General features: G+C 36.7%; 4 protein-coding genes across 7 annotated transcripts; 2 read left to right on the top strand and 2 right to left on the bottom strand.

The window, feature by feature from the left end:
• Positions 1-39494: 39494 nt before the first annotated feature.
• LOC136229198 (histone-lysine N-methyltransferase ASHH1) lies at positions 39495-55698 on the bottom strand. The gene is made up of 11 exons (XM_066017814.1): positions 55443-55698; positions 55296-55360; positions 54987-55143; positions 54379-54465; positions 53595-53679; positions 53425-53518; positions 53147-53345; positions 51108-51142; positions 41509-41986; positions 41047-41292; positions 39495-39902 (listed from the first exon to the last, which is right to left on the bottom strand). Exons 1-11 carry the CDS (start codon positions 55443-55445, stop codon positions 39795-39797), a joined length of 1557 nt encoding a protein of 518 aa, XP_065873886.1. The 5' UTR covers positions 55446-55698; the 3' UTR covers positions 39495-39794.
• Positions 55699-61230: 5532 nt separating this feature from the next.
• LOC136231032 (putative serine/threonine-protein kinase) lies at positions 61231-62702 on the bottom strand. The gene has a single exon (XM_066020260.1). The coding sequence runs from the start codon at positions 62504-62506 to the stop codon at positions 61376-61378; it is 1131 nt and encodes a 376-aa protein (XP_065876332.1). The 5' UTR covers positions 62507-62702; the 3' UTR covers positions 61231-61375.
• Positions 62703-86208: 23506 nt separating this feature from the next.
• LOC136231287 (uncharacterized) lies at positions 86209-92210 on the top strand. 4 transcript variants are annotated; one of them, XM_066020623.1, is made up of 5 exons: positions 86209-86608; positions 87091-87179; positions 88582-88683; positions 89446-89596; positions 91810-92210. In XM_066020623.1, exons 3-5 carry the CDS (start codon positions 88655-88657, stop codon positions 92134-92136), a joined length of 507 nt encoding a protein of 168 aa, XP_065876695.1. In that variant the 5' UTR covers positions 86209-86608; positions 87091-87179; positions 88582-88654; the 3' UTR covers positions 92137-92210. The 4 variants fall into 4 exon arrangements, with proteins under 4 accessions (XP_065876695.1, XP_065876694.1, XP_065876693.1 ...); XM_066020622.1 differs by having other exon boundaries at positions 88576-88683; XM_066020621.1 differs by having other exon boundaries at positions 88566-88683.
• Positions 92211-102561: 10351 nt separating this feature from the next.
• LOC136230024 (protein HEAT INTOLERANT 4-like) lies at positions 102562-111584 on the top strand. The gene is made up of 14 exons (XM_066018949.1): positions 102562-102995; positions 103494-103532; positions 103641-103694; positions 103835-103898; positions 104001-104059; positions 104832-104956; positions 105060-105119; positions 108997-109055; positions 109330-109409; positions 109512-109550; positions 109841-109903; positions 110002-110049; positions 110138-110266; positions 110997-111584. The coding sequence occupies exons 1-14, from the start codon at positions 102819-102821 to the stop codon at positions 111042-111044; spliced, it is 1044 nt and encodes a 347-aa protein (XP_065875021.1). The 5' UTR covers positions 102562-102818; the 3' UTR covers positions 111045-111584.
• Positions 111585-141033: the final 29449 nt, after the last annotated feature.

Here is a 141033-nt window from a genome sequence, read left to right as displayed (position 1 = left end):
GAAACCTTCAAATCAAGTTGTATTAGAATGAATAACTATCAGGACACGTGGACAAGTAAGATGCCTTCTGAATCCGCTACGAAAAAGAACCATTAACTCACACCTAAAATTCAAGATTATAGTTTGGGCATATCACAAACTTCCTAAATTACATCCACCATTCAGGATCAACATATATCATCAAAAGAAGTTAGGGTGCACCACTTGCGCCGATTGCCAAATTTACCCTTATCACTGTATAAATAGAACACAACATCACAATCAAGGTACATATCACATCCATTGCAATTCTTGCTCAATTACTTAGTGCTCACCTTCTAAACTTTATTAACTTAGGCATTTTGAAATGGGGTCGTTTGTCAACGGCCCCACCTTAATCATTTTTTATCTTACTTCAAGCATGAAATGACTTCAACTGTCATCTGAGCACTACCATCCAAATTTATTCATATCAAATTGGTGTGGTAAGAGTGGATCAAACAAACACGTGACTATCAATCATCAAGAAAATATCATATACATATCATCCTCGCAACAGATCCACGAGCCCACAACACATGTTTATGGTAACAGTAATGTATTGGGGCTCCTTTAAATCACTTCAGACCTTGATGGACATATTGAGGATTATTTAGGTTCATTTGTTCCTTCTAACAGGGCATTTACGAACCGTATAACCAAACAACTCCTCTACAACATCAGCACAATATAGAAGGCCACTAACATGGACACGACAGTAATGGCCCAATTATAGAAGAAATTGGATGATATCGAGGTGGTTATTAAGCTAGCAAAAAGGCAAGATTTTATCGCATATTCTACCAGATAACATACCATCTAAAACCATCCTCATACGAGGTATATGTTGCCAGAATAACCAGCATGAGGATGCAAGGAGGATGTCTAGATAGAAACAATAAGCTCCTCACATGCGTCAAAAATTATCGCTCGTAATCACTCTCTTCGTCCTACAGTGAGAGAAGTTGGAATGATTCTTATGGGGGAAATCAGTCCCCCCACGCCTGCCATGGAAAGATATGACCAGATCTAAATCTTCATCATACTAAAGGAGGTATGAAAAAGAGTCTAAACGCTTCCTAGAAAACCACGGACCGCATAAACATTCGAACATGCCAAGGTCTCCAACATACAAATGCGGGACTCGGAGATACCCTAACAATTCTAAGTCTCTACAGGGTCGGAGCAAGGCACTAAAAAGCTCTAATGGATCCAAATCTCGAGAAAGGCTTTGGCAGGGAAGAAATGCAAATGTAGCAAGATCTCTCAAATGTTGATAGATAACTTAGTAAAGCACATCCTCTAAAGTGACGATAATCAAGGTCTTGTACAAAAAGAATCAACATCGAAGATCATCCAAAGGGAACTGGGGAATGCTATAGCAAATGAAGGCATAGACGCCCCTATGCTAGAGGTAATAGACAATAGCTCCCCATTATATGATCGCATCTTGCATGAATCAATACCTCGAGACTTTAAATTCCCTTCTCTGGAAAAATATAATGGGATGGGAGAACCAACGATACATGTGAAGAACTTCAGGAGAGAATTAGAAACTACAATGGCTACAAATGCCATTATTTTCCATCTTTTTCCCACCACTTTAAAAAAGGTACCTCTTACTCGTATGAGCAACTATCTGTCAGATCAATTTGAAATTTTAAGCAGATGGAAAACGAATTCTCCTTTCATTACTTCAATACCTGAAAGTGAAATAATCCAAGATCTTAACAACTTGGTAGATGAATCTGGAGAAAGCACGTAGGATTAGGTAAAGTATTTCCAAAAGAAATGGGAATATTATATCATTTTTTGAAGAAGTCAATTAAGACACCAGCTACAAAGCAAAACAAATCATTATCTCAATTACTTTCTTTTTCTCCATAGCTTATGCCTTTGGTGACTTCTTCAAATAAGGGTCTAATATTCCCCTTTCTTCCAGTTTATCCTCGATTTCCAAATGCCTGCAATCCCCTGCGTCATGACCTTTGCTTTTGTCGAAGTCACGATATGCTCCATTGTTATGACATCCATGTCTTAGTTTTGGTGGGTAGTCGATGAGCTGCTCATTCTTTTTTATCCAGTACATTACCTCTTTCCTCGGGGCACTGAGTGGCATGAAGTTACACTCATGTTGTTGTTGTTTTTGCCTCTTGTGATCTCTGTGGTGTTGCTTTGAATTATTCTCTAGAACAAGCTTTGTAACACGCGATTGAGCTTGTGTCTGTCATGTTTGGTGAAGTCTCTAACTCGTTACATGAATTTAGGAAATGTTTTGGGTTGTTGTATAGTTAGCTTCTAGGATAAGGCATCACTCTAGAAATTCTCTAACATAGCATACACAACAACGTCAATGGTGAGGTGCCATATCTAGTTTGCAATCTTTTGGGAATGCTCTACCCAAGCCCGTAGGATTTCTTCAGATTCGTGTACTAAGTAGTTGAGATCTTGGATCGTTTTACTTTCAGGTATTGAAGTAATAAAGTTCTAGGTTAGCTCGTTTGCCATCTGGTTGAAATTTTGGATTGATCTAGTAGGTAGTTGCTCGTTCTACTAGGAGGATGCCTCTTTTAAAAGGTGGGGGAAAAAGGCGACATATAACGACATCTGTAACCACCATAGTTTCTAATTATCTCCTGAAGTTCTTCACATGTACTGTTGGGTCTCCCATCCAATTATATGTTTTCAAGAAGGGGTATTTAAAACCTTGCTGTTGGAAATTAGGCTAAGGTATAGCAGCGAAAATATAAATTTTTTAACCTATTTCAATTAACCCTAGGATCCGTTAATCGTTATTTCATATAAAGAGGGATAAGAATAATTACCTTTTGATGATCAATCTACCATTGTTAATGAAGTGCCCACAACTCTTCTTCGAGTTCCCAAGCACGAAATAAAACACGGCAAGATTAAGTTAGAATCAACCGTTGAATAGCAACCAAAGTAGATTGCCTCTAATTAATCAACACAAGATCAATGATAAAAGAAATAGATGAAATCAATTGATCGGAAGGAAGCCGTAGAAAATCTCGTCCTCGAACTGGGGTGTCGAAATTCTCTCTCCCGGTTGCACTGAGTATTTCGAAAATCTCAATAGGGGATTAGCTAGTGGATTTCGAAAATCCTAAGGGAGGGGTATTTATAATCTCTTGTATCTAATCCCTAGTTAGATAGAATTAGGTTACTGAATAGGAATTCAATTCGGAATAGAATTCCTAATTATTATCTCATTATATATCTAATATATTAAGGATAATAATAATAACCTTATTGGATAATAATAGGAGTATTATAATCTAATTAAAACTCCTAACTTATTTATCTCTTAATTAATTTAATTCATAATCCTAATCCAATTAGAATTAACAAAATCAAATTAATTATTCATGTATGTTACTACATGAATTTCGACCCCCTTTGGTCTATGGGCCTTATTAGGCTCAATTGGGCTTCCATCAATTAATTAACATCTATCTCTCTTTTAGGTTCCAAGTCTTATGTGTGACCCATTAGGTTCTTATTGCTTCTAGCCGCAACGTTATTAAATAATTTTCAAAGAATTATATTTAATCTTTGCATAACGGAATGATGTACAGAGTATGTGATTAGCAAGTCCGTAATCATTCCCCCAGAGCCATAAGAAGACAGGTTGATTCTGTCGTTAACCTTTCCGTATTAGTTACAGTATAATTCGATCCTTTATCAACTACATCCTTGAACTGAATCTTATGACTATGGATGATGTCAAGTCACATATAGCGAGACGTTCGTTTTACTTGTACAGGCCGAGTCAACTCAAATAGATAGGTTAAGTGAAATCTGTATTTCAAGTCTTAAGCTATCACCTTGCAAGGATTTAGAGTCGAGTCTTCCACAAGCGATCCTTGGATGTATCTCCCATTTATCGGGTGTGATAAATGCTCAATCCAATATATAACGATCCCGCAATCACTTCCTGTGATACCCAACGTCTACTGTTCACACCCCAGGGTCATCTCTGCTAAGGATCGTGTTACACCAGAGTCAAAGCGTCACATTCCGTAATCCAGAATACCAATTAATATTCCGTTGAGTTTGAGGATTAGTTGTACCTATTAATACCAATGAGATGAACAGGTGACAAGGATGAATTTACCCATCATGTTATCTCAAATCGGATCCCCAATCCTAATGAACTACTTTTCATCTGATCCATGTAACTGTCCAGATATCTGTATATATGAAGCTTGTGAGATCAGCTTTCTGTCGGACAGAAGACATCGTTACATGCAAGTCTCAACAGTGATATATCAATCCTAAACATATCACTTGACTTGGGGTGGTTTTAAGTTTATTAGTTTATTATAAAGTTTTGTCTCACTTCATGCTTGTATGAACACTTTATAATCACTTTAAAACAAACTTACGGATTTCCTTTTATTAGACTTTATTTAGTGCTTAAAAGGGATTGCCTTTATATAGTTATAAAACATATATCTCATTAAAACAAATGATATAAAGAACAATTCATTTATATTAAGTTTGTATCCTAGAACAATTATCTATAGGACACTAAACCCCAACATACTCCCACTTGGACTAAAGCCAATTGTTTCTAAAACTTATCCCAGTAGAAGTTAGATGACTATCTTATACTCTCTGGGTTAAGGGCTTTGTCAACGGATCTGCAACGTTGTCCTCGGTAGGTACTCTTTCTATTCTCACATCTCCTCTAGCCACAATCTCTCTTATGATGTGGTATCGCTTAAGGTAATGCTTGGACGCATTATGAGACTGTGGTTCCTTTGCTTGCGCAATGGCTCCATTGTTATCACAATACAGTGTAATGGGATTTACAATGTCAGGCACCACACCAAGTTCTGTAATGAACTTTCTTATCCAAACCGCTTCCTTTGCTGCTTCCGCAACTGCGATATACTCTGACTCGGTCGTAGAGAAAGCTACGCTTCCCTGCTTGGAACTCTTCCAACTGACCGCGCCCCCATTCAAGATAAACAAGTATCCTGATTGGGATTTAAAATCATTCTCATCTGTGAGATGACTTGCGTCTGAAAATCCTTCTATTTTTAGATCACCTTCTCCGTACACTAGGAACATATCTTTAGTTCTTCTCAAGTACTTAAGAATGTTCTTGACGGCAATCCAATGCTCGTCTCCCGGATTTCCTTGGTAACGACTCGTTACAGATAACGCGAACGATACATCAGGTCTAGTGCATAGTATAACATACATAATCGAACCGATTGCGCTGGCGTACGGGACTACAACCATGCGTCTTTTGTCATCATCGGTTTTAGGACATTAATGATTGTTTAACTTTACTCCATGTAGCATGGGTAAGTTACCTCGTTTCGATTCAAGCATGCTAAACCGATTTAGCACCTTTTCAATGTATGTAGCCTGTGAAAGACCAAGCAGTCTTCTTGATCTATCTCTGTAGATCTTTATACCAAGTATATAAGCTGCTTCACCAAGGTCTTTCATTGAGAAGTTACCAGATAACCATACTTTCACCGACTGTAGTAGAGCAATGTCATTTCCCATTAATAATATATCGTCCACATATAGTATGAGAAATGCTATAGAGCTCCCACTTGCTTTCTTGTAAATGCAAGCTTCTTCGTAATTTTGTTCGAAACCAAATTGTTTTATGGTTTCGTCAAAACGCTTATTCCAGCTTCTTGATGCTTGCTTGAGTCCATAAATGGATCTCTGAAGTTTGCAAACTTTATTTGCATCGTTCGATATGAAACCTTCAGGCTGCATCATATATACATCCTCAAGCAGGTTTCCGTTTAGGAAAGCTGTTTTCACATCCATTTGCCAAATCTCATAATCGAAGTGAGCGGCAATTGCAAGCATGATTCTGATTGATTTGGACATAGCCACAGGAGAGAAAGTTTTGTCATAATCAATTCCTTGCTTCTGACGATATCCTTTCGCTACTAACCTAGCTTTGTAGGTGCTAACCTTTCCATCCATGTCTGTCTTCTTTTTGAAGATCCACCTGCACCCAATGGGTTTTATCCCTTTGGGTGGATCAACCAAAGTCCACACTTGGTTAGTATACATGGAATCCATTTCAGAATCCATGGCCTCAATCCATGCTTTAGAATCTGGACTAGTAAGAGCCTCTTCGTAGTTTTCGGGTTCGCCGTCTAACACGAGAACCTCATTATCATCTCCCACTAGAAAACCATATCTAATTGGGAGTTCACGAACTCTTTGTGATCTACGAATAGGTGGCACTGGAGTCTCATCTAATGGGACTCCTCCGGGTACCTCAACCGCCTGTGTTGTTTCAGTCGGTGTTTCTTCTTCTTGAACTTCGTCAAGTTCAATCATGCTTCCCTTTTGTGTTTCTTCGAGAAACTCTTTCTCTAAGAAGGTTGTGTGTTTGGATACTATCACTTTCTGATCATCTGGATGATAAAAGTAATATCCCACAATTTCCTTAGGGTATCCAATGAAGAAACATTTATCAGATTTTGAATCTAGTTTGTCGGACGCAATGCGTTTGACAAATGCTGAACAACCCCATACTCTCATGAATGAAAACACGGGTTTCCTACCAACGAACAATTCATATGGTGTGGAACTAGCGGATTTAGTTGGTACTCGGTTTAGGGTGAAGAAGGCAGTTTCTAAGGCATAGCCCTAGAACGTCTTTAGAAGTAAGGCCATGCTCATCATGGATCGTACCATATCTAGTAGGGTACGGTTTCTCCTCTCGGATACACCATTGTGTTGTGGTGTATAGGGAGGTGTCCATTGTGAGCATATCCCACATTCAGTTAGATAATTCAGAAAATCATCTGAAAGATATTCGCCATCTCGATCAGATCGAAGCGTCTTTATTTTCTTTCCTAATTGATTTTCTACTTCATTCTTGAAGCATTTGAATTTCTCAAAAGCTTCTGATTTGTGCTTCATCAAGTAGATGTAACCATATCGGGTATGGTCATCTATGAAGCTTATGAAGAATCTGAATCCTCCTCTTGCTTGGACTGATATAGGACCGCATACATCTGAATGAATGAGTCCTAGAGTGTCTGATACACGCTCACCTTTATTGCTAAAGGGTGTCTTTGTCATTTTACCTTTTAAACATGATTCGCATGTTTCCAATGATTCGGGATCGATTGGATCTATAAGCCCATCTGAATGTAGCTTTAGCATGTGTCTCTTGTTTATATGGCCTAAACGACAATGCCACAAGTAAGTTGATTTATCTAGCTTATGTCTTTTGGTATCAATTGCAAAAACAGGAATTTTGTCATCTAACACATAAATCCCATTTTGTGATATTCCTGAAAAATAAAAGATCGAATCTTTATAAAAATTGCAACTCTTGTCTATTATTGAAATATGAAAACCGTCGTCAACAAGACGGCTAATATAAATAATGTTACGAGACATTTGCGGAACGTATAAACAGTTCCTTAATTCTATTACAAGCCCAGAGGGCAAATTCAAAACATAATCTCCAATTGCGAGGGCGGCAACACTTGCTCCATTTCCCACTCGCAAGTTTATGCTTCCTTTCTTTAGTTCCTTAGTCTGTTTTAGCTCCTGCATATTTGTACAAATATGAGATCCACATCCGGTATCAAGTACCCAAGATTCAGACTGTGAAACTGTATTTATTTCAATATAAAACATACCAGATGTTGAAGCACCGCCATTTCCCTTCTTGAGGGAGGCCAGGTACTCCTTGCAGTTTCTCTTCCAATGCCCGTCTTTACCACAGAAGTGGCACTCTCCTTTGGGCTTCTTCACTTCCTTTCCCTTTGTTTTGTTGGGCACGGCTTTCTTACCTTTCTTGGGATATTTAGGATTGGGATAATTCCCTTTCCTCTTCTTTGATCCCTCAATGACAAGAGCCGGTATGGCTTTGTCTTTCTTCATATTGGGCTCAACTGACTTGAGCATATTTGCAAGCTCTTCAAAAGAGGTTTGCAAGTCATTCATCTGATAGTTCATGATGAACTGTGAATAACTCTCTGGGAGGGATTGAAGAATTAAGTCTATGCTTAATTCGTTATCCATCACGAATCCAATACTTGAAAGTTTGGTAATATAGTCAATCATCTTGACACAATGTGTCATGACAGATGTGCCCTCTTGCATCCTGCAACGATATAGCAACTTGGATATCTCGTAGCGTTCACACCTAGTCTGTTTCCCAAACAGCTCTTTAAGGTGCATGATGATGGAATATGCATCCATTTCCTCATGTTGCCTTTGTAATTCCGGTGTCATCGATGCAAGTATGATGCATCCGGCATGATCATCATCAGCCTTGTACTTCTGGTAAGCATCAATTTCCTCAATGGGAGCATCATCAGCAGGGATAGGGGGTATCGTTGTATCAAGTACATACCCTATCTTATCGAACTTCAAAACAATTTTGAGGTTACGAAACCAGTCGGTGAAGTTTGAACCATTCAATTTGTTATCGGTAAGAATGTTTTGCAGATTGGTGTTAGTCATGATTTTAAGAGTGTGTTTAATTAAACCTGAAAGTGAGAAAGAGTAAACGTATGTCATTCATTTGCTTAAAGTATATCAATCTAAAATTATAGGCCTTTTAGTTTATTTTAGATTGCTCCCACTATTTTGCCAAATTAATAGCCCTCCATATTAATTCGAAGAATTTCACAAATCCTTTAGTGAGCTAGGATCCTAACTCCTGAGATTTTGCTTTGAGTTTGCTCAACAAGCTAGTCTCATTCGTTGGGTAGATTCATGTAATCAATCACATCTTTAATGTGATTCCTAGGTTATTGGGTTACTAACCACATTAGTAACTAATATGCTATTCACATTAATCCCAACCATCTTGCCCATTAGTTTATGACAACATGAGTTTGCTCATCCAATTATCATAATCTAATTTAAGTATTACCTCATATTCATGAAAAGAAATTTTCGATAATTCAGGTGTTACCGTAAGACCCCGAGCTTGAGTTTGCTCAACAACCCAAAGGCCCCCAGTACTGCTGACTGAATTATAATATTAGGGAGGGGCAACTGATTTTAATAACTTGTTTATTTACTTAACTTTTTAATGAGGGATTTTATTTTAGGTCTCATAATCTAACTTAGTCCTGATTTTCTTTAGCATACATCAGACACATACATTCACATACATTGGCGTTATGGACATATCATCTAAATTATTCCGTCGAGCCAGAGACGGAATAAAAGGGCAAACCTAAGGAAATACTAACTATTACATATTTCTCTTTACGTCCTCCGTCTTCTCCATGGCGCCTTGAAATTACATATTAATTTCTATACTACTAAAGAAAACTTCAATTGAATTGAAGGGAATCAGATGAGATGAGAAATTACAATAGATAGTAGAAAGGCAGGACTCGCAGGCCCTATTTCAAAAATACCAAAAGACTAAAAGATGGTCCAAATATGTCCATAACTCCAAACATGCATAGACTCAATTAAATAAATTTAATTGGTTGATTACATAACTATTTTATGTAATATTTATGTTAATCACATTAACTTATCAAATTAACTTTCATCCAATTTTACTTCTAATAGTTTCGTATCTTTTATATTAATTTTTAGATTAATATAACTATACAAAACTTTAATTATGCACGTCCCAATTATTTTGATTTTAATTCATTTAACATTTTGATTTACAAATTGGTAAAACAAACTTTTAAACAAATTTTTAATCGATAATCAAAACAGAAAACTATCAATTTCTGAAACATATATATTTAAATATATATAAAAACTGATTTTAAACAATTTAAAATTCAAGTGGGTCTCGGGCCGGGCCCGAGAGTGGGCTGCTGCCGATTGGAAGCAGCCCTAGGGCGGCTGAACCGCCGCTGCCTTGTGACAGCGGCCAGTCGCGCCGCGAGGCGCGACTCGGGCTGCTGTCGTATATTTTTTTTTTATAATAACAATTTTAAATATATATATATCAGTTCTAAAACGGTTTTAAAACGATTTTCAGAAAATAGGAAAAACTACTATAGATTTCCGTTTTATCTTTAGAATTAATAAAACTGATTTTATCAATCTAACTATAAAACTAATAGATTTTGTTATAATGATTATCAACCAAAATAATTAGGAACATACGCATAATCTATTTTAATTAACAATTAATTAAAACTTATTTATCTTTAAAATTAATTAATCAACACAATTTGTTAATTAATCCTAACTATAAATATTTATTCAATCCTATTGAAAAACTTCTAAATTTTCATATATGAAATAACGGATTTTACGATGGCTCTGATACCACTGTTGGAAATTAGGCTAAGGTATAGCAGCGGAAATATAAAAATTTTAACCTATTTCCATTAACCCTAGAATCCGTTAATCGTTATTTCATATAAAGAGGGATAAGAAGAATTACCTTTTGATGATCAATCTACCGTTGTTAATGAAGTGCCCACAACTCTTCTTCGAGTTCCCAAGCACGAAAACACGGGAAGATTAAGTTAGAATCAACCGTTGAATAGCAATCAAAGTAGATTGCCTCTAATTAATCAACACAAGATCAAGGATAAAAGAAATAGATGAAATCAATTGATCGGAAGGAAGCCGTAGAAAATCTCGTCCTCGAACTGGGGTGTCGAAATTCTCTCTCCCGGTTGCACTGAGTATTTCGAAAATCTCAATAGGGGATTAGCTAGTGGATTTCGAAAATCCTAAGGGAGGGGATATTTATAATCTCTTGTATCTAATCCCTAGTTAGATAGAATTAGGTTACTGAATAGGAATTCAATTCGGAATAGAATTCCTAATTATTATCTCATTATATATCTAATATATTAAGGATAATAATAATAACCTTATTGGATAATAATAGGAGTATTATAATCTAATTAAAACTCCTAACTTATTTATCTCTTAATTAATTTAATTCATAATCCTAATCCAATTAGAATTAACAAAATCAAATTAATTATTCACGTATGTTACTACATGAATTTCGACCCCCTTTGGTCCATGGGCCTTATTGGGCTCAATTGGGCTTCCATCAATTAATTAACATCTATCTCTCTTTTAGGTTCCAAGTCTTATGTGTGACCCATTAGGTTCTTATTGCTTCTAGCCGTATGCAACGTTATTAAATAATTTTCAAAGAATTATATTTAATCTTTGCATAACGGAATGACGTACAGAGTATGTGATTAGCAAGTCCGTAATCATTCCCCCAGAGCCATAAGAAGACATGTTGATTCTGTCGTTAACCTTTCCGTATTAGTTACAGTATAATTCGATCCTTTATCAACTACATCCTTGAACTGGATCTTATGACTATGGATGATGTCAAGTCACATATAGCGAGACGTTCGTTTTACTTGTACAGGCCGAGTCAACTCAAATAGATAGGTTAAGTGAAATCTGTATTTCAAGTCTTAAGCTATCACCTTGCAAGGATTTAGAGTCGAGTCTTCCACAAGCGATCCTTGGATGTATCTCCCATTTATCGGGAGTGATAAATGCTCAATCCAATATATAACGATCCCGCAATCACTTCCTGTGATACCCAACGTCTACTGTTCACACCCCAGAGTCATCTCTGTTAAGGATCGATTTACACCAGAGTCAAAGCGTCATATTCCGTAATCCAGAATACCAATTAATATTCCGTTGAGTCTGAGGATTAGTTGTACCTATTAATACCAATGAGATGAACAGGTGACAAGGATGAATTTACCCATCCTGTTATCTCAAATCGGATCCCCAATCCTAATGAACTACTTTTCATCGGATCCATGTAACTGTCCAGATATCTGTATATATGAAGCTTGTGAGATCAGCTTTCTGTCGGACAGAAGACATTGTTACATGCAAGTCTCAATAGTGATATATCAATCCTAAACATATCACTTGACTTGGGGTGGTTTTAAGTTTATTAGTTTATTATAAAGTTTTGTCTCACTTCATGCTTGTATGAACACTTTATAATCACTTTAAAACAAACTTACGGATTTCCTTTTATTAGACTTTATTTAGTGCTTAAAAGGGATTGCCTTTATATAGTTATAAAACATATATCTCATTAAAACAAATGATATAAAGAACAATTCATTTATATTAAGTTTGTATCCTAGAACAATTGTCTATAGGACACTAAACCCCAACACTTGCAGCATTGGTCATGCAAGATGCAACCATATATTAGAGAACTAGTATTTGTTACCTTCAACATAGGGGTGTCTATGCCTGTATCAACCATAGCGTTACTCGACGCCCTCTGGATGATCTCCGACATTGATTCTTTTTGCATAGGCCCCTCATTATCTTCACTATCGAAGAATGTTCTCTGTTGAGTTGTCCAACGACCTTTAGGAGATTTTAGTACAGTTGCATTTCTTCTCCCAAAGCCTTTACCGAGATCTGGATACATCATATATTTTTAGTGACCCTGCGGGGACTTCAAATCGTTAGGGCATCTATGATCTTACATTTGTGTCCTGGAGACCTTAGTGTGCTCGAACGTTTATGTGGTCTATGATTGTTTGGGAAGGTTTCAGACTCATTTCCATGCCTCCTTTCGTTGATGGAGGTTTAGATATGGTCGTATCTTCCCTGTATGAGTCTTTCCAGCTGCTCTCACCATAGGACAAAAAAAGTGACCATGAGAAATAATTTTGATGCTTGTGAGGAGTTCGTTCTTTCTCTCTAGACCTCTTCCTTACGTTCCCCACTGCTATTCTAGTGATATATCGATGGAAACATGCCCCCTGCTTCTTTCATCGATATGTGCGCTCGGGATATCGAGGCACGATATGGGCTTGAAATTGGGAACCTCCTCCGGGCGTTCATGACTCTTCCTCCTCGTTGGAGTACGGTATCTACGTCAGCTGTCTCATCTTTACCTCCATTAAACTTTGGTCTGGGACCAGGTGCCCATAGCTCTTCATTCCTTCAAGCTCACAACGTTGATTCCATGATAACTACTACGGCATCGGGTGGCGGACGACCGGTTATCAGGGAGTTATTTCCTGGCGAGGGAAGTCGAAGGAATGATACGGTCCCTCCTGGCGGATCGGAGATTCCAAAGTTTAATTTTGATGGACCAAATGTACCTAGGCGTCCGCGGACAAATTCGTCTCTTGGCGGATTTAAGGAGCCCACTCGTAAAAAGCATAAAAAGGATAAAAATAAGCAAGCAGGATCCCCACGCCATGGCAGATCACCTCCATCTACTGGTCGTAGAAGAAGTAAAAGGCCAGAAAAAACATCTTATATAGGTGGACCACCACAACATCCATCTTCAGGAACTGTTGGACGCACCTCGTCTGGAGGCCAGCAAGGAGGAAATGGTCCAACTCCCCCAGGCAGAGGAAATGGTGGAGGAGATGGTGGAGGAAGAGGAGGGAGCGGACGTGGTAATGCTGGAAGACATTCGCCATCGGATCCATCGTCTGATTCAAGTTCTTCTTCTTCTTCTTCTCCAAGTAGATCGCCACGAAGGGGTCGCCCCAGGGCGGATCCGGAGAATTTTGATGATAGAGTGAGGGCCCTAGTACTCCAAATGAACGAAGAAAATGCTAGGCACAATCCATTCGCCAATAGGGATTCGCCTTTTGCAGCCTGGATCGAGGCAGAGGAAACCGACAGAGCTTTCAAGATTCCTAATCTTGCAATATACACAGGCAAAGATAATCCGGAAGCTCATATTCGAAAGTATCAAATCTTGGCCAGGCTCAATCGAGCCACCGAACCCGTGCTCTGCAAAATGTTTGTCACCACACTGGGAGGTCCAGCTTATTTGTGGTTTCAATCTCTACCTCCAGGATCAATAAACAGCTTTGATCAATTAAGCAGGGAATTTTGTGCTAAATTTGCTGGCTGTATTCCTGCAGTGGTGAAATCTGGAAAGCTTTTTGAATTAAAGCAGAAGGCGAATGAACCCCTCCGAGACTATGTGGACACTTTCAACTAATTGTGTATACAAATCGTTGATGTAGATATCTCCGTAGCTGTGGAGTGTTTTGTGAGAAACACTACTTGTAAAAGTTTGCAAGAGGATCTCATTCGTAAAAAGCCCACCAGCATGGCAGAGTTAATGGAGCGTTGTAAAGACTTTATAGAAGTGGATGACATTCGCCGAGGTTCGCCATCATCACCAAAAAAGGACAGAGGCGAATCTCGTCCTCGGGACCGGGACAAGGACAAACGTCAAGATTCTTCTTCTCGGAACAAACGAAGGGATTCTCGGAATAAATCAACGTTTGTCACCTCCTTCACACCTCTCAATGCCTCTAAGAGTGAAGTTCTTATGTGGATTGAGAACAGCCAGCACAAGCGGAGCATTTCATACCCCGAGCCAAAAGGGGGGGAGTACACCAATAAAGGTAAAAATCCTAAAAATTATTGTAAGTATCACAGAAAAAATGGCCATGATACGGATGCTTGCTGGGAGTTAGCTCGAGAAATTGAGCGACTCATTGAAAGAGGTAAATTGGATCGGTTCATCCAAGCTGAAGGAAAAGAAGAGGATAGATCCAAGGAGGACCCAAAGAAGAAAGGAAAGGGTACCATCAATGTCATAGCAGGAGGACCTGGTTATCAGCCAGCATCGAAAAAGGCGAAGACGACCGCCCTTGATAGGACATCATTAAATCGCCCTTTCTCAGACGTAGGTCCTGAGATTCCACCCCATGCGGATGCACTGGTCGTCACCATAATGGTCGAAGGTTGGGAAATGAAGAGGGTAATGATTGATACGAGAAGTTCATGTAATGTCATTACCCGAGGAGCATTCGCCAGACTCCGGATAGATCCCGTCCAGGTAGAGCCGACGGTGGTTGACATTTTGGGAGTGACAGGTCATACCATTCAGACGAAAGGCCAAGTTACTTTGGATTGTGAGCTTGTTGATAATGATCAAGTTTGGGGAGGAGATTTGGAGTTCTCGATCTTGGATGGACAATTAGCTTATAACATTATCCTCGGATGACCTTTTATCTCCGAAGTTGCAGCTCTTATCTCTGTTCGCCATTTGACACTTTACATTCCCACGGTCAAGGGAGGTGTGATGGTCAAAGGTTGTCAAAAGGTGGCCCAAGAAACATATTCGGCATCCTTAATGATTCGCCCTCAATCTAAGGAAGAAGATGAAGAGGAGCATGTCACAATGGCCTTAGGCGAAACCGAAATGTACTTTATGGCAGAGGAGAAGCAGGTACGAATAGCTAAGGGGCTACGGGGCAAGATCAGAGATGCAATCACCAAAGTACTTTGTGAAGCTGAAGATGTCTTTGCATGGAAGGACGAAGTTCTCCCAGGAATTAGCCCAGATGTGATCACCCATAAGCTCAACATCGATAAAGATGCAGTTCCTGTGGCTCAGAAGCGGAGAAACCATGGTCCGGAAAGGCAAAAGGTGATAGAGGAAGAGATCGCCAAGCTCCAAAAGGCGGATGCCATTGAGGAGGTACTCTACACACAGTGGTTGGCGAACGTCGTGCTAGTCAAGAAAGCTAGCGGATCTTACCGCATGTGCATTGACTTTACAGATCTCAATAAAGCTTGCCCCAAGGATAATTACCCTTTGCCATGCATAGACATGCTTGTAGATGGAACTGCCGGTCACGCAATGTACTCCTTTACTGACGTGAAGTCAAGCTATCATCAAATCCCCATGGAGCCCTCAGATAGAATTAAGACCTCGTTCGTGACGCATCAAGCTACTTATTATTTTAAAGTCATGCCCTTTGGGCTTAAGAACGCAGGTGCTACCTATCAGAGGATGATGAACAAGAGATTTGCGGACAATAAAAGCGGTAATTATTCTGTCTATGTAGACGATATGATCATTAAAAGCACAACTGTAGAAAGGCATGCAGAAGATATAAAGGAGGTATTGGGCGTACTTCGGCACCACAACATCAAGTTGAATCCAGAGAAATGCACTTTCGGGGCAACATATGGGAAGTTTTTAGGGTTCATGATCAGCGAAAAAGGAGTCAGCCCAAATCCTGACAAGGTCAAAGCAGTCCTAAAAATGCAAGCGCCCCAGAATATCAGAGAAGTACAGCGCCTCAACGATGTATCATAGCCTTAGGCAGGTTTATCTCTTGCTCAGCTCGTAGATGTCAGCCTTTTTTCGAAGTCATCAAGAAACAAAAAGCATTCGAGTGGACTGAAGATTGTCAAAATGCCTTTGAAGGAATCAAGCGGTTCCTCACAGAACCACCCATGATGAGTCGACCTTTGAAAGGGGAGGATCTTTACATGTACGTATCGGTCAAGGATAAAGCCGTATGCACAGTCATGATACGAGAAGAAGATGGCCAACAATTCCCAATTTATTACGTGAGTAAAGTTTTGAAAGACGTTGAAACCAGATATTCAAAGCTGGATAAAATGGCACTGGCTGTTGTAACCACGGCAGTTCGCCTTAGGCCATATTTTCAGGCGCATACTGTAATAGTTCGAACCAATATACCAATGAGAAAGGTATTGCAGAAGCCAGACACTTCAGGAAGGTTGATGGAATGGGCGATTCGCCTGGGCGAATTTGATGTAAGATATGAAAGCAGATCATCTTTGAAAAGTCAGGTCCTGGCGGACTTCGTGAATGAATTCACTGACGAAGGGATATCTCATCCCAAGCCTCCGTTAGAAGAATGGTTGATGCACACTGATGGAGCTTCCTCGACGGATGGGGCAGGTGTGGGAGTTGTGATCAAAGGTCCCCACTGCATAAGATTGCGATACGCAGCAAAATTAAATTTCCATGCCATTAATAATGCTACTGAGTACGAAGCTCTGATACTGGGATTACGTCTACTTCAAGAAATCACCCCGGAGCGGATCGTGATATATAGCGATTCAAAACTAATGGTCAACCAAGTAATCAAGAATTACGAGGTGAAAGACGAGGTTCTGGCCAAATATGTAGCAGAAGTCAAAAAGTTGATGGATCACCTGGAAGTTAAAGAAACGAAGTGGGAATTGATTCACATACCAAGGGAATCCAATACAGAGGCTGATCAATTAGCCAAGATGGCTTCCTGTGAAGAAAAATGGGTGGACCCGGATTGTCCCTTTGAAGTAAAAATGGCTCCAGCATTTGCCTCTGAAGAAGTGTCCCTACTCACAACGGTGGAGGGTGATTGGAGATCGGTCATCCGCCAATATCTGCTGAATGGATCATTACCTGAAGACAAGGAAGAGGCACGGAGGATAGTTAGGAGATCAGCCTATTTCTCCTTGATCAATGATGGTCTTTACAGAAAATCCTTTAGTCATCCTTGGCTGAAATGCATTCTACCAGAAGAAGGGCAGCAGATCCTCAAGGAGCTACACGAGGGATCCTGTGGGTCACATGAAGCTTCCGCCACGATCTTGAAGAAATCCAGGTTAGCAGGCTTCTACTAGCCCACAGCTGAATTAGATGCCCAGAGTTTGGTAGAATCTTGTCACAATTGTCAAATTCACGCAAATGAGTCACATACTATCAAACATATCCAAAAGCCAATCATTGAGGGACGTCCATTCGCCCTCTGGGGAATAGACATCGTTGGCCCATTTCCCCCAACCCGCCGGTAAAAGAGGTACGTAATAGTGGCAGTAGACCATTTCACCAAATCGGTAGAAGCCGAGGCTGTTTCCTCTATTACAGCTGAACAGATGGTGGAGTTTTTCAAAGACAACATCGTGGGAAGATATGGCATTCCACATACCATCATCACTGACAACGGAACACAGTTTAACTGTGGCAAATTCAAGGCTTTCTGTGAGGGGTTGGGCATCCTGAACAGATTCGCCTCCGTTTATTATCCTCAGTCCAATGGAATGACCGAAGTTACCAATCGGACAATTGTTAAGGGGATAAAAAAGAGGTTGGGAGAGCATGACAAGAAGTGGGCGGATCAGCTTACAAGTGTTTTATGGGCTTATCGTACCACCCCAAGAACAGCTACTGGGGAAACACCATTCGCCCTTTCTCATGGAGTGGAGGCCGTGATCCCAGCTGAGATACAAGTCCCCGGTGATCGGGTAGCCTTTTATTGTGAAGAGGACAACAACAAACGACTAAGGGAGCGTTTGGATCAGGTTGAGGATCGCAGGAACCAATCCTATGTACGCATGGCAGCATACAAACAGCGGATCGCGGCTTACCATGATAAAAATGACAAGCTTATAGATCTAAAGATAGGAGATCTTGTGCTTCGCAAAACTGACAAAGTCCAATCTCGAGAAGGCAAAGGCAAGTTGGGGCTCAACTGGGCAGGTCCATACCAGATAGTAGACAAGATTGGACCGGCCACATTCAAAATACAAGATATGGAGGGCAATACACTGCCACGCACGTGGAATCTCCAAAACCTCCGCAAATACTTTGTTAAAAAATGAAGTATGTTCATGGTCTTGAGCACTCTTTTTCCTTTAACAAGCTTTTTCCCATGTGGTTTTTCTTGTTAAAAGTTTTAACGAGGCTCATTTATAAAGACCTATTTACTGTAATAAGGTGTTTCTCATTAATAAACATTGTTGGTTTTATCATCTATGTTCTTTTTATAGTTTACTACTACAATATCAATATTCCAGTCTTAAAAAGAAGGGGGGCATCCAACGCTCTCCACATTCAATGTAGATCCGCCACTTGGCGGATCCTTATCACCGATTGAGTTAAAACGATCCTTGGACGCAAGGTCTTTACACTCTCTTATCCCTCCCAGAGAGGGATTCACAAGTCCTACGGGCGGATCATTTCACCTCAAAGATAGGTAGCAAATTGAACCCCTGGGCAGCTTTACTTCCTCCAAGAAGGAATAAAACAGCTTCAAACCTTCACAAAGGTTCATACCATGGAGTATGGCTGGCCACCTACTCCAAACATAAAATCCTAAACATGCTTATGTTCAACGTACTCCTCTACGTAAATGTGAGAGTAAAATAAATAGATAACAGCGTAAAGAATTAACCAGATTGTACTTAGAAGATTTTTTACAAAAAGATCTTTAAACAGAAACTAAATAATAATAGGGGCATCCTCTTTCTTGCTTCCTTCGCCTATGATGCTTACTTGAGGATCCTTCTTCTCCACAGTCACAGATCCGCCACCAGAAGATACCTCCTTATCCTTCGAAGAAGTAGGACCCGGTGGAAGGACAGAATCAATAATGGGCTCTGTGCCTACCTTGGGCAGCATCTCTTCAGAATTGTCCGCCACAACTGTGGTAGAAGGTTTGGTCTCCTGCGGGGGTCCTTTCATCCATTTCCGTACATAATTGCGAAGATACTCCCTGACATCTGGCATTTTGTTGAACCTCGCCACGTCTTCTGGTTCGGGGACGGCGAGCAGAGGATCTGTGAAGTCAACTTCGGGATGGGCCAGGGAGAAGTACGCCATAAGCATCTCGCCATAGTAAAACGCATGTACACCCGCCGTGTATTCAGCTTCTCCGAGAGCATCCTCATGGCTTTTGGCATCAGAAGCCATCGTTGCCTTTAAACTTTTAATCTCTTCATCCCGAAGAACTAAGGCCGCTGTGGCGGAAGCAAGATCCGCGTTTGCAGAGGCAATGGTGGAATTGGCATTCGCTATCTCTTTTTCTAACCTTTCAATGGTTGCCCTGTCCGCCACGTTCTGAAGGAGTCCATTTTCCAAAGTACGCAGACGGGCATACAGCTATAAAAGACAAAATGATTTAGTCCAAGGGCGAAAAAGAGGTGAAGGAATTATCATTATCTACATTCTTTTTTAACTCACCGAAAGAAGCTCTGATTTCCCCTTCTGGACATGAGTTGGCCCAGGGATTTGGTTATAGTTCCTTTGTACCTCTCCCACCTGACCCAAGGCCTCATCCAGATCATTCAGAAGGGATTCGTTCTCAAAAGAACCTTGGGCCCCCAATTTGGCGGACCAGTATCCTCCAATATCGGGCTTCGCCATCTGCACAAACAGAGAAGAGCCATACATCACTTTAGAATCGGATGAGCAACAGAGGAAATCAAAAGATGGATTACCTGAACAATCTTCTCAGCAGGTTTGGCGGATCGTATCGCGTCCGCCATAATCTTGGTACTACCCATAGTGTTGGGCCGCCTCTTCTTCAGTGGCGGATCAACAGCTATCTCTGCAGGACGTTTGCCCGTATTGGCTTGAGGATTAGCCGCTTGACTTTTCTTGCGCGCTTCATCTTCCAAAAGCTTCCTGCGCGTCTCTGCAAGAGCGTGATTGGCCTTAGATACACCCCTGCCAAAGAAGACATCAAGATAATCAAGACTTTTGAAGTAATGGAAAGGTACCTTGATCAAACTGAGTAATTTTCGAATAAATAAATTGATCCCCTTCTCGACGAATCAATGGAATGTCACTCATCATGAAGGCTAAGGCATCTGCATAAGTCCATGCATCCGCCTTGATCTGCTTCATGAGATCCGCCACCTCTTCATCACTGCTTGTTAAGATCCGTATGTCACCCGCCATATGTAGCGGACGAGAATTCCAAACTGAAGGGAAACCTAATGGTTCATCCTCTTTTATCTTCACATAGAAGAAACTCTCATCCCAACTATGAACGTTGGACATTTTGTCGTAAAAGGGCGAATAGACACCAAATTTGGCGAATGTAAGATAGGATTCTGACTTCCTCTTGGAAGGTTTATAAAAGGCCCTAAAAATACGGCCCGTATAAACAACGCCTAAATTCGAAGCGAGATAGCAGTCTAGGGCCATGTCGAGCCAGCCATTAGGATGTAGCTGACTGACGGCAATGTCAAAATATGAGAGGATACCCGCCATCATCTTGGGAAGAGGAAGGCGAAACCCTCTCTCTACATGACTACAGAATACAGTAAAGAAGCCGTTAGGCGGATTGGAGGGGCGTTGATGAGAAGCAGCAAGTTGGGTTTCGTAATTTTTGATCCACGGAAAGCGATCCGCCAGATTCGCCAAATCCGCGGCATTCATACGAGATGGAGTGGACTCCGCTCGAGGATTCTTTTTCTTAGCAGGGAGGGAAGAAGTGGCCATGGAACCTAGAAACCGGTTACGAGCACCGGCCGAAACGGCACCGGAAACAGGAAAAAAGAAAGAGGGATTTCTGGTTGAACGAGTCTGGTAATGGTTACGCGCCGAGTTATTGAACTCAGCTAAACCGGAATTAATCACACCTACAGAAGATTGGGAGTCCTCCGACGATGAAGTGGTCCAACTAAAATCTACTTCAATCTTAGGAGGAGATGACGAGTTAAAAAGTTCAGAAGTCGACCCAGAAGACGAGGATGAACTTCTAAACATTCAAAATAAAAAGAAAGGGCACTTACATGGAAACGTAGAAGTTTGAAGAAGAGCTCTGGAAAACTTCTAGGAAAAGCTTCGAAAACGGAGAGAGATGAAGAAATGAAGAAGAAAGAGAAATTAGAAGGAGAAAAAGGTTTCTTTTGAACCTACCTGGGACAGTGTGCCACTACACGTGTCAACCATCAAATGGCGTTGAACAGAGCGCACATTAATGATGGAGCATATGACGGCGCGCGGAAGTCTAAAAGCCCTAAAGGACTTTAAAGGCATTTTAGGGGGGCTTCTGATAACATCGAGATATTATCATGAGGACCAAAAGAGATATTTACCTTTAAGTATGCCACGTAGCAAAGGAAGTCAGCTGGCGGATCTCCCTGGATTAGCTCTAAGAGATCCGCTGGCGGATCTCTAAAGCGAATCTCTCCCTTCACCTTGGTAACGGCTGGCTGCCGGCTCGGCCATAAAAGACCATTAAATGGATCATTAACTGTCTTACTCGCCAGGTTAAGAGTAACTTGTAACCGCCATTAAATGAGCATTAATGGGGACTTTCTAGTTACCTAGAGGTTACGAATCTCTCAACTATATATAACCTACCATTCTAGGCTATCAAGGTACTCAGACTTCTCTATATTCTCTAAGCTTTGTCAATACAGTTTATTCTTCATATTCTCTACTGACTTTGGCATCGGAGTTTCCCCCGTCGAACCCAACGACGCCCCCCCACAGGGACGAGCTCCGATCAGAAGTTTCTCCCTTGTTATCAGTATGCTGTTTGGTGAAGCATGTGGTAGACTCTTGCCTTTTTATAGTTTAATAACCTATTCGGCAGCATCCAATTTCTCCTATAATTGGCCATCATTGTTGCGTTCATGTTGGTGGCCTCATGTACAATGTTGACGTTGTAGATGAGTTGTTTCCTTATATGCTCCATAGTGTTATTAGAAGGATCGAGCAAACACATGCATTCCTTAATACACTTATCAAGGTCAACAGTGATTTGAAGGAGCATCGGTGTGTTACTACTAGCGTGCAAAAATGTTCTAGGCTTGTGCATTTGTCACAATGAAAATGGGTCTGTAATGTTTCTAGATGAGTCTCATATTTGTTCGATCTACGCTCACCGCACCAATTTGATACGATCGTATCTGGGTGGCAGTTCTCAGATGACATCCGAAGTCCTTTCTACGCTTGTAGTAAGACAGAAAAATGATCATGGACAACTCATTAACATATCTGTGGATGAAAATTTTGTACACAACTCACTAACACGATACAAATAAATATGAATTTAGTGGATTAATGTTTTATTAAAAAGTAATGGGCCATTTTCAAGTTTACCTGAAATCGTCATGAATTTTTTTAAGTCGAATTAGGGTTAATGTTGTCCTAAAATATGAACACTAGCAAGAGGCACAAGTAATATAATGATAAGTGAGTTATCATATCCACAGAGATAGAGCAATTGAATATACTAACAGATAAGGATCGTCAAATCTTAGTGCAAATAACCATTTAATATTAAGTTGAATGTTTGTTCACAATGAGTCACAGCTCATTAAATATTCAATCCGAAAAGGTCTTTGTATGGGTGAAAAGTGATTACAGAATTTTGGGCTCATGTTTCACCCAACTAGTGGTTCTCACTTTTCACCCCTTGTTCTTTTTTTTGCCCTACTTTCCTTTTGCGCACAGTGTGGACTCGTCTGACAAGCATACATATAACCTCTCCAAGAAAAATCTATACAAAAAGCATATTTTATTAGATTTTAGGCCTTTTAAATAGCTTATTTGTTCTTAATTCATAAATAAAAGTTAATAATTATGACATACTATTTTCACTTATCAAAATAAGCCTTTGCTTGTCCTCAAGCAATGTTATATTAAGGATACTATCTAGGAACAGTTAGCAGAGCTCACCAGAGTCTCACAAAACTCAGATTTACTTTCAATCATAGGGGAAAGATAATTAATCATGGAAATTTTAATTTCAACTGTCTTTTTCAAAGTCCTCGAAGTACTCAATAAGCTTGAATTTCTGGCTTGTTTAATTGACACTGTTGGAAATGTACCTTAGTTAATTTATTATGAGATAATGTTTTATTTAATTATTTTGAATTCAGGAGAAGTTATTCAGTTATTGCATATGTTTAGGAGAAGTTATGGAAGTCAGTTGTAACTGATGTCTGTATTGATGTATAAATTTCCTGAAGTTCAATAGAAATTTATGTTGGTTCCAAACTCTTAAATATTAATTACTACAAATTGGTATCAGAGCATATTATCTTGAGGGATCTGTGAGAATGGAAGCAGATGCAGTATCTTTTAATCATGTTGTTGCACCAGTTTTTTATGGCCAGAATTATCAAGCTTGGGCTATTAAAATGAAGGTTTATCTTGAAGCATTGGATCTTTGGGAGGCTGTAGAAGAAGATTATGAAGTTGCTCCGCTTCCACTAAATCCAACAATGGCACAGATAAAGAATCATAAGGAGAGAAAGACAAGGAAGTCAAAAGCTAAAGCCTGTCTTTTTTCTTCTGTTTCCAACACCATATTTACTAGAATTATGAGTCTGGAATCAGCAAAAGAAATATGGGACTACATCAAGAAGGAGTACCAGGGAAATGAAAGAACCAAGAACATGCAGGTGCTCAATTTGGTTAGAGAATTTGAGATGCTGAAGATGAGAGAGTCAGAAACAATTAAAGACTATTGTGACAAGTTGATGGGCATTGTTAACAAAGTCAGGCTGCTTGGTACGGAGTTCTCTGATGAGAGAATTGTCCAAAAAATCCTTGTTACTTTGCCTGAAAAATATGAGTCTAAGATTTCTTCTTTGGAGGAGTCTAAAGATCTGTCAAACATATCTTTGGCAGAATTAATAAATGCTTTACAGGCTCAAGAGCAAAGAAGAATGATGAGAAAAGAAGAAATGGTAGAGGGTGCTTTCAAGGCCAAAACTGAAAGTTCAGGAGGCAGCACAGACAAAAATTACAAGGAGAAGAAGAATAACAAGTTCAGCAGTGATAACAAAAATGATGTGAGCACACCTTGCCCATATTGCAAGAAGATGAATCATATGGCAAAAAGATGCTGGTGGCGGCCTGACATCAAGTGCAGGAAATGTGGTAATATGGGCCACATGGAAAAGGTTTGCAGATCACAACAAACTGAAGCTGCAAAAGTTATAGAAGAACAAGATGAAGAGCAACTCTTTGTGGCAACGTGTTTTGCAATTAACAACAGCTCCAGTGATGTGTGGTTGATAGATAGTGGTTGCACAAATCACATGACCAACGATCAAACTCTTTTCACAGAAATAGATAAAACTCTCATTTCTAAAGTCAAAATTGGAAATGGTGAGTTTATCTCAGTGAAAGGAAAAGGAACAGTGGCCATTGAAAGCTTAGCAGGTGTAAAACATATTACTGATGTTTTATACGTGCCTGACATTGATCAAAACTTGCTTAGTGTTGGACAGCTTGTTGAAAAGGGCTTCAAAGTTAATTTTGAAGACAAGTGGTGCTTCATCAAGGATACAAGGGGAAAAGATGTGTTTAAAGTGAAGATGAAAGCCAAAAGTTTTGCCTTGAATTTGATGGAGGATGAGCAAGCAACACCAGCAAGTCATGTTAGCAATCAACTTACAACACCTTACACACCACAACAGAACGGTGTAAGTGAGAGAAAGAATCGGAGTGTCATGGAGATGGCTAGATGCATGCTTCATGAAAAGGAATTGCCAAAAAGTCTTTGGGCGGAAGCAGCGAGTACTGCAGTTTTTCTACTAAACAGGCTGCCCACTAGAGCTGTGCAAGGAAAAACACCATTTGAGGCTTGGTTTGGTTATAAACCATGCTTTCAAAATCTGAAAATTTTTGGTTGTCTCTCTTTTTCTTATGTGCCACAGGTGAAGCGAGACAAACTCGATAAGAAGGCAGAACCAGGCATCTTTATTGGCTATAGCAGCACTTCAAAAGCTTACAGAATTTTCCAACCACAAAATGGGAAAATTATTGTGAGCCGAGATGTCAAGTTCATGGAAGATCAACAATGGAGTTGGGAGGAGTCACTTGAAAGGCAATCTCCAACAAATTTGCAGATTCTTGATGAAAAGATCGATGATGTTCCTGTTCGTGGCACAAGATCTCTATCTGATATCTATGAAAGAAGTAATGTTGCTGTTTTTGAACCTTCGGAATTTGAAGAAGCCGAGAAGGATGGCAAATGGATAGAAGCCATGAAAGAGGAGCTTCGTACACTACACCATAGAATGCCTATTGCAACGATCCTGATTCGTTACGTTTGGCACCAAAAACTGTTGCATTATGGCAAAAAATGGGCTAAGGCAACGACTTTGGTCAATTTATTTTCGTTGGTTAATTCACGGTTGCTTTTTCTCTCGAAGGCAACGAAAATGTTCTCAAATGCAACAATGAAGATATCGTTGCTTTTGTTTTAACCAAATGCAACGGTCGAAGGATACAACTAAACCGGCAACGAAACATGAACCAAAAGGCAACGATAACACAATTACGAATCATTGCCTTAGTAAGGTAATGCAACACTATTTTAAACTAAAGGCAACAATTTCCATCTACGAATGCAACGATGTTTAGAATAAAAAGCAACGATGTTTTGTTTAGAAGTGCAACGATCTTTATAACATAATGGCAACGATATTTATAACATAAAGGCAACAATGATATTTATAATCCAAAAGGCAACGCCTGTTTATAAACATCCACAAGCAACAAAATCCAAAAGTACCTAAATATCAACATCCAACAGTATCTAAATAATAAAATCTCAAATCCTAAAATATCATCACAAGTATAAATAAATAAGTCGTCACATTCATTTGAACGAACTGTAGAAAGAACATCACCCAAATTTAGATTGAGTGATGGATTCATAAGGCTCAACTTTTGTACAAGAAATTCAAGATGAGCTGATAGTTCAATCTTCACTTCCTCTCTAAGCTTATTCTTCACTTCGTCTCTGATTTCCATTTTGAATTGCTATTTTGCATCTTTGGACATTGGGGCTCTTACTCGTAGTAGTTGAAGATTCAGTGATCCTATAACCTTTTGTTTTCTTCATATGGCCTATCCTACCAACTAGATATTCACGGTCATGAGTTGATGAGCCTTCGAGTATATCATCAATTTGCTCAATGTTTCCCCGGCAGAAGACAACTCTTCAATCCTTGACTATAAAATTAAAACATGAAAACAAACTGAAGACAACCAACAAATATCATAGGCACAATAAAAGAACAAAAAAATCTGATTTAAATAAAGTATAGACAGCTGAACAAAAAAAATCTGATTTAAATAAAGTGCATACAGTTAGAGAAACATCTGAGTTCTTATAACCAAGTAAATCCAATCAAAGCACATCTAACCAATTAAAATCGAACACATACCTATTCTTATGATTAACATGATTCTCTAAACAATATTCACCTCATTGGCATATAAACAGAAAACCTTGCTTAATATGGGAGAAGCCTATGATACCTCTAATCTGCCCAACAAGAAGTACAAATAATCCTTGTATGTTCGCACATATAAGAGTATACATTCAATAAAATAATCCTATCAATTTGGGGTAACTTTAAAACTATGGTTGTGTTGCCAACCTTTGATGTGGATCTAGTTATAGAACCATGCATCTTCAAATCAGTTAGTGACCCAAACTTGGGCATTTTTCTTTCCTGTGGAATAGAAATTTAGTGCTCATTTTTAAATAACCCTACAGTCTCAAGAATATAGTTCGATTAGAAATGTCTCCCTCTCTTTGTTGCACCATCTGCTCCTTATAAAGGAAGTACAAGCCAAGATATGACTAATTACCGATATTCTAGCTAGTAGAATATGCCAACTAACTAATAGGAAATGTAAAAATAATGTCTAATTAAGATATAAATATGCAGCTAATAGGAGAGATAAACCTAAGTCATTGTACTTATCTTCCTTTCCCTAAAAGCAACACTGGTTTAATTTGCATCAGATGTTTCATCATTTAATTGTTAAAGTTGCTTGAAAAAAACTCAAGCTAAATAAAGGAGTGATCTTAAAGAAATGCACCAAAAGTCCACATTGAGGTATTAATAAGAGGGGAACTGACAGCCTCAAAAAATATAAGATCCCAACACACATCAGAAATATGAAGATGCCAAAATAATGGCTACCCAGAATATGAAAATTCAACTATATAGGCAAATTGCAAAAGGATCACATGAAATAATATAGTTGGGAGACTTAGCAAAAAAGAGTACTGGGAAAAGTCCATTGGGACAGAGCATATGCAACTATCAAAACTGTAGTACCATCATGTAAGAAGGCTTTGAATTTCGGCTCGCACAAGGGAGAACAATTCAGTTACTCAGCAAAAGCTACTGAATAAGGAAATAAGGACTTCCAAACTGAGTACAGGTTTTCAAGTTACATAACCAACCATAACGACTGATATAATCAGCAGAACAGAATCAAGTTTGCACATGAGCCAACAAAATGAGCTAATGCTAGAAAAATCACAACAAAATGAGCTAATGCTAGAAAATATAACTAAATAAAAAAGATAACATATAAAGTTAATAGGAAAAGAATATAATATGGTTAATTTAATTGCGACGTTTAACTTAAATTGGATATATTTTGTATATGTTAAGCTTAAATTCATATTATTTTGTAAACGTTAAGCCTATATTTGTGCTATTTTGTACGTGAGGCCTAAATTGATGCTATATTGTAAACCTTAAGCCTAAATTGATATTATGTTGTAAACGTTAAGCCTATATTGGTGCTATTTTGAACGTTAAGCCTAAATTGGTACTTCCCCAAAAACGTTAGGCCTATTTTAGTACCTTATCCCTATAAAATATAGTCATAAGTTTCACATACATTACAACAATTCAAGATGTATTAATCTAGAAAAAGTCAAAATTACATGCAACTCAATTAATTATTCTTATATGCACAGTTACACTTAAATACGAAAATATACAAGCCAAAGTTAAAAGATCTTGCAACTATATATATTGGAAGCTGCAACATTACCACATACAAGATGCATAAAAACAAGGCTTAACACATTAGGAGCCCTCTAAACTTGGCCAAAAAACTGATTGATCCCTAAACTTACAAAGTGTCTTATTACTAGCCCCCTGAAATTGCTTAAAGCCACTTAAATTTGTTTAAAGTGACCTATTGACTCTCTAAACTTGCTTATAGTGATCTATTAATCCCCTAAACTTGATTATAGTGATATACATTTTAATTTATCCAAATACTCTCTTGCTCTAACACGTGGAATTAAGGAGATTAATCATGTCATTTTATTAATTCTAGCTATTAAACTGAGTGGCACATTTTAACATTCAGGTGATGGTAGGATCTGAGTAACATCAAACTCCTATGATTCTCTACAAATTTGAGGGGTAGGTAGATGGAGAAATCATAAATCTAAAATCAGATATCCAAGTAACATCTAGAAACCCACATGACTAAAGTTATGCAATAAAACAAGGATATTAAATATTGACCAATCAATTATCATTTGAATACATATTATCATGAATTTTATTATCTACCAATAGCAAATAAATGTCTTGCACCATGTCTCTCCATAAATAATTAGATCAGAGAAAAATTTACATGAGACTCCTTCAAGTATGACAAATCAAATGCAAATATATGAGTTTGTTTCATCAAATTGTTCATTTTCGTCCTTTTTTCTGGGTTTTTTCATGATGGATAATCAGATGATTTAAGTTGTTTAGGTGGTCAAGGAAATGGCAAAAATGAATGATTAACAATTTTGCAGTTTATTATGCATACGAGAAAGACAATTAACTTAATTGTAGGGGCCACCAAGTTGAGGAGACAGAAAATTGTGTTATATTTGTGTGCCAATTGATATAAAAAAAATAGGCAAATTGCCTTTATCTATAATTTTAATTGCTTGAACACATTACTAGATTAAACCATCATCTATAATCTCATTTTATTAACACTAATTGCATTATTATGTAATCAATCATATGAAAAAAATAGATTCTAGAAAATAAAAAAAACAAACCGAGGTACATACCGTGGTTACAACAATGAGGGCATGCAAGACGGCAGCTTGACAGAAAAAGTCAGCAGATATGTATACTCCAGGAACAATGGCCATAGTAATGGAGTAAAATGCTCTTAGCTCTACTATATACTTACTATATACTATATACTTAATGGGTATGACAGAGATGTCACAACTGCCAGAGTAAGAAGAATTACTGCAATAAGCAGCCAAGATGGCCATGTAGGTTTTGATGCCAAAAAACCATAGATAGAGATATCATCAGAATAAATAATATACCAGTTGCCACCACCAACACTAGGCATCTCTTAGCATACGGCAGAAAAAGAGGAAAAAAAGAGAGATACAAACTAAATCAATTTAAACCCAAAACATTAAGTGCTGGAACAACTTTAATAAGAAAGATAGATAAGGAGGAGCCTTAAATAACAACTAAACACGTAATGTCGGTACTACAAATCTACTTTTCGTAACTCACCCTCAGTTGCAGCATCCACGTGCTTATTTAGGTGAACTCTTTCACACCTCTTTCTTTCATTATTATCTTCCTGTTCTGGGGTATCTGGATTCACCATTATAGGGTATTCGGGTTATAAAATGGAATCTGAGTGACTGCCTCTTCCTTCTCCAGCTATAGTAGGAACAATAACATATTTAGCAGCAGCAGCAGCAGACACAGCGGCTGGCCCTGTATTTTAAGAGTTAATACCGCAGTGAGGAATAGCGGTGTTCACGGCTGGTGAAGAATATCATTTCCTCTCTTTGTTTGGTCTAAAAACAAACACTATTATTCATCACCGCAACCACTCTTGCAAAGGTTCTAAATATCAAAGCTTGAGTCAATACATGTTGACCAATCAATTATCATTTGAATACATATTATCATGAATTTTCTTATCTACAAATAGCAAATTAATGTCTTGCACCGTGTCTATCCATAAATAATTAGATCATAGAAAAAATTATACGAGTCTCCTTCAAGTATGACAAATCAAATGCAATACTTGTCAATTAGAGAAAGCAAATTGGAAATTGGTTTCATAATTCAACCAAATTTATAAAATAATCTTAAAGAACTTATCCTAATCAATTACAAACTCTGAGGAAGGATATAAATAAAAATATCACCAAAAAATATACAACAGAATAGTCCCACAACAGATGTGATCACAACTTACGTTCATTGTCAATGTCTCCCATTCAAATAAATTACTACAGCATTATTGCTAAAGAAAGTTTTTGATGCAATCAGAAAATTGACAGCAGAGCAAAGCCCAATTTATTGAGATTAAACGAAACAGATACTAACATCTTATTGACAATTCTTTGCTATGAATCAAGTGTCAATTGAGTTCTCCAATCACCTCATGTTTCCACATCAGGTTCAACACCTTGGGTAGCACTAGATCTCCATTTGTTAAAAAGAAATTGTATAAACTGTTAAAAGACATCTGCACTAACTGAACCAATGCAAAGAATTGTGTAGTTCGATAAGAGAGAGATAGAATCAAAGTTGCAAAATTTCATAGACCACAACTCCCTTGAAACTAAAAATTAATCCGCAGGCTTTTAAAATGTATGAAACTTTTGAAATAGAAGAATGTGAGGTTACCTTATTGATTTTATTTGACTGGAATCTGGTGAGCCTTCGTCAACCTGTCAATAATAGTAGAACCCTAGACTTTATCGATTCTCTAATCAGAAACCTAAAATTGATTCTGACCTAAAAGCTTTGAGCCATCCTTTTTTGCTTACTTCTAATTCCTTGCTTCTGGATTTCGCCAACAACAGTGACAAAGGAGGATAAAACCCCACCCCAAAGCTAGATTTCGACCTAATCACAGTGGGTTTTTCTTAAATGGGGGAAATCGTTTTGCTTTTTGAAAGGGAAAACACAAGTCTGTGAGAGAGCTGTGAGAGAGAGAGAGAGAAAAGGAAAATGGCTTGAGAGAGACTTCTCCAATCAGCAGAATCGAAAATGGCTGTGAGAGTAATCGTGAGAGAGAGAGAGTAATCCGAAATGAAAAAGTCTCTAAGTGAAAATTGGGGGGAAATGTGAGTTAATTGTGAAAAGTTAAAAATGGAGGGAAGTGAATAATTTTGGTAAAAATTAATGGTGGGAAATGAAAATTTTAATTTGATAGGATTTTTAGTGGGAAAATAAAGGTTCAATATTATAGGGATAAGTTCCAAAAAATTATTCCTAACATTTAGAGCTATGAGCAATTTTACCCTTAACGATTAAAACTGGTAAGTTGGATCAATTTCACAATTTTACATCTAAAGTTGGCAAGTTGGATCAATTTTAAACATTATTATAAAATGCAGTTATTTTGTTCATTATTCTGCACCAATTGCACGTCTGTTGATTTACCAATTTGTCAATGTTAGGGGTAAAATTGTTCTTGGCTGCCAACTTTTTAGTAAAATTGTATCATTTTAGAAATTAGGGGTAAAATTGCTCCTGGTCGTAAACGTTTGAGGTATTTTTACACCTTATCCCAATATTATATGTTAATTTGATAGGACTTTGGTATCAATATTATTTTTTTTTTACCAATTCTTAATTAATTGGACCAAATTCTTAATATATTAACTAATTGGTATATATATAATTTATTTATTTAGCTATTTTTTATTAGTTTTTTTATGACTATATAAGATATATTATTTTACATTATTTTAGTCAATAAATGCAATTATTTACAAACTATTGATAAAATCCTTAATTAACAAACGTTGAAATTAAATTTATCAAATTAATTAGATATAATAGTTATTTTTATTAAATGCAACGTTGGAATAGTATTTTTACACGGTATACCGTTGCTTTTTCTAATTATCAAGTTAAATAAGGCAACGACATGTCGTAAATGTCATATTATTGTTGCCTTAGTTCAAATTGAATAATTAAAAATTAATCAAAGGCAACGCTTCATGCATAATCATTGCATTAGACTCACATAAACATGAGCAATAAAATAAAATTAGATAATGCAACGATTAGCTGTAACGATTTTTAAAAATTGGTTGCTATAGGCAATCTATGGTGTAGTGGTATGATTGAGAAGAATGACACTTGGGAGCTAGTTGACTTGCCTCAAAATAGAAAGAAAATTGGAGTTAAATGGGTTTTCAGAACCAAACTCAATGCTGATGGTTCTGTCAACAAACACAAAGCGAGGCTAGTTGATAAAGGGTACAGTCAAGTTTTTGGGGTGGATTTTTCAGAAATTTTTGCTCCTGTTGCACGCTTGGACACCATCAGAATGTTATTGGTATTGGCTGCACAAAATGGGTGGAAGCTTTACCAATTGGATGTTAAATCAGCCTTTCTAAATGGCTATCTTCATGAAGAAATTTTTGTTGAGCAGCCAGAAGGTTTTGTAAATACTAAGGCAAGAAGGAGTTTGTTGGAAATGTGCCTTAGTTAATTTATTATGAGATAATGTTTTATTTAATTATTTTGAATTCAGGAGAAGTTATTTAGTTATTGCATATGTTTAGGAGAAGTTATGGAAGTTAGTTGTAACTGATGTCTGTATTGATGTATAAATTTCCTGAAGTTCAATAGAAATTTATGTTGGTTTCAAACTCTTAAATATTAATTACTACAGACACAAGTTAAACTTAGAAAGTTAAACTTAGAATGCTATGTATTGGTGAGCACACGGTTTTCTTCAAATTCAAGGTGTTGGTGTTTTCACTCAATTAGACTATCATGAATAATCAAGAATGTTAAACTTGTAAATCGGTCTGGACGTTACTGTTTTAGAAAGGAGACAAAACACAATCAATGGGGCTTAGGTGGAAAAGGAATAATAAAGACTATAAAAATCTACCAAGTAAAAAGTGAGTGAAGTTGTAAATTTAAGAGCAGTTAGTGCATATTGAGATGAACTGATGAATATGTGTAGTGTTACTTGTGAAAGTATGTGGAGAGCAGTCAGCTTATCAATTGTTGCTGACTTAATTCCTTAAAAGATTTCTCAGCAAGGTAATGTTGACAATCATGCAAATTTTGAATTCATCTTTCACTCAAAACAATTTTCTAAATGAGGTATAAAGTATGCACTTTGTGAATTCAACTTTCACTCGAGTTAATTAGATTGTAACTTGGAAGATTTCAAAGGATACTTTGGATTTTAAAGTAAAGGGCTGGAGGATGATTTGGTGGTTAATAAAGAAAGGCTAGGCTCAAGTTTGTTATATTCCTACAGTTGAATATGCAACCAGAGCAAGTTCTGAACTCTTTCTTCATGCAGACCCACTCGGAAAATAAATATCTGCTTTATGCTCTAGGTCTCAAATCTCACTCAAGTGGTTGATTGAAATTATCCAAGCTTATGGCCTTTGATTTTACTCTACTAAAAGTCCATAAAGTGGTTTTATTCAATTATTATTATTATATTAATAACATGCATCTTGGCTATTCTCGTTTTATTTAGTGAGGGTAAAAAGACGTGTAACTGAAGTAGAGACGCAAAAATTGAAAGCAAGCATGACTTAACGCAATCAGTGTAAAACAAACATGCATAATCATTGTTGAGAACAAGCATGACTTAGAAATCAGGCCAGCAGGCACAATCAATTTAAGGCAGGATAATATAAATCATGCTAGATAGGCATGTGTAATACCCCTAAAATATGCTCAGATAGCAAACGCATTAAACAGGGTTTGAAATGGTAAATCACCCCCATAGTGTCCTCAATGCATAAACATGGATATGTTATAAATATTACCCACATTTGCTTAAAGAATTAAGGAATAGGGAAACATTACCAGAACTGACATTGTATATGCGCATGTTCGTGTATCAATTGGGAATAGGGAAACATTATCGGACTTGTCCTGTTGTGACCGGATGAGTTGTTTTAAAACAGCTATTTCTGCACCCTGCTCCTTGTTCTTCTCGAGCCTGTGATCGAATAGTTGGCTTATGTAGTTCATCATATGGTGCATGGAAATGTCCCCTACATATAACAATGCCCCTTCAGCTGCCACTATCCTCCTCTTGTGCTCTGGTGAAGATATCTAAATAGGCTCCCCCATGGATTTTCACTTGGCTGTGCGCTCTAATTGTGCCTCCTCTATAATTAAGGTCCATGAACAACCGGATTTCTGGCATATGGAGAGCTTGTTCATTGCTTTGCAATCGAACAATTCCATGTTGTGCTCCAGTGTCAGTAAGAGGATTAAGAACGTCAATGCTCTTTGCTATCTTTGTAATGAAAGAGCCATCAGGTACGTGCTTGATTTTCCTTCAATGCTAGCCAAATGCGAACCCATCCAATGTCCCACACTGATGGGTTTTCCATAAACCATGCACCAGAGCACAAACACATGTTCACAAGGAACATTGCTTTGATTATATCATCCAAACAAGTGGACGTCAGATACCGTTGAACAAACCTTAAGGGTGAGTAGGCAACTGGGATGATTTGGAATCGCTTGAGTTGTAGGAATTGTTCTTACTAAATTCATACGAAAAATCCTCAACAACGAACTCCTTTGGGATGGAAACCAGATGGTTTTTGTATTCCTCCCTCCCAGCATGTCATCTTCTTCGACAGCTCCAAGGTGGATGTTAAAGGAGTTGAGGGACATAAAGATGTCTACCCCCATCAGGTGAAAGTTATATCACATTTTGTCCTCTAGGCCCGTAATGGTGTTGTTCACCTGAAGGTGGACATGAACTCCAGCGTTACTCTTTATAAGTAGGTTCCATCGTATTGCTGAACCCAAGCATTCCGGCGTTGGCCAGCAAGGTGCGAACATCCTCTTTGAAACCTAGGGTTTTTAAACTTTTCCAGCATATGGATCTTGTTGGGTAGAACTCAAATGTGCTAAAGAGTAACGCATTGGACGTTTGCTTAAGGGAAGAGGAGCCTTTACCATTCTACCACAAGTCCGTGGTTAGAAGTGAGGGTTTTTGGACGGTTTCTTAGCATGAAGACGAATTTCTCCCGGATGTGTGTGACTCCTTAGTTGCAAATTGAAGGCATCTTCATCTTTTTTTGTTCTGAAAATAAATAAATTGGAAGAAATTTAAATAATCTATACTCTATATAATAGCGGAAGCATATAGAAAATGAGAGAAGTGTTTTAGAGGTTTATTTCATTAGTTGTCAAACATTTAAAAATCAATATTAAAATTTAATTAATTAAAATTTTATATTTTTGATAAAATAATATAATTAATTTGATTAAAATTCGAATATATGTAATGATGAAAATGAGTGAGTTCCTAGGCTAATTCTGGGTTAGTTTGTGAGGTATTTTTTTGTTTTTTCTTTCCCTTTCCTACCAAAAAAAATGAAAATGAGTGAGTTAATACATAGTTAAATGAAAATTCAAGTGATGAGTGAGTTAATGCATAATTAAATATTAATTAATAATTAAACATGGAGAGAATTTGTAAAGGATGGAGGTATATATTTGGGCGTCCACCAATATTCATATGATATTTTTTTTTTTATTTGGGACACAAATTATTGTATTCTCTTTAAATTGAAATCATTTAAATATAATAATAATAATAATAATATTCCAATCATTACTTAAAAAATTGAACATAATAAAAAATATTTAATCAATTAAATAATAAAAATAAATTTAATTATATAATAATTCAGAATAGGTGAATAGATATTGCATTAATTAATTATATTTAATAAGTATTATTATTACATCAACGGTTACAATTTATTGTATTATATAATATAAGGAGTTTGTGGTTTTTTTCTTCACAAATTTACATACCCATAAAATTAAATCTTCAACTACGGCTATGATAAATTTTGTTAGAGTTATATGATTTTTTTATGAATTGTTTTTTAATGAATTTTGTTAGAGTTATATGGTTTTTTTATGAATTTTTTTTAATGAATTTATTTTCATTCAGTATGGCAATGTTGCAAATGAAGACTTGTTTCAACCAAATTAGTTACCTCTCTGTCGAAAAAGACGCGTGGAGAATAAAAGTCAGAGTTATTAGGTTATGGGAAGCACTTAACATAAAAGATAACAATTCCATAATGAGTTTGGATATGATATTGCTAGATGAAGAGGTATTTATGTAATATTTTTATGTATTCATTAAATCTCAAAATCCATTGATATAATTTTTGTTGCAAAATAGGGTAGCACCATTCATGGAAGTATCCGTAAAGCTCAAATTGATAAATTTCGAAGCAAATTATATGAAGGAAAAATTCATATTATTGAGAACTTCAAAATTATACCAGCTTCGAAGCTATATGCATATTCCTAATGAGCATAAGATTGTGTTTCTTCTAACAACTAAAGCAACACAAGTGGATGAGATTGATTGCAAAATTGCTCTCCAAAGGTTTGAGTTTGTTACTTTTAACAAGCTTATCGATAGATGTGAAAACCATTTTGTTCTAACTAGTGAGATATTTGAAATATAGTTTTATGATTTAATTCAGTTTCAAATTAAATATTAATTTCAATTGATTTTATGATGTTAATTTTGGAGATATTGTTGGAAGAATCACAACAATAAGCTCTATCAATGAAATTAATGTTAGTGAAAAGAAACGAAAGAAAGTAGATCTTGAGGTGATGAATTAAGAGTATGATCTGTAATTAATTTTTCTCCAATTTAATTTAATTTCCCTTATTTTTATCAAAATAAATATATATGTATACGTGGTTGCTTAAGGGAAAATGATTAGAGCCATATTGTGGGAGAAAGTAGCCATAGATTTTGATGGAAGGTCAATTTCCATAAAAGATCAACCATTGGTTATTATTTTAACACCAATGACCGTGAAGAAGTTTTTGGGTAAGCACAATTACTAAATAGATACAAATATATTTATTTATGTATGTAATAAATAAAATATTTTTTTAATTGTAGGTTAATATACATTATCTTCGACTACATCAACCAAGATATATTTGAATTTCAACATTCCCGAAGTCGAAGAAATTATGAACAAGTAAAATTATGTTGTATATTAATGATTTTGTTAATAACCAATTAACTAAAGTTTTTATTTTTTGATTAAAGATTGGTTAGCGAGGAAGGGTAAGCGGCGGACATCCCAGCTATGCTGGCACCCCTAAAGTTTTTATTATTATTTATAGAAATGTCAGAACCAAAGAATCCATTCGAATCATACCAAATGAAGCCAACAATGAGGATTTGGAGAATAAGAAGTTTAGGAATAGAATGAATATAGATGATATTAAAAAAGTTCAATGGAAATCAGAGGAGTAAGTAAATTTTAAAAATATTAAAATATTAAATTTTTGTAGAAAAAATTTATACACCCGCGCAACGCGCAGACACAATACTAGTTAAAGAGGAAATTAAAAACAACTTGTTCTCCAATTGGTGCTTGGAGATAGGAGTGGGCATGGTTCGGTTAACCGTTCCATTAGGTAAAAAAAATTAACCGAACCGTTATCAACGGTTTTTTAACCATCCAAACCAAAATCGATCCATATCAATCGGTTAACCATTAATTTTGGTTAGGTTTTTCGGTTAACGGTTTTTAACCAATTCTCACTAGTTAACCAAAAATCAATGGTTAATCATAATTTTTACCCAAATCTAAATTTTTAAACAATGTAAAAATACATATAATTTTAAAAATTCAAACGAAACGAATTCATATAAAAGTTCAGAATTTAAACATAAGTACCGAATTAAAAAACAATCCATCAAGTTTACATTTAAAACATAAAGAAATGTAAATAATATTTTGTCAATGTACTTATATTTAAAAGAGAGTATATTTTTTTTTTTAAGTAAAGTAGTATAATCTATGTTATATATTTATATTAATATATATTATAATCTATGTTAAAGACTTTTTTTTAATCTTATAATATAATCTATGTTATATAATATATTAATTTTTTTATAAATTTATATTTATTAACTGATTCGGTTAACCGTTAACTGCGGTTTTTGAACACTCTAACCCGAAACTGAAACCGGTGCCTATCTATTTTTTAACCATTAAGAAAATCACTGGTTCGATTGATCGCTTTTTTCGGTTCGGATTATCGGTTTTCGGTTTGACCGGTTTTTTGTCCACCCCTACTTGGAGAGGACACTCTAAACCTCTTATTCTCAAGGGTTTTCATGGATGTAGAACTTTCCGCTGGATTATTCTCATGAGTCAGATAAGGTTTCAATTTTTGTCCATTTACTTTGAAACATTTGTTTGCCAAATTGGAAATTTCGAATGCTCCATAGGGAAAGACTTGAATAATTGTAAATGGTCCAGACCACCTGGACTTGAGTTTTTCAGGGAACAATTTGAGACAATAGTTGAACAACAACACCCTTTGCCCTGGAAAGAATATCTTTTCCTCAATGTTCTTATCATGCCAGTATTTGGTTTTTTCCTTATAGAATAGCGCATTCTCATAGGAGAACAATCGAAACTCATCAAGTTCGTTCAATTGCAATTTTTTGTGACTACCCACTGCTTGTTCATCAAAATTTAAGAACTTTAGAGCTCATAAGGATTTATGTTCTAATTCGATAGGTAAATGACAATCCTATGGGTGATTTAAAGGTTGTTCAATATGCCCATAGGGCAATATCTAGGTTGTTCGCCTAGTCTTTTTAGAACCGACAGTTTTCTTAAGAATGCATTTGATTTCTCCGTTTGAGATTTCCACTTGTTTGTGGATGGTATGGTGTAGCTATATTATGGGTTACACCATGTTTTTCAAGTAATTTTTCAAATTGGGTGTTTCGAAAATGAGTTCCTTAGTCACTAATGGTTGCCCTATGTATGCCAAATCGTGAGAACAATTATTTCAAACACTTTATGGCTACCCTAACATTATTTGATGGACTTGCTAGGGCTTAATGGGATTCGGTTTCCCAATTAGAGTCACCTCTTAATTGTTCCACTACGGCAATATGTTAGTTATGCCTATTAAAATTAATCAACCATTAAACAACCAACATAAAATATACTTAATTAAAAAGGAGAAGAGTTAACCCATTTCCTACCTATTCTGGACCAGCTTCCACCTGTTTGAAAGTTTACTCACTCATAGTTGAGTAATTCAAGACAAAATATGAATGGGAGTAAACTATAGTCATTGAATAAAAAATAAGAAGCTAGTAGAAACAAAAATAGAAATTGGTTTTTCAGATATGAAATCTGGTACAAAATCATTCCACACAAGGCTCGATAGCCTTTTCACATAGCTAATAATTGTTCGAAAATTAGAGAGGTGTGGGTCTAGCAGACTGTTCTGACATAGCAGAATCTGTCGAGCAAACAGACACAGTCCACTTTCTATCATTGTTATCTTTAATATAATTGTTCACAATGAGACACATCTCATTAAATCTTCAATCCGGAAAGGTCTTTATATAGGTGAAAAGTGATTATAGAATTTTGGATCCATGTTTCATGCAACTAGTGGTTCTCACTCTTCGCCCTTTGTTCTTCTTCTTTCGCTCTCTTTTCCTTTTGCGCACAATGTGGACTCGTCTGACGAGTAGGCATTACCTCTCCAAGAATGGTCTGCACACAAAAAAAAAAAAAAAAACAAGTTTCATTAGATTTTAGGCCTTGTAAATAACTTATTTGTGCTTAATTCATAAATAAAAGTTACTCTTTATTATACTATTTTCACTTATCAGTTAACTTATTTAATACAAATATGTAGAATTATTACTAATAGTATATGAATTCAACACAAAGTAAACGGATTAGGAATTTATTAAGTTAGGATAAATATTTTGTGTCGTCCCATAAAATGTTATGAATGTTTAAAATCATTAATAGATTATCTCATATTTTTACATGTCACTTTTAATAGAGATAAAAAAAAAAAAACTATATATGAATCGAGAATACGATACAAAAATGATACGAACCCAATTGACTCAATGATAATATGAAAGTTTTTGCATTAGATTAGAATTGATTTATTATTACCAATCAAATAATTAACATAACATTTATAAATGAGCCGAGCCGCTCATTAGCAACTCGGTGTTCAACTCAATAAAAGCTCGATCGTGTTCAGCTCAATTTATAAACGAGCCGAGCTTGAGCACGGGGAAACTCGCGAGCAGGCTCGATTACAGGTTCATGAACAAGCTCATGAGCAAGCTCGATTGTAATGTTCATGAATACACCGGCGAACAAGCTTAACGTAATTTTGTAGGTTTCATAACTATGTAGTTTTATATTAAAGAATTTCAAATCAATATAATTAATGATCATAACTAATGAATTACTCGGGAGCAAAGGTCATGAACTGAATTAACGAGTTGCTCGTTAACAAACTCGCGAGCATGATGTTAAACTTAAGCTCGAGCTCGTCAAAGCTGTCCAAGCTCGGCTCGGCTCGATTACAGCACTATCAATTATTCAATATTGAATTCATAGTTACAAATACAGAAGTAGCATGTGGCAATTTTTCATCGGTCGATTTCCAGTGGACCGAGATCATTCAAGAGTTGAGAGTTTGACCGAGACCAAGTTGTACCGTAGCTAAAATAACCCAATTTAAAAGAGGTCCAATAAATTCCTTACAAGAAAAAAAACAAAATGGACATTTGTTTGTAGTGCCAAAAATGACAAGAAGCTAAATCTAAACTATAGCAGAGTTTTTGGTTGAACAAATTAATGTTTATACGGATTCAGAAAATGACTTCACCTCATTGTCTACTACTTGAGAAGGCTGTGGGTGGTCAGGAGGCTTTCGAGGAGTACAGGCAACATTTTTTATGATGGAGGAATAAAGGTCAAATTCTGCCTTCAACTTTAGGCAGCTTACTTCTATCCACTTCTCAGCTACACTTGTAGCTACATTATCTTGGTTATCCCTCTCATGCTCCTCGATTGCAGGACGTATTTCATCGTACAACCCTGAAAGCTGGGAGGCTGCATCATTCTTCAATTCCTGCACAGTAACTCTATTTTCAATTAACATATCAACTATAGCATTTTGTATATACAGGCTCTTTCTTCTTTAACTTTTCACATGTTTAGGTTTCAAATACAGATTATAGTTGGGATTGTCGACATGCATAATGGGGTTGCTAATTTCATGTCATACCTGCAACCTGACACAATAACACAAGTTTGCAACCCTTAGCATATGAAGATATAAAGGTACCTCATATATGAGAACTTCCTCCTGTGCCTCTTTTACAGCTAAGAGTTTGGCTACATGTTTTGCATCAACTTGCTTTTGTGGCAGGTTCTTTGACTTTCCATTTAAATGCTTCTTTGGTTTATGGCCTCGTCCCACACTGTAGTTCCTGCCTGCACTATTACCTCCAATCAGAGGGATCATTCCACTCTTTTGCACAAAAGTCTGTTCACCATCTTTGGGATATAAATTCATATCTTTCCTTGCTTCAGTTTTTTCTGGATTCACAACAGCACCTTCTGTCGAAACCGGACTAAGTGGTTTAACAATAACACCAACAGAATCCATATGGTGTTCAGATCCCGCATTCAAATTTTTCATCATAGAGTATTCAAGATTCCTAGCAATATCATACTCAGAAATTGCACTTTCAAGTTTTGGGAATTTGGCAGAGGGCTCGTCTTCTGCAGAATCATACAGTGGAATTTCTTCAACACAATACCTGTAACACAAAATGCTATTTGAGAAAAATATTGCAGCGAAGGAGTCACTAGGGAAAACGCAACAGAAAGATACAGTTCACACTTTGCAACCAGCTAACAGTAAAATACAGGGTTTTTGATCCAGTATATACAAATACTTCAGCTCATCCAAATTATTTTAGTATTAACCTTTCAGGATATAGAGTCCTTACGGATTAAATACCAAATTGACCCACAAAGGGTGAATATGGAGCCAATTTTTCCATCAAGTTCCAAAAACCCTACCTACTTATTACCATGACACACCAGATTATGGTGACACACGAACAAATAAGATTTGACTCATCCGATTTTCAGAGTATGAAAAAACCCCAGCCCTGTGCTTTAACTACATACAACAAATTAATATTCAATCCTCTAACAAGTACCTCCTAAGAAATAAATCAATACAAGAATTCCATCTTTTCCACAACATGACGAACAAAACAAACTACTATATGAAGTAGCACCACTTCAGAAACTGAAAAGCCCATGACAAACGCTGAACAAAGCCAGCTACATCATACAACTTTAAAACTATGAAGCACGCGTAGAGTATCGGATAAGTACAGGATACGGCAAAATAAGTATCCCTTTTTTTCTTTTCTTTTTAATTATGGGGATACTTCAGGGACTCAGATTCAGAGTTAATTAAGTAGAATTTAGAGTATTTTTTTAAATAACTTACAAAAATAGGGGTTGATATATAAAAAAATTAAATATAAATCCCTAATATAAATAATTAAATAAAGAAGACCCCACCCGAATTTGAGGCATTGGTGTATGTAGATGAAGAGCGTGAAAATGTCTTAGAATCTTCTTTAGACTTGGTAGTTTAAATAGTTTGAAGTGTTAAATGTTTCTTTTTGATGAATTAATGACCTATTGGTTATTATGAATATGTTTCTTTTTGATGAATTAATGACCTATTGGTTATTATGAATGTTATTTGTGGTTTTATAATAACTTATGAAGAGCATGAAAATGTCTTAGAATCTTCTTTAGACTTGGTAGTTTAAATAATTTGAAGTATTAAATGTTTCTTTTTGATGAATCAATGACCTATTGGTTATTATGAATGTTATTTGTGGTTTTATAATAACTTATGAATGTTACTTATGGCTTATATATTTATCCATAAATCACTTGAAACTGAATAAAAACATTCAATTCCTCCAAATTCATTCAATGTGTATCATAAATGAGATAAATTTTTCAAAGTATTACAAGATGGTATACCAGGGTGCATGCTGTTTGCAGATGATATTGTGTTGGTTGATGAGACGAAAGGAGTGGAGAGGAAGTTGGAACTATGGAGACAAACTCTAGAATCTAGAGGCTTTAAGTTGAGCCGAAATAAGACAGAATATTTAGAGTGTAAGTTTAGCGGGCATAGGGGTAGGGAGGCAGGGACAATTACCCTAGATGGGAGAGTTGTTCAGGCCTCGGATTGCTTCCGGTATTTAGGATCTATTATCCAAACGGATGGAGAAGTAGATGGAGATGTTGCTCATAGGATTAAAGCTGGTTGGTCGAAGTGGAAGAGTGCTACGGGTTTCCTTTGTGACCCCCTGCATGCCTAATAGATTGAAGGGAAAATTCTACCGGACGGCAATTAGACCAGCATTGTTATATGGTACGGAGTGTTGGGCAGTGAAACAATGCCACATCCATAAGATGTCGGTGGCGGAGATGCGTATGTTGAGATGGATGTGTGGTCATACGAGAAAGGATCGGGTGAGTAATGAAATAATTAGGACAAAAGTAGGGGTCACATCTATTGAGAATAAAATGAGAGAAAACCGACTAAGGTGGTTTGGTCATGTGAGACGTAGAGCGCTTGATGCGCCGGTTAGGAGAACCGAAGAGTGGCAAAGGGATGTAGTGGCGAGGGGTAGGGGAAGACCTAAGCAAACTTGGAGGAGGGTGATCGAGAGTGATATGAGTTTACTGGGAATTGAGGAAAATATGGTAGTGGATAGGACGGAGTGGAGGGAGCGAATTTGTGTCGCTGACACGACTTGATTTCACAGTTTTATATGATGGTGCATGTTAGCCGACCCCGAATCATTTCGGGACTAAGGCTTTGTTGTTGTTGTTGTTGTTGTTGTATTACAAGGTATATTTACAGTATAACAGTATTACCCAATAATAAGTATTTCTAATAACTATGTTCCATATTTAGTCATATTGAGAAAAAAAAATGAAAATTTTCTTTTCCAGAGGGATATCAAAATAGTCTAGGAATTTTTCAAAAAAAAAAATAGTCTAGGAATACTATAATGTGAAAGGAAGAAGCCAATTTTTCACCCAAAGGATATAATAATTAACAATTATACTAAAACGTAACTGTTCAAAATACTGGAGAAAGGAAAAAGAGAATCTCAAAGTGGAATTATTTGAAAAAGAAGTTGTTTATAAGGTTGATAGACAAACTAACTACAGTGGCACAAGACAAGACATTTCAGTAAAGGGTAACCCTGTCACTGTTAAAAGCCCAAGAATATAGAGATCAACCTCGGTGTCCACTGCTGGAAATAGCTTTAAGAGAAAGATTATAAAGTATTTTCGCAGAAACAAAGAAATAAGAACGATGAATAGATTCCAACTGGACCAGTGGACAACTGGTCAAAAGCAGTATTTCAAGGAGAAAATGAATCACGGACAAGGCTAGCACATGCCTGGTTAAGGACTGGCTGTGAACGTTCAAGTTGTAATTGTTTTTCTATCATTTGGAAACTGATTGTAATAGTCATAATTTTGGAAATATGGCTAGAGGGTTAGAGAAACTCTGTATTTTGGCTTTGTAAATCCTATAGAATTTGTCACAAACCTAGCAGCAACTTGTGGGACGAATAACAAAAAATTGTTGTCCAAAGTCATGTTTCTGTATATGTTCATAATATCTTGTATCTCGTTTCCTTGTTTTAATTTATTTAGTGTTGGTTTAGTGTTGAACCTAATGATTTTGTATTTCTATAACACGTAGTGGGCATAACATTTGGCCACAACATCCCTAACATTCACATCAACTCCCCAAACCTAACACTAGCCTGCCCCAGCTAGGCTCACAATCAGAGATACTGCTACAAGTTACAAGAAATTAAGAGCTATGCTACTACAACAAGGGAAAGCACATATAGATATATTACCAGTGATGAGGGCATCAATGTGAAGCAAGCGGAAGAACCCTTGATACAGGGCTCACACGGCATGCCCCCAAAGCCACACGTCGTGTGAGCAAGCTTGGCATCCAGGAGGGCAAGGAAGATCACACGGTGCACAGCGTGTGGGATTTATGTGGAGTCTCTGCTTCTCTAAACTTAATTCACACGGCAAGTGAACCATCGAACTGCCGGGCCTAAATCTGTCCGGAAGAAAGCCACACGACGGGTCATTCTCACGAATCGTCGTGTGAACTGCTCGAGCTTCAGCCCACACAGCGTGTCCCTAAAGTCACACATCGTGTGAGATTACTTCACTAGCAAGCTCTACGAATTATCCATCCCTGCACATGTGCTAATTACTGTTTTGCCATTCTGTACTTACTGCCTTGCCATTCAGTTTATTTTCTACTTTGCCATTAAGTTAATTGTATCCATTTTACCCCAATGTTTTAAGGAGGTTAGTAGTGCCTTTGGGGGGTACTAGGTCTTTTCTACCCTAGGGTTAAGGGGGTATATAAGCCTACTATTTTGTTATGAAGACAACTTTTATGAAATTAAATCAAACTTTCTCCATTGGAAGTTAAGGTGTTCATACCTTTGGAATTATTTCCTTCTAGTTTCAGCTAGAGAAAAGTAAGGGTGTTAGCTTTGTGACGTGATATATTAAATGAGTTTGTTGATGAGGTTAGTCATGAGAAATTGGTGCCAAGTATAATAAGTAATGCTGGAAACGTGAAAAGTTGCTGGAGAAATCATAGAGATAGGTTTCGTATATTTACCGGACCCTATGTGTTGTGCACACACTTAATCTTGCTATAACGAACATATGTGATGCGAAGAATGTGGAAGCTAAATAAGAAGCATAATTAGAACTATTTGATAACTGAAACCCGTGGAGATGCTGAGGTTAAGAATTTCATAATGAATCACTCAATGAGATTAGGTATGCTTAATATAGTTAGCTCTTTGAGGTTGCTTGCAGTTGCCAATACTTTTCATTTTGCTTTTGTTGTTGTTATGCTTAAAAGATTTAAACTTATATGGCATGCTTTAGAAGCAACTATTTTAAGTAACAATTGGCAAGAGTACCAAAATGGTGATCAAGGAAAAGCTAAAATTCTTTTGTGATGAAGTATTGGATAGGTGGGGAGAGCTCAATTTTAAAGTGTTCCTTTCAGTGGATATATTTATAGGATGATCAGAGTTTGTGACACAAACAAGCCACATCTTCACTTGGTTTATGAGATGTGGAATTCTATGATTGAAAACATGAAGGTTATTTTTTCGTATGGAAAAAGCAACTCCATGGGTACTCTAATTTATATAATGTGGTTCATCCCATTCTTGTTGACTCCTGAACAAAGAATAATACTCTAACCTCATTGTTTTAGCTCACTCATTAAACCATATCTAATTTTCTAAATTGGCGCTCATATCTACTTTCTTGGCTTAATATCTTCCCAGCATAGTTATTAAAGGCGTGCCTGAGGCGCGCCTCGGCTAAGGCTCCAGCCTTAGCGCCTCTAGAGCCCAAAGGCGGGCGCGGTCAGTCAGGCGCATGCCTTAGTGCGCCTTGGTGCGCCTTAAGCCAGGCGCGCACCATGGCGCGCCTCAGCTACCTTAGGGTAATTTAGGGAGTTTTAGGGTTGAGGGTATTTAGGGTTTTGAGGGTATTTTAGGGTTAGGGTATTTTAAGTTCAGAAAATAAAAGAAAAGCAGGGATAGACAAAGATCGACAGTTTTTACTCCATATATCGCAACAGTTAACTCATGCCTTAGTAGTTAACTAGGACTTAACTCATGCATTTTATGGTTTTATTGTTGTTATTTAACTATTTGTGACTAGTATTATAAATTTATGATATTTTTTTTGTGTGCGCCTCGAGTCGCTCGGGCGCGCGCCTTAAGTTGCGCCTTGCGCCAAGGCTCCAGGACCCCCCTTGCGCCTTGCGCCTTTAATAACTATGCTTCCCAGCCCCTTCAAGTTGTCCCAATACTGCAACTGACCCCCCAAACTTAAAATTGTGACAACTAACCCCCTCAACTTGCTTATTTGGAACAAATAACCTCTCAAATTGCTCAATTAGAACAAATAACTCTTCAAGTTGCTTATTTAGAACAAATAACTCCTAAGCCCAAAAAAACATTCAACATAATATTACATCAGAAATAAAAGATTTCAAAATATCGATTGCTACATCTAACTAATCTACTAATACATTAACTAAAGGGCAAAAAAATCACCTGAAATAACCTATTTAAGGGGTTATTTATTTCAAATAAGCAAGTTGAGGGGGTTAGTTGTCACAAGTCTAAGTTCGGGGTCAGTTGCAATATTGGGACAACTTGAGGAGGCTTGGAAGGTATTAAGCGCTACTTTCTGCTATGGTACTATAAATAAACGGGTTAAAGGGGTAGATAGTGTTGCCTCCTGTAGATGATGAAGTATCTACAAAAAGACTCAAACTTTCTACAATCGGATCAACACGTGGGTCAATGCATGAGTCAGAGAGGGAAAACGTGATTCCAGCTATACAAAGCATCTTATGACCATTCTAGCATGTTTTGTAATCCAATAGCTAGGATTAGTTGTTTTCTGATTTGAACTGGTCTACCCTTTATCATTTCTCCTCGGGCCACCAACGTTTTCTCTTTGTCTTTGCTGTTCCTTCATGGAAATGAAGGAGTAGTCAACTTAGCAAGCTTAAGCCAGCTCTAGCCGGTGGTTGTCAGTATTATTATTTTATTTATTGATGAATGATATCTTTTGATGGGTGTATAATGATGTATTTCACGTTTTGGGAGTAGTTAATCCATTTTTTAATGTGATAAATAATAGGACACTACTTTTATTGCATGGATATACCATTATATCCGAAGCACTTCATAGACTCATTGAGAAATTGATGAGTACTAGTTACAAAAGGCATTCGGGGATAAATGGTGAAAGAAAGAGTGAGGATTTTAATGGATATGAAGTTGTGTTGCAACTTCCAAAAACGTTGAAGCATTGTCGAAGCAAATAGGGCAAATGGAACAGCTTAAAATCTCAGTTGTTCAAAACCCACCTTTGTGTTGTGATACCAAGGCAAATGTACGATTGTTCCCAAGAACAACATTTCTTTTTTGGTACTTCTCAGGGAAGCAACAAAATTCATTTCCCAACACTCATGATTCTGGTTGGAAAAGTTACCCCAAATTTTTGCAGAACAAACACAAAATGTCCATGAACTAAGAGAAGATGTCCAACTTAGATTATATGATGATGGAGTTCATGAAGCAAACACAAGCCTCTATAAAATATAAAATAAAATAAATTGGAGACCCAAGTTCACCAAATTGGCAATAATGGTGACTCAATTGAGCAGTGATAAGGAATTTTCTAACCTTGTTAAAGCTAATCTTGGGTATGATGTTGTAGAGAAGAAGAAAGGTGAACAACTTGCTCAACAAAACGAACATGTTCGACTAGAGAAACATCGGGAAAAGCAAGGAAACCAATCCATTGCAGTAGAATATGAGGAAATAGAGAAAGAACATGTTCCTGCATACTAGCCACAAATTCCTTATCCAGGTAGACTCAAACAACATCATATGGACAAGGAATTTGAAAACTTCCTTGAGGTGTTCAAAAGCTTCATATAAACATACCTTTTACTAAAGCACTAGCCCAAATGCACATTTACACAGTTTTTGAAAAATTTGTTGGCGAACAAGAAAAAGCTAGAAAGTGTGACCCAGAAAGTTTCTCTATCCATGTTCAATTGGAAATCTAAATATTGATAATGCTTTGTGTAATCTAAGAGCTAGTATCAATCTTATGCGATATTCCATTTATAAAAAAAAACTAGGATTATTGAGGTTGTGGCGGCCAACGTAAAACTTAGCCACATCTTATGACATGAACCAAAATATATGGTTCATGTTAGCCGACCCCGAATCATTTCGGGACTAAGGCTTTGTTGTTGTTGTTGTTGTTATTATTATGGAGATGGACAAAGATATGCATGTTCCTATCCTATTACACTGACCCTTTTTAGCCACTGGAGGAGCCTTGATTGATGTTCATAACGGGCAATAATTATAAAAATTCATGATGAACAAGTAGTTTTTAAGATGAATTAAGTTATGAAAGCCTTCTTCAAATGCCGATTCATGTTAAAGGAACTGAAAATTTAGAGCGAACAGGTTGTTTGACAATTTTTACGAACAGAGATTGCATTCGGGTTGTGCTAAAGCTTGTGCCTTTAAATATTTGTGTTAAAGCTTTTACTCATTTACATCTCAAACTTCCAGATCTGCAATATTTTTAATGTTTTTATATTTATTGTCTGAAATCTTATTCTAAACAATTAAAAAGTTGTCATGGAACTTTGGCTACCATATGTGATGCTAGCGTGTCGAAGGGTAGATTGGTCAGAAAAAAATTCTACCTCCTCTTTCTCTGTTTCCGTTTTTGTAAGTAAACCCAGAAGAAGAGTGAGACCAATTAAACCAACGAAGAAGAGCAACAAACCTCTATCAATCAGATTCAACAATTAATCTAGTCAATGAATTGTAAATGACTAGAAGATGATGAGATTCGAGATCCATGGAGTTGGGCAGCCTACAAACTGATGTCACCCAGGTCGATAAAACAAATGTAATGTGTTCTGAATAAGATTACCCAAATGCAATGAAAAAGAACAAATCTCCAAGAGACTAGATCCAATGTCGAAAGGTACAAGACATTAACACTACACAATTCATACCAAACCCTCTATCACTGTGGACTAAAAAGACCTAATACCATGTCAAGGAACAAATACACTTGCGACTCCATGGCTCTGCTATTCCTCCAGCCACAAGCTTCAATTTCATCTTATTCTGCGTCTTTGCTTCAATTTTATCTCATTCTGTGTCTTTCTCTCTGTTTTTGCTCGAAGCTTATTGGAGTTTTGGTATTTGATTCTAAAATCAATAGTTTCCATCAATAATCATGACAAAACCCAATGAAAACCCAATGATATTGGATTCTAAAATCAATTAAATCTAAGACCCATTTAACCCGCATGAATTCCATTTGTGCAACATCAGAGCAATATTTCCAGCAAAACCAGCAAAAATGGCTATTAAAATTATCAAAACCAAAACCAAATTCCACTCTCTACCTTTCCCCTATACCTTCCCCTATAAGCTTCCATTTCTCTTTGGTTTCAAGGAGAGAGGAGAGAGAAGAGAGGAAGAGTTGTTCTTTGCCACGTCAGCATCACAAACAGTATTAGCCAAAATTCTGCGATTCTGTAATAGCAAAACACAGAGCCCTCGTTTTGCCATAAAAGATTCCAGAGACAAATATATCTTTATATTTTTATTTTTCATTATTTACATATTGCCTCCACATTGTTGCTCCCTATATTTTCTAGAAATAGCATTTAGTGGTATCATGTCAGTTTCTGCAGCGTAGCAGTGCACAAAATAGTGGGATATATACTATCCAACTTCATAAGAGCTAGAAATACGAGGCAAATAAAGCAAACAGCTTTGTAAGCAAAAAGAATATGATTCTATATGCTTATCTATGGAACTTCATACTTTTCTACCCTTTTTTAAGTAGCGACTCTTTTTCCTCAAGCAAGCACCTAGGGTGCCGCCTAGATCCTCAAGCAATTTGAGGTTTCATCACCTTAATGAAGCCACTGGTAACAAGTCTGGTAATTTACGCCATAGAAGTTTAAAACCAACTCAATATGTCATATCCCTCTCCATGTGTGTTTTTACTATGACACTTGTAGGGTACCATATCATGTGAATCCAAGAGATTATTTGGCATGAGAGGGGTAGTAAGCAAGCGTCACTGAGCTAAATGTATCATTATTAAAAATGACAATGGTGATTGTATCAAACAATAATTAAAAGATTTAGCATAATACATAAAAAAATGGATAAACATTACCTGTCATCATCGTCTTCCCATAAATATGTATCCTCCTACAGAAGATATGGAGAAACAGAAAAATTATAACAAATTCAATTTTGTTAAAATTACAAGAAAATGGGTAAAAATAAAAAAACAAAAGCAAGAAAGATAAAAAGACAATGGAATGCCGACTTAGAATGATCTAGCAAATGCATCAGTCTCAAAACTTAAAAATTGGATAATATTTAAACTGTAAATTTCAAGTCATTTATCACGTATACTAGAAGAGTTCAGGGACTAAATAAGTAATTAGCCTTGTTAGTTAAGTTAGTTACTCATTTTTATGTGTTTTTGTTATTTCTGCATTGCTGGCACTGTGGCCATTTTAATTCCCTAAAGCCTATCTTAGAGAATAGATTCTCTAGGTTGTTAGCTATTTTGTTTGGTAGTGAGTTTGTTAGTACAGCTATTTAGAGGCTGAGTGTGGTAGTGTCTCAGCATCCAGAATTTTAATGAAATATATTCCTTCCAGAGGGCGAGCCTTGGCGCAACGGTAAAACGTTGTTGCCGTGTGACCAGAGGTCACGGGTTCGAGTCTTAGGAGCGGCCTCTTGCCAATTAAATTGGCAAGGGAAGGCTTGCCCCCAATACACCCTTGTGGTGGGACCCCTCCCCGGACCCTCGCTCAGCGGGGACGCGTAATGCGACCGGGCCGCCCTTTTTTTTTTATATTCCTTCCATAGTTATTAAAGGTGCAAGGCGCACTAAGGCGCAAGGGGGGTCCTGGAGCCTTGGCGCAAGGCGCAACTTAAGGCGCGCGCCCAAGCGACCCGAGGCGCACACAAAAAAAAATATCATAAATTCATAATACTAGTCACAAATAGTCAAATAACAACAATAAAACCATAAAATGCATGAGTTAAGTTCTAGTTAACTACTAAGGCATGAGTTAACTGTTACGATATGTGAAGTAAAAACTGTCGATCTTTGTCTATCCATGCTTTTCTTTTATTTTCTGAACTTAAAAGACCCTAAAATACCCTAACCCTAAAATACTCTCAAAACCCTAAGTACCCTCAACCCTAAAATACCCTAAGGTAGCTGAGGCGCACCAAGGCGCACTAAGGCACGCGCCTGACTGACCGCGCCCGCCTTTGAGCTCCAGAGGCGCTAAGGCTGGAGCCTTAGCCGAGGCGCGCCTGAGGCGCACCTTTAATAACTATGATTCCTTCCTTTCTCTATTTTCTCTCTTCTTCCTCTTAAATCTCTCTTCTGTCTCCCTAATTTTCATACATTGACCACAAGCTAGCTCTATCAGACAACTCCTAGTCAAGTCCAAGTGTGAGGAATTAACCTGGTCCATGCACAATACCAGGTTTACATTTGCAGTAAGGACTCTGGATTTGGGAGAATTTGATCTTATTTTAGGCACTGATTGGATGAGGTACCATACCCCAGTCACCTTTGACTTCGAAGGCAACAGGGTACTAATTCACAAGGATCAACATCCCTTGGAGCTTAAAGGCATCCACAAGACACTCATGGACCTAAGGTGATGACTCTTAAATCCTTAAATCGGTTAATTTCAAAAAGATGGAGCGGGGTCACATCTAGGTTGTTCCTAATGTCCTTATCTGAAGTGTCACAACCAACTGAAAGTTCTTCCATTCTTGGGGACAAGAATGCATTCAAAAGGGGGTATTGTCACGTATACTAGAAGAGTTCAGAGACTAAATAAGTAATTAGCCTTGTTAGTTAAGTTAGTTACTCATTTTTATGTGTTTTTATTATTTCGGCATTGATGGCAATGTGTGGCCATTTTAATTCCCTAAAGCCTATCTTAGAGAATAGATTCTCTAGGTTGTTAGCTATTTACTGCTAACAGATATTTGTTTTTACTCACCTATTTAGAAGCTGAGTGTGGTATCTCTATTTTCTCTCTTCTTCCTCTTAAATCTCTCTTCTGTCTCCCTAATTTTCTTACTGAGAACCCTAGTTCTGACATCATTGTATTAGATCAATTTCATGCATTTATTTCAAATTTAGAGAACTACTATAGCTGGTCAAAATATTACCTGGAAACCACGAGATTTTGCCCCCAGAAACCCAGAACAGCTCACTGCACCACAGAGGCAACGAACCTTGGCACCACCATACCATTCAAAATTATAATTATATGCCAATTCAGTTCCAATCGTAATATCTTGCTTTGCAAATATGCCAACACGTATTTCCCCCAAAGCATTCCACTTTCTTGTCTCACAATTAGGCTGGCTACAAGTTGTATATATGAATTGTCAACAAACAAAAGTATATGAGGAAGTCCAGAACCCAAAAATTATTAAGGCCTCACCATGAATGATTTATAAACCTTGCCAGGCTGCCCTTTTTTGTGGCATCAATGGATTCAGAGGAGTTAAGCGAAATCATAAATGCATCTTTAAGACCTGTATAAAGCCATGCTAAACAATGAAACTTCTTTCCATAAAAAGGGAATACATCATATGGTCAAATTAATAATACCTTGCTTTTCATAAGTATGTGACCTTCTCCTAGCTTCTTTGCATGAAATTACTTCTCCACAGTACTCAATAATAAATTGTCCAGCCTGCATATTTTAGAACAAGAATTGATCATTAGAACAAGCAGAGCTACTCCATATTTGATAATGACATATAGGGGTCATTCGAGTAAACTACCAAATTCCAGTGTCGCCATTCTATACATTAACATCCTAACCACCTACATGTTGCTGTCATTTCATATGGGATTAGGACCTTGTTATGGATCCTTCTACCCCAAAGTCCCTTGCTTCCTTGGAGACTTCTTGCCTCCACCTATTTTGTAGGAAAAGTATTTAGAACTCGCTAGAGAATCCTCACCTCTTAAAACAAAGTTGGAGTCTTTGAGTTGATGATTGATTATTCTATTGATGTATGTCTCTCATTTATATCCATGGGTTTAAGGGGCAGAAATGAAAATTAAACAACTAACAACAGAATATCCAGTTAGGGTTCTAATTATTGAACTAACCAACTATGAATCCTAAGGATTATAAATATTTTTAATATTTCCTAATCAACTCAACTACTGCATTTTCTCCTATAGACCTGCATCTGACAATAACTGATGGGGCTGGTCTCATGGCAGTTCCATACTCAACAAAAAATTATAGTTTCTTATGTTGACCTTGAAAAGAACAATCTTAAATCAACTTAACAGTCCATAGTGTTATCATAAATTCCATTCAACTAACAAATATTGCACATATATTCACAAAAGTTCATGCCAATAGGATCACTGGTACCTTTATGTCTTCATCAGCAAGAAGACCCCACCCACGGCCTTCAGTTTTATATAACTTTATTTTAGCATACTCACATTTCTGAAATCTCTGTTAGCAGAAGACAAGTCATGTAATAGAGAAAGTTAAAATAGTTCAGTAGTTGTTCGATATTCAGCAGGAAAGCTCTAGGTTTCATATAATTTTCAAAAGATTTATAAGTCTATATTGAGCAAAGAAAAAAAAAAGTTGTGTGGAAGACAGTGCAGCATCAGATTGTGAGAAAGCGTATGCTTCTGTAGAGAAACTTTGTCTTACTTTCAATTATACATCTCTTCTAGTTATTCAAAGAAAAAGTTTAAAAAGCTAAAATTAGAAGACCAGACACAAGAGAAATACAAAAGATCATATTACTACCAAGATGCCCGCTAGCTATATATATGGTTCATTCAATCTCTTACTATGTATAAATGGTGGATTCATGCATATAGTGGTATAGCCTACAAAGGCATCATTTGTAACACTAGCCATCCAATAAGAACGCTACTGAAGTTTCTTAGAACATTTTAAGCCCAGCCTTTTAAAAATAAAAATACATTAAGACGGACAAAGATGTGCAGCATTATACTGACCTGATTCTTGCAATATACATCACAAGGACAATAACCAGGGGTGCACTCCGTGCTGGTTAAGACATTCAAGCACCTCTCCCCACATGTACTCTCATGATCATTGGCATCAATTTTGCATTCACAAATAGCAATATCCTCTTCCTTTTGCTTCCTGTGCCTAGAATAATTTCCAAATCGAAGAAAATAAAATTTTTGTTACATATCATTTTCTAAGTGTACAACCTCTGATTCTTGTGATTACCATCTCAAGACCCAACACTGGGGGAAGACAAAGGAGAGAAAATCTTTCAAACGAACAAACGGTCTTACTTTCGATATGAAAAATAATTTTGTTGAATATGCTCATACTGCGGCACTGCTTCAATCCACTGATCCTATAAACAGAACACAAATGCTGACAATATGGCCATAAAAAATATAAAGAAAAGCCAGAACATGAACAGTTAGAGTATGTACCATTTGAGATTTTAAACCTAATTACCAGATAAACGCATTCGATTGATTCACCAATTATGCAAATTCAGTTAATATCTGCATACTTGAAAAAGGATGAAAATTTACGAAGGCTTAAATAACGGGGACAGGAATAAGAAAGCTCCAACATAAACGACGGTTGGGCGAAGAGGCGTCAGGGAACATCGGAGTAACCGGAAATGCGGGGTGAGGAAGGAGAAGGAAGATGAAAACGACGAAGCTGTACACGGGTTGAGTAATTAATTAGGTCCCAATGATGTAGTAAACAAAAATAATTGTCTTTTTTTTTTACTAGGGTTTTTTTTTACCTACTTTTCATCTCATGTTTTTCTTTTTATTTTAAAAGGTAGAGTTTTAGGTATTTGGTTAGATTCCTCCTGTTTGCCTTTTACAGTTGAAAAGCAGCATTAAGTGTTTGGTTAGGGATCTTTTGTTTGCCTTCTACATCTGAAAAGCAGCCCTTTACAAAAGCAGACAATCCTTCTTTTTGGAAAAACAGTTTTTTCCAACCGCAAATAGCAACCAGCAACAGCAAACAGTAGGTAAAACAAACGGGCCCTAAATATACTTTGTTAAAAAAACATTTAACTGCCTCTTTAAAAAAAAACCGCCTGTACTTTTAGAATTTCTTATTCGCCTTTCTAGATTTATTTAAAATACTCATTCCCAAAATTAAAGTGGGTTGGAGTAGCTCTGTTTTATTTACCGAAAAAAAAATGAATTGATTCAACTAAAACTGAAATAATAATTTAATTTTTTAAAAATAATAATAACTAAAATAAAAATCTTATAAAAACAATAATAATTATAATAATTATAATTATAAAATTAATTATAATTATAATAAATAATGCTAAATTACTGAACTGAACTGATTGATTTTGAAATTAAGTAATAAAAAACATGGCCTAAATATATACACTTTAAATAAGTTTAGACAGTCTATAGACTAGTTTAAGAAAATAAGGCTAACAAATACCTTTAAAGAGTAAATGGATCACTTTGGATCACTTTAAACACGTTAAAAAGGTGAATAGAATTTTTTCTATGGAGACACTTGACATTTTTAGACAAACATAAGATGCTCAAGATGTATTAAGTCATTTTTTTTTAAGACTCCAACCCATATTCCCCACTCACTCAACCCATTCAGATAAATTATAAATTTAGTCTTATAATTATTCGGAAATAACAGACTTAATCTTTACATAAAAAATAATACAATCTTAAGCATATATTACGGTGCAGTTTCATGGCTCAAAGGTAAATTCTTTTTTGAGTTCATTTTCATGTTTTAGCCACGCTCCAACCTTTAATATTCTACGCAACCTTTAATATTCTACGCATCAAATAAGGCTTAAAATTGTACGCCTTCTGTTAATAAAAAAAAACTTAACTTTCATTAATGTATCTAGAAATTGCACCATTTAGTAAATGTTGGGTTTAAAAATGCAGTGTTTTGCATATGAATATTAAATATGCTCTTCCACAATAACCATATGGCTAAATTTATTTCTTATCTTTAAACTAGTTGAACTATGTTCAAATGGTACCTTAAACCTAATTACAAAAAAAAAGGCATAATACATCAAGATTCTCCTAAACTTAGGCCAAGAAAATTAGATTGGCCTTGAACTTTATCATATTTCATTAGTCTTACTAGGACTTACTAGATGAAAGTCCCCGAAGCTGGTTGCCACCTTTTTTGGTCTAGGTAACGCACATACTATCCTAGTCAAAAAGAGAAGTTCTAGAGATATCTATGGTGAACCGGTGTTGCTATCATACTATCTATTACTTTCGAAATATGAATACCATAATCAGTGAAATATTTCCCTCTGACCCCTATCAGATAAGGAAGAAAAAAGAGTTTTCAAGCAAATGATCCGAGTACTCGATCGATCCAGTACACCAGAATCTTCGCCCTACACGTATGTAAGCTTTGAAGCCAGCTTCGAAAACGGGTTCCAAACCTTTTTATAATAGAATAACGTAAGCTTGTTGACTCAAAAGCACATTCTCCTTCGGACTTGTACTAGTATATTCTTGAAGTCGGCATAAGGCCATTAGTTGGATCTTAGCACCCCAAAAGTTTGTTTGTACAAATGATGACAGCCTGTATTCGGAGTTGACAGGTACTTCCACCACTAGAAACTTGAGGTAGAATGTCAGAGACGAGTCTAGGTTCATGAATCAAGCCCAGGCCCTCGTGAATCAAGCAGACTCGGGCTCGCCCCAACTAAAGTAGGGGAGTTAAGGGGAGTTACTAGAAGCATCGCTAGAAAAAGTCATCAGAGAATGGGAGGTGATAGTACGTCATATGCTTTCCTCTTCAAGAGTTGCAGGGCTAGAGAGTAAAACCCTTGATTTCTCCACAAGCTTTAAGTCCTTCTTTCTTTCTTTTTCCAAATTATAGGAAGATCGTTTACAGGAACTAAGAATTAGGAATCCCATTTTTTCCTCAGAACTTACTCTTATTCAAGAACGAACGGGGAATTCTGGTTGACTTTCTTTCGAAAGGTCGTCTTTCATCCATTGGGATGATATCTTTCTTTGTTGATAAGAACTATAGAGGCATGCCCTCGGACTGGCTTTGTCAATAGATTTCATTGCTTATCCACGATTCTCATGCCTAATGTCTAAGTCGGGGCCCCTCTTGAGAAACCCTCAATTCACTGGTAAACTAGAACAATCTTAAATTTCCTTTATACGTTGAAAACCAAATTCCTATGGATAGTGGCATTGGTGAACTCGAGTTGCCAGAAAGAGCTAGACTAGACGGCTTATGGGAAATTCTTTCGTGTTTTAAATTGAAAATACCTTTTGGAATACATCCCACCCAGACTTACTAGGAGAAGTCTAGAGGATAGGAAGAAGTAGGGAAATAGTGAGTGTGAAGGAGAGCATTCTTCAAGACATTTAAGAAGCATCAAGGATTCCTTCTTATTTGGCAATTCAGTTCCTAGAGAGTTCCAAACCTAGCCTTCCAAGCTACGACCGTCTTATGCGCTATGTCCTTTTCTAAAATCAGAGATTTTCATCGAAAAAACCAATGAGCCAAGGAGGCGAACCCATGAAAGGAAAACTAAGGTTGGAAAAGATTCCCGAGGATGCCCCCCGATGGGATCACTACCATGATCTAATCCCATGAGGAAGAGGTGGCGAAGGCCGCTCTATATACAATACAAGAAAATAGTGAACTAAGGGGATCACAAGGGCGAAGGGGGACCTCTATCCCTTTTCTAGTTGGGATTTGTTGCCGATCGGAGTTCATTTGACTCTTACCCGTCTTGAGGATTTAATCAGTTGTGGATTTTAACTAATTTAAAAGATTAGATTACTCCCGAGTCATATCAAACCAAATACCTAACTAAAAGTCAATCCTTGGGGCAGGATATCTGGTTCAGCAGCAGATCCTAATTACCCAAGAGTTTCGTGCGCCTAAAAGGAATGGTTTCCGTGAAAAATGTTGACTGATACATAGACGGCCACAATCAAATGGGCCAAGTTACTAGTCTTATATCCTTTCTCGTTGGTCATGTCACTCCTAAATCTACCTGGAGTCTGATATGAACTGAAAAATTGATTCCTCAAAATGGATACTCAAGGGCCCATTGACTCACCCACGCTCTTTTTACGCAGACTTTCCTCCCAATTTTTCTTTGGTAGTCCCCCAAGTGTTGGCATTGCACTCAGTACTTTTGCTTGAAGAAGCTCCTTTCGGCGCTCAGGCGGAAGAGTATTCTTCCGACGGCTAGTACTAAAAACAGGGTCGGGAGACGTCGATCTATCAATCCTTAGATTGTGCCTGAGCTCAAAATCTGGTTCTTTTCTGTAATCATAGTTTTTAAAGTGCAAAAGGACATATCACCATGAACCACAGTGACATGGAATCAACATTAGACACATAGTGACAACAACAACAACAACAAAGCCTTAGTCCCGAAATGATTCGGGATCGGCTAACCTGAACCATTAGACACATAGTGACATGTATGAAAAAAAATGATGTCACGTAGGATACTTTATTTGATATATTCCCTTTGGATTTTAAGGGTTGTAAAGGTATTGGATCAGTCGTAAATGGATAAAATATTCATTTATGCGCTCCAATAGCTCATTTTCTTCCGAGCTATTTTGTACAAATTTCATCGATTTGAAACTTTTGTTCAGAATAACTTATTACTCTACGTCCTTTGTCGTTGTTTTTTCAACTCATCAAAAAATGAGGAAGCACTTGCTCTTCATAAGACTCTTACTCTACGTCCTTTATCGTTTATGATATTTATTCAATTTTGTTTTTCTTGGTTCCTTAACTGAGGCTTTACACATTGGCTTCTAATGAAACCACCTGGTATTAATTCCTCTATTGGCGGAATAGAAGATTAGATGAGATAACTTATTTGTTCGATTATAAACTAATATGTTGGTCATTCAGTTCTCAAATAATTGAATAATATTGTATCCAACAACTATTGGCTATGCTCGTACTATCTAAGTGTTATCTCAACTTATGTAAAAATTCCTAAAATTGAAAACCCTAACTCGCACTTTGTTTATATAAATCTCACTCTCAAACTCTGAAATTTCAACTTAAAATAATAAGAAATTGGCTCTCCTAACATAGGTGTCGGTACATAAGGAATACTATATATCCTTCACAAACCGATAGGTTTTCCTTCTTCCAGCATGGGTAGCATCCCAGTCGAATTGCCATGGGTGACCCAAAAGCAGGTGACATACATTCATGTCTACCATGTCATAATACACCTCATCACGATACTCACCTATCTCAAGAGGCACTTTACATCTTTGAGCCACCTTCAATTCCCCCCACACTCTTGATCCATCCCACTATAGGGATTTGGATGCACCTTCTTCACCAAGCTGGACTTCTTAACGCTACATCACTGGTAATGTTTTCTTGACTCCCATTATCAATAATCACGTTACACCCCACTCCTTTTACAAGACAACATGTGTGAAAGAGTTGGTGCCTTTTATCCTCTGCAATTCTACTAGAGACCAAGAGTCTCATCACCACATGGATAACACGATCATCTTCATAACCTCATCATCATCCTCATCTACAATAGACTCCAAAACACATCATCCTTTTCCTCATACTGTTCCACTAAATTTGCACTTCACCTCTTAGGACACGGAAACACTTGAACAAGGCCGGTTTAGCATACAGATTATTACCTTTAGGAGGTGGTGGTGCCCCCTATAAGGTATTGTATCCCCATTATGTGTCTTGCTCAATAGTGGTTTTTGAGATTTGTGTGAAGTTTGTACAATTCTTCCTATCTTACAAACTATATAATAGTTTCTTATTGATTCTCATGATAGAGTCCAAAAAAAGGGGTGTTTGGTTGCTCTTTTTCGTGCTCATGTTTGTCTTTTCACTTCAAAATGAAGAGTTTTAAGTGTTTGGTTAGTGAACTCATGTTTACCTTTTACATCTGAAAAGCAGCATTAGGTGTTTGGTTAATGACCTCATGTTTGCCTTTTGCACCTGAAAATCAGCTTTTTACAAAAGCTGAGAATTTCTGGATTTTGGAAAATCAGCTTTTTCCAACAGCAAACAACAAACTGTAACAGCAACCAGCAACATCAAACAGCAAGAAGCAACAACAAACAATAAGAAGCAACAACAAATAGCAAACCGTAGGTAAAACAAACGGGCACAGAGTTTGCTCTTTGGTGTCGTGGTAGCATTTGGAATCACTAAATTGAATATGTGGAGATGAAGCATAACAACAATGTATAGTTGGTCAATTTGGAGCATCTTTGATCTGATTATTTATGATGAAACAACAATTGAAATTGAATAAACATTCCTCATTTTGAACTACAAATACAAGCTATTGAGAACAATAGTAGAGTATTAATTTACAATATGAATTGGAAAATTATAGTCTATTCAATAAATCAACAACTTCATTCATTGCCGGTCTATCCACCATAATTTCGTTTGTACACAAGTTAGCAATTCTAAAGTATTCCATCACTTTTTCTTCACTAAAACCATCCTCCTTTCCCATTTTAGAATCCAGCATTTCCATATGCTTATTACTTACCATCATTTTCCTTGCCCATACGATCAATCCCACCTCTTTCTCATCTAAATTCATCGGCAAATTCGGCCTCTCACCCGTCGCCACTTCAATCATCAATATTCCATAACTATATACATCTGCCCTCACTGTCGCCACCGTCTGCCCATCCCTGTACTCCGGCGGCATGTAACCCATCGTCCCGGCCACTTGTGTCGATACGTGCGAATGTGATGCGTCTATTGCACGTGCCAGCCCGAAATCAGCAATATGTGCCTCGAATTCCAAATCTAGTAGAACGTTACTGGCTTTAATGTCTCTGTGTATGATTGGTGTGTCAAGCTGATGCAGATATGCAAGCCCGTTGGCTACGCCTTTTATTACGTTAATCCTCGTCTCCCAAGATAACGCCGATTTCGACGCTTGCTCGTTTCCGCCCGCCATGTCGTGTAGCCACTGATCCAAATTGCCTTTCTCGATGAATTCGTAGATTAACACCCTATCAACACCTGAGACGCAATATCCCAGAATTCGAACGATATTCCGGTGACGGAGTTTACCTAGGGTTTCCATCTCGGCTCGAAACTCCCGAAAACCTTGAAAGGCGTCCGGGTCTAGTTTCTTGATGGCGACGGTGACGCCATCGGAAAGTCTGGCTTTATACACGAACCCGAAACTGCCGTCGCCGATGATCAGGTCGGGGGAGAAGTTTTTTGTAGCGATTTTGAGCTCATCCATGGAGACGCGATTGAGATTAGGATCGAAAGTGGCGCTCTCGTCGATTGCTACAGATGTGAGCTGAGAATTAGGTACTGTTCGGTTCCCGTTCCGGCCACGATTTTCGTGGTGGTTAAAACGGATGTTCCGGCTACGGCGTTGTGCGCTATTTTTTGAGGATTTGCAGAGAAAACAAATGAAAGCGAAAACAAGTGTGATAAACATGAAACTAACGGTGGCGGCTAGAATTGATTGGATAGTTGCGTTCATTTTTTGAGACGGTGTAGAAAAAGGGAGAGATGATGTTTTAGAGAAAGTAGAGGAAAATTAGGGATTGATTGATCAAAATAGCCGCCATTGAAGGTGCCAAAATGTGCAAATGATTCATCGAAGGAATATGAATAAAGTCGTTGCAGAAGAAGTCATGCTGTATACGAGTCAACTGTGGGGAGAGGTAGGAGGGTGGGTAAAGATCATGTGGAGTATGGCAAACGGTAGGCAATGATCAGACGGTTCATATCACATAAGTGGGCTCCACTTACATGTTGGATAAATCAATCAAAATAACTGTTACTGTGTGTCTGGTTTTTCAACAAGTAATGTAAATGTTGCATATTTATCAAAAAAAATGTAAATGTTGCACATGGGAAGTGTATCAAAGTTAAAAGGATGAATATATAATTAACATTATTTTATGTGTTATTAATCACCTGAGCATGTGCATTACATTTTCGGTTCCTATCATAATAATGTATACGTAAGAGTATACGTTTTATGATAATTGTTAGCAGTGGCCAAAGTAATTTTTTCTCAGAATCAAATCCGTTCTCGGCCGGATCAGGAGACGGATCCAAAAGTAATACTATTTTCTAAAAAAATATATTTCAAAAGATACGACTAAATAATCGTAACACATAATTTTAAAGTATATTGATAAACAATAATCGGACATTTAGAAATGTTCGTAGATAACGTTTTGTATTAGTAATTAGAACATCTCTAGAGTTAAAAATTAGTTCGAACCGTCTCTTAGTGGTTCCTCAAATTACTAAGGGGGCGTTCGATTCACAATAGGTAAGGAAAAAAAAATCAAGAAAGTGATACTAAAGAAAGGGAAAGGAATAAACATTAATTCTCCAATGTGTTTGGAAACTAAGGGAAATTAAAGGAAAGGAAATGTCCAATTCCCTACAGGGCCTCGGGTAATGGGCTTAACATAAAGTGGAGTAAACTCATAATTTAAAATGGATAAAGGGAATGAGTTTTTTTAAAACAAACAAGAACAAAAGGGAATGAAATCCTCCCATTCCTAAAGACCCTGAACCAAACGCCCAGTAAGAGTCTCTTCATCATTTTTATTAAAAGATAACTTCTATTCACCTTTTAGTGCATTCTTAATTCATTTTTTACTAAAGCGAAATAAAATTTATTTTTTCATATAAAATTGAATATTTTTATTAGATCTCTTGTTAAGTGTAACAAATAGTGTCATTTTCAAGCAATTTTCTTTGGAAAAGTACAAAAACAGCTGATGTGAGTTTGATGATTTGTAAAGACAATAGCTGGTTTAAAAGTTCACAAACATGGGGGGTTTTGCTTTGTGCAGTTTGTAAATACAGACATTTTGTGTAAAAAATTATTTTCGTGATTATTACCCCAAAATGAAACAATTTGGAGCAAAAATTACCCCATAATGAGAAGTTGGGATTAACAGGCTCCTAGGAGGCTCGATCTACAGTACTTGCCCCTGTGAACATTCTAACGATCAAATTTGTAAGGGAATAGTAAATGTGGTGAAAGACTAAGAGAGAGAATGTACGAAGAAAAGTTAGAGAGAAAAGCATCTATGTACCATGGGTTGAGTCCTCCTATTTGTAGGTGACTATTGATGAGTGAGGAATGTCCTAAATGCCCCTCGTTTGACTTATGATCCCATTGCAGTCGTGGCGTCTTGCTGAATGCGAGGGGTAGTTCATGGAGCATATGTGCAGTAACTCTAGTGTTAGGCTGAATATGAGACAGTGTTAGTCGCTTCGCGCCTTGCCAAACTAATGGTTAAAAGACATCTGACCACCTACATCGATTCCAAATTTGATCTACTACACCAATGGCCCTTATACTCAATGTCTCTCAAAGGCACAATGCTTGATCCAGTCCCTCAAAATTAGGGGTGTTGAATTAAGCATCATCCTAATTCCCAAAGAGGAGAATGAGAAAGTTAATGTCATCATTGCATTAGCAACATAGCGGCATGAGAGCAATCAAAATGTCTGAATATCCTTGTTGAAGTCATTTCCACCCCAACAAATCAATCGACTTTTATTAAGGTCGCTCGATCTATGATAACGATTTAATACCGTTTGAAATTATTCACAGTATGAAATGTAATGTCAATAAGAAGAAAGGAATGTTGCTTTAAAAAATAATATTAGTAAAACTTATGATCGAGTCGATTGAAATTACCTCCGGCTATGATGCTTAAAATGAGTTTTGCTGTTCAATGGGTTTGACTCATAATGTTTTGTGTAACTAATTCATTTCGAGTCAACAATCATTTAGTGAGGCTGATTATTCCTCAATGTGGTCTTAGGCAGTGTGACCCTCTTTCCCCTTATCTATTTCTTATTTGTGTTGAGGGGCTTCCTGCAATGCTTTTTTATGCTGAACAACGAGGTTTGCTTCACGGTTGTATGGTGGGAACTTGGGCTCCTCTTATTTCTCATATGCTCTTTCCAGATGATTCCTTTTTGTTTTTTCAAGTTGACATTGTTGAGTGCATGTTTATAAAAACTTTACTACTTGATTATGAGAAGGCCTCAGGGCAAGCTGTTAATTTTGATAAATCAGGCTTTATGCGTAGCAGCAATGTGGCTCCTGAATTAGCGAATGATGTGTCTCATATTCTTAGTGTCTCCAATCCAATCAATACATGTCGATATCTTGGGTTACCATCAATAGTGGATTGGAAGAAAAAGGCAATTTTTTGCACTTTAAAGATAGATTGTGACAGAAGCTCTAGACTTGGAGTAATAAACCTATTTCAAGAGCAAGTCGGGTTACTCTTGTTAGAGCAGTGGGACATGCGATAGTGTATTTTTGCTTTCTATTTCTACAATTGATGAACTTGAAAAGATGTTGAATTATTTTTGGTGGGGAAATAAGAAGACGGGGGAATGAAGTTTGAATTGGGTATATTGGCTAAGCTTTTTATCACCAAACATTTTGGTAGGTTAAATTTTCGAAATTTTACTCTTTTAATTTAGGAATGTTGGGAAAGCAGGATTAGAAGCTCATTACATATTCCACTTCTCACGTTAGTCGTTTTTTCAAAGTTAAATACTACCATAAGAGGGACTTCATGAATGCTCGGTTGGGACATTCACCTAGTTACGTTTGGAGAAGTGTCTGATGTTCCCAATTATTACTGAAATAATGGTATAGGTGGAAGATTGGAAATAGTATCATTATTAATGGTATCGTTATCTCTGGCTTCGTGATAATAACCAACTTTGTGTTCAAACTCCTATGATCTATGGGTTGGAAGCATTAAAGTTTGCGATTTTTTATTCCTAACTCTTTTGGTTGGGATGTTGAGCTATGGACAAGCTATTTTTGCCTAGGGATATGTGAGAGATGTTGAAACTTTCGCTACATTGGGAAATAGGGTGGATAAAGTTATTTGGTATGTTAACCCGTTTGGTTCCTGAACAGTCAAAAGTGCTTATAAACTTGGCATTTCTTTGGTTGCTACAGAGCAATATCACGTTCAAGGAGAGTGGGTATCTATTTGGAGAACTGAAGTCCCTTATCAAGTTTGCATCATCGTATGGAAGCTTGCCCGTAATTATCTTCCTACTAGAGTCAACCTTTTTGGAAAAAGAGTTATGGTTGATAGTCGTTGTGTGCATTGTAATAGGGATATTGAAGACTCTTGACACTTATTTATTGAATGTCATATCACTTGAGAGGTTTGGTATTTGACTGTTCTTGCAGATTCAGTGGCGGGTGTAGCTTGGAACATGGACAACTATGCACAATTATTATTTAGAGAAATAAGCCTTAGCTACATCATTGAGACCCTATGAATCCGAAACTCAATTACCATCCCCATTATGAAGCTTATAGATAAAATTATTACTTATTAAATCGAATCGCTAAATTTTGGTTAAGTAATATTCAATTATTAAATTTGTCCTATTTGGTTTCAATTTTCAAAAGAAATGAAATACAATTAATTTAGTTTTGTTACTAAGGTGTTGTTTGATGAAACTAAAAGTTAAATGTTGAAAAAGTAAATACTGAATTTTAAGTGTTGAATATTATAAGCACTAAAAGTATTTTTTTTTTTGAAATACAACACAACAATTAAACGGCAACACGAGAGCGCTTGTCGTTACAAATAAACTGATATAAGAAAGGTGGAGCAGAACCAGCTAATAAGACAGGATTCAAGAGTTTCTTCCCCCATAAAGCACTCTCATGAGCAACTAGATTAGCCATTCGTCGATAATGAACCACCTGAGCGGATCTGAACCTTGAAAGCCACAGTTTAACATCATAAAAAATAACCGAACCACTGAAATCCACTGTACCCCTATCATTTAGAGCATTAGCAATCGCCAGATTATCCGTTTCCAGCACAAGATTAGTGAAACCGCCATCACAATAGCATACATTTCTACCATTTCAATTGAGATTGTCGGGTGTATCGAAGCATCTGCCATCAAAACAACATCGCCCAATTCGTCTCGTATAACAGCTCCCATGCCACCAGACTCATTAAGTTTCCACGAGGCATCCACATTAATCTTAATCAGACCAGCCGGCAGTGGAGACCATTTCCCTCTACTAACGCCGAGCTGATCAACACCATCACTGCTAACATCATTGATAACTTTCCAATTAGACAACCAATCCTTAGCAGCCGCCGCAATTATTTTAAATAAAAAATAATTTCTAAATGTTATGAATAAATTGATGGTTGTCCATAAATATAACCATTGTAACTCCTCATTTTTTAACGTTGTAACTCTTCATTCATTAAGGTTGTAACTCTGTATTCCTTAATGTTTGTAACTCCATAATTTATGTTCTTGCGTAACCCTATAAATATATGTTTCTTTCATGTAATAGAGTACAAGCAAAAGGACAAGTGAAATACAAACATACACGTAGGTGATGTTTGATAAAACTGAAAATTAAGTGCTGAAAAAATAAGTACTGAATTTTAAGTGTTGAATATTATAAGTGTTGAAAGTATTGAAAAATGTAACTTTTATAAAAATATTAGTTGATAATGTTTAACTTAAAATATTAAGCTCGCTTCGGCCGGTGGGGTGTTGCATGATGAGTCTGAAAGATGGTTAGGGGGCGTTGCAGTGAATCTTGGCATTTGTACAGCGGTACTGTCTGAGCTCTGGGGTTTGTATTTTGGTCTTAAGTATGCATGAGATAGACATTACCGCAAGGTTATGTTTGAGTTGGACTCTTTGGTAGTTATTAGACTTGTTAGTCAGGATGTGGTTCATCGGCTCCGTTTTTACTGGCTTCTTACTTGCGGATTGGATGGCAAACTACGCAGGGAGTTTGAGTTTGGGTCTTCATGAGTGTGATGCGCCTCCTGCAGGCATCCAGGACATTTTGTTTTCAGATCTTTATGGTATTGGTCTTCCTAGGATGACCCGTGCATAACGTTTTCCTTTTTTTTTCGTTTTTCTTTGGTTCCTCAAGGGTTTTTGCCCCTCATTATAGATCAAAGAAAAATATTTTAACTTATCAAAATAAGTGATTTTTAACTTAAATAACCAATTTAAGTGGTGGAGAAACAACCGTTATCAAACACACTTAAATTAAATAAGTGCTTGATATTTTAATTTAAGTAATTAAGTGTTTTATCAAACAAGGCCTTACTCTCCATTGTTCTAATTTCTATTGCATATTATCTTCCTTATTTTATAACACGTTATCAGCATGAGTTTGCTCGTTCGATTAATTCCAACACGAATTTGTTCAACCGATTAATCCTGGCACGAACTTTCTCATTCGACTAATCTCTACTCGGATTTATTCATCCATTTAATCCCAGATAAGTTCTAATCAATCTTTAATTTGTTTTATATTATAATCTTGTTTCTAATACACTTATTTTTATTGTACTTTAGTCATATCAAATCTTACAGATCTAAATATCTAAATTGTTAAAGATACATTTGTGTTTTAGAAATTTTTAAAAGAAAGATATGACCACCAGAAGGTGGTTCTATTATCAAAAGCTTGTTATGTATTATGCTGAAATTAAGATTGCAAGATTTTAAATCGGTACAAAATATAATTTTGCACTTTTTAAGATTACATCTCAATAAAAATTAGGAAAAAGTACAAAAATAAACCTTGTGGTTACACCTGTTTTCGAACAACACCCATGTAGTTTAAAAAGTTTGCAAAATGGTACCTTGAAGTTCACTCCGTTAGTAAACACATACAAAATTGACTAACAGTGTTAGAAGTCAAAGAGAAAAGAGTTAATTTGGTCCTTATATTTATTTATTTTATAAATTAACTCCCTTTATTATCTAATTATCACAAACAAACCCCAAAATAAAATATAAAAATCAAATATAACATCTTCTCCATCTCTCCATAATTTCTTATTTTTCTTCTTCTTCTTCTTTCTCTCTCCTCTTTGCTAATTTATCTCTCTAAAATCAATTGTATTTCCATCTTTTTTTGCTACTGCTCAGAACTGCCAAACTAGATTAACAAGTTATGAACTCCAACAAAATAGCAGCATTTAGTCTATGTCAATTACAGCTTCAGTCTTTAGAAACATAACAAATCTTAAGGCAAAAGCCTTTTTGGTACATCCTAATCTCACCAAATTCATAGATTTCGGAAAACCAAATTTCGAAAGAAAGCTACAAAGATGGCTCAAAAATTGAACAAGTAAACTAGTTATGAGCTCCAACAAAATCAACGCATTTAGTCTATGTCAATCACAGCTCCAGTCTTTAGAAACAGAACAAATCTTAAGGCAAAAGCCGCCCCGATACATCCCAATCTCACCAAATTAGTCTGCAAATAACTTAAAAATGAATTCAATTTTCTGTTAATTTTATAGAACCACACAATAATGTGGGTGGAGTTGCATAAGAAGCAACTTATACTTATAGAAGATGCATAACCTACGAAAAACATGGTGCTAATTAATTCACTAAGAAACTCATTTGGTAATTCAACTCACTCCCCATTATTTTAACCATTGTACACAGAGGGAAATAAATTACCCACCAAACCTCAATTTCAAAGCTCTGAAGGTACAAAAACTGCAGCTCGTGCGGTAAGAAGCTTCCCCGTAAAAAGCAGATTTTCTCTCATTCATCGAGCAGTGTTCTTAGGTTGTTCGGAGAATCAAAACCAGCAGTTGAATTTACATAACTGCAAGTATCATATCGATCATAAGAGTTATATAACTCAAATAAAATGGCCAGATTTCGAATCAATAAGATTGATAACATAATTGAGAGATGGAAATACAATTGATTTTAGAGATAGAAATTAACAAAGAGGGGAGAGAGAGAAGAGAGAGAAAGAAGAAGAAAAATATGAAATTAAGGAGAGATGGAGAAGATGGTGTATTTGATTTATATTTTTTTATTTTGGGGTTTGTTTGTGATATTTAGATAATAAAGGGAGTTAATTTATAAAATAAGTAAATATAAGGACCAAATTAACTCTTTTCCTTTTAACTTTTAACATCGTTAGTCAATTTTGTATGTGTTTGCTAACGGAATGATCTCCAATGTACCATTTTGCAAACTTTTAAACCACATGAGTGTTGTTCAAAAACAGGTGTAACCACAAGGTTTATTTTTATACTTTTCCTTAAAAACCATGTAGAGATGTTGTTACCAATGAAATTATGTTAGAAAAAACTTTCTATACTTTTCATGCATTTAATATGCTCCTGCAGCATTAATCTAAAGAGAAAGGCTTCAAAAAATATTCTAAATTAATTTATTTTCTGCTTGTACTTGTAGCAGAACAAAATAATGAGTTTTTAATGAAAATGATGAGTCTCGTCCTATTGGATCAATTGCATTCCCATAAATGAATGCAACGTCATACGATAATGAAAATAATATCTGTGGATGTGGTCATGGTCATGGACGTAATCTTCGTCATGGTTATAACTGTTATGGTTATAATAATAAAAATACAGATGCCCACCAGTAGTGGAAAAATCAAATTGATAAATTTGATAGAAATAATAATTAATAAAAGTCAGAATTCAAATGGAAATTGGTCACGTACCTGTCGCATGTCAAAGCATTTGGTTTTACTATACGAAGCTCCTAAAGAGATTCTCATATATAATATACTATCTTGTAACACAAATTTAGTTGAACGCTCCGGCAGAGCCAATATAGTATTGCCAAGAGAAACGAAGTTTATTATGAATAAATTCATTATTTTCCACAAAGTCTCATAGAAACTTGGTAAGCTTCAAAGATATTCGTAGAAATGGATATCATATTGAGACTGTAGGTGAAGGAAATCAAGAATGTCTTTATGTTATGAATATAATTTCATGAAAGATATATGGACTAGAAAAATTTAATACTTTATAATCTAGTTTGTGTTACACATTTATTAATGTAATTGAAGCAAATCTTATTGGAAACCAGAAGTTCATAGATTTGATACTTATAAGATTTGACATGATAGACAGGGTCATCCTGGTTCTGTAATGATGGAAACAATTGTAGAAAATGCACATGAGCATCCATTGAAGAACCAGAAGATTCTTCAAAGCAATGAATTGGTGCATTAATTGCTGGTATATGCGATTTTTTTACTCGTTTTGGGATCGGTAAGTGCATCTAACAACTGATTTGCTAAATTTTGAAGATGGTTTTCTGAAAACAAAGGATTATGAACAAGAAATTCAGAAAACCATCTTCAAAATTTAGCAAATCAGTTGCCATATGCACTTACTGATCCAAAACGAGTAACAAAATCGCATATACCAGCAGTTAATGCACCAATTCATATTGAAATTCCTGAAGAAAAACATGATGATCGTTCTCATGAACGCCTGAAGCGTGGACGACCTATTGGTTTAAAGGATAAAAAAGACCTAGAAAAAGAAAATCGTCGATGATAAGAATGAATCTATTGAAGATGTAGATATTGTTGGTCCCTTATAACGTTACAAGTATAGTTCCAATGGGGGGTTAGGAACTATTTAAAAATTTAAGTTAGGGCAGACTTCTTTTTCGTGAGAAAAAAGGTTTTAACAGCGGCGCTGAGTGAATAGCAAGATACTGGCTTAGTCAACTGGTGACTAGGTCAGTTTCTTTACTTGAGCCAGGAGATAGCACTTAGAGTCTATTCCTGAGCTCAGATATTCAATGCGCACAACTCAGCTTTACCTCTTTACTTGGTCAGTTTTTGTTTAAGCAAGCAATAAGTATATAAAGGAGTTTAAGGTTAGAAATATGTTACTCAGCAGATTTATCCAGGTTCGGCCTCCAAGCCTACGTCCTGTCCCCGGAACACGTTCCGAGATTTCGAATTCTCTACTGAGCTCTTTAACGGTAGAGCATCAAACCTTTTACAATCTTAGCAACTGAGTATAACAAGAGTACCTTCCTCTATACCTCTACTCAATCCCAATCTCTCGCTGAGTACTATAACCGAGTACTCAGCCTCTCCTTTCTAATCTCTAGAAATGATAAGTGTTTGTCCTAAATAATGATTGCTAAGACACCTTAGATGATTGAATAATCACTCTAGACTTTTACACAAAAGATATGAAATTTAGTGTAAGATTGCTTTGCTTTTTCTTGCAGAACTTTGCGTAGAAATTTGGTCAGCGTAATGGCTTGATCAAGTTCTGTGTTGAATGAAGCAACTGAAGGGCTCTATTTATAGAGACGTCTGAGGTGTCGGTCATTTCGAATTTCGAAATAACCGTTGGAGGGAAACGGCTTCCTGTCGTTGTCGTCCTGTCTTGCTCAGAGCTCTCGGCCAATCAGGTTTGAGTATCTTCTGTCCTCGGTCAGCTTTTGGTCAGCTCGGCAGAATGTCTCTCCATTTATGGTAAGGTCAACTGGACATCATTCTGTGTCTTATGAACTTTACCCAAAGTGGAAACACTTTGTCTAGAAGTTGTTCTTAGCCAGCTGCTGTCTTGTACTCTTTGTCGAATCAACTCAGCAGCTTCGTCCCGAAGTTGTTCCAGGAAGGTCTTCTAGATCCTTCTTCCACTGAGTTGCGTTTTGTACATAACGACAACGTTTTGACAAACACGGGCCGAGTTGCCTTAAACTGTTTGACTTGGGCTTTTGACTTCCGTATTGGGCTTTGGGCCTTTTAATCTTTGTGTCTTATAAACAATTTAACTCAACATTGAACAAACACATTAGTAGAATAAATCAAAGCATTTAAACTTAGTGTGTTTAGAATATATTTTAATTACACTTAAACAATTTTGTCAAATCAAAAATTGATGTTGGCAAAACTATTCAGCGAACAACTCAGTATTGAGCTCCCCCATGATAGTTGACCTATTATAGCTTAGCAAACTCCCCCTTCAGGGTTGAGCTACTGACTTATTTTTACTCTAAACATTTGAAGGTTTAATCGAGTAAGTCTAAGGTCAGTTTTCAGATATAGGTCAGCTCATGAAACATATTCTATTTTACTCAGTGTTTAAGCGGAAGTTTTAACATTTAGAGGGCGCTGAGTAATTTGTTGTTCAATGAGTTTTATAAGACAATGTTTTATAAACATACAAGTCAATGTCAAACATGTTATCAGCATTAGGTACAATCAATAAGTTTTATAAGCATTAAACATGGTTGATGTAATTGAAGATACATAATAACTTAATACTCAGCATCGTATATAATAACTCATAACTCAGTTTTTGGATAAAAAGATGCAAGTATTGATATTACTAGAAGTAGTCAGCGTATACAACAAAAGAAAAGCATAAACATAGAGACTACCCTAATTTCTATTTCTTTTTCTTTTTCTTGGACTGACTATGCTCATGCTGTGTTCTAGCTTGTTCTTTATCCCCCGTTTTGTCAGCATCAGGAGGAGGAATCCTAAAGGCGTCGGTTAAGACGGCTCTGGTCAGTTTCGTGGACAGCGCCTTAAGTCTATCGGCGCTTTCATTGACACCGTCAAAAATAGCAACTCCATCATCTGAGACCTCGGCGGGTATATTAAGTTCAGCAGCGCTGATCATGCTTACTATGAAAGCTTGAGATTTACCTATCCAGGTAAGTGCTTCGGTCAGACCAGCAACGACTTGATGAAATGTCTTCAGTAAGGATGTGTCGTAGTATGGACGCTGAATATTGCTATGACGTACATGGTTGAAAGTTTGTCTGGTGACAGAAGTATTTCATTTTGCTTCATGGCGTCAGTGTCCATCTCTTGTTTGTTCAAGTTCAACAATCGAACAACCTCTCCAATTTGCTCCACTGAGCATTGAGAATAGGAGACCATTTGCTCGTTGGTCTTGATTTGCTCGGTGTGAAGCTGAGCAAAGAGCATTTTAACTTCATCAGAAGTGGCATATCGCGTGTTCGCCTCTGACAAGGTCTGAACTTGACCTTGAAGAGAATTGAGATGTTGAACAATTGTCAGCTGGAGCTCAGCCAACTTTGTGATGGAATCCTGCTTAGGTTGCTGTGCTTGAAAGGAGACCATGACACTCATCAAATCCTTGAATCCCTTAACTTCATTGAGAAGCTGAGTTACTTGGGAGAGCTGAGTTGTCTCAACATTAGAAGATCCAGCAGCAGGTGGAGTGGTTTGATGAAGGTCTTTGATTAATGTTTGCATCGAGTCGATGATTCTTTTTCCAGACTCGGTGGCATGTAAGTAGCTGAGAGAGCCTTCATGAACTTGCCTAGCTTCCTCAGTATGACCGGTTGGAAGAGGAGTCAAGGGTATAACATGGTCAGTGACTGGAAGTGTGTTTCCAATCTGCACTTGAGTCTCAGGTAAAACTGATTGATCGGCAGAAGTGTTGATTGGAGAAGAAGTAATCCTAATGTTGTCTGTGCTGACTGGAGCAGGAATGTCCTGAGTCAGCACAATGCTTGTTGTAACAGCATTGACGGGAATTGGCTCCACTTGGCTTATAGAGTTAGCAGAAGCATTCAAGTCGGCGTGTTCTTTTGGTGAAGAAACAGAGGCTTGCTTTTCAAGGGAAGCCGATGGAGTAGAAGATGGTTGTTTTCTGAAAAATTTCACCTTGAGTTTAGAAGGGTCTTGGGTCGGCTTCTGGATAACAAAGTCAGGGACAGTTGGTTTCTGAACAGGAGGGTCAATGACAGACTTCTGACTTGCCTTGATTAATCTTCTTCTTGGAGGAGGAGTGTCAGCTTGTATAGATTCTCCTGAGTGAGAGGGAGAAGTTTCCTCTTGATTAGCATTAAACTGGTCAGCTTGTTCTTGTTCTTGATTAACATTGGATTGGTCAGGTTCTTGTTCATTTCCAGCAGCCAACTCAGTATTGGTTGGCTCAGCTCCAATCTCACTAGTTGTCTCCTCAGTGTCCTCAGCGTCATCCTGACCGCCTTCTTCTTGTTGTTCTTCATCTTCTTCACTATTGCCATCTAACTCTTCCTCAACTTGTGCAATGAACTGATCGTCCAGATGCACATCATCTTCTTGATGCTCAGCTACAGTCCTAGACACTGTGTGTAGTGAGAATCACCAGGAACAATGACGTCAGTAGGAATAGCATCAATAGGAGTCAATGTAGAAGACTTCTGCTTCTTTTGAGGTTGCTCATCAGCATTTGTTCTTTCCTCAATTTCAGGCTCATCTTGCCTGCTCCTTTTCTCAGCCGACTTAGGTCTCTCCTGACTTGGTTCAGCAGCTGACTTCGCCTTCTTGGCCTGAGGCTCAGCCTTCTTTGAAGGAGTCCCAACAGCTTTCCTCTTGCGGGCAGCTGGAGCCTTTGTCCTTTGGCTTTGCTTTGGAGCTGTTTCCTTAGCTTGTTGTTCAGCAGCAGCTTTTCCTTTTTTAGTGGCTGATTGAACTTCAAAGCCCTCAGCGAAGCCGCGGTTATCTCAGATCCTCTAGCCTTAGTTTCCTCAGATAGATCAATTTGATGATCTAAGAGGATTCTGGTGATGAGTGATCCCAGCCTGAGAGTTCCAGTGCTCCTTAGGAACCCAGCAATCAGGAATACTGGCATGTTGATCGGCTTGTATGTCAGCATATGCCATATGAAGCATTGCTCAAAATTCATTGCTGAGGTGGTGCAGTTGATCTTGGGATAAATGAAGTAGGTCAGCAAATAGTGAGCCATCTTTTGGTGCTGACCCATTGAGGTACTTGAGACTTCTCCAGAGTGGCCAGAGGGTTTACAGAAGGTGGTATCGTACCCAGTACCTTCATGATCTCCAGATCGCCTCAGTTTTGTTCCCTCATTCTTTAACTTCAGCAAGTTAGCGAGATAAGTAGGGTTTATAAAAATGGTCTTTTCCTTTACCATAGTTACCAGATAGTCCTGGTTATCATCAGCAACTCGGAGATTATGGTAGAACTCCCTTACTAGGTCAGGATAGGTGTGATCTCTAATGGAGAATAGCTCTGTCCAGCCATTCTTCGATATCCATTCATAGAAGGGTTGCTCGGATGTCACGAAGGCCTCAGAAACCCATCGTGAGAAGTCTACTTTCCATTCGCTAACGTCTTCAAATACCTTGGTATAGGTTCTGGCCTTGGTCGGCTTACCCTTAGTTGAGGTAGCTTGGCCAGCTTTGCCTTTGCTCGGCGTAGTGACCTTGGTGGTTTCAGGCACAGTAGTTTGCCTGGAGGGTTCATCGGAGCTGGTCTTAGGGTGACCGGCACTGGAGATGTTGACGGAAACTCTAGTCATTGTTTCAGAAAAAGATTGGGAGGCTTTGAGAGTCTTAGAGAGAGAATGCTTTGCCAGAAAATTCGGTAAGTGTAAAGAAAATAAAAAATAGGGATTTACCCATTATTTATAGCAGTGAAGAGTGGATCTTATCGAATCCATGTGTCAGTTTTGCCTTGGGATTGTCAACCGACAAAGATCCTGGCTTTTATGACACATTCGGCGCATACGTCATTCTAGGTGGCTATTCGCGTGCTTTTGCATTTAATGCAACGGATCTAACACTCAGCGTTTAGAATACTAAGCGTTTTATATTCTGAGTGGTCAGTAGTATATGAAAGGATGATTTCTCAGTTTGAGATTACTACTCGGTGTGCATATTTACTCAGTATTGATATGTATTTTGCGTTAAGTACTCAGCATAACAATCACTCAGCATGCATTTGCATAAATCATTCAGCATAGTAATTCACTCAGCATAAATTTACATTTTAGAACAGGAATTTACTGAAGAGGATTAAACATACCAATGGCTTCTCTCAGTATGCTGAACTGTTCACGAGCCAGTGGCTTTGTGAAGATATCCGCAAGCTGCTCATCCGTTGGGACATAGGTCAGCTTTATCTCACCCTTGAGTACATGGTCTATAATGAAGTGATGTCTTATGCTGACATGCTTCATCCTGCTGTGTTGAATTGGGTTCTTTGATAGATCAATTGCACTTTTATTGTCGCATTTGACCTCAATTGTCTTTGTTTGAACAACATAGTCTTCAAGCTGTTGCTTAATCCATAGGACTTGAGCAACACAGTGACCAGCAGCAATGTACTCAGCTTCAGTGGTAGACAAGGCTACTGACGCCTGCTTCTTGCTGAACCAGGATACAAGACAGCTTCCTAAGAAATGACATCCTCCAGAGGTGCTTTTCCGTTCTAGCTTGTCTCGACTATAGTCAGCGTTAGTGTATCCAACGAGTGTAAAGCCATGAGTGTTGGGATACCATAAACCTGCGTTCACTGAGCTTTGCAAATATCTAAGGATTCTTTTTACAGCTATGTAATGAGATTCCTTAGGGTTAGATTGATATCTAGCACAGTAGCATACTGAGAACTGAATGTCCGGTCTACTTGCTGTTAAGTAAAGTAGAGAGCCTATCATACCTCGATACAATTTGCTGTCTACCGACTTACCATTCTCGTCAGCGTAGAGGACAGTGTCAGTGCCCATAGGAGTGGATATTGGCTTGCAATTTTCAAGATCATATTTCTTCAATATCTCCTTGGCATATTTAGCTTGACTGATGAAGATGCCATTCTTTCCTTGTTTGATTTGAAGTCCAAGGAAGAAGTTGAGTTCTCCCATCATAGACATTTCAAACTCAGTCTGCATTTGCTTGCTAAATTCCTTGCACATTGACTCATTAGTAGCACCGAAAATAATATCATCAACATATATTTGAGCCAACAGGGTATCTTTACCCTTTCTCTTAATGAATAAGGTTGTATCAGCTTTGCCCCTGACATAGTTTCTAGTCAGCAGGAAACTGGTCAGCCTCTCATACCAAGCACGTGGTGCTTGCTTGAGGCCGTACAGAGCCTTTTTGAGTTTATAAACGTGGTTTGGGAATTTAGGATCCTCAAACCCTGGAGGCTGATTAACATAAACTTCCTCGTTTATAACTCCATTAAGGAATGCACTCTTAACATCCATTTGAAACAGTTTAAAGTTCATGTAAGATGCATATGCCATAAAATCCTAATAGCCTCTAGCCTTGCCACTGGGGCAAAGGTCTCACCATAGTCAATACCTTCTTGCTGACTGTAGCCCTGAGCTACAAGCCTTGCTTTGTTCTTGACTACGTTTCCTTGCTCATCCAGCTTGTTGCGGAAGACCCATCTTGTTCCAATGGTCTTCTGACTCCTTGGATGTGGCACTAGCTCCTATACATCGTTTCTTCTGAATTGGTCAAGTTCCTCTTGCATTGCGCTCATCCAGAATTCATCTTCCTCAACATCAGCGAAGTTCTTAGGTTCCTGAACTAAGACGAAGGCTACATTGCTGAGGTACCTCCTGAGTTGGTTTCTTGTCATTAGGGTATTCTCAGCGGCATCAAGGATTGCACTCTCTGAGTGCCCTCTTGGAATCCTTATCTCCTTGGGTAGATTGATGTCTTGTGCTTTCTGTGTTTCAACAATCTCTGTAGGTGAAGAAAGGTCAGTGAAAACAATATTTGGTTCACTTTTACCTTTGGCCAGCCCTTGAGGGAATGACTCAGCGGCTGTATCTTGATCAGCGGATGCTGAGTGTGGATCATCCTCGGTCAGCGGCTGGTATCTACCTGTAGGGTTAGTTTCGTCGAACTCAACATGTACTGACTCTTCTAAAACTTGAGTTCGTTTATTGAAAACTCTGTATGCTTTGCTGTTTGTTGAGTAGCCTAAAAAGATAGCTTCATCAGCTTTTGAGTCAAACTTAGCTAGGCTATCCTTAGTGTTTAAAATAAAACATTTACAGCCAAAGACACGAAAGTATCCAATGTTGGGCTTTCGTCCTTTCCAAAGCTCATAAGGGGTTTTCTTTAGTATAGGTCTAATAAGAGCCCTATTAAGAATGTAGCACGCTGTGTTAACAGCTTTTCCCCAAAAGTACTTTGGAAGCCTATGCTCACTCAGCATTGTCCTGACTATTTCAACCAAGGTTCTGTTCTTCCTTTCAACAACCCCATTTTGTTGAGGCGTTCTAGGAGCAGAAAAGTTATGGTCAATGCCGCTGGCTTCACAGAATTCAACAAACTGTTGATTTTTGAATTCTCCACCATTATCACTTCGGATGTGAGCTAGTTTTAGGTCTTTATCATTTTCAAGTTTTCTAACCAAATTTGAAAATGTCTCAAAGGTCTCATCCTTGCTACTCAGCAAGATGACCCAAGTGTACCGAGAGAAGTCATCTACAATGACCAAGGAAAATCTTCTTCCACCCAGACTCAGCGGCTGGACTGGACCGAAGAGATCCAAGTGTAGTAATTCTAACGGACGCTTAGTTGAGACAATGTTTTTGCTATGAAAAGATTGTTTGGTTTGTTTTCCAGCTTGGCAAGTGTGGCATAATTGATCCTTTTCAAATCTAAGTTCAGGCAGTCCCTCAACCAATTACTTTCTTGCTAATTTGGCCAGGAGGTCCATGCTTACATGACCAAGTCTCCTGTGCCATAGCCAGGAATTTTCTTCCTTTGAAACTAAGCATACAGTTTTTGAAAACTTTTTCTCTAAGTCTAGCATAAAGACATTATCAATCCGAGGGGCAGTTAAAATTAACTCATTTGTTTTTCCCTCGTATATTTTACATCCAGTAGCATCAAATATAACTTTTCTCCCATTGTCACATAGCTGAGCTACGCTGAGTAAGTTATATTTGAGTCCGCTGACTAGGGAGACTAGACCTGTCCACGGGCCCGGGTACCCGCCCGGCCCGCCCAGGCCCGTGTCCCTTGGACCGGGCTTGGACAATAAAAATTGTTCATCGGCCCAGGCCGGCCCAGGCCCGTCAAAGCCCGCCTATTTTTTGGGCGGGCTTGGGATTAATAAAAATAACACGGGCCGGCCTAGCCCGACCCGCTTATTAATATTAATTAATAAATATATATTTATATATTAAATATTTATTTTTAAGTATAATATTTATTTTTTTATAATTAACAATTATATATATATATATTTAGGTGGGCTTATATGGGTTGGGCTCGGGATTTGATTTTTAAGCCTGAGCCCAGCCCGGCCCGAGCCCGCCTAAATTAATTGTGGGCTGGGCTGGGCTTGGGCTGAGCATTTTTACTTAAAAACCCGACTGGCCCGGCCCAGCCCGGCCCATGGGCAGGTCTAAGGGAGACTGACTCAATAGTAGGATTACCTCCGATGGTTCCTGAACCTACTATCTTACCCTTTTTGTTGTCTCCAAAACTTACGCTTCCTCCTCGTTTACGCTCAAACGTGATGAACTGAGTTTCATCACCAGTCATGTGCCTCGAGCATGCATTGTCAATATACCACATCTTTGACTTCTCAGCACACCTCATGCTTACCTGCATTGTATCTAGTTACTTTTAGGTACCCAATTCTTTTTGGGTCCTTGCTTGTTAGGTTCAACAGGTAAAGCATCATATTTTATTTTATGGTGACATACTTGAATAGTATGGCCATTCTTTCGACAGAAGTCACAACTGACTTTCTGTTTAGGATTTCTCACTTACTGGTCAGCACCCCAGTGTTGAGCGTGCCAGCACACCTTTGTGGTGTGTCTTTTCTTCCCACAGAAGTCACACTGGACATTCCGCTGGGGATTCCATCTCTGCTGACCAGTACTTCGGTACTGAGCGTTCAGAGGAATATTTCTTTTGTTTTGAACCTTTAGTTGGTTCTGGATATTTGTGACGTCCTTTCTCAGTTTCTTTGAATCTGATTGGACTTCAGAGACAGACTTATGTATGATCTACATGTTATCATGCAAAGTTGAGTTGTCCTGAAGAAGGAATCTGAGGTCACTTACCTTGACCTCTTCAACCTCGTCACATCGCTTGCTGAGTGCTCTAATTTTCTTATTACACTTTTTGACAAGTGTATAGAGGTCACTCAGGGCATTACCCATTTCGTTTCTGAGCAGGGAAAGTGATATTACCTCATTTGACTGCTCCTCATCATCAGATGCAATGGATGGGCAGTATGCTCAGAGACTCATCACTGTCGCTCCATGTTGCCACTATTGCCTTTTTACCGTTCTTCTTTTCTTTCCTCAGCGTGGGGCAGCTTGACTTGATATGGCCAGTTTGATGACATTCAAAGCATGTAATGGGCTTTGAGTTGTCCTTCTTATATTTGCTGTCGCTGGACTCGGCTTTATACTTATCAAACTTTCTGTAAGGCTTCTTAGAATATTTGTCATTCTTTCTGAACAGCCTTTTCATCTTCCTTGTGAACATAGCCATCTCCTCATCATCTGTTGAGCTCCCATCAGTGGAGTTAGCTTTCATGACAAGAGATTTTTGCTTCTTGTCTTCAGACTTTTCCTTCACCTCGAAATTCTTCATCGAGATTTCATGGGTCAGCAGCGAGCCGATGAGCTCATCATATTTGTAGGTGGTTAAGTCCTGAGCTTCCTCAACACCGGTCTTCTTTGCTTGCCAGTCTTTGGAAATGCTCCTGAGTATTTTCTTGACTTGTTCTTCCTCAGTGAAGATCTTCCCAAGTCTCTTGAGCTCATTGATGATGTTGGTAAACCTTGCATTCATGTCAGATATTCCCTCATCATTGTTCATTTCGAACAGCTCGTATAGTCTCATTTGCTGGTTTACCTTGGACTCCTTTACTTTATTTGTTCATTCGTAGGTGACCTCCAGCTTCTTCCAGATCTCTTGCGCCGACTCACAACCTGAGATTTTATTATATTCTGCAGCATCAAGCGCATAGTGAAGCATGTTTATAGCCGAAGCATGATTTTGTAGCTTCTTGAGAGCATCCTCTGTCCATTTGGCCTCAGCTTTAACAACTGTTTGGCCAGCCACAACTTCGACAGGTACAAATAGGCCTTGGACTATGGATAGCCAGGCACTCATATTTGTAGCCTGAATGAAATTTTTCATCCTATTCTTCCAGAAGGTATAGTTAGACCCGAAGAATAGGGGAGGCCGAGTAATGGACAGCCCCTCAGGTAAGATCTGAGTTGTTTGGTTTCATAGGAGAAACCGAGTACTGTTTTCGCCCATAATGGGGATCGGCTCAAGGTGGTTAAACCTTTTACAGTGAGCTTTTAAGCTCTGATACCACTTGTTGGTTCCTTATAACGTTACAAATATAGTTTCAAGGGGGGGTTAGGAACTATTTAAAAATTTTAAGTTAGGGCAGACTTCTTTTTCGTGAGAAAAAGGTTTTAACAGCGGCGCTGAGTGAATAGCAAGATACTGGCTTAGTCAACTGGTGACTAGGTTAGTTTCTTTACTTGAGTCAGGAGATAGCACTTAGAGTCTATTCCTGAGCTCAGATATTCAATGCGCACAACTCAGCTTGACCTCTTTACTTGGTCAGTTTTTGTTTAAGCAAGCAATAAGTATATAAAGGAGTTTAAGGTTAGAAATATGTTACTCAGCAGATTTATCTAGGTTCGGCCTCCAAGCCTACGTCCTGTCCCCGGAACACGTTCCGAGATTTCGAATTCTCTACTGAGCTCTTTAACGGTAGAGCATCAAACCTTTTACAATCTTAGCAACTGAGTATAACAAGAGTACCTTCCTCTATACCTCTACTCAATCCTAATCTCTCGCTGAGTACTATAACCGAGTACTCAGCCTCTCCTTTCTAATCTCTAGAAATGATAAGTGTTTGTCCTAAACAATGATTGCTAAGACACATTAGATGATTGAATAATCACTCTAGACTTTTACACAAAAGATATGAAATTTAGTGTAAGATTGCTTTGCTTTTTCTTGCAGAACTTTGCGTAGAAATTTGGTCAGCGTAATGGCTTGATCAAGTTCTGTGTTGAATGAAGCAACTGAAGGGCTCTATTTATAGAGACGTCTGAGGTGTCGGTCATTTCGAATTTCGAAATAACCGTTGGAGGAAAACGGCTTCCTGTCGTTGTCATCCTGTCTTGCTCAGAGCTCTCGGCCAATCAGGTTTGAGTATCTTCTGTCCTCGGTCAGCTTTTGGTCAGCTCGGCAGAATGTCTCTCCATTTATGGCAAGGTCAACTGGACAGCATTCTGTGTCTTCTGAACTTTACCCAAAGTGGAAACACTTTGTCTGGAAGTTGTTCTTAGCCAGCTGCTGTCTTGTACTCTTTGTTGAATCAACTCAGCAGCTTCGTCCCGAAGTTGTTCCAGGAAGGTCTTCTAGATCCTTCTTCCGCTAAGTTGCGTTTTGTACATAACGACAATGTTTTGACATACGCGAGCCGAGTTGCCTTAAACTGTTTGACTTGGGCTTTTGACTTCCGTATTGGGCTTTGGGCCTTTTAATCTTTGTGTCTTATAAACAATTTAACTCAACATTGAACAAACACATTAGTAGAATAAATCAAAGCATTTAAACTTAGTGTGTTTAGAATATATTTTAATCACACTTAAATAATTTTGTCAAATCAAAATTATGTGGAAAGGTGTTTCAACAAATATAACATAAACACACAACCTGAAGAAGTGCAAACACCTGAAGTTGAGCAAACACCTGAAGTTGTTACAAATGAAGAGATTTTAATGAAATCATTTTTCCAACATTAGGGGGAGAGAATAAGAAGTTGAAAAATAATAATTACTTGGAATGCATTAACATTATCTTATTTAGATCCTCGAACAAAACAATGTGAACTAAAAGACAATACATTTGCAAAATATTGCAAATCAACTGCCAGATGCATTGACAAATTTAGGAACATTATTAAGTATCTAGAGCCAGCTACTGAAAATTTATTTAAGGCTCGATTTGCTGACTGTCATTTTAATGAGTCAGCTTTTCCAACATTAGGGGGACAAAATAAACAGTTGGAACATGAAATTAGTTGGAATGAATTATCTCTGTCTCATTTTGATCCTCGTACTAAACAATGTGAAATAGAAGTCCAAAAGATAATTCATTTACAAAACTTAGTAAATCAATTGCTAGACGCATTTACTGACCCAAAGAGAGTGACCAAGTCACATCTTCCAGCTGTAAATGCTCCAATTATAATTGATGTCCCTAAAAGACAACATCAAACTGCTAATGAGTCTCACACACGTATGAAGCATGGTAGACCTATTTGTTCCAAAGATAAGAATCCTCGGAAAAGAAAAGGAGCAGAAATTGGCAATGAATTTTCCGAGGAACCAAAGAACAATGAAGGATCTCATGCAGAGATCATAAACATGACAAATGAAAAAATTCAGGTATCTGAGAATGAAGAGATCTCAATTAATTATGTTATGTCTTGAATAAAATGGAACCGTAATAAAATCGACGTCGATGAAATTTTTGCATGCAATGTAGCAATTGATGTTATGGATAAAAATGAGGATCATGAACCAAAATCCGTTGAAGAGTGTACACAAAGTAATAATTGGCCAAAATGGAAAGAAGCAATTGAGACAGAATTGAAATCTATTGCAAAAAGAAGTATTTGGACCTGTAGTCTGTACGCCTAAAGGTGTAAACCGGTGGGACATAAATGGGTCTTTGTGAGAAAAAGTAATGGAAATGGTGAAATTGTGAGATATAAAGCACGTTTAGTTGCACAAGGATTCTCACAAAGACCTGGAATTGATTATGAATAAACTTACTCCCCTATGGTGGATGCAACTACTTTTAGGTTTCTCATAAGTCTAGCAATAAGAGAATGTCTTGATTTACATTTAATGGATGTAGTCACAACCTACTTATATGGGTCAGTGGATAATGACATTTATATGAAAATCTCTGAAGGATTTAAAATGCAAGAAAAATATGAAAAACAAGAACTTTATTTGATAAAGTTACAGATGTCTTTGTATGGACTGAAACAATCTGCGTGCATGTGATATAACCATCTTTGTGAATATTTGTTGAAATAGGGTTATAAGAATGACCAAATTTGTCCATGCATTTTCATAAAGAGATCGGAAACTGATTTTTCCATCATTTCTATTTATGTAGATGATATGGATATTATTGGAACTCCTGAAGAGATTCCAAAAGTAGTGGATTATTTGAAAAAGGAATTTGAGATGAAAGATCTTGGAAGACAAAATTTTGTCTTCACTTACAATTGAATTTTATGCTTGTAATGAATGTAAATGGTTAGTTATATGTATAGTTGTATCGTCACTACACCATAGATTGCCTATAGCAACCAATTTTTAAAAATCGTTGCTGTAAATCGTTGCATTTCCTTGCATTATCTAATTTTTTTTTCTTTGGCTCATGTTTATGTAAGTCAAATGCAACGACTATGTGTGAATGGTTGCCTTTGATTGATTTTAATTGTTCAATTTGAACTAAGGCAACAATAATATGACATTTACGACTTGTCGTTGCCTTATTTAACTTGATAATTAGATAAAGCAACGGTGTGCCATGTAAAAATACTATTCCGACGTTGCATTTAATAAAAATACAATCACTACACTTAATTAATTTGATAAATTTAATTTTAACACTTGTTAATTAATGATTCTATATATAGTTTTTAAATAATTGAATTTATTGACTAAAAATAGTATAATATTATTCTTAGGTAGTCATAGATCCTGTTTAGTAAAGAGTTTTTTGGGTTAAAATTAGAGGTTTGAGCCACTTTAGAGGTTTTGACTAGTCCAACATCTAATAGTGGTGTTTGGTGAATAGAGGTTTCGAAGAACTTATTGGGTCCAAAAAGCTAATTTTGAAAAAACTGATTTTATGAGTTTTTTCATTTAGGTTATTGATCCATCTCGTTTGAAGGATAATTTTACCCCTAATTACTACAATTTAACACCAAATAAAGGCTTTATCATGTTTTTATTTGTCATTTTACACAAACAACTATTAGCAACCGGTTAATTTTTACTAAACAAGTTACAATAAAAAAAAATAATTATAAAAAATAATTCTAATTATAATAAATAATGATAAATTAGTGAACTGAATTGAAAATTACTAAACTGAATTGAACTGAATACTACTGAACTGAACTGAAATTACTGATACTGAAATTAAATGATAAAGAACATGACCTAACAACTAATGTAATCAGCGAACACCTATTTTCCAAACAGGGCCATAGAAAGAAATAATAAAAAACAACTAAAAAAATAAAGTATATACTAATTAATTAATATATTAAGAAGAATTCGGTATTTAATTGTTGTATTAATTAATAATTTGTTCCATTAATTAAGAATTAGTCAAGAAATAACACCCACTAAAAAATCTTACCAAATTTTCTAAAAAAAAAAAAAAACCAAATTAATATTTCCATTTCACACCCTCAATTTTCACTTCCCTCCAATTTTCACTTCCCCCCAATAATTTGATACAATTTTCACTTCCCTCCACTTTACACTTCCCCCAATAATTTAATACAATTTTCACTTCCCACTCATCCACTTATCACTTTTCCATTTCCCACTCATTCTCTTTACCTTGTTCGATGGAATTTCTCAAATGTATGCTCTTTTACACTTTACTCGTAACCCTAAAGGTTTCTCCCTTTCTCACTGATTCGCTCTGTCTCTCTTTCTCCCTTTCTCACTTTCACTCTCACCCTTACCGGTGCTTCTCTCATTCACGACCTCAGTTTCACTCTCACTGGCCCGTACCCATCTCTTGTGTTCTCCCCTTTGTCTCATTGTGTGTGTTTCCGCAATGTAACCCTCCTCCCATCAAACCGATTAGGAACTTCTAGGCTTCTCATCAGGCTCAGGGATTAGAGAATGAGGAGTCAAACATTTTTAGGTCTTCTAACCTAACAGGCTCACTTGAATCAACAAGGCTCTTTTTTTAGGTAACCGATTCTTCTGTAACTTACTTGTTTTTAATTGATGCTAGCTGTTTCTGGACAAAATTCAATGAACGATGATATTTGAGGGCTTGAGGTATAGAAACAGTAGATTAGTATGTTTGGAAGCAATTCGAATACAACTTTTAGAGGACAGATCATTCAATTTTGAACATCATAATTCGATAAGACCCTGATTTGTAGTTTATGATTAATATATCTACATTTATTTGTTCATTAAGGTGTGTGTATGTCAGTTTAATTTTACATATTATTTAGACATTACATGGAACAGTACAAGAGATGGCAGTTTTACTATCTCTGTTTAGAATTAAGTTTGAGTTATATTCTCTGTTTACTCTAATGAATGGTTACCTTTTAGAAATTTAGTTTCAAGTTATCCTTTTCCTGATGTCTACATTGCTTCTTTGGGTTATCAATAAGTGTCGATTGACCCTTCTTTACTCGCTTTGTTTTGTTATGTTAAGGTAGCATAATTGTCACAAGTCTCCAGGACATGGTCGGGACTGAGGGTGTTAAGGGACTATACCGAGGGTGCTAACAATGTCTATGGGCTGTAAGTTATTATTTTTTCTTATTTTCTATGGGGCCATTGTTTGAAGTGAATTTAGGGTGCTAATAATGTGATTGCCTGAGCTAGCATGTTAGATGCTGCTGATAAGGCATGCGATTAGTATTTCTGATATTACACATTTGTGCCCTTGGTAATCTTGCCTATGTGGTTCTCCATTTTTTTTGAAAGAGTCATGCTGGTTTATTTCTAGAAAAAATGGTGAATTTGTTTTCTAAATGATTACAACATAGGCTCGGGGAATTTTAATTTTCTAATGCGAAAGATAATGGACCTTTAAGACTTTAACTTCAATAGCTTCTTTGGAACAACTTACGGAGGCTTCTTGCAGAGAGAAAGGGTTATAGTTGTAATTGCTGGGACATTTTGCTTTCAAAAAATTCTATTTGGTGGATGGTATTTACAATAACATAATTCTCAGAAGGGATAATTTATCAACCAATAACTCAATTATTAGCAATGATTACTTACACTCCAAAAAGAGCCAAATTTAGCATGCACGTTAGTTATTCAATTAGCCAGATTAAACGAGGCCATTTAACTATATAAAAAATATTTAAAAAAAAAACAAAGGATACAGTTCTGATGATTTATTATCCATAGGTTTATCCTGACATATCTTAAATAAAAACCATCCTGAGAGTTGAGTTTACAAGCAATTGACCACTGCTTATAATCTAATTACAGTTAAACCTAGTATGAGCAACAATTAATTGGTCAGAAGTATATATCATAATTGCCGACATGTTTATCTCCTTTGAGAAGCACAAATAACCATTCTGGCCAGCTGCATATGATAAAAATAATTAACTTTTAGGGCATATCAACAGCTTAAGCCATGCAATCTACACTAATTGCCTCTACTCAAAATTAAAACTTTTGCCTTGTATTCATCCACCAATTACACATTGAAACATAAAATGTGTATCAAAAGAGCTAGGCAATCTAAGTTATGAAATTAGCATTTAATAGAGCAACCTATAGGTGAATACAAGGGGACTTCAAAAGATCACCTCTGCTTAATTCAGCTTATAGACTTATTTTCTGTTTCTCTTTCTGTGCAATTATTTGTAACAGAATCCATAGAACAAAATATTTGATGTTTCATTTTTTTTTTCCGAAGAGTTCTTCCTCTATGTTTAATAAGTTGATTTGTTTCTTCAGCTACATGTAGTTTGACCTGGCTGTTTAGTAGCTTGAAAGAAGAAAAAAAGATAGTTGATTATAGTGGATTTCTTATAACTAACAGGAAATAATTGCAGATCTTCATAATGTATTTATTATGTGATTTCTATACTTTTGTACGAAGAAACTTCATTTTTTCATCCTTCACCATGATATTGTTGCAAACTGAAATATGTTTGTTAAAAGATACTCTCAGTTGCAGAAAATGCCAAAACTGAAGACTGACAAAGCATATGTATTGTACAAGAGGAAGCATCTTACAAGGTTGAACATCAATGAGGATGGAAAAAGTTCTCTTGAAAAGGTATTCATGGATATCTTCAGTAAGATCTAAAGCATTCTGATGTATTGTCTTCTTTTTATCCAGAAGTGTTGGATTTTGATATGTCTGTTTATAATTATTGCAACTAGTACCTCATATTTTCTTGCTTCCAACTTGTGTATACAATGTGATTCTATTTAAAGTTCATGGTTTATCTGTGCAAACTTATGACCGAGTCTTGCTGCTGCCCCTTTCAGAGAAGGGGCTTCTTCTGTTAGAGATGGAAGGATGGGCTTGAGGTTGCCTAGTTGTATAACTTCCTACTTCCCAGAAAAGGATAACTTCGAGCCATAATATTCAAAGTTGAGTGGGAAAGAAAGGACAAATATTGAGTCACAAAGGGCATTTTTCTCCATGCTGGAGATGTTATCCTGTTTTTGAGGGATAATTTTCGCTCAATATAGTTAATAATTGTTATGAAGGCCTAAAATATTACCTAGTGAACCAGGATTATCCCCAGGCTATTGGATGGTAATACATATTCTTTTGCCATTGTTTGGACAGTAATTGACCCATTTAGAAATTGAAGAGGTCATGCTATTCAAGCATAATGGGTATAACTAGATTCAAGTGTTAAAATATCAGTTCAGTTAACATGTTCACATCATTCTTGAATTGCTAACGTGGCAGCAATTCAATAATATTTTTCTTTTCACCTTATTGGCTTATCTTCAGATTCAAATTTACAATAGAAAAAACTGTAATGGTGTTCTAGTTTACAACCTATGTCTTATTGTTTACTAGGGGTGAAGGGAAATTGGAGAAGCAATTTCGCATGAACTGTATGGGCTGTGGCCTCTTTGTTTGCTATCGTGCAGAAGATCTGGAGTTCACTTCGTTTATATACGTTATCGATGGTGCACTCAGTACAGTTGCTGCTGAAACAAATCCTCAGGTATAGTTATTTTGGCTAGGCTTGGTATCATGCATCAAACAAATTCCTCATCATTGTATTTTAGGGACTGAAATTAGTCTATACATAAACATGCACTCTTTTTTGGGCTTATAATTTTTTATGTATTCTGTATGCGACCTTTTCCTTTATGTAAAAAAGAGGTAAAACGACCTGGAAAACATTGAAAAGAGCATCGTTGCTAGATATTGGTTTTATCTTTTTTGATTTTTAATTTGTGTTGAGGCTGCTGACAAGGCCAATATTTGGCCTTGAGTCTTTTTATAGGCATTAAGATGATATCTCTAGTTTAATTTAGCATGTATCCTGTAATCTCTTTCCCTCTCATTTTGAAGGATTAGGCTCATTTATATAAGAGATGAGAGGGGTGACAAAATCTGTAGCATCTCGCATGTACTTTAGGAATCTATTGCTCATCTGCTATATGGACATGATTATCAAAGTGGACATTTTCTTTTCCTCCACAAGCATATACTAAAATTTTGTGAAAAAAGTTCCCAGGGCATTCTTGCATTTATTTTGTGTGTATATATGAATGCAGATGGAAAACCAAACCAAACACAACCTCTAACTAAAGATTGTGAATGAGCCAATTGGCTAATCTAGTTACCTCTATTAAATGTTAATAGCTACTTAATTATATTAGTTGAATTGGTACATTAAGGAACTAATTGCACACAGTTCATGAATTTTTTTTCTTAATGATAGTGGATGTGAACAGAAAGCAAAACAAAGCAATAGTGAGTGGGTATATAGAGCCAAATAATGTACTAAAGAAAGTGAAGAGCACAGGGAAGAGAGCTCAATTTTGGCCATAGGTTCCATACAATTAGCTCAAACCTATTATAAGAAAGCCTAGTTAATTTATCTTTAAATTGCATCATATGCTGAATTTTTCCCTAATTTGTGATGTTCAGTTCTTCACATGCTCCTTTAATGTAGGACAAACATTTTTTTTGGTACAACATAGGCAAATACCTTTTAATTTGCTTAAACACCTTTTGGTATACTTCAAGAGGACTAGTTCTCATATTATTATTATTTTTTCCTATGATCATTCATCTAAGCTCAAGTTGTTTATTGGGCCTATAAGGCATAGTTATAGGCATTTATTCTTTTCAATATATGCATATTATATTTAATGGAATAAAAAAAACGTTTTTAGGACTGTAATTTGAGATTTCGATGATCACACACCAACATTACAAACATTACAGAGCAGACCCCATTTTGAAAGACTTAGTCCAGTGAAGTGGGACTTTTGCCCCAATTTGTTGTTTCAGTCATTTCTTCAACCTCTTTCTTCTAGACTCTATGGGTATAAAAACCCACTTTCTCTTCAATTTTCTCCTTTCTGCTTTTGATTTTCGTTCGGAGGTAATTTTATTGCATTCTGAACTTTGTAGAATCTGTGAATTTTATCTAGGCCAACTGAACCAAAAATTGCTCCATGTATCCTTATCTAGGCCAAAATTGCTCCAACTTGCTAAGGTTTATCTCTCTTATTAGCTGCATATTTGTATCTTAATTAGATCTTTATTTTTACATTTCCTATTAGTTAGCTGGCGTACTCTACTAGCTAGAAATTTTGTAATTAGTCATATATTGGCTTGTACTTCCTTTATATGGAGCAGATGGTGCAATAAAGAGAGGGAGACATTTCTAATCGAACTTATTTTTGAGACTGTGGGGTTATTTAAAATTGAGCACTAAATTTCTATTCCACAAGAAAGGTAAACAAGAAAGAAAAATGCCCAAGTTTGGGTCACTAACTGATTTGAAGATGCAGGGTCCTACAACTAGATCCAGATCAAGGGCTGGTAACACATCCATAATTTTGAAGTTACCCTAGATTCATAGGGTTATTTTTATTGAATGTATAATCTTGTTTGTGCGAACATACAATGATAATTTGTACTTCTTGTTGGGCAGATTAGAGGTATTATGGACTTCCCATTTCAAGTAAGGTTTTCTGTTTATATGCCAATGAGGTGAATGTTGGTTAGAGAATCGTGCTAGTCATAAGAATAGGCGTGTCTTCGATTTTAATTGGTTATTGGATTTTACTTAGTTATAAGAACTCAAATGCTTCTCTAACTTTCTGCACTTTATTTAAATCTGTTTTTTTTTGTTGAAGTGTCTGCACTTTATTTAAATCATATTCTTCTGTTTGTTTTCATGTTTTTATTTTACAGTCAAGGATTGAAGAGTTGTCATCTATTGGGGAAAACATTACGCAGATTGATGAAATACTTGGAGGCTCATCATCTTATGGTCGTGAATATCTAGTTGGCAAAATAGGCACCATAAAGAAAACAAAAGTTTATAGGAGTGTCGAATCTTCAACTACTATGAGTAAGGACCTCATGTCTGAAGATGCAAAAGAACAATTCAAAATGGAAATCAGAGAGGAAATCATAGATGAAGTGAAGAATGAACTATCAGCTCATCTTGAATTTCTTGTACAAAAGTTGAGTCTTATGAACCCATCACAATCTGAATTTAGATGTTTGTTCAAATGAACATGACGACTGATTTATTTATGCTTGTGATGATACTTTAGGATTTGTGATTTTATTATTTAGGTACTTTTGGATTTTGTTGTTTGTGGATGGATATTTAATTAATGTTACAAAATGTTGCATTAGTAAGAGAAAAATCGTTGTTATAAATTAAATTCGTTGCTTTTGCTATAAAACTGTGTTGCTTTTACAAACCAAAAATCGTTGATTTAAAAAATAATTGTTGCCTTAGACAAAAAAAGTCGTTGCATGAATAACATTAGGTGTTGCTAATGGTTAAAAAATCGTTGCCAATCTATAAAATACTGTTGCTTGAAATCCGAAATAGTGGATAACAACGTTGCCTTTAGTTTGAAATAGTGTTGCTTTAACTTACTAAAGGCAACAATCAGTAATTGTAAAATCGTTGCAGTGAGGTTCATGTTTCGTTGCCTTTTAGTTGTATCCTTTGACCGTTGCACTAGCTCAAAACAAAAGCAACGATATCTTCATCGTTACATTAGTGAATCTTTTAGTTGGTGTGCCCTAGTTCTTAGGCATTGGTTCAAGTATATTGTATTATGCTTTTTGATTATTCTTGCATAGATACACTATTTGTGTTACATTAATAAAGGCATTAATCTAGTTCATTTATATCTTGTGCTATAATATGAATTGAGAATCCATTGATTGATAATCGTAAAACCATATCCCAAGTCTATTCTATCATGGGAATGATTAGGACCACAGACTTGTATATTCGATGACTGTATGGTAGTAATTGATACTAGCCATAGCACTTGATAAGTCAGTTGTGAATATGGGTACATGTTGTATACATGTGACTGGATCGATCCGCTCGAGAAAACTACATGGTGGTTGTGTCATTAGTTATTCTTAAGTAGGTCTCTAACTATCTTCAGACCAGATTTCATTATAATATCAATATGGGATCCGGTTCACTTTGACATACGCCTAACAGGTCTGTAACAGGATGCTAAATACGGGTATGATTGGGTGAACAGGTGAACACGTTGGTATTGATATTGAAGTGATGGAATTACCACTCATGTAATAGTGAGATGATATGACAGGCCACTTGATAAGTGAGATTGATAAGTGTGTGGCCACACCCTGATAAGTAGTTTACTTATCTGTTTCATCAATCTACTTAAGATCAAGAAATATCATAAACATCAGAGAGGATGACAGCCGCCATGCCTCTAGTTTATAATATCGATATCAAATGGTAAAAGAAGTTAAGAGATAACTACAGGGTCTCTGCATCTTTAGACTGCTGAAACTCTGTCTTGGTTAGGGACAGTAATGGTTTGCTAGAACCCACTTACTGTCTGTGGGCCGTGAGCCCACTGCTAACTAAGGACAGTCCCATAGGATCGTGCACATCGAACATCTGAGTTAGAACTTATAGAACGGTACATTGGAGAGATGAAATTAATTAATTGGTTGACAGTAAAATGTCAAGGTAATTAATTGGTGGTTAATTAATTGATTAATTGGTACTTCGTATCAAGGTAATTGATTAATGGTTTTAAGTGTTGGGTATTTAATTGATTAATTAGTTTACGGGATGTAATTAATTAATTTGTAAATTAATGAAATTGCATTCAGTGAATAATTAATTAGATTAATACGTCAATTTATTAATTAGTGTTATTCATTTAATTGGGGTAATTAAATTTAATCTAATCACAACTAATTGCATAGAATAAATACTATTGGTATTTATTTATGTAATTAGATTAGGATTGGATTAGTTTTGTAATTAACCAATTAACCCTAAACCAATTAGGTTTAGGAATACACTATATATATAAATTAAAACACTCTAAAACCCTAACTCAAAAAAACACAATATTTCGGCCACCACTAATCCTAAGCATAGGATTTTCGGCAAAGCTCCACTAAATTGAGAAAGTGGGATTTTATTGAAAAATTTCCTTTCCTCTCCAGTTCTTCTCCGTTCTTCGGCTAGCACCGGTTCTGACTCAATAGCTGTTCGTGCACCTAACTACGGAGATCTTACTACCTTGTGGATTCTTCAGCCGTCTCTAGAAGAGACAGTCCGGGTATGTCTATATCCTTAAACGGATCAAAAGGTTTTATTTAATCAATGGTTAACGGACAAAGATCAAACTCAAAGGGATTAGAAATAAATTTTAAACCGCAATTCCGCTGCGCTATAGTTGATTAACTGGCCATAATCCCTAACAGTGGTATCAGAGCCATGGTTTAGTCCGTTTTGATTGATTGAAAAATTAATATGATTTGGTTTTATTATTTTTCCAAATCAAGTTTTGAAATTTCCTATTAATTCCTCGTGTAGAAATTGTTCTAGGAAGGTTTCAATTTTATTTCTGTCTGTATTTTTGGTGTGTTTGGTTCTGAAATTAATTTTAGAATAATTCAAAATTAAATAAAAAAAAAATACAGCAACATTTTTTTTAAAATAATAAAAGAAAAAAAAATAGTTTTGGACACGGAACAGTAGTCGCGGGACTGCTGTCCGCGAACAGCAGCCCCGCGGCTGCTGTTGGGCGGACAGCAGCACTACTGCTGTCCGCCAGACGGCAGCCACGGGGCTGTTGTTCGCGGACAGCAGCCCCGTCACTGTTTCGGGTCCGTAAAAAATTCAGAATTTGTTTAATTTTGGATTTGACGGGACTGATTTTAATCTTTAAATTTTTCTCGGGTAATTTTAATAAAATCAGGGCCCTAGTACCGTTTAATTTATTAAACGTGTTTTAATAAAAACTAATTGGTATTAAAATGTTTTTGATTGGCATGCATATTTAATTTTAATCGAATTGATAATTTGTGTAAAATTGAATATGGTTAATTTGTGAAATTGGCCCAATAGACCGTGACACCGGTTTAAATTGGGAGGGCTAAATTTTAGATATGTGACGACCCTAAAATTCAGTGGGAGCGAAATTGTAATTTTGCATACAAATGGATGTTAACCATTTGGGCCTTTATGGGCCTTAGTCACATATGGTAAAATTGGCGATTTCACCCTAAGTAACTCGGCTTAACTTTATTAGATGATTTTGGAATGCCATGATCATGCATTATATTTATATGTCTTACCGTGCAGCAATGTGTTATAGAGTTCTATGGGCCCTAAATTAAAGTCGGTTTGTAATTTAATTTATTTTGGGAAATATGGCCTGCGTGCCATTCTTTCATTAATGTAATTTTAGAATAGGTTCTATTCATAAAATTGTAATTGGTCGTGAAGAAGCCCAGATGGTCCAAGCCCATGGTGGGAGCCCAAGGAGACTTGAAGCAAGCCCGTGAAGATTAGATAGTTTATCTAGTTTCACTAGGATGTATTATAAGGCCCATAGAGTCTCTATGTTTATTTTATTATACAATTGCTTAGTATAACATGAAATATAAGTAGCAACGATCACCAGATCATCACCCGCGATAATTATATGTTAAAGCCGTATCACTTAATTAATCCGGATAATGATATATTGAGTCGCTTAAAAGTGCTTTCCAGATTCACACCTCTTCCTCACAGGTAGTGCTACAGTGTATGACGTGCCCTAGCAGGTATGCTGTAGTAATTAGTGGGCCATCGAGGGTTAGGATACTTCGGTATGGCTAACACGTGTATGGTGGTTGGACTCAACGTGGGTAGCATTAGCTCAGAGCGGGCCCTAAGCACAGATAGGCTAAGTGTCACAAAGCCCATCAAACCAAGAGTCCTTGCGAAGGATTGGATAGTTTATCCTACCAAATCGTCAATGATCGATGGCGGAGCCCTAGCTCGGTCTATTATTGATGGATTGTGGATCTTGGTCAAGACAGCCAAATAAATATCACCAATAACAAATTAAAATGGATTATTAATTTGATCTTTGGCTTAAGCCCTTTATTCTAACTCTAATGTAATTTTTCCACGTAGATAAAAATCACCAAGTTACATAAAAGAAATAATGAATGCAACAAGCAACAACTCACTCAGACCACTCCTGGAAAAGGAAAAACTTTCAGGGACTGATCTCCTTGACTGTCCTATAAACTTACAAAAGGTTTGTAGACACGAGTGGAAGGAATCTGTACTGATTGCTACCTTACCAGCCAACAAAGGGAACACACCTAAGGGAAAGGCCAAGTCCAAGTCCAAGGCGAACGCCCAAAAGGCCAAGTCAAAGACAAGGAAGGCGGCAGCTCCTAAAGGTAGGTTGGCCTTGGCAGATGATATCTGTCACGAGTGTAATGAGAAGGGACACTGGAAGAACACGTGTCCAAAGCTAAGGGAGAAACAGAAGGCTAAAGCTTCTGGTTCTGGCATTTATGTTGTTGAGATAAATCTGGCTATTTCTACATCTTGGGTTTTAGACACTGGATGTGGTACTCACATTTGTTCAAATGTGCAGGGACTGAGAAATAGGAGGTTGTTAGGATCTGGTGAAGTGGATCTTCGAGTCGGCAATGGTGCTCGTGTAGAGGCCTTGGGGATCGGAGATTACACTTTAGAGATGCCTACTGGTTTAGTTTTAGAACTTAGAGATTGTTGTTTTGTACCTGCAATGCGCAGGAACATTATCTCAGTTTCTATGTTGGATATTTCCGGTTTTAATTTTAATATTGGACGTGGTAGGATTTCTATACATCGTGGCAATATTGTTTATGGAACCGCATTTCTAGAAAATGGTTTGTATATCCTTGATCTAAAACGTAGTGAATCAATCTATAACATAAACGCTAAAAGGATTAAGACTAATGAACTGAATCCTACATATATCTGGCACTGTCGTCTTGGCCACATAAATGAGAAACGCATAACTAGGCTTCACTCTAGTGGAGCGCTAGGGTCATTTGACATGCAGTCTTATGACACTGTGAATCCTGTTTAAGAGGGAAGATGACAAAGGCGCCTTTCACCAAAACTGGTGTAAGGGCCACAGAGCTATTGGAGCTGATACACTCAGATGTATGCAGTCCAATGAGCACCGGTGCTAGATCTAGTTTTCTGTACTTTGTTACCTTCACAGATGACTATAGCCGATACGGGTATGTGTATCTGATGAAACGTAAATCTGAAACTCTTCTGAGATTTAAAGATTTTAAAAATGAAGTAGAAAATCAACTTGGCAAGAAAGTAAAAGCGCTTCGGTCTGATAGAGGGGGCGAATACTTGAGCCAAGAGTTTTTCTCATTCTTGAGAGAGTGTGGGATTGTATCCCAACTCACTCCTCCTGGTACACCCCAATGGAATGGAGTGTCAGAAAGGAGGAACAGGACCCTGCTTGACATGGTCCGCTCAATGATGAGTCAAGCTTCTCTCCCTATCTCCTTTTGGGGATTTGCTTTGGAAACTGCTGCTCATATAATTAATAATACACCGAGCAAGGCAGTTGAAGGAACACCATATGAATTATGGACGGGCCGAAAGCCCAACGTTTCCTTCATGAAGATTTTGGGCTGTGATGCACATGTCAAGAAATTGATGAGTGGCAAACTAGAGTCCAAATCTGTCAAATGCCAGTTCGTGGGTTACCCTAAGGAAACTAAGGGTTATTACTTCTACAACCCATCCGAGAATAAAACATTCGTGGCTAGGTTTGCAGTCTTTTTGGAAAAGGAATTCCTTTCCAAAGTAGACAGTGGGAGCGATATTGATCTCGCTGAGATTCAAGACTCACTGAATGCTACAGCAGATGCTGAGGATGCTCAGGTAACTGATTTAGGTCCTCAAGAAATTGAGGAGGCTGATCCAGTTACACAGGAACCTAGAAGGTCTGATAGGACACGTCATCAGCCCGAGAGGTACGGCTTTGTCGTGACTGATGATGGGGAGATAACGGTCGATGACCAGGATGAGCCCAAGACCTATCAAGAGGCTGTTGAAAGCCCACAATCAGATCAATGGTGTAAAGCTATGGAGGCTGAAATGCAGTCTATGCGTGATAACCAAGTGTGGAACTTGGTGGATCCACCTCCGGGTGTTAAAACGATTGGCTGCAAGTGGTGTTTCAAATTAAAAGCCGATAACACCTTCAAGGGGCGACTGGTGGCAAAAGGTTATAGACAAATCCAAGGAATTGACTATGATGAAACCTTTTCACCAGTTGCTATGTTCAAATCCATTAGGATAGTACTGGCCATAGCTGCATGGTATAACTATGAGATATGGCAGATGGATGTTAAAACCGCTTTCCTGAACGGGAAGTTACTGGAGGATGTCTACATGACACAACCAGAGGGTTTTATCGATCCGAAGTATCCTAACCGAGTATGTAAGCTTCAAATATCCATTTATGGATTGAAGCAAGCATCTAGGTCTTGGAATCAGAGATTCAATGAAGCCATAACTGAATATGGTTTCGTGCAGAATCCTGATGAACCCTGTGTGTATATGAAATTCAGTGGGAGCATATCCACTTTCCTAATATTGTATGTCGATGACATACTACTCATTGGAGGCGATATACCAACACTGCAAGGCGTGAAGCAGTGGTTGAGTAAATGCTTCGCAATGAAAGACTTAGGAGAAGTCGAAACGATCTTAGGGATCAGGATCTACAGAGATAGATCCAACAGACTTCTAGGCTTGAGTCAGGCAACGTACATAGACAAAGTTCTTAGAAGATTCAGCATGGACCAGGCTAAGAAAGGATTCATGCCTATGCGCCATGGGTTGAAACTTGGTAAGAAAGATTGTCCTCAGACAAAGCAGGACAGAGAGAACATGGAAAAGGTCCCATATGCGTCAGCTATAGGATCCATCATGTACTCTATGTTATGTACAAGGCCAGATGTTGCATTTGCACTTAGCATGACTAGTCGGTACCAGTCAGATCCCGGTGAGGAGCACTGGAAGGCAGTTAAGGCTATCCTAAAGTACCTTAAGCGTACCAAGGATCTCTTTTTAGTTTTTGGTGGGCAGGAGGAGCTGGCAGTATCAGGTTACACTGATGCAAGTTTCGAGACTGATGAGGACCAGAAACAATCACAGTCTGGTTATGTTTTTCTCCTGAATGGCGGTGCCATTAGTTGGAGATCCTCAAAGCAGCCTACCGTTGCCGATTCTACAACGGAAGCTGAGTACATAGCTGCATGCGACGCTGCAAAAGAAGCAGTTTGGATCAAGAAGTTCATAACTGACTTAGGTGTAGTTCCTACTATCCTAGGTGCAGTTGATGTTTTCTGTGATAACAACGGTGCCATAGCACAAGCACTGGAGCCCCGATCACACAAGAGATCCAAACATGTACTTAGAAAGTTTCACCTCATCCGAGAGATCCAGGCGAGAGGTGACATTACATTACAGAGAGTTGACACCGAGAACAATGTCGCAGATCCGTTTACCAAGGCACTTGCACAGCGCCTACATGATGGTCATACCAGATCTATAGGGATTAGGGCAATGCCTACTTGGAACTAGTCCAAGTGGGAGACTGTTGGTGTGCCCTAGTTCTTAGGCATTGGTTCAAGTATATTGTATTATGCTTTTTGATTATTCTTGCATAGATACACTATTTGTGTTACATTAATAAAGGCATTAATCTAGTTCATTTATATCTTGTGCTATAATATGAATTGAGAATCCATTGATTGATAATCGTAAAACCATATCCCAAGTCTATTCTATCATGGGAATGATTAGGACCACAGACTTGTATATTCGATGACTGTATGGTAGTAATTGATACTAGCCATAGCACTTGATAAGTCAGTTGTGAATATGGGTACATGTTGTATACATGTGACTGGATCGATCCGCTCGAGAAAACTACATGGTGGTTGTGTCATTAGTTATTCTTAAGTAGGTCTCTAACTATCTTCAGACCAGATTTCATTATAATATCAATATGGGATCCGGTTCACTTTGACATACGCCTAACAGGTCTGTAACAGGATGCTAAATACGGGTATGATTGGGTGAACAGGTGAACACGTTGGTATTGATATTGAAGTGATGGAATTACCACTCATGTAATAGTGAGATGATATGACAGGCCACTTGATAAGTGAGATTGATAAGTGTGTGGCCACACCCTGATAAGTAGTTTACTTATCTGTTTCATCAATCTACTTAAGATCAAGAAATATCATAAACATCAGAGAGGATGACAGCCGCCATGCCTCTAGTTTATAATATCGATATCAAATGGTAAAAGAAGTTAAGAGATAACTACAGGGTCTCTGCATCTTTAGACTGCTGAAACTCTGTCTTGGTTAGGGACAGTAATGGTTTGCTAGAACCCACTTACTGTCTGTGGGCCGTGAGCCCACTGCTAACTAAGGACAGTCCCATAGGATCGTGCACATCGAACATCTGAGTTAGAACTTATAGAACGGTACATTGGAGAGATGAAATTAATTAATTGGTTGACAGTAAAATGTCAAGGTAATTAATTGGTGGTTAATTAATTGATTAATTGGTACTTCGTATCAAGGTAATTGATTAATGGTTTTAAGTGTTGGGTATTTAATTGATTAATTAGTTTACGGGATGTAATTAATTAATTTGTAAATTAATGAAATTGCATTCAGTGAATAATTAATTAGATTAATACGTCAATTTATTAATTAGTGTTATTCATTTAATTGGGGTAATTAAATTTAATCTAATCACAACTAATTGCATAGAATAAATACTATTGGTATTTATTTATGTAATTAGATTAGGATTGGATTAGTTTTGTAATTAACCAATTAACCCTAAACCAATTAGGTTTAGGAATACACTATATATATAAATTAAAACACTCTAAAACCCTAACTCAAAAAAACACAATATTTCGGCCACCACTAATCCTAAGCATAGGATTTTCGGCAAAGCTCCACTAAATTGAGAAAGTGGGATTTTATTGAAAAATTTCCTTTCCTCTCCAGTTCTTCTCCGTTCTTCGGCTAGCACCGGTTCTGACTCAATAGCTGTTCGTGCACCTAACTACGGAGATCTTACTACCTTGTGGATTCTTCAGCCGTCTCTAGAAGAGACAGTCCGGGTATGTCTATATCCTTAAACGGATCAAAAGGTTTTATTTAATCAATGGTTAACGGACAAAGATCAAACTCAAAGGGATTAGAAATAAATTTTAAACCGCAATTCCGCTGCGCTACAGTTGATTAACTGGCCATAATCCCTAACAAGGTGCACTAATGTATCTTGCTAACAATACGAGGCCAGATATCGCTTTTTCTGTCAATTTGTTATCTAGATATAGCTTTGCATCTACACGAAGGCATTGGAATGGAATTAAGCATATATTGTGTTATCTTCAAGGAACTATTGATTCAGGATATTTATTCACATATGGAAGTACAACTATATCTTGGCGCTCTACAAAGCAAACTATTACAACTACTTCTTCAAATCACGCTGAGTTAATAGCTATTCATGAAGCAAGTCGAGAACGTGTTTGGCTAAGATCGTTAACTAAGCATATACGAGAGTCATGTGGTAGATCATCAGATGAAGGAACACCGACTACAATATATGAAGATAATGCAGATTGCATTGCTTAACTTAAGGAATGCTACATTAAAAGAGACAGAATAAAACACATTTCACCAAAGTTTTTCTTTACACACGATCTTCAAAAGAACAGTGAAATCAATATTCAGCAAATTCGATCTAGTGACAATCTAGCAGATTTGTTCTCAAAGGCATTACCTTCTACAACTTTCAAGAAGTTGGTTTACGTTATTGGAATGCATCGTCTTAAAGACCTTCAGTAATATTGCGAATAGGGCAATAAACACTGTACTCTTTTTCCCTTAACTAATGGTTTTGTCCCACTGTGTTTTACTTGATAAAGGTTTTAATGAGGCAGTGTCCTATTCGCATGGATGGACATCCAAGGGGGAGTGTTATGAATAAATTGATGGATGTCCGTAAATATAACCATTGTAACTCCTCATTTTTTAATGTTGTAACTCTTCATTCATTAAGGTTGTAACTCTGTATTCTTTAATGTTTGTAACTCCATAATTTATGTTCTTATGTAACCTATATATTCATAAGCCTATAAATATAGGTTTCTTTCTTGTAATAGAGTACAAGTAAAAGGACAAGTGAAATACAAACATACACTTACTCTCCATTGTTCTGATTTTTATGGTATATTATCTTCCTTATTTTTTTTGGTAGAAATATTATCTTCCTTATTTTATAACACTAAAAGAATATTTTAATTACTCATTTTATTTTATAATGTAAGATTAATGAGTGTTCAAAGTTCAATTTGGACCTATTCATTCCAATTGTAATTAGATTGGTAACTAAATAAAAACTTAAAAATAAAAATTCTGCAAACAATAAATGGTTTTGTTGAGTTTTTTTTTGTACAATAGAATTTGGTTATGCAATAGAAATAGTGGTGGTGGTTGTAATTTTAAAGTTGATAATATCGTCACGTACAATAATTACATTTTCAAACCATCAAAAATTCAAATTTGTGCGCCTCTATCTCTCTTGCTCTGGAAAAACCCTATCGGCCCCCGCGTTGAACTCACGCTTTCAAAATCGCCCTTTGTTTTGTATTAAAGTTTAACAAACCTCTCTGTTTCTATATCTAACAATTTTCTTTCTCATATCCTCTTCCTCTCTCCTCTGTCAAAATTTGAATCCGGATCCACCGCCATCGCTCCAAGCTCCGAACCCTAATTTTCTCATTCTCACTCTTGAGGATCTTTTTCGTCTTCTCTATAAGCCAATGAGGAAAGGAACGAAGAGAACCAGAGTCCAGAAAGAGAAAGAAGAAGCAGTTGCTTCTTCTTCTCAGCCTCAGAATAACAAGAAGCAGAAATCCACCAAACCCCCTGCTCGAGCTAAGAATGTTGCCTCCAAACCTCAGCCTGAACCCCAATACTTCGAGGACAAGAGGAACTTGGTACATTTTTGTAATTTCTTTTATTTGTTTACTTCTTTAGATTGTTTGTTTCTGTTGATTATTGCATTAGTCGCGATTACTTTTATCATAGGTCAACAGAGTTTGTCATTTTCGGTACGTGGAAAAATCTTTAACTTTGGTTTAATTGCATTGATAGCATAATGTAATGTTAGTAGTTGAAGTTGTTTTAGTCGAGTCAGTGATTTGGCTCCGCAAGTAGGTTGAGAATTCGAAGTCTTGACTTATGACGCTCTAGAGCTGAAACTAAGTTTCTTTCATTTGTAATATTTAGTATTTTCTTTGCTCTTTTTCATGAGCAAGAAGTTGATGGATGAGCATTCTGGCATGCCATTGGAGGTTTGTAAAACATCGATTTTTCTGTTAGGGTATATTCAAGATTGTTTGGACATAATGAGTGGATGTTTTTTTCTAGTTGGTACCCAAACCAAATGTCATGATTTCTCTTGCTAATAGATTTTGTTATTTTATTTCTTGTAGGAGGATCTATGGAAAGAAGTGTTTCCTGTTGGGACAGAGGTATTATTCGAATTTCTTTTTTCTCCTATCCAATGATTTTTCTTCTGCTCATTTTAATTAAATAACTAATGTTGCATTGCTGCTTAATGATGTCATATATTGTTCCAGTGGGATCAATTGGAAGGGCTCTACCAATTCAACTGGAATTTCTCTAACCTGGAAGTGGGTAACAAGTCATGTTTTATTATTCTTATGTTAGTTGATCTATGCCCTATTTTACCTGTCTTCCATCTCCAAATGATTTGGAATAGTAGCTGTCTGGATTGACTGGCCGATACTAAAATCATTATGTTACTTGTCAGGATGCATTTGAAGAGGGAGGAGTTTTGCATGGAAAAAAAGTGTTCTTGTTTGGTTGCACAGAGCGTAAGTGACTTGCTGATATTTGATGTTTTGAAGACTAAAACAATTATGCTACCTATAGTCGTCTCATTTTCCCATATGAATTATTTCCCTCTGCTTTTGCAGCTCAATTGGTCCCTTTCAATAATGATCAGAAAGTAATTTGTATACCTATAGTGGTGGCGGTAAGTCTCTCTAGCAATTTATGTTCCATGAAATCTTCGAAGGAAATATAAGTTGATTTTACTGATTTTCAACATGTGATTCTCTTAGAAAAGTTAAGCTTGAGGATAAGATTTGAGATGATCATTAGTATGCCCTTTCACCTTTCCTTTTTCTTTTGTTTTCAAGAAAATTTACATATGTTGCAGTTTGTATGCAGTTCGATGCGCATGTCTATTTATGCCCTTCATTCCCTTACCACTTTTCCATGAACTGGGATCAATACTTGTTTTAATGGCCACTTTATTCAGGATTAACTTATGTTTTTTTCAAGCAATTGTATTTCCAATATGGTGGTATTTTGTGCTACTGCCCCTAACTATTAGTTACAATTACCAGAACGAATCACACTTTTACCACTAAACTATACTTGCTCCGATACAATTATTGTATATAAGAAAGTTACTGCCCTTTGGCTGACTATGAACTTGATGGTTATTTTTTATTTGGAAGGACAATTTTCCATTAAACAGAATCCTTTGGCTCCTTCAAGTTGCTTTGTGCATTTGTCTGATTTTTTTTCCCATTATGAATTTATGATCAGTGAAAACTGTTGAATATATAAAATAGAAACCTCCATCAAAATGAAGTAGAACCTCTTACTTTCAACTTGTTTATATTGTTACGTATTAAAGCTATATGTTTGTTGCCTCTAGTCTCTTGTTTAAAGAGAGCCAAAACTTAAGAAAGCATTTTCTTCTTATCTCATTTCATTGACTTTTCTTTTTGTTCCAGATTGTGTCTCCTTTTCCCCCTTCTGATAAAATGGGCATAAACTCTGTTCAGATGGAGGTTGAAGAAATAGTTCCCATGAAAAAAATGAAAATGGACTGGGTTCCGTATATTCCTCTGGAGAATAGGTATTTGATTTTGAATGGATTTCATGGAATCTTTGTCTACTTCAAGTTTGATCTTTTACTGAAGATTTTTTCCCTATATCTTTGTTATTTAATACTTCTACAGGGACAGCCAGGTTGATAGACTGAAATCTCAGATCTTTATTTTGAGCTGCACCCAAAGAAAGTACTGCGTTCTGTCTCAATCTTTGTCTTTATTCTTTTCCAAAAGATCTTTTAGTGATTCCAAATATTTTCCTTATACAATCTGTGCTATACCGTTTATTCATATTTGTGCAAAGTTACTGCTATGCTATTCTTGAGCTGTAAATGTAGAGTACATGATCAATCTAAATTTTCTAGTCAATATATGCAAGTTGGCCTTTCAATTTTGTGTGTTTCACCACTTAGAAGTTTTATTTCTTTTGTGTTGTTTCACCACTAAGAGTACAAAAGCAACATGTAGGATTTTTAACCATATAACAGATTTGATGTACACCATCTAGAAAGGGCTGAATTGTCCAGTTACAAGGTTCTTAGTGGGATTTTTTAGGATTCAATGAAATGAGTGCTCAAAGTGGACAACAGTTCAGGTTTTCAAACCTGGAATTTAAATACAACAACAACAAAACCTTAGTCCCGAAATGATTCGGGGTCGGCTAACATGAACCATCATATAAAACCGTGAAATCAAGTCGTGTCAGCGACACAAATTCTCTCCCTCCACTCTTTCCTATCCACTACCATATTTTCCTCAATCCCCAATAAACTCATATCACTCTCGATCACCCTCCTCCAAGTTTGCTTAGGTCTTCCCCTACCCCTCACCACTACATCCCTTTGCCACTCTTCAGTCCTCCTAACCGGCGCATCAAGCGCTCTTCGTCTTACATGGCCAAACCACCTTAGTCGGTTTTCCCTCATTTTATTCTCAATAGGTGTAACCCCTACTTTTGTCCTAATTATTTCATTACTCACCCGATACTTTCTCGTATGACCACACATCCATCTCAACATACGCATCTCCGCCACCGACATCTTATGAGTGTGACAGTGTTTCACTGCCCAACACTCCGTACCATATAACAGTGCTGGTCTGATTGCCGTGCGGTAGAATTTTCCCTTCAATCTATTTGGCATGTCGGGGTCACAAAGGAAACCCGTAGCACTCTTCCACTTCGCCCAACCAGATTTAATCCTATGAGCAACATCTCCATCTACTTCTCCATCCGTTTGGATAATAGATCTTAAATACCGAAAGCACTCCGATGCCTGAACAACTCTCCCGTCTACGGTGATTGTCCCTGCCTCCCTACTCCTATCGCCGCTAAACTTACACTCCAGATATTCTGTCTTACTTCGGCTCAGCTTAAAGCCTCTAGATTCTAAAGTTTGTCTCCATAGTTCCAACTTCCTCTCCACGCCTTCTTTCGCCTCATCAACGAACACAATATCATCTGCAAACAACATGCACCATGGTATACCATCTTGAAGTGAACTCGTTAGTTCATCCATAACGATGGCAAAAAGAAATGGGCAAGTGCAGAACCTTGATGCACTCCAATCGTAATAGGGAACTCTTCAGTCTTCCCAACACTGGTGCGTACACTCGTGCATGCTCCCTCATACATGTCCTTTATGATGTCATAATATTTTTGGGAAATGCCTTTCCTTATTAAGGCCCACCAAAGTACTTCCCTTGGTACCTTATCATATGCCTTCTCCAAGTCAATGAAAACCATATGCAAGTCTTTCTTCTTATTTCGATAGTGCTCCATTAATTGTCTCATTAGATGGATAGCTTCCATAGTTGATCTTCCCGGCATAAAGCCAAACTGGTTTTCCGATATCTCCACCGTCCTCCTTAGCCTTTGTTCGATCACTCGCTCCCACAGTTTCATAGTGTGACTCATTAATTTGATTCCTCGATAATTGGCACAATCTTGGACATCGTCTTTGTTCTTATACAACGGGATTAACATACTTTTCCTCCATTCGGATGGCATCTTATTGTTTCTCCAATTTTTGTTGAAGAACGTCGTCAAGTATTGCAAATGGAGCTCTGCAATATAAGTACCTTGTGGTGTGCCATAAAATTTTCTTTGGTACTTGTTGCTATTAATTTGGGGCTTAGTTGATCCTTAGAGATGACTTATAATAGGAACAGGAATCAGATAAGAAATTGATGGAGCTTTTTATAGCACTCGGGGGGGGGGGGGGGGGGGGGGATAAGGAACAAGCTAATAATGGTCCAATACTAAATCAGGCTGATAATGGGCCAAGGATGTAGCATGATTATTCAATAATGAAGGACATGAAGAGTGTGAAGGATTTTGAGAATGTAATGGAAGGGTTGTTATTTTTGTGAGGTGGAGGCAGGGGTAATGATGTTGGAATCAGGCTATATAAAGGTTTGGGGGGAAACAATGGAAGGGTATTTAGAGGAGTTGGTTGAGTGATGAACGACAAGTTGGAATTTGCTTACCTGTGAAGGCTCTCCTCTGCTGAGTATAGAGGAACCTATGGTTCTGAGGTGGATTTAAGATACTCTCTTTTCTACTATGCTATCTGCTACTATTTGTGCTCTTGCATTCTTCATTTGATAAATACTGTTGATCCATTGTTGAATGTCTCATTGCGTTTGTTGCTGCTATGACTTTGTGTTTTTGACAGTTGGTCTTAACCTGTTGGATGGGAAAAACAGGGTAGACATCAATGTTAAACTTCAGGATTGGTTAGAGGCCAAACAAAGCATGTTGGATGAAGTAGATCTCAGGGTGCAGGAATTGGTTCCATCAATCCTTCTATAACTTAGATGTAGTTCAAGGGAGTGGTTATGCTAACACGGTGGATTAAGAAGCAGGAAAATGGGCTTCTAAAATGGATCACAAATCAAGTCTCCCAAATTCAACATTAGAATGAAGATTAAATGATATAAATTTCACAATTAGAATTCAAGTTCAAGGTTTTGTTAACATTATACCTAGCTTACCGATGTATCATGCATCCTAAGAAACCTAGTGGCCTTTTATTTTGTTTGTAACCTGAGAATAACTTATTAAATAAATCATGAATTCTAAAGCCACAGACCAACTTGTATATCTTCCATAGTTATTGTGATAAAAGTGATGAAAGTATATTACAATTCATGAGAAATACAGAAACCTACATATCTATATATACAAAGAGGATGTATGAGTCAAGGTATGGTCTGTCTGTTACAGTATGGGTATAGTCTGTACCCTATCCTGACTTGTCTATTATCTTGAATTCTGTAACAGTTATAAAATACTGTTCCTTAACAGGAATTGAATTGCTTGTTTTTTCTATATAGAAGACACAGGTAAGGGAAAATTTCAGTCTTTTGCACCAAAACATAATAGACCATCTCCAATCCAACATCAAACTGATGTTGGGAAGGAGATTTGATGATGGTTGGGTCTCCAACCATCATGGTTTTATTACTATCTTTTTACTTTTTCATTTATTTTTATATATATAAATATACTACTGTATATTTTGTTATATAAATATTATTATTTGAAAGAAATCTTTTGTTTGGTGAGAGGAAATAAGGAAATGAGTTGGAGTGAAAACCCTGTAGCAGCATCAAAACATAGAGAGAATGAAGAAAATACAGTTTGATGTAGCAAAAATGATGAAGTGGTTTGGAGATGGTCTCAGTTCTCAAATTTTCTTTTTATTGTCTGCATCAGAATTCTTATTTTGTTGCTAATAAACTGAACTATTTGTTCCTTCATTTGGTTTTATGGGATCTCTTTGACAAGGTTTCATCTTCCCCTCCCCTTCTCTCTCTCCCTCTGCCCCCCTTCCTCAGAGCTCAGAGATACATCAATAAATAAATCCTGATATTTTTACCATTATTGGTGTTAGGATATAGACTAGATGTGTCATGTTGCATGAGTACCTTGCAGGCATATAATATATGATTCTGGTTAACTTTGTTCATCATCTCTGGTTTTCGTTCCACGAATATGTACACGTGTGTGGATGTGGTCTATTTACATTTCTTACTTAGTACTTACCATATGATATGCATGCAGGTCTGCTCTGAGGCATCTAAAGATAGAACGTGTTAAGAAATTTGAGTACTGCCTGCCTTGTAAGTTCTGAAACAAATTTGGGTTTGTTTAGTTGTTACTGCATTTAGCAAGAAGTTTATTTAGAAAACAATACTGTGATAAAGAAAAAGGTTCACACACAAGCTCTTTTGACTTGTGAGTTGTGGAAATTGAAGAGGGGGAGGGGCGTTAGAAAACATAAGTTCATCTTATCAGTTAGGAAAAAACTTATTAATAACTGTTAACATTAAACCAAATGTAATTGCTTGAACTTATTGGTATATGAGTTATGACAATATTTTGTTACTTGTACAGACTTCTACAATCCCTTGAAGCAAGATGATCTTGAGCAGAGCACTGAAGTTCAAATTCTTTTTCCATCAGAAACAAAGCCCGTAAAGATGGAAACTAAATTATTTGATTGGATGGATGGTTTTGATTGAATTTGGTTATTTTATATAGTGATGAATGATGTTTTCATTTCTTGGTGCATGCAGGTTTTTTGTGAATTTGATTGGGAGATGGATGAGCTTGAGGTACAAAACCTAATATATGATTGATTGAGAGTTCACATGAATTTTCCTGTTTAAAATCACTTAGTTCAAACTTTCAGTCAGTATTTTGTAAGATATTGATGTGATACTGTAAGAGTTTAGTTTGGATTATGGCTGTAGTAGCCTGTAAAACTTGTGTGCCATCTGATTTGTGATGAAGTTGCATGGTGTGATCATGATGAGTTCTGGGAGAATTATGTATCCTGCTAACACTCGAAAAAAACTGAATCTGAAAGACCATGATTTCATGATGAAATTATCTACAAATGCAGGAGTTCACTGATAATCTGATTGCTGATGAGGCATTATCTGAAGATCAAAAGGATGCCTTTAAGGTGAGTCTTTACATAACAAACTGGCGTGGAAGTAATTTATAGTTTTTCCTTCTATTTGTAAGGGTATTTTAGCACAATCTTTTCTATCCTCTTTTCAGGAGTTTGTCAAAGAGAAGGTTCGAGAAGCAAAGAAGGCAAATAAGGAGGTATTATACAGCTATATATGTGCATTGGTGCTCTCTTTTATGAGTAGGATTATGTTAGGTTCTTAGTAATAATTTTATTATTTCAAAGGCAAGGGAAGCCAGGAAGAAAGCTGTGGAAGAAATGAGTGAGGAAACCAGAAAGTCATTTGAGAGTATGAGATTTTACAAATTCTATCCTGTGAGAACACCAGATACACCTGATGTATCACAAGTGAAGGTACGATTTTTGAAATCACTATTTAATATGATTCATAGCCGTACGTTTTAGAAATAAGTGTGCATCTAGCTTTTATTGTCATCAGTAAGTTTTTGGATGTTTATTTGGATATTTATCTGGAAAGAGAACTGTAGAAGACTAAAATTTTATCATCAGGTGAAAAACTCCTTATTTGAAATTTTAATACATCCATATGCACCATAACATAAATTTAATAATCAGAAGCAGATTGTTTGTGATAGTAAATACATCTGGGAGAGTCGAATATCTATCTCAAGGATTGATTTGTTTCTTAAAGCTCCAAATGCTGAAAAATAAGTTGGTGGAAACTTTTGATGATCTCTGATTTCCAAATTTGTAAAGTGCGAAATAGGTGTCGAATGGCGGCATGGACTGTGTTTTAGTTGAACTCTTTTTGGTCCACAATTATGTATTCTTGGATGTGTATGCCAAATAAAGTTGCCTTTCGTCCCATATATTTTTTTCTGTCCTTGAATGATTGAGATTTATGTTGTGATAAAATGTATAGTTCTGGCTATCCCTTCTGAATGTTGGTAAGAATGTTCTCTTCCTTGAACTGCCTTAAATTGCCATTCTTTCAATTATTTACATGTAAATCTTTTCATTTCATTTTTGAATATGCCAAGTATTAATGATATTTTTTAGTTCAACCTGTTAGTTGTGTTATTTCTGGAAATTATTTTGGCTAATTGGTAATTTGAACTTGCAGGCTAGTTACATAAACAGGTATTACGGTAAAGCTCACGAGGTACTGTGAAGGGATTTTTGTAAAGATGGAGTATTGAGTTGGAGATCTCAAAGCAGAAAAAAGGGGTTCAATATCAACATTTTGTTCACCTTGAGGAATTTGGGAGGCATGCCTCAACTGCCTTGCCCCCCCCTTGTATTCTTCGTCTAAGTTTAAGCACCTTAAGAGAGAGATGTACACCAATAGCATTAGATAAGCAAATTAGGTTACCATAGGAAGAAGCACTTGTAAGATAATATTGTTGAGCTACTTGAAAATTTCAATATCTTTGTTGAGCTTCAGGGTGATGAAATTCCCCCTGTTGCTTCCTTGCTGGAGTTTTATTCCAGTTTTTCATGCCCCTGATTTTGAGATACATTTGACACTACTTCTGTGCCCAAAAAGAAATCTTTATGAAACAGGATGAATAATGGATCATAGTTACGTATTTTAATACGTCTATGAGCTTTATTCAGGTTGTGCAATTAAGTAATAGGAGCTCACTACAATTATCATGAGAAAAAAAAAATCTTGAGTTCATTTATTTGTTCATCCTATACACTTTCATGTAACTCTGATAATTTTTGTTAAATTTTAATATGAGATTGAACTAAATATTTTCTCATTATTTTATTTTATACAACCAAACATCCAAATTGTGAGCGGCCGGCGGAGCACCCGATTTAAGATTTTTATTATCACTTAGCAGCAAGTGGCTTTTATCTTGTAATTTGATCAACATTGACATTATTAACATGATACAATTAAAATGCAGACTTGGCTTGGCCGTGAGAAACCACTCTTGCCCTCATTAATTTACCCCGAAATATCCTACAAGTGCAAGCATATTGGATTGTGGTAAATTGAAAGTAAATTGTTTTTTCTTACACGTGGCCTGTAAATCGATGTTGGAAGTGCAGAGAAGAAAAGAGAAGGAAAAAAAGACAGATGAAAAATGCAGAGAGCGTGAGGTATTAAAAAAACTAGTATTGTGTTCGCGCGTTGCGAGGGTGGATAATTTTCTTGTACAATATTTTAATATTTTTTAAATTTTTATACCATTTATATGTAGTAATATTAATATTTTATTTTAAAATAATTTAAATCTGTAAATTGTAAATAAATTAACATACATATCTTTATAATTGCTTGATAATAAGTTTTGGAAGTTGTTGAAGTCATAACCTATTGGTCATGTTGACATGTTTGCAATGGTTATTCTTTTCCGTTCTTGTATAATACTTTTTTCTATATAATCTTGCAATTTTAAATATTTACTACACTTTGTGGTGATGTTTTTTTAATCAAATTCTAGCTCTCCTCAAAAAAAAAAAAAAAAAAAAAAATTCTCGTGCTTTAAAAAATCTTTGATAAATACATGAATTTGAAATAACCTTGTCTTTCTTTTTAAATTTTATTTGGTTTATATAGTAGGAGGTTTAAATATTATGTTAATTATTACAACAAAAAATTAAATGTTATAATTTTTTTTGTTAGTTTTATTGGTTTTAATGTTATTTATTAAAGTTAAATGAATGGAATTTAAATGGATCCTTACATATTTTTTTATCGTTATATAATTTGTTTTCGTTGATATATTTTGTAAGTTATTTTATTATATATAATTTTTTTCAATTACGTAAAATTTTAGTTACATTGGTTTTAATACTATTTATTAAAGTTAAATAAATAGAATTTGAATGAATCATTATATTTTTTTCGTTATATAATTTTTTTGTGACATTTTGTAAGTTATTTTATTATATCTATTAAATATAAATATAATTTTTTTCAGTAATATTGGTTTTAATGCTATTTATTAAAGTTAAATGAATGAAATTTGAATAGATCCTTACATATTTTTTATCGTTATTTAATTTTTTTTTATTGGGATATTTTGTAAGTTATTTTATTATATCTATTAAATATATATTAGGTTAGATATAATATTTATAATTTTCCTTTATTACTATTTTGATAATTAATAAAAAAGGTCTCTAAAACTCTCATAATTAATTTCTCTATTCTTCCATTATTATATATAATATAGATATAAAATCCATCACTAAAAATGACAAAGAAACTTAGAATGGTAGTCATGACAAAACATGATTTATAATTGAAATAAATTTCATTATAAGTATAATGTTTCAATACCTCTTTAATTAATATGTCTCCAACTTCAATATACAACTATTGTGTGAAATTTTAGTTTTTTTTAGTTATATATTTGCTTCTTAACAATTATTGGTTCAATATTTGCATATGATAGCGAGTTCAATTCTATAAATGTTGATGACAATAATTGTATATAATTTCATTCATTGGTATCTTATGGTAATTAATTTGATGCTAATTTCAGGCACACGTTTGGTAGGAAATCATCTTCAATCATAACATCCAAATCTCATTAAATTTAGTCTATTAATTTTAGGTTGTAGTCTTTCTAATTAAGAACAAATATTCACAGTAGGATTATTTAGCAATATTTCATTAAAGAAAAGTTTAATTGCATTGAGACAAACAATTAGTCGGTGAGTACATTTTTGTGACCAAAAAAAAAAAGTTACAAATTAATATTAAATTTTTTGTAATAATATTTAATATTAATTTAAAGATATTATATTAAAAAATAACTAAAAATTATAATAAAAATTTAAGAAAATAAATAATAGGTTTTTTTTTATAATTAATATGCAGAAGCATAAGAATACTGTAATGCTTATAAATATTAGCATGTTAATCATGACCTTCCAAAAATATATCATGTTTATGTTTGGGTAATGTGTTCACTCATCACATGCTAAACCATGGAAGGTTTGAGCCATATTTACAATTAATAATTGTGATTTTATTATATTTAATAATTAAACTGATATATAAATATATTGAGAAAATATTATAATAATTTTAAATATTCATGTCATTTTCGAGTTAGTAGGTAAACCTCAATCCAATTTAAAACTTTAGGTTTCAATTTTGTGTTGATCCAAAAATAACTTAATACTTACTAAGCTAAATTCAAACACTATAATTAGATATCGATTTCGTATTGTGTAAATCTATCAATGCAGAGGAATGATAGATAGAAAGATTTAAAGATAAAGTCTATATATATATATATATAATATAATAGATTTCTTATAGTGAGACAAGTCTTATGGTGTGACAATGACCAATTTTGTAACTAAGTAGGGGAGGTGACAAATTTGTAAATAAAAGGAAAGAGAAAATTGTTTTATTTCTTTTCTTTAAAATGTATTTTTCCGACTTTTTCAACATTTTTTTTTCAAAAAAATTTATACCATTGGACTCGTCTTAATTAGAAGGTGACACACACACATATATAGCCTTTTCAATTTATGCTAGGTTAGAAAAAGAACTCCAACACCAATAATAAGGAGGTGATTGATGCTCGTGATTTAATTTGATGGGATAAGCCACCAGTTGGGTTTTTAAAGTGTAATATTGGTGGTGCTTAGTTTAATGGGAAGACTGCAGTGGATTAGGAGCCGCTATCTGTAAATCTAACATGTCTATATTAGCCATCCAGAGTGAGTTGTTAGCAGTTACTTTTGGCCTTAAGGTGATTGAGGCTTTGACTTTGCGACATAGCCTGGTATGGTTACAATCTCTTAATCTATCTAATGTCTTGGTCGAAATGGATGCGAAAGTGGTTGTGAATAGCTTGTTTTTGTCTCGCGTGGACTTGACGGAGTATAGAAGTATTGTCCAAGATTGTAAAGAAATACTGCAACAATAATCAGACTTTAAAGTATCATTCATTCCTAGATTGGTTAATGGGGTGGCGCACTATATTGCTCGTCAAGCCATGTTCAATGTTGGTTTATTTATTTCTTTTGTTGTTCCTCTCTGACTTGGTTTATAACCATATACATAATCTAATTATATATATTAATTATACTTATGTATAATTATATATAATATAATAATATACATATTAGTTACCCTTTTAATATAATTATATTTAATATAACTATATTTTTAATTTTTAATTTTATTTTGACGATTAAAATAAATTTCACACATGTCCAACATATATTAGTCGTAAGCCCAACAAAAGGAAAAAAAACATAAAGGTTAAGCAGATGAACGTCGCGGCAGAGACGTTCCCATCCGATCATCTAAAAGAATACTCTAGAGGCCTGCAGAAGACATCTCACACTCGTGAAATCCTGATACACATGAACCTGCGAAATTCACCAGCCAGTCAGTAGCCCGATTCCCTTCTCGAAGAGAATGATTAAAAACTAACTCCCAAATCTCTACTTTTAAACTCTCGGCATTGCTCAACGAGCCAAATGTGATGATGGTGTGCATTGGAGGTCCCAACTAAGTAATTTAAGGTAACAAGAGAATTAAGTTCCAATATCACTTTCCTATGACCCTTCACCCATGCCAATCCAAGTCCAAGATAGAGTCCCCATAGTTTAGCTAAAAAGAACGAGCAAACTCCCAAATTAATCCAAACCCTCCTAACCACTTTCCACAATAATCTTGTATAAGACTCCCAACAAATGGTTAACCCTAGATTACCCTTACGAGCACCATTGCAATTCACCATAACCCAACCCACATCAGGAAGATGCCATTTGATGAAAATTTCACGTGTAAGTCAAGAACAGGACGTACTATATATCGTAAAAGCTCGAGAAAAAACCCGGCACTGCGTGAAAATAAACTAAACCGTATTACCACGATAGGTTCAGCCATCTCCAAAGAGTCACTCATTCCGCCATTTCCGACACCACCAAAGCAGCGTGCAATAAACAATTCGCTAGTAGACACCCCTCCATTTGACATTATTTTGTAGATTCATATCTACCCAATCATCATGATCAAGAGAAAAGAACCCCACAATTGATTGGACTCGAAGAATGACATTCCAAATCCCTTGTGCATCATCACAGTCTCGCATAATATGGAGAGAAGTTTTGGGAATGGAACACTTATCACAGAGATTATTTGTACCCAAATGCCTCTTAACCTGAGTATCATTAGAAAGGATGCAATTATGGGAAAATAGCCAACAAAAATACTAGATCCGCTTTGGGAAATCAATCTACCAAGTTGACACCCATGGGATGGATTCATACGGAACAGCCTGTCCGGTTAATAATTGATGCGCCGAAGCCACCCTGAATCATTCGTCGGGGGAAGCAGACTAGCTCCACTGATCTGTCTTTTCTCCATCAGCAAGAATAGACTTAGCTGCAAGGGTTAGTAGTTTACTGGCCGAGATTTTCAGCTGCCACGAGGTCTAGTTCCACAAACCATACTCCCACCACCAATCTGCAACCCACAGCCCTGTTCGAGAAGACTAATGGGAACAATCACACTGTCAATCAGAGGTTTATTTTCAATCCAGTTATGGGTCCAGAACTTTGTACTCTTCTCTTCACGGACCACTCTACCGATTCCTTTAGCTAGTAGATGCGACCCCAACACCACAACCCTCCAGGTAACAAACGGATTGCCTGAAGCTTGAAGAAGTTATAAGTCGGACTGCGCTTGTTCGTAATTTGCATGAATTACTTTTGTCCAAACTATATGATATAGTATAAATAAATGGGCTCAAGTTCTCAAGTGAAGGCCCAACATTCGAACCTAGGATATGGACTTAATCCAAAGAAGCCCATACCATATGAGATTAGGAAAGCTCATATGTAGGAAATCCTCTTCAAGAAGCTGCCTAAACGGACTCGTGGACCAATTGTAACACCCTGGTCCAATACCATGTAGATATTGTCTGCTCTGGCCAAATTCCAACACATTGGGCCTCACGGGTTTAAAATGCATCTGCATGTATTGGATTTCCACCTTACTAATAAGCCCCAATCACTCCCTCTCCACTTCCGATGTGGGATTCAGTTCATTCTTGTCCCCATCGCCATCCCTTAGGGTCGCTCCTTGCTTAGGCCTTTTACCTCGGCACCACCCACTTCGGATCGGGTCGTTACAGGCCCCCCCAGCTTCCGCCTGGTTCGTCCCCGAACCACACATCGTACGTGGAGAGTAGTCTCTGATACCAATTGTAACACCCTGGTCCAATACCATATAGATATTGTTCGCTCTGGTCCAATTCCAACATATTGGGCCTCATGGCTTTAAAACGCGTCTGCATGTATTGGATTTCCACCTTACTAATAAGCCCCAATCACTCCCTCTCCACTTTCGATGTGGGATTCAGTTCATTGATGTCCCCGTCGCCATCCCTTAGGGTCGCTCCTTGCTGAGGCCTTCTACCCTGGCGCCACCCACTTCGGACCGGGTCGTTACACCAATGGTTGTCCCGGATCCCAAAGGCATGCTCCTAGTTCTCATGCGAGACCACGAAATTTGGAATGATATAAGGAGAGGAAGTTTGAAGCCAATTAGAAGCTGACATATGTAAAAGCTTATAAACTATTTAGGTGTGCAGTTATCTATAAATAGTCTCAAAATCTGAGCCCCAGGTACATCATTCATTCACTGTGTATCACTCATCTACCTTAAAGTTACCTTGTAATTTTCTGGTAATTTACTGACTTAAGCATCAGAGAGGGGATGCCAAAATCTGACCCCTTCCTGACAGTTTGTTGTGTATTCAGGTCATCGGAAGCAACCCGGAGATCATATTCAGTATTGAAGACATCATTTGGTGTTGTGAGCATGGACGTTTATCGTGATAATGGTTCATATTCACAGTTTCGTGGTTCAGCATGGTATTCAAGATTAGGATATCCCTAGTACTCAGTTGCACCTAATCGTGGCTTGGTAGATTCCAAGAATCATTCGTTAACATTATTACACATCACTCCAGCTTTGGATAAAAGGGTTGATGCTTGTCTAGGATCATTAAACCCTGAACAATGTAGTTTTATGGATGGTTTAACAAAGCAATTTATATACAACATTGGATATGTTCAAGAGTCAATGAATGTCCTTAGGGAGGAACATGCTACATAGATGGAGATAATGCAGATAGAGTTGAAGGAGGCTAAAGAAGCTGGTAGGCATAGAGACAGAAGATGTTCAATAGCTTATTTTATAGGACATCACAATGTCCTAACATGTCCTAGGAAAAGAGGATTTTCTAAAGATTCTCAACCAGAAGTAATCCGAGAGAGACCCAAAGAAAATCATGCAAGTCCTCCATACCGAAGATATTATCTTTCGCCTTCACCTGTCAAACATATTCCAAAACCTGAAGGATCCAGATCCCCAAAGTAGCATCGAGGCATTCGTCATGATTCCACCAAATCCTTGATTCATCGTTATAAATCACCCAGAAAGAGTCCAGAGGTTTCTAGATCCCTAGATTACCAAAACCGGAGGTAGCAGCCGAAGCCGAAGGAAGAGGATCACTCTTTAAAGGAGGAGGTTTATAACCTCATTAGGAAGGAGCTTCGTGTTGGGCAATCCGGGGAGCCCTTTTACGATTAGGGAGAAACTTTAAGCCTTGTGAATGGATATAGTAACGGGCTTGACACCACACTTAACCCAAAACCCTAAGGTAGTGGGTTAATGGATCCTTCCCAATTATATACCATTCACCAATCTCACAATCTTCCAATGTGGGACTTTTTTAACACCAACTAACTCACACTTGCATCTCAACATTCTCCCCCTCAAGTGTGAGTTTCTTCCACATTGGGCCTGAGCCTTGCTCCCCCTGAGTGAAAATATTGCAGCAACACCAAGAGTCCTCATATGACTCTTCTTTCTACATGGGGAGGCCAACCATGGGAGCATCACCTGCTGCATCATCCTAAACCGAACCATCGGATCTGATACCACTTGTTGGATTTTCCCATGCTCTTGCCTCTGTCTTTGGATCCTCTAGCTTCGCTCCTTCCTCTAGAATTTACAACCAGAACATCTGATTGTGGTGTAGAGGCTCCTTGCATCCTGCGCCGCATCTCTTCATTTAAAATTCCACTTTTGACAAACTCCATAGAAATTTTGCCATCTGGTGCTGAATTTGAAAGTGAAATTCTTAGAGTCTCCCATGACTCCGGTAAGGAAGCCAGTGTAAGTAAAGTAGTGAGCTCATTTTCAATTTTAAGCCCCATACTAGAAAGCTGATTCACGATCCCTTGGAACTCGTTCAAGTGGTCTGCGAGAGAAGTACCGTCTCGATATTTCAGTTGAATCAATTTGGTCAAATAAAATAATTTGTTATTGCCGGTTTTTGAGGCGTACAAATCTTCGAGCTTATTCCACAACGTTCGTGCATGAGTTTCGCCAGCAATGTGATTATACACATTATCGTCAACAAACTGTCGGATAAATCCGCAGACTTGCTCATGCTCGAAACCCCAGTCTCCATCCGACTTGCCGTCGGGCTTGTCTGTCCCGAACACCGGAAGATGCATCTTCGTCACATATAAGAGATCCTTCATTTTGCTTCTCCATATGTGGTAGTTTGAGCCATTTAGACTGACCATTTTGCTTGTCAATTTTGCCTCCATGTTGACTAGGCTCTGATATCAGTTGTTGGGAATAACGCGAAAAAATTATTCCGTAAAAATATTGACGAGCAAAATAATCAATAAAAATGAGACCGATAATTTAACAGACTACGTCCGCGAACAAGGTTGAGAGTAAATTCTTCCACTATAAAATAGTAGGCGTACAAAGAGGGCGTTCTCTAGAAACTTTCTAGAGTTACAATGAGATAAAACCAAAACAGTAACACACAGGTGTTTCACCACTTGTTGAGCAATCCGGGGAGCCCTTTTACGATTAGGGAGAAACTTTGAGCCTTGTGAATGGATATAATAATGGGCTTGACACCACACTTAACCCAAAACCCTAAGGTAGTGGGTTAATGGATCCTTCCCAATTATATACTATTCACCAATCTCACAATCTTCCAATGTGGGACTTTTCGAATATTCAAAGCACACTAGGATTATTTAGCAATATTTTCCATTAAAGAAAAGTTTAATTGCGTTGAGACAAACAGTTAGGCAATGAGTACATTTTTGTGAAAAAAAAAAATTAATGATTAAGGGAGTTTTGATCGAACACCTCAATATGAAAGATATTTGAAAGGTATGCTTTAAGCCTATAGTATTTAGGAGCGGAATCAAGTGGCGCTATCATAGGATCGAGCTTCGACTTGCCCTCAAAATTTGGTTTAAAATATATTTCGAGCCCTCTTATCGGAGAGTGAAAGAGAAGAAGAGGGCTAGTGTAGGGGTGGTAATTATTGGATAATTGTCGTGTTCGTGTCATATCAATTATCAGATTAGTTTAAATAAGTCAATTTTAACTCAACTCAAAATAAAATTATTGTGTCAGCCTAATCGGGTAATGATTTCGTTTTGTGTACGTTTTCGGGCACATGTAATTATTTTGGTAGTAACATTTAAAAGGGTAACCAATTCTAAGTTCCTTGTGTTTTTACCTAACACTAGTCAGCCTCTTTGATTTTAAAAATTAAACTATATAATCTATGAGTTTTTTTTGTCAATTCTTTATTCCTTATGTTCGAGTCAATGGTCAAATTAGACTAAATAAAATTTAAAATACTAATGCTAAAGGGTATGTGAGGGAGTCGATGAGCCCATGTGCCGTACCTGTGCTTCTTGTTCCAAAAAAAGACGGAAGTTGGAGAATGTGTGTTGATTGTCGAGCCGTCAACAACATTATGGTAAAATATCGTCACCCTATTCCTAGGTTAGATGATATGTTGGATGAATTACATGGAGCTATTGTGTTTAGTAAAATAGACTTGAAAAGTGGATACCATCAGATTAGGATGAAAGAAGGGGATGAATGGAAAACCGCATTTAAAACTAAACACAGATTGTATGAATGGCTCGTTATGCCTTTTGGTCTGACCAATGCACCGTCAACTTTTATGCGCTTAATGAATCATGTGTTGCGTGCATTTATAGGCAAGTTTATGGTGGTCTACTTTGATGCCATATTGGTATATAGTAGGTCTTTAGAAGAGCATTTAGGTCACTTAAGGAGTGTCTTTGATGTGCTTAGAAAAGAACAATTATATGCTAACTTGTCTAAATGTTCCTTTTGCACAGACCAAATTATTTTCCTTGGTTATGTTGTGTCTGCTAAAGGAATTAAAGTAGACGAGGAAAAGGTTAAGGCAATCCGCGATTGGCCTACACCTAGTAGTGTGTCTGAGGTGCGAAGCTTTCATGGCTTAGCATCATTCTATAGACGATTTGTGAGGGACTTTAGCACTTTAGCTGCTCCCCTCACCGAAGTGATTAAAAAGACAGTAGGATTTTCATGGGGAATAGAATAGAAAAATGCTTTTAATATTTTGAAGGATAAATTATGTTCTGCTCTTGTACTTGCATTACCTAACTTTGAGAAAGCATTTGAGATTGAATGTGATGCCTCCGGCATAGGTATTGGTGCTGTTTTGATGCAGGATATAAGACCAATTGCTTTCTTTAGTGAGAAGTTGAGTGGGGCTGCACTTAATTACCCCACTTATGACAAAGAGTTATATGCTCTAGTGAGGGCATTGGAAACATGGCAGCATTACCTTTGGCCTAAGGAGTTTGTTATTCATTCTGATCACGAGTCCCTAAAACACCTCAAGGGACAAGGTAAGTTGAATAGACGACATGCCCAGTGGATGGAGTTTATTGAGACTTTTCCATATACTATTCAATACAAGCAAGGTAAAGAAAATGTGGTGGCTGATGCACTATCTCGCAGGTATATTCTTTTAAGTTCCTTGAATACTAAGCTCTTGGGATTTACACATCTTAAGGAGTTGTATAAAGGTGATGTTGATTTTGGTGATATGTATCTTGCATGCGGTAAGTCTGCGGTGGATAAATTCTATTTACTTGATGGCTTTTTATTCCATGAAAATAGACTATGTGTGCCACAATGTTCATATCGAGAATTGCTTGTCCAGGAAGCCCACGATGGTGGACTGATGGGATATTTTGGGGTTCGTAAGACTTTCAATATTTTGCATGAACATTTCTTTTGGCCAAAAATGCGTAGGGATGTCAACAGACTTTGTTCTAGGTGCATCACTTATAAAAAGGCTAAGTCTAAGGTTTTGTCCCAAGGTCTCTATACACCGTTACCCGTGCCTACAGAACCCTGGGTAGATATTTCTATGGATTTTATTGTTGGGTTACCTAGGACAAAGAAAGGTCGTGATTCCATTTTTATTGTGGTTGATAGGTTTAGCAAAATGTCACATTTCATTGCATGCAATAAAACCGATGATGCTACCAATGTTGCTGACCTTTTCTTTCGAGAGGTCGTAAAGTTGCATGGAATACCAAAAACTATAGTATCCGACCGAGATGCTAAATTTTTAAGTCATTTTTGGTGTGTTTTGTGGAGTCGATTGGGCACTAAGCTTTTGTATTCTACTGCTTGTCATCCTCAAACGGATGGACAAACCGAGGTCGTTTATCGAACTATTGGTCAAATTTTGCGTACTGTGGTTGGGAAAAATCTTAAGAATTGGGAAGAGTGTTTACCTATGGTAGAATTTGCATATAATCGTAGTATTCACTCCGCTACTTTGTTTTCACCATTTGAAGTTGTTTATGGTCTTAACCCTCTTACTCCTATGGACTTACTACCTTTACCTGTGGATGCCAGGTCTAGCACAGATGGTGCTAAAAAGGCAGAATTTGTGCAATCCATTCATGAGAAGGTTCGCAAGCACATTGAAGAAAAAAATAGAAAGGTTGCTTCTAAAGTAAATCAACATCGTAAACGGGTTGTGTTTGCACCTGGTGATTTAGTGTGGGTGCATTTTCGAAAAGAGAGATTTCTAGGACTTCGTAAAAATAAGCTTCAACCCCGAGGCGATGGTCCTTTTCGAGTTTTGGAGCGTGTTAATGACAATGCTTACAAAATTGATTTACCCGGTGAGTATAATGTATCTGCTACTTTTAATGTTACTGATTTATCTTTTTATGACGCAGATTCTGATTCAAGGTCGAATCCTTCTGAGGAGGGAGGGAATGATATAACCCGAGTTGAAAATCCGGATTCTCATATGGAGCGAATACGTCTACCAGATGGACCTGTTACTCGAGCACGTGCTAAGCAGTTTGAAGAGGAGCTCCAAACATATGTGGTGCAAATGTTGGATATGTCGGACCAAATTGACACTGGTGGAATTCAAGAAGCTATAACTTTTTCATACCTCTCTGGTTATTCGGAAAGCGGACACATCAAAGAAACCGAACATGGACTAAACAAAACAAGCGGTGAAATTGAGTCAAAAATCACCATGTGAATTTTAACCATTTGGATTTATTGGGAAAATAAAATCAATTCAATATGAATTGATTTAATTATTTCAATGGTCAAAATGATAAATTCAACACAATGTGAACCTTATCAATTCCATATGAATTGACTTGGTTTTTTCATTATTGGGTTTTCATTGTATGGAAACATTTATGTAGTATTTTGTTTTTATGGTTGACTAAGTTAATTCCCTAATTACCCTTGTACTATTGTTATTGTTTAAGGTACATAAGGGGCAATTCTAGTCATAGTTTATTTGTGTTTTATGTATTTAAGGGTGAGCCCTTTCATTTGTAAAAGGCACCTTTGATTAAATAAGAAAAAGAGTTTGTGAGTGATTTCTCTTGTGTTCTTTGGGGCACTACTTTGAACAGTTCGGGATTAAAATCCTTAATTGTTGGAGACTGGGATTGGGTCTTTACAACCTAGTTTTGTAAGGGTTCTTTTCTGTCCGACCCTGATTCGTTAGCTTTCCTAGGGATCAAATCTAGTTGTCGGGTTTTTGAGGCACTGTTCCTCGTGGGTTCGCATCAGAATGTTTTGTAAAAAAAAAATCTATATAACAGATGTTTTCTACACCTAAACAAACACTGAATTATTTACTCCATTATGGTTTCCTAATAGTAGGAAAAATGAATGCATATATAAGAAAGTAATACTATTAGTTTGAGTTTTTCATATCCATAATCTCTTATATCATGGTATAGAACCGTTTAAACTGATAATTAAGTGACAATCATAGATCAACAATACTAGGGGATTTTATAGGAAGGTCCCGGTCTTCCATCTCAATTTAAAGACCTTCCATTAAAAAATTGACACATGTCCTTTTTATTTTGAGAAAACAAACGTTTTAATTACAGAAATAAAGGCTCCTCTTTCTTCTTTCTTTCTTTTGACGCTGCCTTCCATGGTGGAAGTTGTTAGAATAAATGGCTTTAAGCTTTGGTGATTGAATAAAATGGATTTGAAGTGGGGGGTATATTTGTCTTTAAGGACTTTGCTTTCAAGAGCACTTTCACAATCCCACATAGGAAACTTACAAAGGTTTGAGTGGGTATATATAGAGTTGGGCTTTAGAAGCCTTTAAATTGTGTTAAGTGGTTTTTAGAAAATATACCACACGCACGCGCTCGCTCGTTCGTTTGCGCGATGCCCGACTGGACTGGGCCCGAATTTTATTTTTCTTTTTATCAGTTTTAACTTCTTTTAATTTTTCTTCAACCTTTTATTTAGTCAAAAAACCGAACCTTATTTTTCTCATGGCCTTACTCCACGTTCTAACGTGTATATGAACGTTCTAACATTCATATTTCTGAAGGCTATAAATACAACCAGTTTCCAGCTTTGGAAACACAGTTTTTCTTCCAATCGTTTTCCTAGGCAATTAAAATACTCTTTTGCTGTTCTACAATCTTCGACTTTGAGTGCACAGGTTCGAAGGTTTCTGTGTTAACCTTGGGGAGCGACCGGAGTTACAGATTGCACCTCGGTCTGTCGAAATCGCTTTCAAGGCAGTGGCCTCCGCCACGGCACAGTTCGATTTCCGTTCTTAATTTCAATTCGGTTTTTTCTGTAACCCTCGTTTGTTTCCTACAATTTGAAAGCGAATTTCTGTTTCGCAATCATGTCTGCTTTAATTGCGAAATTCCTTCCTGACCTCTCCAAACTTGAACCTCTGGACGGTCTTAATTACAAAAGATGGTCGCAGAAAATTCTGATTTTCTTTGAACAGCTCGAACTGGACTATGTTGTTGTCCAGGATCCACCCTCTGACCCAAATGGTCCTGCCATGTCTTTGATTGTTCAGCAGTACGACACTCGTTTTGCAAAATACGAAAAAGACAACAAAACAGTTAGGGGTCATCTCCTAAATCATATGTCGAACCCACTGTTCGATATTTTTGTCAATAAAAGGTTTGCCAAAGAAATTTGGGATACCCTCAAAGAAAAATACGGGTCTGATGATGCAGGTAAACGTAAATACGTGGTTGGAAGATGGCTCAATTATCAAATGGTTGATGAAAAACCAATCATTGACCAGATTCATGAATATGAGAATCTAGTTGCTGAAGTTCTGGGTGAAGGCATGACAATGTCTGATCTGCTGCAAGCCAATGTCCTCCTGGAAAAATTTCCACCCTCCTGGAGTGATTTCAGAAACCATCTGAAACATAAGAAAAAAGACTTCAGTCTCCAGGAGCTAGTCAGCCACATGAGAACCGAAGAAGCAAATCGAATGAAAGATAAGCAACTTTCCTCTAAGTCTGTTTCAATTAATGCTAATATTGTTGAATCTGCTGTTGTGCCAAAAGACAGGAACAAAGGACCTTCAACCAAATTCCAAAAAGGCTCAAACCAGAACAAGCCTTTCAAGAAGAATGGAAGAATTCAGAAGAGGAAAGTAGTGGAATGCTTTGTGTGTGGTAAACCTGGCCACAAGGCATTTCAGTGCTACTAAAGGAAGAACCAACAGAACACCAATCATAATCCAAACAACAGAGCTGCTCCACAATCCAATCTGGTGGAAAATGAAGAAATTATTGCTGCTGTTGTGGTTGAAGCTAATCTGGTGGAAAACAAAACGGACTGGGTTCTAGATACTGGAGCTACAAGGCACTTATGCTCAAACAAGGACCTGTTTAATCACTTTGAGGACGCTGCCGATGGGGAATGCGTCTACATGGGAAACACCACCACTGCTGGTGTTGTCAGTAAAGGAACAGTTTTAATTAAGTTAACTTCTGGAAAAAGCTTGTCTTTAAATAATGTGCTGTATGTGCCTGCTCTTCGTAAGAATCTAATTTCTGGTAGCTTGCTAAATAAGGTTGGTTTAAAAATTATTTTTGAGGCTGATAAGGTTATTCTCACTAGGAATGGGACTTTTGTGGGAAAAGGGTACCTAACTGATGGCATCTTTATTTTGAACACTGTCCATGTGAATTCTATTGGAATTAATGCAACTACATCTGCTTCTGTTTACTTGAGTGAATCCATCAATTTGTGGCATGGTAGATTAGGACATGTAAATTTTGCTTCCATTAAAAAATTGGGAAATATGCATGTTATAAATGTCACTAATTCTGAGATTAATTCCAAATGCTCTATATGTGTGGAAGCAAAATTTGCAAAGAAACCTTTCTTACCTGTTGAGAGTAGAAGTACAGAACTGTTTGGTTTGATTCACTCTGATTTGGCTGATTTTAAAAACTCTGTTAGCAAAGGTGGCAAAAGATATTACATTACTTTTTTTGATGACTTCTCTAGATATACCAAAGTATATTGATTAAAATCAAAAGATGAGGCTGAGCATATGTTTATTAAATTTAAATCAGAGGTAGAGAATCAATTAGACAAGAAAATAAAGAGGCTTAGGTCCGATAGGGGAGGAGAGTATGGAACTTTTTTCCTTAAGTCCTTTTGTGAGAATAATGGCATTATACATGAGCCTAGTGCACCGTATACACCTCAACAAAACGGTATAGCTGAAAGGAAAAATAGAACTCTCAAAGAGATGATGAATGCCATGTTAATTAGTTCTGGGTTATCTGATAACATGTGGGAGGAAGCTATCTTATCTGCATGTTATATTCTGAATATGGTTCCTCATAAAAAATTAGATAAAACTCCTTATGAATTGTGGAAGGGGTTTGCACCCAATTTGAATTTTTTGAGAGTTTGGGGTTGTCTTGCTAAAGTTGCTTTTCCATCCTTTAAAAAACCAAACATAGGACCCAAGACCTTTGATTGTGTTTTCATTAGTTATGCCTCAAATAGTGCCGCTTATAGGTTCATGAATCTGAACGACTATAGCATATGTGAATCTAGAGATGTAGTGTTTTTTGAAAACACCTTTCCCCTAAGGAAAGACAAACAGTGTGATGCAACTAGTGCTTCTGCTTCATTACCTATTTCTACTCCAACTGTGCCTGCTTCATCTCTACCTCAGGATGAGAATGAAAATGATGTTGCTTTAGAACCTAGGAGAAGCAAAAGAAGAAGAATAGAAAATAGCTTTGGACCAGACTTCATTTCAGCCTTTCTATTAGAAAACCCAGATAACATTACTGATGAAATCATGTCTGCCTATCTAATAGAAGAAGACCCAAAAACATATAAAGAAGCTGTTACTTCTATAGATGCTGATTTTTGGAAAGAAGCTATTAAGAGTGAAATAGATTCCATTATGGCCAACCATACATGGGAATTAGTTGATCTGCCAAAAGGCTCTAGACCTATAAGGTGTAAATGGATATTTAAACGAAAATTGAGGCCTGATGGATCCATTGAAAATTTTTGAGGCTAGATTAGTTGTAGTGGGTTATAGTCAAAATAAAGGAATTGACTATTTTGATACTTATTCTCCTGTTACTAAAATCTCTACTATTAGAGTTCTTATTGCAATTGCAGCAATTCATAACTTGGTGATACATCAAATGGATGTAAAGACGGCTTTTCTAAATGAGGATTTAGAAGAGGAGATCTATGTATAGCAACCGGAAGGACACGTCATACCTGGACACGAGGACAAAGTGTGCAAATTGAAAAAATCACTCTATGGGTTGAAACAAGCACCCAAGCAATGGTATGAAAAATTTAACAGTGTTTTACTTTCCAATGGGTATGTAGTTAATGGATCGGATACATGTGTCTATTTTAAGTCTTGTGATTCGAATTATGTGATGATATGCCTATATGTGGATGACATGCTTATCTTAGGGACAAGCCTAGATATGGTTAATGACACAAAATCCTTTCTCTCTTCTCACTTTGACATGAAAGACATGGGAGAAGCGGATGTAATTCTCGGCATCAAAATTACTAAGACAGAAAATGGGTTCTCATTAGGACAGTCACATTATGTTGAAAAATTGTTGAAAAAGTTTAACAGTTTTGATGTAGTTCCAGCTAGAACTCCTTATGATCCTAGTGTAAATTTAACAAGTAATAAGGGAGGAAATAGTGTCTCCCAAGAGGAATATGCTAAGATCATAGGTAGTGTAATGTTCCTAATGAATCATACTAGATCGGACATAGCATATGCTGTTAGTAGATTGAGTAGATATACTCACTGTCCAAATAATGAACACTGGAGTGCACTTTATCGCTTATTGAAATACTTATGAGGTACCATGAATTATTGTTTGTACTTTACTAAATTTCCTGCTGTTTTAGAAGGATATACTGATGCAAATTGGGTATCTAACAATGATAAGGTGAGTTCCACCAGTGGTTATGTTTTTGTTCTAGGTGGTGGTGCAGTGTCTTGGAAATCATCCAAGCAAACCTGTATTGCTCGATCAACCATGGAATCTGAATTTATAGCTCTTGAACTGGCTAGTCAATAAGCAGAATGGTTGAGGGCTCTAGTAGCAGATGTTCCGTTATGGGGAATTCTTTTGCACCCATTTCAATGCATTGTGATTCACAGGCAGCTATCGGTACTACAAAGAATAGTGTCTACAACGGAAAGAGAAGACCTATTCGCATTAGACATGGAATTTTGAAACAACTCTTGAAGAATGGAGTAATTTCCCTAGACTATGTGAGGTCAGAAAAGAATCTAGCAGATCCTTTGACCAAAGGGTTACCTAGAAGAGTTGTACTTGAGTCGTCGAGGGGAATGGGACTAAAGCCTGTTGAATAAAGGAAATATGGTGGACACCATTCATGGTCAAACAAAGCCATATTGTCCTTGTTATGCACTATACTACTCCCATTCCCATAGCAAATAATAGTGTGTGTGTAATCCATAGCCCGATTAAGTGGTGGTTCATGATCATGGACTTGATGGATGTGTTTTGAAGGTTGAGTTACGAGAAACTCTTAATGATCTCATTTTGAGATCACCTACTTGAGTGTGGAGGTGGGCCGCCTTCTATGAAAGACTCAGGCAGTCTTTCTAGAGCACTCATGAGACCCAAGGTGTACGCATGGCCTTCAAAAGCGTTTTAATGTACTATCGCGGAACAGTAAAAGTTTTTAAGGTTATTTACGTGTTGTGGGGGTCTCAGATGAAGTTTTAGAAGTTCAAGAGCAATTCACTTCTAAAACGTCACCCTGTTGCCTCATCTCACTACGTATCAATTCAATCGAAAGACATTGATACTTAAGTTCTTCATAACCTTATCCTACTTCTTTTATTTGCCTAGAAAATCATTTTCTTTATACTATTTTAAAAATGTTTTTTTATAAAGCCATTTGTGGGGGATTGTTAGAATAAATGGCTTTAAGCTTTGGTGATTGAATAAAATGGATTTGAAGTGGGGGGTATATTTGTCTTTAAGGACTTTGCTTTCAAGAGCACTTTCACAATCCCACATAGGAAACTTACAAAGGTTTGAGTGGGTATATATAGAGTTGGGCTTTAGAAGCCTTTAAATTGTGTTAAGTGGTTTTTAGAAAATATACTACACGCGACGCTCGACTGGAATGGGCCCGAATTTTATTTTTCTTTTTGTCCGTTTTAACTTCTTTTAATTTTTCTTCTACCTTTTATTTAGTAAAAAAACCGAACCTTATTTTTCTCCTGGTCTTACTCCACGTTCTAACGTGTATATGAACGTTCTAACGTTCATATTTCTGAAGGCTATAAATACAACCAGTTTTCAGCTTTGGAAACACAGTTTTTCTTCCAATCGTTTTCCTGGGCAATTAAAATACTCTTTTACTGTTCTACAATCTTCGACTTTGAGTGCACATGTTCGAAGGTTTCTGTGTTAACCTTGGGGAGCGACCGGAGTTACAGATTGTACCTCGGTCTGCCGAAATCGCTTTCAAGGCAATGGCCTCCGCCACGGCACAGTTCGATTTCCGTTCTTAATTTCAATTCGGTTTTTTATGTAACCCTCGTTTGTTTCCTACAGAAGTTTCACCGGCTACTGGTCATCACCTGCCACCGACACTCCTAGATCAGCATTCCATACAAAAATTTCAAGTTTTTTGCTTTAATTCAATACCAGCACTTTCAAAAGACTTCCATCTTGCTGCTTGATCGGTGCAAGAGTTGGGTCAAAAGAAAGAAGGAGATGATCTGTTATTTAATTAAGTAAAAGTTTTTAATTGATTTTGTGAAATTCAAATGTCAATTTTTTAATGGAAACAAAGAACAGAAACCAGAGCATCTCTGTCTTTTGTTTCTCTTAAATACTGAAAAAGTAACTAGAGAAAAGAAAGTCATCCCAATCCCATTATAATAAGAAAGTGTATAAATCTACCCAGATAATGGAGAACGGTGATCGGTGACGTTGCAGATTTGCAGATAGACGCAGAACGATGTCATTGGGTTTTCTGAAGAACAGAACGAGGAAGAAGTAACTTAAACCAAAGTTTGTTTTCTCAAAATAAAAAGAACACGTGTCAATTTTTTAATGGAAAGTCTTTAAATTGAGATGGAAGACCAGGACCTCCCTATAAAATCCCCAATACTAGCATAAATACGAATGTGATAGAGAGAGCAAAAAGTGAAGCATATGTGGTAGTCTCAATCTGAGGCATATTTGCATGGATCCCAATTGAAGTCTTTGTTTGGCTATTATTAAAATATTGATACATTCCCAGCCCGCCAGGACCTCTTTCTGGGATTTATTCTATATCCTTGTACATTAGGCTAGGTATACGTTTTCTTATGAAGGTGTAGCTGGAATAACTAGCTCTTCCCCCACTCGCTAAAGTTTTTCAATTGTGTTTACTTTTAAACATAATCACTGGATCTCATTTTTTTTAGAAATAGGACTTGTGAATGTAGTAAAAAACAATCATCTAACTTTTGACCAGTGGGAATATAATAAAACTTCCCATCAATCATACTAAACAAAGGAAAATATAAGTTAGTTCCCTCATTTTTTGTTCATTAATACACTGATTTTTTTTTTTTTTTTTTTTTTTTTGAAGAAAGAAACAACTATAATTATTAGGGCTGTAAATGAGTGGAAACTCGGCTCGAAAGCTCTCGGTTAAGGTTCATGAATAAGTTCGATTATAATAAATATGTTCGATTATAATGTTAATGAACAACATAATTAACTTAGTAAAGGCTAATAACAAGTACCCTGCTAACTATGAATTAGCAAATAAGTCTTCTTTTGCCAAATTTTTTTTATAAAAGACCACCTGTAAGACTTGAACTTGTGATCTTTCGATCACACAACAACAACATTTAGTTACTGCTACAACAACAACATCAAGGTTTTTAGGTTGTTTCTCATAATTAAAATTTGTTGCATAAATTTTTTAAAATTGCAATGCCCTTTAAATTTAGTCTTAGGATGCAAGCGAATCTTTAATTTGGTCTTATAGTTGTGAATATATTTTATATTACTTTCAGTTTGACCAATTTTCCACACTTCTGAAACCTTCCTTTGCAATATTGAATCTTTTATTTCTTTTTCTGTCCACATCAAACCGCCTTTCCACTTTTTTTTTTTTTTTTTTTAATATATGTTGTGGCCTGTTTTACCCTGTTTACTTTTTCCTTAAAACCCCCCATCCCTCCCTCTTCTTCAACATCGAACAAACCCTGTATTTTTGTAGAACATAAAAAGAGCAGCTTCTTATTATTCTCTGTAATTAATGGCCGGAAAAAAGAAGCAAGGCAGCAGCCCAGTTGGAAGCCCTAGCTCCGGTAACATCTCAGAGCAAGACCGTTTCCTCCCTATTGCAAACGTGAGTCGTATAATGAAGAAATCACTCCCTGCTAATGCTAAAATATCTAAAGAAGCTAAAGAAACCGTTCAAGAATGTGTTTCGGAGTTCATTAGCTTCATCACCGGCGAAGCCTCCGATAAGTGCCAAAGAGAGAAGAGGAAGACTATTAACGGCGATGATCTTTTGTGGGCCATGACTACACTTGGATTTGAGAATTATGTTTCCCCCTTAAAGCTTTATCTTAACAACTACAGAGAGACTGAAGGAGATAAAAATTCCATACCTAGACAAGAAGATCATCAATCTCCTTCCGATCATCAGATGGAATTTCAGGCTGGATTTTATTCTCTTGGGACTACTAAAACCTACGGAGAGATTGATTCAAGGCTCGCCGGAAACGGAAGTAGAGCTATGCCTCATGCTTGGTAGAGTTTCAAAATAATTTATGCTAATATACATATATGTAATTCAACTCCATTTTTATTCTCAACTTATTTGTTTTATTAAGCATCTCCACTTAATATATTATTTTATTTTTAACAATATTTCTCACCTCTTGCAAAATAAACAAAACTTACAATTCAAAACAAGTAAATTTGTATAATCTTATTTAATGTCTTATAAGCATTTCAAATTGGGTTACAAGCTAATAGATAGAGATGCTATTAGTTCTTTATTTATTTATTTATTTATTGATGTTGGTTTTCAATTCATATTCTACACAATATACTTAAATTCTATCATATTTTTACAATAATTAAAAAATAAATGCATATCCCTTTATATTAGATTATTAGTGTTAATAAATAAATGCGTACAATTAGTGTAAATTGATTGATTTAGGACTATCGTAGAATTGCTCCACACTTATTTGAAAAAAAAAATTATCTAGAAAATGCAGTATTATTACTATGTCATCTCTTCAAAGTTGGATTCGTGAATTAAAATGGTCCTATGATTTGATTAATAAACTCAATTTTTGTTTGGTAATATTTGGTTCAGTTCAGTTAGTAACTAAACTGAACCAATGCTCACATCTAGTTAGGATTCTAATAGAGGAACTGTTTTTGCCATTATCGTTTGGCACATATGGAAACGAAGAAATTCAATGATCTTCGACAACACATATGTCAAAGATAGGGATCCAACCAAAGAAATTAGAAACTTCATCCTTCAAAACTCGTGCTCTAGGGAAGAAACTATAGAAAGCTCAAATAGGACCGTACACACAATCTTCATCAATTAGAGGAAACCTGAAGCTCCTTTGATCAAGATGAACATAGATGGCTCCTGTCTCATGCAAGGGGGACTTCTACGGGATAGAAATGGGCAGTGGGTGATAGGCTTTATGTAGAATATTGGTATAGGCAACAGTTTTGGAGCAAAACTCTATGGTATTGACATAAGACTGAACCTAGCTATTAGTCATGGTTTCAACATCTACATGGAATCATACTTTTTGGAAGTTGTTAACTTATGTTATTAATTTACCGTTTATTATAATATTGCATCATTTTATAGCTTTATATTCATCCATATGTTTTCTAGCTATTTTGTTATAATATGTTGTAACCACTTTATATTAGTACTGCGACAATTTTGTAATTATGTACACAGTCCATTTATGTTGTAAGGGATGTTATTATAAATAGGAGTAATTAGGAGTAGATAGTGTGTAATTTTTCCCTTCTTTTCCTTCTTTGTATTAAGGCACCAGATGAAGCGTTTTATCATCTTCATCTTCTCCTTCAACAATTCTGTAATCTTTGTTCAAGTTCTATTATAATACATGATCTCTTTCTTCAAGCATGTATGTTAAGATGGTATCAGAGCAAATCTTTCTTCACTTCCGCACCAATCTCATGGAAATCGGTCACTGATCGATTGAAGAATCTCATCCTTTGGGTATTTTCGACTTCTTCTCCTTCCTCTTCCCCAATCTTTGGGTCTTTTGATTTCTCTTCTTTCCCAGTTCCTATTTCCCTAATTCTTGTTCAATTTTCTCCGATCTTTCTTTTATATTCTTCAATTCTTAACTATGGTGAACAAAATTGATGAATCCAGCCCCTACTTCATTCACTCTAGTGAAAATCCGTCTCTTGTTCTCGTTACCCCACCGCTGTCTGGAACCAACGATTACCATTCATGGAGTCAAAACATGAAGATGGCTTTACTGTCCAAGAACAAATTGGATTTCATCGACGACACAATCAAAGCACCGGCGAGCAGTTCGGCACAATTTGTCACCTGGAAAAGGTGCAACAACCTTGTTCTTTCATGGATAGTAAGATCATTATCGGCTTCAATCGCTCAAAGTGTTTTGTGGATGGGAGATGCAAGAAGAGTTTGGGTCAATCTTAAAGAAAGATTCGCGCAGTCTGATGTTTTCCGTTTAGCAGCGCTTCAGGGAGAAATCTATACTCTAAAGCAAGGTAACAAATCGGTCTCAAATTACTTCACTCGGCTGCAGATGCTCTGGGATGAATATATCTCCATTAGGGATATTCCAAAATGCGTTTACGAAGGCTGCGTTTGTAACGCATTGAATACTGTTAGAAAGAACAGAGATGCGGATCAAGTGGTTTGTTTCCTAAAAGGGCTGAATGATGCCTTTGCTACTGTTAGATCTCAAATTATGGTCACTGATCCTATCCCAAACATCAACAAGGTTTTCTCACTGATTGTTCAACATGAATGCCAGAGTCAAGCCTCAGATGCCACTAACATCGGTCAAGACCTGTTGGCATTAGTTCAGAACCCCAAAAGCCAGACTCATGATCTTTAAGATCTCATTGCTTTTGTGCAAAATACAAGGGGCAACAGGAAATTCGGGTCGAATGGTCAGAAGTGTACTCATTGTGGATTCAAGAACCATATTGTGGACAGTTGCTACAAGAAGCATGGATAACCACCGGGTTACAAATTCAAGAACAAGGTCAATAGAGTAAATCTTGTTGGTACAGAAGATGAAACAGAGAACAACTCAAGTGGAATTTTGGGAGTAGCTCCAGCCAGCCTCAATCCAGCAATGAATCAACTCTCAAATGATCAAATTCAGCAACTGCTGAAGCTTCTTCCATCGTCCAGTAACACATCGCACATCAACTGTGCAACTGCATCCATCTGCCCTGTGACAAATGTCATTGAAGGTAAGTCAACATATCTCTTCTTACTAAAACACAGAAAGTCTCTTGGATAGTTGATACAGGGGCAAGTTGCCACATATCAAGTATAAAAGAGATGTTTTCAGACTTGAGACCTGTGAGCAACTGGAAAGTCCTCTTGCCTAATAAAATTGAAATATATGCCTCTCACGTAGGAACTATTAGATTCACAGAGAATTTTATTCTTCATGACACACTCTTAGTTCCTAATTTCGCTTATAATCTTATTTCAGTTTCTAGGCTAACCAATACCTTGAATTGTGAAGTTAAATTCACTAATAGTGAATGTGTTATACAGCATATACCGACGAGGAAGATGATTGGTTTAGCTAAATCCAGCGATGGACTTTATCAATTGCACAGACCCTGCTTGAATGCTGATGTTTCTTTTAATAAGCATGTTATCAATTATGTGGATGCTGTGAACCATGATTTTGTTAATCAATTTTTTGATGTTTCTTTGAACAATATTGACAACCATAATGGTTATAATAGCGTTTTGATGTGGCATAATCGCCCTTGGACATATAGGACGATCTAGCTTTGGACATGTGAATAAACATATTGGCAATTTAGATATTGGTAACATTGTATGTGATATATGTCATTAACCAGGCAAAAGAAGCCTACTTATCCAATTAGTAGGTCCTCACTGTGGTAGATGATTATTCTAGGTACACATGGATTTTCTTTGTTCAAGTTAAGTCTGTCGTGTCCATTTTGGTTCAACGTTTTGTTACCATGGTTGAAACTCAGTTTAATAAGACCGTTAAGATCATTAGAACTGATAATGGCCTAGAGTTCAAGTTAGATAGCTTTTATGCTGACAAAGGCATCATACACCAAACTAGTTGCGTTGAGACTCATCAACAAAACGGCCTTGTAGAGAGAAAGCATCAGAACATTCTAAACATAGCTAGAGCCTTACAGTTCCAGAGTAAATTGCCTGTCACTTACTGGACTTACTTCATATCTCACGCAGTTTTTCTAATCAATAGGTTACCTTCCAAAGTCATTGATTTTGCTTCGCCTTATGAACTGTTTAATGGTAAAGTTCCCAATTATAATGATCTAAGATCATTTGGTTGTCTCTGTTTTTCCTCCACGTTACATAGAGATAGGAAGAAGTTTGATGCCAGGGCTGAAAGGTGTATATTCCTTGGATATCACCCTGGAACTAAAGGCTATAGGGTGCTTAACTTAGATTCTTACAGGGTCTCTATCACTAGAAATGTCATCTTTCATGAAAACGTTTTTCCTTACCAAGAACCGGTTAGCAGAGATAATGATGAATATATTGTCCCAATATCTCATGAAGCTCTTAACAGGGATATTGAGGTCGACACTCCTAACGGGGATATTGAGGTCCCTCCCACTAGTGTCTCGTCTGACCGTAGTGTTAGGAGGTCGAACAGAATGACTAAACAACCTGAGTATTTAAAGGACTACCATTGTGCTATTGCTCAAGGCCATTCTACCACACCTATTGAGAGTACCACCTACCACCCTTTGTCCAAAGTTATTTCATATAATAAACTTTCTCAGTCTCAAAAGAATTACTCCTTAGCTCTTATGACTAATCAGGAACCCAGAACTTACAAGCAAGCTGTTGTTCACCCTGAATGGCGGCAAGCTATGCAGGAAGAGCTGAATGCTTTAAATAATAACAAAACATGGGAGATATGTACTAAACCTGAGGGGAAAGAGGAAGTGGATTGTAAATGGACCTTTAGGATAAAAAGGAAAAGTGATGGGACTATAGATAGGTATAAGGCTAAGTTAGTTGCTAAGGGTTTTACCCAACAAGAGGGGGTTGATTTCCTCGATACTTTTTCCCCCGTTGCTAAGTTGACTACTTTGAGAGTTCTTGTTGCTTGTGCTGCAATCAAGGGGTGGCACTTAGAGCAGCTTGACGTTAACAATGCATTTTTACATGGGGACCTTGAGGAGGAAATTTACATGAAATTACCTCCTGGTATTTGCAGTAATATCCCTAATCCTAGTTGTAGACTGACTAGATCATTATACGGGCTTAAACAAGCTAGCAGGCAATGGAACATAAAACTTGCCACTAATTTGCAATCTATAGGTTTCATCAAATCTTTGGCAGATCCTTCACTTTTTATCAGGAAGAAAAATAATAGTTTTATTGTTATTACTGTGTATGTTGATGATTTAATTCTTGCTAGTGATAACCGTGATGACATAAGGGAGGTTAAAGCTTTCCTAGATAGAGAATTTACTATTAAAGACCTAGGGAAACTCAAATACATTTTAGGTATTGAGGTATCTAGGACTTCTAACGGTATACATTTATGTCAAAGGAAGTATGTTCTTGACATGCTTGCTGATTTTGGTTTTCTAGAATGTAAGCCATGTTCTACACCTATATCAATGACAAAAGTAGACTTTTCTAGTTCGCCTTTACTAGAAGATACTACCCTATACAGGAGATTAGTAGGCAAGCTACTCTATCTAACCAATACCAGACCTGACCTTAGTTATGCTGTGCAACAGCTTTCACAATATTTGGATAAACCTACTGAATTGCATTTAGTCGTTGCTCACAGGGTACTTAGGTACTTGAAAGGCAATCCTGCCCAAGGCATTATATTATATGCTGATTCTGATATTCACATAAAGGCTTATACTGATTCTGACTAGGCTAACTGTACAGAATCTAGGAAATCTATTACTGGTTTTTGCACTTTTATAGGAAAGTCCCTCATATCTTGGAAATCTAAAAAACAACAAACGATTAGCAAGTCATCTTCGGAAGCCGAATATAGAGTCATGTCTCTTACTTGTGGTGAGGTTCAATGGATTCAATACTTACTAAAAGACTTGCATATGCTTGAGTTACATCCTCCCACGTTATATTGTGACAACATATCCGCTATTCACATCGCCAAAAACAGTGTGTTTCATGAGAGAACGAAACACATTGAATTGGATTGTCACTATGTTAGACAACATGTTCAAGCTGGAAAGATTCACTTACTCCCGGTTAGATCTAATGAAAAATTAGCTGACTTCTTTACCAAACCCCTTCACACACCTGCTTTTAAATTTCAGTTACAGAGATTAGGGGTTATCAATGTGCACCTTCCAGCTTGAGGGGGCTGTTAACTTATGTTATTAATTTACCGTTTATTATAATATTGCATCATTTTATAGCTTTATATTCATCCATATGTTTTCTAGCTATTCTGTTATAATATGTTGTAACCACTTTATATTCAGTTAATTAGTACTATGACAATTTTGTAATTATGTACACAGTCCATTTATGTTGTAAGGGCTGTTATTATAAATAGGAGTAATTAGGAGTAGATAGTGTGTAATTTTCCCTTCTTTTCCTTCTTTGTATTAAGGCACCAGATGAAGCGTTTTATCGTCTTCATCTTCTCCTTCAACAATTCTGTAATCTTTGTTCAAGTTCTATTATAATACATGATCTCTTTCTTCAAGCATGTATGTTAAGAGAAGTTATCCGACTTCTAAATGGGTCAAAGGAAGAGTTTCAACATCACCCGTACAGAATCATCATAACGAACATTCTAGCGTCAAAAAATACAGCAAATGCTAAACTCCAACATACCTATTTGAGAAGCTAATAAATGAGATGATTGGCCTGCCAAATCCTCCATGACCACCCCTCGGAATCACGGTATTAAAGGAACCACCTGCAGAACTGAGAAAGATACTCCAAGAAGATTACTGGGGGGGTCTGTAGCAGTAGAACCATAACAGAGGAACCTGGATAATTTAGGTGTTTTTTATATACTGTTCTTTTATTTTTATTTTTTATGCTGTTCTTTTTGGTCTCGTTTTTCTTTTTCTCATTCTGGTTCTCTACTTTTTCTTTCTATTTTTCTGTTTTAACCCTCGTGTAAAATAAAAAAAATCAAGCAACATGTGGTGAGAAAAACCAATTTTTGTGTTATTGCTCTAATAAACAACTGTGTGATATCAACACAAAAATAGAACGTGGGTCTCTTTCTGGGCATATGTCTCCCTAAAACGCGACTTCTTTGTGGAAGGTGGTAGTGGCAGAGGAATTGAAAAAACTCTAGCAATATGTTCAATTTCCATTTCTCGTAACTAGCAAGTGATTGTCAAACAACCAAGGTCCCCCATCAATAACTCTATCTTGATCAACAAAAAAAAACATATGGGTATCTATTCTGAGATCACAATCCATCTTTTTTGTTGTCATAGACTCGCCATCCGAATACTCATGATATTGACATTAATGAAAAATCTCCCTACTAGAGATAAATCATCACTCCTCACATGTGACTTTGTAATAGTACTTGAGATGCCCAATTCATCGTTTTCCTCATCCACAATATGGAGATTTAACATACCAATTCCATCGTTTCACACCCCTATAACAACTGAAAAATATGGCAAAACCTCGGAGAGACTAAACCCAATAAAAAATAAACCCTCATACTAGACCATCCTAACAACAACAAAAATGCAATAAACCTCAAAAAAAACAAAAAACAAAATTCATATCAAAGAAACAAACTCTCGCGTAATGGAGAGGACTGGTATACCAAAATTGTTTTTAATTGTCATCAATTAAAATTTATTAATATCTAAAAAATAAAATATATATTTTTCACAATATTTATTAAAACATAAATAATATATATATATATATATATATATATATATATATATATATATATATATATATATATATATATATATATCGTGAGGTTATAGAGAGGGACTCCCTTACTTTCTATTCTAAGGGAGTAATAGACTTCCTCTAGTTACCAAACACAAATTTAATTAAACAAATTTAATTAAATAAAATATTAAACAATTCACCTTCCGCTCTCTTTCTTCACCGTTCTCTCTGTAGATATTGATTGCCTGATTTCTTCTTCCGGCGAGCTGGTTAATTTATGGATTTGCGATGATAACATTGAAGAGTTTGCAAGCCCATTGGCTTCAGTGAGGGGATAAATTAGAACTGAATAAGATTTTGGGAGGGACGGATTATGAATGCATTATGATTCATGATATTAATTGCTGAAGAAAAAAAGTTAGGTTCTTATTTGTTTTATTCTCTTACTTTCTTCTTCCTTTTCCATGTCCCATAGGTCAGCAATCACAGAAGCTCGGTACATTAGTTGTAATTTCTCTTTTCTTACATAGCACGGCAATTTAGAGCAATTATATTTTACTTGACGTTTTTTATTCGTTTCTCCAAATTAAAGGTTTGTAGATTAAATTATGTGAGATCCTTAACCGTTCAAGGAGTTATTTTTGATAGAAACTCATCTTAATTGGCTAGAGTTGGAGTTCAGATTTAATGAAGCAGAGAAAGAGATCGTGAATAGTTTAAAATCTGTTAGAGAGAACGGTGAAAAAAAAGAGAGAGGAAGGTGAATTGTTTAATATTTTATTTAATTAAATTTGTTTAATTAAATTTGTGTTTGGTAACTAGAGGAAGTCTATTATTCCCTTAGAATAGAAAGTAAGGGAGTCCCTCTCTATAGCCTCACTCTCTCTCTATATATATATATATATATAATTGAAAGATGATCTAATGATAAAAACATATTTACTTGGATCTATAGGTTTAAAAGTTGAATCTCACACCGCTCAAATTTATTTTTTTTAATTAAATGTTGGGTGGAGAGTCAACTAAACCAACTCGTTCAACTGACACTGATTCAAACGATCATCGGTTTGAGGGATTATGAGCCGAATTTTAAAGGGATAAAAACCTGACATAAAACGATCCGAAAAAATGATCGGTTTCAGCTAAAACTGATCAGTTCAACCCAGTTCGAATAACATTAGGTTTTTTTTTGAATCAAACCTGTGAACTTAAATTAATGAAAACAATCCTTACGTAACGCGTCCTCTAACCAACTAGGGACGGAAAAAGAAACATAAGTATTAGCATT

Source organism: Euphorbia lathyris, chromosome 5, assembly GCF_963576675.1.
Source record: "Euphorbia lathyris chromosome 5, ddEupLath1.1, whole genome shotgun sequence".
NCBI classification, from domain to species: domain Eukaryota; kingdom Viridiplantae; phylum Streptophyta; class Magnoliopsida; order Malpighiales; family Euphorbiaceae; genus Euphorbia; species Euphorbia lathyris.
Note: the sequence above shows the minus strand (reverse complement) of the source record. Positions and strands in the feature narration are given on the sequence as shown.

Coding starts and splice junctions, on each gene's coding strand:
- LOC136229198 (XM_066017814.1), bottom strand. Junction 53,680..54,378: donor TTGCTGATGAAGACATAAAG/GTACCAGTGATC, acceptor TAAAATATGCAG/GCTGGACAATTTATTATTGA. Junction 41,293..41,508: donor AGGAAGTTCTCATATATGAG/GTACCTTTATAT, acceptor GTTACTGTGCAG/GAATTGAAGAATGATGCAGC.
- LOC136231032 (XM_066020260.1), bottom strand. CDS start 62,506: ATGAACGCAACTATCCAATCAATTCTAGCCGCCACCGTTAGTTTCATG.
- LOC136231287 (XM_066020624.1), top strand. CDS start 88,655: ATGAGGATGGAAAAAGTTCTCTTGAAAAG. Junction 88,684..89,445: donor GAAAAAGTTCTCTTGAAAAG/GTATTCATGGAT, acceptor ATTGTTTACTAG/GGGTGAAGGGAAATTGGAGA. Junction 89,597..91,809: donor CTGCTGAAACAAATCCTCAG/GTATAGTTATTT, acceptor TTTATTTTACAG/TCAAGGATTGAAGAGTTGTC.
- LOC136230024 (XM_066018949.1), top strand. CDS start 102,819: ATGAGGAAAGGAACGAAGAGAACCAGAGTCCAGAAAGAGAAAGAAGAA. Junction 105,120..108,996: donor TTGAGCTGCACCCAAAGAAA/GTACTGCGTTCT, acceptor ATATGCATGCAG/GTCTGCTCTGAGGCATCTAA. Junction 109,410..109,511: donor TTCCATCAGAAACAAAGCCC/GTAAAGATGGAA, acceptor TGGTGCATGCAG/GTTTTTTGTGAATTTGATTG.